The sequence below is a fragment of the Tachypleus tridentatus genome, chromosome 10, assembly GCF_004210375.1.
Source record: "Tachypleus tridentatus isolate NWPU-2018 chromosome 10, ASM421037v1, whole genome shotgun sequence".
Classification (NCBI taxonomy): domain Eukaryota; kingdom Metazoa; phylum Arthropoda; class Merostomata; order Xiphosura; family Limulidae; genus Tachypleus; species Tachypleus tridentatus.
The window spans coordinates 188,223,021-188,342,117 of record NC_134834.1 but is presented as its reverse complement, the minus strand read 5'-3'; the positions used below and the strand labels follow the sequence as shown (position 1 = coordinate 188,342,117).

At 36.4% G+C, this 119,097-nt stretch overlaps 2 protein-coding genes and 2 long non-coding RNA genes across 9 annotated transcripts; 2 read left to right on the top strand and 2 right to left on the bottom strand.

The window, feature by feature from the left end:
- Positions 1-1,428: 1,428 nt before the first annotated feature.
- LOC143227798 (tripartite motif-containing protein 2-like) lies at positions 1,429-28,678 on the top strand. Of its 5 annotated transcripts, XM_076459036.1 has the most exons (5): positions 1,429-1,781; positions 3,921-4,006; positions 5,005-5,124; positions 15,671-15,794; positions 21,193-28,678. In XM_076459036.1, exon 5 carries the CDS (start codon positions 21,212-21,214, stop codon positions 23,258-23,260), a length of 2,049 nt encoding a protein of 682 aa, XP_076315151.1. In that variant the 5' UTR covers positions 1,429-1,781; positions 3,921-4,006; positions 5,005-5,124; positions 15,671-15,794; positions 21,193-21,211; the 3' UTR covers positions 23,261-28,678. The 5 variants fall into 5 exon arrangements, with proteins under 5 accessions (XP_076315151.1, XP_076315150.1, XP_076315154.1 ...); XM_076459035.1 differs by lacking the exon at positions 5,005-5,124; XM_076459037.1 differs by lacking the exons at positions 1,429-1,781; positions 5,005-5,124 and adding an exon at positions 1,814-3,006.
- Positions 28,679-35,471: 6,793 nt separating this feature from the next.
- Positions 35,472-41,865, bottom strand: LOC143227799 (uncharacterized). 2 transcript variants are annotated; one of them, XR_013015050.1, is made up of 4 exons: positions 41,669-41,865; positions 39,003-39,116; positions 38,458-38,735; positions 35,472-35,755 (listed from the first exon to the last, which is right to left on the bottom strand). It is a non-coding gene; the product is annotated as an uncharacterized LOC143227799 (long non-coding RNA). The 2 variants fall into 2 exon arrangements; XR_013015051.1 differs by lacking the exon at positions 41,669-41,865 and adding an exon at positions 39,535-39,661.
- A 175-nt stretch (positions 41,866-42,040) lies between these two features.
- LOC143231166 (uncharacterized) lies at positions 42,041-63,120 on the top strand. The gene is made up of 3 exons (XR_013016799.1): positions 42,041-42,111; positions 62,148-62,185; positions 62,682-63,120. It is a non-coding gene; the product is annotated as an uncharacterized LOC143231166 (long non-coding RNA).
- On the bottom strand, positions 54,310-93,652 carry LOC143228297 (metabotropic glutamate receptor 3-like). Its single transcript, XM_076459576.1, has 9 exons — positions 93,359-93,652; positions 76,318-76,515; positions 75,565-75,891; positions 74,645-74,757; positions 73,941-74,137; positions 71,266-71,793; positions 70,232-70,351; positions 65,859-67,013; positions 54,310-54,887 (listed from the first exon to the last, which is right to left on the bottom strand). The coding sequence occupies exons 2-9, from the start codon at positions 76,498-76,500 to the stop codon at positions 54,676-54,678; spliced, it is 2,835 nt and encodes a 944-aa protein (XP_076315691.1). The 5' UTR covers positions 76,501-76,515; positions 93,359-93,652; the 3' UTR covers positions 54,310-54,675.
- Positions 93,653-119,097: the final 25,445 nt, after the last annotated feature.

Sequence of the window (119,097 nt, the reverse complement as noted above, 5' to 3'; positions counted from 1 at the left end):
CTGCCTCATTAAAGTTGAACACTTGTTGGGGAATAAAACCCTCAGCTTCTACGTAGTCCTTAAATTCCCTAACAAATTTATCAGCAGCGTCTTTGTTAGAACTGATACCCTCCCCATGTCTCACCACACTATGTATGCCACTTCTCTTCCTAAATTTTTCAAACCACCCCCTATTAGCCTTAAAGGCATCACTTGTATCAGCACTCGTTCCAGGGATGTTTTTCATGAGGTCAGCATGCAACTGCTTTGCTTTCTCACAAATGATGGTTTCAGAAATGCTATCACCAGCTAACTGTTTTTCGTTTACCCAAATCAACAACAGTTTTTCTACCTCTTCCATTGTTTGTGATCTTTGTTTCGTAAGCACTGTCACTCCTCTTGCAACATCAGCTCCTTTGATGACCTCTTTATTTTTCAGTATGGTGCAGACTGTAGACTTCACCATACCAAACTGTGTAGCAAGGTCAGACACGTGAACACCACTCTCATACTTTGCTACGAGATCTTTTTCACCTCTGTTGTGGCTCTAACAACTTTTCGTTTTGGTGTGCTGCTTTCATTATTCTTCTTTGGTCTTATGGTGGCTTATTTAATCAGAATATTTAGAGAAAAAATAAAAATAAAAACGAGAACGTTCACAGCAGATTTTAGCGGGGGTGTGGACAGGTGCGGGTAAAATGTTTTGGGCAGGCTTGGCGTGGGCCCAAAATGGCCAAAGGGTCGTTCGGGTCATCAATCTAATTATTTCGGGGGTTCGGGCCACGACAGCTTGGTTCGGAAACCGAGTTTATGTTTGACAACCGAGACATTTTTTTCTCAAACAATATATTCGAAAACCGAATTGTTCGAGAAGGGAGTCGTTCGAGAACCGAGGTACCACTGTATTAAGTTTTTATTTTGTTTTCTGCAAAGTTGCTTGAAATATGGTTTCAGACTTTCACTGTTAAAATGGTTTCGAGTGAGAATATAATAATATAGAGTTATTTAGTGTACTGTGTAAAAATAAATGAATTAAACATCTTGTTCTTTATTTACTGGGGCCCGGCATGGCCTAGCGCGTAAGGCGTGCGACTCGTAATCCGAGGGTCGCGGGTTCGCGCCCGCGTCGCGCTAAACATGCTCGCCCTCCCAGCCGTGGGGGTGTATAATGTGACGGTCAATCCCACTATTCGTTGGTAAAAGAGTAGCCCAAGAGTTGGCGGTGGGTGGTGATGACTAGCTGCCTTCCCTCTAGTCTTACACTGCTAAATTAGGGACGGCTAGCACAGATAGCCCTCGAGTAGCTTTGTGCGAAATTTCCAAACAAACAAATCTTTATTTACTGACGTTAGGTAAGTTTGTAAGTGTTTGCGAATTACATTGAAGACGCCAGTGAGAACTCATATACTAGCGACCTCTTTACACAGTAGTTCCTACTACAGCAATAAACATCCGGGTCTTCGAACAGCTGCAGGAGGTTATTTATCGATTGGAGTGGAAAGTAACCGCCAATTTGAGAATCGTAAAATGTATTACTAATATTTATACGTACCACAAGTAAACGGATACATATTTAGTGTGGATTTGATCTTAAAGTGAAGATGAACACAGTTATCTGAATTTAATAGAACGATGTTCCATGTTTTTAACGACTCAAGTGTGTTAATGTTGCTGTTAGTATTACTACTACTAATGTTCTCACGCCCTCGGACTGTGTTTTGATGGTTCACAGGATTAATGGTATCTAACAGCTTTAATATTAATAACAAACGGTACCGTGGTGAATTAAAATTCATGTTAACGTGAGTCTTTACTAACTGTTTTCTAGTTCGTAATAGGAAAGAAATATATACGGTTTCTGATATATGATTGAAGCGTAGACTTTAATGAAATAGAAACCTGAAATCATAATTAGTAATATAACTTTTCGTGAAGTAATACGAATATAATTTTTTATTTATTTAATCTTGTGTGTTTGCAGTTATATATAGCTGTCCACTGAAAATCGAGAAGCAATATAGCTATCATATGTATTGTCTGTTTCGAAAGATAGGGAAGGTCTATTTGTGAAACTGATAAAAGTCTACAAATTGTTAAAAAAGATTATATATTCATGTTAAAACTTATGAGGCAAAATAATGGTCAGGCATCTGAAAAATTAATAAAACATTTTACTCTTGGTATAATTTATATTTCACCCTTAGATGAAAGCTGGAAAGAAGTCAACACTTGCTTTTATTGTATTTAATTAGTTGCTTGCCATACAAATATAATAATTTTATGTACTGTATCTTTTGTACTGAAATGTGTTCTTTATTTCTGTTGTTTGTTATCACCAGTGCTAGCTGTTTGTTTTTTTCAGCTTATATCATCCTTGTACAAATATTTAAAAATCCTTGAAGATTTATCCAACTTATCATTTCAACGTGATATAATGTTTAGGAACAACAAAGGACTTATTTGTCCATCTAGGCTCTCCTATCCTTTAAACTAAAACTATTAAATTATAACAAAAAAACAACAACTCTCAAAACCAGTTCTTATTTTATTCATATAATTATCAAGGTCTCTCTTTAAAAAATAGGTGGTTAGAAGACTGAATCTGTACCTTTAGAGCAGATTCGTTGATGGTAAAAAGTAATTAATTGGTTGTCAGTATAGACCACTTACTTGACAGGTAAGGTTAATAAGAAAGTATATGGAGAGATCAGGGTTGCTACAAATAAGAATTTTGATATTATTATGGGAAATGAAATATAGACACTTGGGTTGCAAAGGTGGGCATCTGCTTGGTGGTGCAGTACTTGCCCTTACTTGAGAAACATAATTCTTTCCTTATTCATTCAACATATGTATATGAAGTGTTTTATATGTATTTTTTTTTTACTGAGTTCACAATTTCACTCCCACCCCCCAGAAAAAAATGCCCATGATTGGGATTATGTGAAGTCAAATACTGATGGAGAGAGATTCCTTGTATTGTTCAAAGACAATGTTTTGTATCGAGTGCCAACAGGTGGAAGAGAGGTAAGTTTAGACTTATTTTTCATGAAGGAAAATATGATGACCAGAGTTAAAATGGGAGAGTATTTGAGGAAAGAGAGGTCAGTGCATACATTTGTATGATGTTTTGCAGCATGTTGTGATAGAAAGAAGTGAAATACTAGTTATAAATTTTCATAAAAACAATCTTGAAGTCGTGAGACAAGGTTATCATTAGTAAATTTAGGTAATGAGCTAAAAGGTGATGCAACACAGATTTGGGAGACTTGTAAAATTAAACTGCTTTCAATTCAAGATAGGTGTCAGCTTAAAGAGAGGTAAACAGTAACAAAGCCTAATTGGTTTAGTAAAGACATGAAGGGTAAATGCTATAGTTTAATAACTTTAAGCTTATACAAAGTTGTAATGTTTACAAAACCATGAGAAGGCTAGTAATTTGACTAGCGAAAAAACAAAAACAAACGGCATCCAAGAGGTCTCAGATGAAACAACTAGCAGATAACATTAAAGATTTTTTTAATAAACATTTACAAGGACTTCTGAAAGAAAGTATGTAATAACATGCTAATCACACTATATCTGCCATATGCAGAGCAAACAAGGTTTTTCACCTAATACCTAGGAATCATAAGTCTATTAGGATGTGGCAAACATATCTTTAAAGGTTATGCTAAAATGAGGATTGGGCCATTGAAGAAGGGACATAACAAAATGTTTATTGAAGACTATGAAATGGCTTTTAAATGTTTTCTTATGTTATTTAAAAAAAACAAACCCACACTTCCTGGAACTGAGCATTAAAATTAACCTAAATCATGTATGTTAATCTCTGGACAAAGAGCAGAAATATTGAGAGATTACAAATATTAAGAGATAAAATAGGATTTTAAAGGAGGTCATAGATCAGATAGTTGAACTTTTCTCTTTCTTTTTGGTAGGTCAAACAGTCAGCAAGCAGATGCTTGAAGAATGGTGAATTACTGTTTTACTCCTGATTTTAAAGGGACTGATAAGAGTTGCTCTGGTAATTATAGTCCAGTTAATCTTGCTTTAGTAGTGGGTAAAGTTGAAGGGCTTGATGTTAGAGAATGACTTGGGTCAGTCATCTTACCTAAGGATATTGACTTTTTGGAAAAGGTTCAGAAAAGAACTACTAGGATGATACTAAGGTTGGAAGAGATATCTTACAAGGGTATATTAAGATCTATTTTTCTTTTAATAAAGTGTGGACAAGAAGTGATCTTTATGCTATATTTTGAAGGTAATAGTACAAGATGATACATCTTTAAGATTTGGAAATGGTAGGCTAGGTCCCAGTTAAGACAGTTTTATTTTTCTAAAAGAGTGGTTGATTTGTTTAATGAGTTTCTGTTGGCAGGAGTGGAGATTGGTACTTCAGTGATTTTCTAAACAAAAATGAGGATTGGTTTAGATGTTCAACATTTAGTAAACCAATGGGCAGTTTTTTATGAAACTCAAGGTTAAGGGCAGTTTGACCATTCAAAAAACAATGGATGATGGCTTTTATATCCAAAAGTATCATTACCAGGTAGTGTATAATGTTATACACCATATGGCTGTGTACTATATCTTCTGAATGTTCAGATTGGCTTATATGCTAAGGTACATAACATTGCAGGGGCAGGTCCAGAATTTTCTTAAGGGGGGGGGTCCAAAATATGCAATTTTCATTTGTTATAAGACAGTAACACCACTGATCAGTAATGCTGGTGTCTCACATGGACTTGTGACCTAGTCTTTGACTCTCCTCTTGTCAACATTTGCAAAGATATTTAAAGGAGAAAAAAAAAAAGATTCCAGAGTCCCCTCCACAAATCTACCACTGCATTGTGCCAATCAGTTTTGTAAATTCAATAGTCTGAACAGATGAAATGACTTTGAAACAACTGGTATATTAGTAGAATCTCCATACATTTTATGAATCTGCAGAATATTATCTTATGGATACTTTCAATGTATGAACGTGTTCATTGTTAATGAATGTTATTCTATTTTGTACAGTAATTTGTTTTTAAAACAAATGGAAAGTAAAACACCCTTCAAAATATCCCAGGTGATCCAGAAAACAAAGATTTTTTTTCATCACGGACTACAGCTGTGGACCACATTTTACAAACAGAGGTATTTTACAGTTTACAAAACAGAGAACATTTAGATTTGTTAAGATACGACATACACATCTTAGGAAAATTATGAATTATAAAATAAGCCTACAAGAGATTAAACTCAGTTGTTATGATGGCCGACCAGTATTGAGCTAACAGTGTGTTTGTGTGAATGGATAAATAAATAGATAGATGTATACTGGAACTGAAACTGATGTTAGATTTTGCTACTTGAATGTTTGTACCTGCATTTGAATTGTATTAGAAGAATACAGTATTTAATAATATACAATGAAAATATCACATCTTTTTCTTAATTAAGATACCATTTAATGCTACGATGATGGATAAACATGTGCAAAGATGTGTTTAGAGTTTGTGTTGTAGTTAAAATTTTCTTGTGCTTCCACATTTAAGAATCAAATTTACAACACAAAGAAAGACAGTGAAAACATAAAATATTAAAAATAACACCAAATTTCAGTTTCAATACATGCTGAAAGATATTCTTATTCAGACATTCAGTTATAATATATATATTTATACATTGTTAAAATCAAACAAGTCTTAATTAAAGAGAGGTGATATCCAAACTTAGATTGATAAATACTGAAGAAGCAATAGTGTTACATGTTCATTACTCTATGATCTAATTTGTACAGAAAAGAATCATTTAACACACAATGGTATTACTTGCACATTTACATATGGTATAAAATTATAATTAATAGTCTAAGCCAGTTGCTAGTTGTTCATTTGTTTGACTTAACAAGACTTTAATATTATAGTGATTATGAAGTCTTAAAGAAATGTATCATATTTTTCTTCTACTAACTAATTTGAGGTGGAAATAAAATCCTTTATGTGAGCACTAGGCCCAACGAAGCTCTCAGAGATTATTTTAAGCTGTACAGCAGTAATTTTTTTATAATTATTTCTTAGAAAACTCCACATGTTATTTGTTTTACTCATTCATTAAAGTTTTTAAAATTTATGTAGATTATGCAAGTACAATGACACACGTGGTACCCTGTTTTCAAAGAGTAGCCTCACAGCCATCTACACAAAGCCCCATCAAATCCATGATAATTGATACTCTTTGTTGCAATCAATTTAGTGACAACACTAAACACAGTTATGAAACATTACACGACCAATGCTCCTCAGTGTGGATTCCTGTATGTGGTGAAGGAGACCAACCAGGGAAGATTCTGTTTTTTCTGGTTGCCTCCTCTGGGATCTAAATATCCACCCACGTGTTTGCCATGCTTGGTGACCCGTGAAGGGGAGGAGAGAATCCTGGTGGTTGAGGGGCCCAACTCTAACACACTACTTTGGCCTGAATTCCTGTAGACTGGCAGCCTTTGGGTGGTCCCCCTTGGGTCAATCGGTTGGACCACTTGGGCTAGAGTCAACTAAGTACCAGTGTTGGAAGTTTTCAACGGGTGTTGTGGACATTGTGTCTGTTGTTGGTGTTTGGGTATAGTGCTCATGAAACCCTGGCTCCATGGTGGGTAGGGTCAGTTGGCACCAAAAGTTTTTTGTTCCTATGGATCCTCTTACAAAAAAGTTAAATAAAATAGTGAAAAAACAGTCAATAGGTAAACGACCACATCTTGAAGACTCTGATCAGTAATATTTAACATCTGAACCACCAGTTGCACCTCATTTTCTCATTCTACTATCTATTTCAGAAAAACCTTTAGGGCAAATGCCCCCCTTTTTTATTCAGAAGGGACTAGAGGGACTTGCTGGCTCTCCAAAGTCAGTAAAGAAGCTTCGATCTGGAGACATTGGTTGAAACATCCACACCCCAACACAGTGGACTCCTCTTGAATTCAAAGGCTATTGGGGATGTACCTATTGAGGTTACCCCTCATGCTATCTTGCATTCATCACGAGGAATTATTGTTGAGAGGGATTTGAAGAACATCCCCAAGTCAGAAATTCTCATTGGTTTCTTCACTCAAGGAGTTTCTGCAGTGAGGTGCATCTCTACTCGCAAAGATGGAGTTACACTGCCAACAAATATCCTCGTTTTGACATTTACATCACCACATGCACCTGCCACCATCAAGGCAGGTTATCTAATTTGCAGGGTACGGCCGTACATTCCAAACCCTCTCCGATGTTTCCAATGTCAGAGGTTCGGCCATCCAAAGACGTCATATTGTGGTTCCCTGACATGTGCTCGTTGTAGTGGCAAGGACCACGATGCCTGTGATTGTGACACAGACCCACATTGTGTCAACTGCAATGGTTCTCACCCTTCTTACTTTCGTTTTTACCCTAAATGGTTGGAGGAAAAAGAGGTGCAGCATTTGAAAATGACTCATAACATTACTTATCCTGAGGCTCGGAAATTGCTGTCCACCACTTCATCTCGGACATGTGCTGCTGCACTTTGTTCCACCACTACAGTGGGAGTGCAGACAGATCTCTCTGTGCCTTCAACAGAATTGTTCTCAAAACAAATGAAAAGCCTTTTGACCTCCATGGTTAAAAAAGTTGATGAATCAACTTCTATGCCCATGATCCACATCCTTTGGTTCCAGATACAGGCATTTCTTCAGATACATCTTTTTCTCCCACCCCAAGATGCAAAATAATCATTTGTTCGCATCCTCAGTCACTGCAATCACCTTCCAACAACAAAGAATGCTCAATCGACCCAGGGCAGGATCCATGGAGGTCGATAGACCTCCCCTAAATAAGGACAGTAAGGAAAAAAGACGTGGTCATAAACAGAAGGGTTCTCCAGCCAATTCGCCTGCACATCATTAAAAATGGCCATCTTGATACAATGGAACTGTCGAAGTTTACGTTCTAATCTGGATGATATCAAAACACTGATTGCTTCCTACCATCCTGTATGTCTTTCCTTACAAGAAACATTTCTAAAACCTGCTGATACAGTCACCTTTCAACAGTTTTCTCTTTACAGAAATGACAGGCTGTATGATGGACGAGTACATGGAGGGGTGGCACTATTGGTTGATCAGCATGTGCCCACTCTGTCTTTGTCACTCAACACACCCTTGGAGGTTGTAGCCATCTGTGTTTCCTTGGGTCATACCATCACTGTTTGTTCTCTCCACCTGTCGCCTGGAGAGACATATGATCAATCAGAACTTGATGTTGTCATTGAACAGTTGCCGTCTCCATTTCTAATCCTAGGGGATTTTAATGGACATCATCCCCTCTGGGGAAGTGCTATTATTGATGGGAGGGGCCGATCTGTAGAGCGGATGCTCTCTGATCACAATCTTTCTCTTTTCAATACTGGTTCTTCCACTTACTTTCATACACCTAGTCAATCCTTTACTGCTATTGATCTCTCGGTTTGCTCTCCTTCATTATTCTCCCATTTTTCGTGGAGGGTTGACAATAATCCATGAGGCAGTGGTCATTTTCCTATACTTTTGAGAGACACTGGCCGTGGTTGATGCCATCCTACCCGCGTGCCCCGGTGGAAGCTGGATCAGGCAGACTGGTCCACTTTCACTGCTCTCACAGAACTTGATCCTGCCATCATCTGTCAGCCATCAATAGATGACTGTGGGCAGCAGTGACTGACTGTATTATACAAGCAGCTGCTCAATGTATTCCTAAAACCTCAACACGTTTCCCACTATATCTTCAACCGTGGTGGAATCCTGCCTGCCACATGGTATATAAGGCTCAAAAATGGGCCTGGGATACTTTCTGTAGATATCCCTCACTTTCAAACTGCATCGCTTTCCAGCAGGCCCGTGCACATGCTAGGTAGGTAAGACATCAAAGCCAGAACGAATCTTGGATTAAGTTCACAACTGGCACATCTTCTACCACCAGCTCCAAGGTCATATGGGACAGGGTTTGAAAGGTCAGTGGGCACTACAATTCTGCCCCCTCTTGATCTTACTCTCTGATGGTCAAGAGGTAACTGATGTCTGGAGTATCGCCGATACTTTAAGTGAAAGCTTTTGCCAGGTATCTAGCACTTCTGCTTGTTCCTCCACCTTCATGGCCATCAAGACTTTGGCAGAGCGTTCACCTCTTTCCCTTCAAACTGACTGTCTCTTTGACTATAATTGTCCCTTTACACTGGTGGAACTGAAACTGCCCCTTCATCAGTCTAGCAGTACATTTGTTGTACCTGATGATGTACACTGTGACATGCTGCACCATCTGTCTCTTGCTTCTCTTGATATTCTTCTCATTGTTTTTAACCATATCTGGCAGGAGAATGTTTTTCCTAATGCCTGGTGCCAGGCTATTATCTTACCTTTTTCTAAGCCTGGGAAAGATCCCAAGATTCCTTCAAACTACTGTCCAAATGCTTTGAAGAGTTGTCTCTGTAAGACCTTAGAGAGGATGGTTAATGCTCATCTTGTTTGGTTCCTCGAATCAAACAACCTTCTCTCCACCCACCCAGTGTGGGTTCCAATGATAGCACTTCACCATGGACCACCTAATCAGACTTGAAATGTCAATCAGAGAAGCCTTTCTCAAACAACAAAATCTTGTATCAATATTCTTTGAGATTGAGAAGGCTTATGACACAATATGGAGGTACGGCATTTTGCAAGACCTCCATATATATAGGTTACGTGGCCATTTACCCATTTTTATTAAACATTTTTTAACGGACAGGAGATTCCAAGTTCATGTGGGTTCGACACTTTCCCGTTTTTTTACTACAGGAAATTCGAGTCCCTCAGGGCTGTGTTTTGAGTGTCACACTTTTCAGTATAAAGATTAATGCCATCACTGAACAACTCCCTCACACTGTTTTAAATGAGCCCTATGTCAACGACTTTCACATCTCATGTCAGTCGTCAATAAGCCCCAAAAACTTGGTCTTATTTTTGACTGTAAGCTGACCTTTATCCCACACTTAAAGCTGCTACAGGTCAAATGCACAAGGGCACTGAACATCCTCCGTGTCCTCTCTACCACCAGATGGGGAGCGGATCGATGTTCTATGTTAAAGATATATCATACTCTTATTCGATCGAAACTCAACTATGGACCACTGGTCTATGGCTCTGCCAGACCCTCGGCCTTAAAGATGCTGGACCCCCTTCATCATCAAGGACTTCGACTTTGCACTGGGGCTTTCCACACCTCTTCAGTACAAAGCTTATACGTAGAAACTCATGAACCTTCTCTGCACATTTGCCGTTTGCAACTTCTTTACTTTATTCTTCGAAATTTCATTCCTTACCAAAGCATCCCACCTGGGGATGTGTTTTCCTTCCTCAGTGGGCCATACTTTTTCAGAACAGACAATCTGCCATTGCTCCTTTTGTCCTTTGCATCCAGGTGCAATTGGGTCTGTCCTTGGATAACATTGCAGAATCCACTGGTCAGCTCATCCCACCATGGCTTATTAGAACCCCCAAATGTGACCTTTCTTTAAATCATCTGAAAAAGGCAGATACTCCCGATTGGAAGTACAGTCTTTTATTTACTGAACATCTTTCGAACAATCATTCCATTCCAATTTATATGGATGGTTCCAAATCAAGTAATTCTGTGGGCTCTGCCATGGTTTGTTGTGGTTTGGTGGTTGCATGCAGAATCCCCTCTACAGCTTCTGTGTTCATTGCTGAACTGTATGCCATATCTTTTGTGCTGGATCATATTGAAGCTAAGCAGCACTCCAACTGCACTATTTATACTAAGTTGCTTAGTTCTCTGCTGACCCTGGAATCGCTTCACATTGGTTCACACCCTATTCTCCCTGATATTCAATACCGACTGGCCCATTTTTCATTAACACTTTTTCTGGATACCGGGCTATGTTGGTATTCGCAGGAACGAGCTTGCAGACACTACAGCTAAGTCTGTCTGTTTTGGCACTATCACCGCTGTGGCTGTTCCTTACATGGACTATGGACCTGTATTCAAGGCTCAGCTCCGTACCAGCTGGCAGTCCACTTGGAGTGAGCAATGCGACAACAAGCTTTTTCAAATAAAACCAAATATTGGGCTTTGGTCATCTAGCTTCCGTAAGGTTCGGAAGGAGGAAGTTGTTCTAACTAGACTACACATTGGTCACAGTTTTTTAACTCATCATTTTCTTTTATCTGGAACTGATGCACCAGTGTGTAGTTTGTGTAATACTCAAATCACTGTAAGCCACATTTTACTTTCTTGCCATCGTTGAGACTCTAACGATGGCACTATTTTAAACAGGTTCTGCCCCAAGGTTTGTCCATAACATTAGATAGTGTTATTGGTGACAGTGACACTGTCCACCTTGATAAAGTTTTTGGTTTTTTAATAGCCATTAATCTTTTTAATCTCATTTAAGTGTTTGTTATTTATTCATTACACCTTTTTAATTGTGGTTCCCTTTTAAGAGTCTCATTCTCTCTAGTTCAATTTGAAATTGGAAAATGGCCATAACATTAAATAACTTGACACCAGGACTGGAAAGGCAAACTTCAAGTGACTAACACTGCTGTTTGAACTATCCGTCAGTCGTCCTGGTGAGTTATTATTACAATTTTGCTACATGTCTTTTTAAAACTTTTATTACTTTACCTTTTAGTGCTGACCATAATGACAACATAACCCGGAATCAGGAGTGGAAAGGCCAACTTCAGGTGACTGATGGTGGTTCTTGTACTTACCTGTTAGTCTTCCTGGTGGGTTATGATCATTACCATTTTGCTAGAGAAAGTCCTTTACAACTTCTCTTACTCTGCTTTCTCTCTTAACATTGTAGACTAGATGTCAACATTGGTTTTATGCTTTTTCTGTTTTTCAATGCTGTTTTGTTTTACCTTCATTTCCTTTTATGAATTTTACCACATTTACTTTATTTTTACCTTTTTATCGGACATTTGGCACAGATAGCCTAGCTGCTTTGTGCCATGAAACACTAAATCAACCAACCAACCACGACCAATGCTCTTTAATAGCACTGACACAGGGACTTAACATGTGAGTGCAGGATGGGTTCACTTTGATAACAGGAGGTGAAAACTGTGTTTTTCTGCCAACTTTTTTTCATAGCTTAATCCTGTTTTATTGACAGTCATCAAGCCCATGGTAAGATAGTTACAACTATATAGTAATACCTGTGCTTCAAGCCCATGGTAAGATAGTTACAACTATATAGTAATACCTGTGCTTCAAGCCCATGGTAAGATAGTTACAACTATATAGTAATACCTGTGCTTCAAGCCCATGGTAAGATAGTTACAACTATATAGTAATACCTGTGCTTCTGACATGACAAATATTATGGGATGTTTATGTTTTAACCATTGTAATTTGCTGTTCTTTCTCTTCAAATGATGTTTCATTCACTTGCTAGAGAATTTTAATCATTGTCTAAAATAAAGATGTCATGCATATCTCGGTTTTCAGCAGATGCCCCACTAGTTACTTGCTCCTTCAGTGTATGTGTTTATACTGTTAGGAACACTTGAAGGTAAATGTGGTATATTTACCACTTTTTTAATTTTGATGAGATTGTTTTTTATATTTTCAAGAATTTTTTAAAAATATTTTTAAGTGGTGGCTGAATTTTGGTGAGTGAATAAACTTTTATAATTAGAAATATATTTTTTTTCATTTTCATTTTGTTGAAATTTTGTAATAGTAACTTATTTATGCAAGTTGACAGAAACAAAATGTTGTCAGTATCTTTTCCGCTTATTAGATTTGAATTGCAGAGTACGAGGCATTTGTTGGAGAATAATTTTGAGATAGGTTTCTTTAAGGAACGTAAATTTCTGAGGATAAATACATTGTGTGAAATAAAAAATGAAGTTACGATAATATTTTTGAGAAATCTTTGAAATATTTACACACACAGATTTGTTTTTATTGTAGACAGCAATGAAATTTTTTAGTACTGTACATTATGAAAAACAAAAACCATCAGCATTTCTGAAGTTGTAGATTGATGTTTTTGGTATCATGTGGTAACCAATACCATGTTTTGCACTCTTAAAATATTGCATCCTTATGCAGGTAATTATGTATACAGTTTGCTAGTGACATTTAAAAAAATTAGCTTGAGAGTTATTAACTTTTAACATAAATATGTGAGTTATCCTGCACATTTTGCAAACTAAAACTTGAAAAAAACCCAGCTAAAATGGCAGTTTGACACTGTTAGTGTCGTTATAAGTTTATTATTTTGTTTTATATTTTTCAAAACAATTTTAGTTTTTTAATTATTATTGTTAATTAGCAACATTTGTCTCCTTTTTTGTTTCAAGAACCTAAACTTTTGGTTCTCATGTGGTCAGTGTACCAAGTATTCTTAAAGGAATATATTACATGGTTCTTAGATACTTGATGCACTACGTTTTGTTAAGGGAGGTGTAGTATGGTTCTGAGGTAGTTGATATTGTGCCAAGTTTTGTTAATGGAGGTGTAATATGGTTCTGAGGTAGTTATTGTGCCAAGTTTTGTTAAGGGAGGTGTAGTATGGTTTTGAGGTAGTTGATATTGTGCCAAGTTTTGTTGAGGGATGTGTAGTATGGTTCTGAGGTCGCTACTATTTGTACCAAGATTTGTTAAGGGAGGTGTAGTATGGTTCTCAGGTAGTTACTATTGTACTAAGATTTGTTAAGGGAGGTGTAGTATGGTTCTCAGGTAGTTACTATTGTACCAAGATTTGTTAAGGGAGCTGTAGTATGGTTCTCAGGTATTATACATCAGGCATGACCTCACATTGAAATAGTTGATCTGTATTTGAAATTTTGAGTTTCAAGTTGCACTTCTGAAGGTTAAAGGTAAGCCTACTGTGTCACGTTATTTTTTCTCACATAAATGAGTTTTGAAAACTTAAACGTGTATTGATGATTGTTTGCTGTCTTCTCTAATGTTATTTTACAAAGATTTGACACTAGGTTACTTGCTGTGTGTTATATATAATGATATTTTTAATATCTCTTCTGTAGTTCATTCTTTCAATTCTGACTAGATGTTCATCTTTAGTGTTTATCATATTATCCAAGGAACCTGTTATGAAGTTGTCTGACAAATAAATGTACCACTACACATGTACCCATTAAATAAATGGTAGGTATAAATCATGGTAGTTTAGTTTTTATTTTGTTCAATATAGAAGGTTCCCCTCTCTCCATTGGCACAGCTGTATGTCTGCAGACTTGCAACACCAGCAACCAGGATTCTATACCCATGGTAGGCAGGGCACAAATTGTCCATTGTGTAGCTTTGTGCTTGTGTTCAAAACAAACAAAGAAATCAATAAAAGAAATAGCGATTACAGCCAGAAACCATGTTGAGATAGTGTTCTTATCAGACTACATGTCTTAGCACTTTGAAAAACAGTCTTTTAAAATACCTAGTAATGCAAAAGATAAGAGTTATGAACTTTCTGGAGAAGAAAGAATTACGTTCTGGTTTTCAGCAGCTTTCTAAATACCATAAACCCTTTTACTGTGTAGAGTGAGTAACTTTTTAAGCTTCATTATTTGCTACCATACTGCTGTCATTGTCATTATGATTTTGTAAGTTAAACCAAATCATATTTGGAGGTGGTGGACCTGGTTTGACTTTTGACTTTATAAGGTTATTGATGGCAATTTTAACTCTTGTAATTTGCAGTGGATGATGCTGTCTGCAACTCATAAAGTAATTAACTCCTTAACCCTGAAATCTAACCAGTACATATGTTGTTTTATTTCATGAGATACATCAAGGATTTTTTGTGCTTTTATTTAGATGTGTAGTTGTTATATTTATGTATTTATTTACTTAAGATTTTAATGAATGATAAGTCACAATGTAACCATGTAGCTGAAACAAAATGAGGGAATCCTTAATAGCTGTGACACATGAAATTCTTTTAGACACAATTATAGCATATTAATCTAAGATACTTCCCTCCCCCTCTTTATTAGCTGTATTTTTGTGTGTCAACAATGCAAAGCAATTTTATTAATTCTCAGAATCTGTACTAACCTACCCTCAAACTGAAATTCTCTGATACAGTATTAGAGCCGGTTAATCTGAGACCTTGGGCAAGGTTGAATACATCAATCCAAAGGGTTTGACTTCCTAAGCCCAAAACTATAATTAGATTTCAAATCTGTTATAACAGCCATATGTTCTAAAAGAGGTGCTGGAAGTATTTTGGTTATGTCATAATAATGGTATCCAACCAACTTCCAAAACAAGCCATGTTGTAGTGCTGAGAAAGTTGATCAAAGACTCTAACAAGGACAGTCTTTAGAGAAGGAAGATTACTCAGCCTAAAGTGAAAAGTAGGTCATAGTTATTCATAACCTGTTCTAGTGGAAAATAGCAAAGTACTGTAAATATTTTCCAAATTCAGAATGTCTTCCTCATTGTATCATCAATTTACTTGTCATGCAGACCATTACAATATGATTTGTGATGGTTGTAGCATAAAGTTATGCACTATGCCTCTTTTATCAAGCAGACACTTGAGTAAGAACATAAAAGTCTGTCTAATTAAATTAACCAATTACCAGGCTAATGTTTAGTTCTACTCTAAGTAGGTAGCTTATTCTGATCAGATTTTAATGTTAATTAATGTATTTGCTGCCATCTTTTTCATGCAGTAGGTTTTGTCTGCTTCTACGTAACATAATGGAGCTGGCAGGAAGGTGTAATTGATATGACTTTTGACCCACGGATGGAGGACTTGCTTGCGTGTCTGTTGCGTTACTGTTTTTGTAATTACAGGTAGGAGTGGCATGTCGATCAACTCTTCTAACCTTTGTTGTTTAGCTGAAAGCAGTGTTTCTAAAAGTATTCCAATCACCTGGTTTCATAATAAATTGCAACTGAATAGTGAGAAACTGTTTGAATGTATCTACATTTGAATGTAATACAAATTATTTGAACATTGACACTGGAACATTTTTTATGCTGGAAATGCTGAAAACAGTGATTAAAATTGTAACCACTTGTTGTGGAATGGAAATCATACATTCAGAGAACTGGAGTAACTCGATAAAAAAACTTGTTATTCTAGTTGTAAGCGAGGCAGGTGGCAACCTTGTTCCCGAAAGTAGTCAGATTTAATAACTATTATTCTCTTCCAACACCTGCAGCGGGTGACAACAAAGCTAACACCCCTAGTTCTGATGCCCTTGCTTTTAGTTTTTTTTTTGTGTGTGTGAAGGACTGCCTAATTATATATTTGATAATTTGTGAATTTCTCTGTAGGTAGTTCTTGTTTTATGTGTATGTTAATGTAAACACCCAATTACAGTGCATTAAGAAGCTTTGACTCTGCCCATTCACAGATGTAAAATAATATTTTCAGTGAAGTTAAAAGGTGTAATACAAAAGTTAAAAACAACTGAGTAGAAATCTGACATAACTGAAAGTTTTTGTTTTAAAGGGATATAGTCTGAATGTTCTCTTGTAACATTTTGTCAGTTTTAACATCTATAAGAGAGTTAGGGTAAGGTTAAGCACTGTTATATATAAAAGTTATGGTTTAAATGTCGAAAGTCAGCAAAACAAAAAGAAATGGCAGCTTAAATTTATGACAAAAATGACCTGAACTACAGACTCTTTCACATAACTTTTAATTTTGGCCATTTTAAATTCACAATCAGAAGCATATAAAAATAGCATTTCAGACCTGTTTTTTTGTCTTGTACAAGTCATGATAACTCGTGTCAAAGAGGTCTTCCAATCGACATCAGCAGCATGAGAATTTGTCAACTGGGCTAGATGATGCAAGACAAAATATTCTCAGAAATGCTTTTTTATATATGCAGTAAAATACTTTGAAAAATGGTTTCAGTGCCAGAAAATGCAGATTACATAATTTTATTACAGTTCTTTGGTTTGTTTGTACTGCTAGTCTGTTGTTATATATTATAGAGAATTGTTTCTGTTTGTGTTCTCAGATGTTTTACTCTTTTAACTTGTATACATAATGACCTTATGGACCATAGTTGAAAGCTTTATGAAGCATCCTCACCAGATGGAACTTCTACATGTGTTTGTCAAAGAAAATATTATTGGGTATTATTAGATATTTAACAGTGAGTGATGTTAACTAGTTGTCTTACCTCTTGTTCTGTTGCTTCCAAATTATGGATGTATAGTGCTAATAATCCTCTTTTAACTTCTGTGAAATTTAACAAACAGACAAATATTTATCCAGGAAACCAACAAAATAACAGTGTGCTAAAATGTGCAACTAGAAAATTATTTTAAAAAGAAATCAGGCTACTGTTAAGTGAGGGAAAGTTCTACTATATTTAAGAAGCATATAAAATAAAAAATATTTTTTAGGCTTGTAAAAATAAAAGATATTAAAATAAAGTCATGGTTAAAAGAGTGGAAACACGTAGTGACCAAACAGTGAATTGAAGAAAAATATGTTTGGAAGCCGTCATCTTTCTGGTGCTCGATATATGGAAAGGAAACTAGAAAAAGAAAGAGACGGATTTAAAGATCAAAACAGTGTTATAATACATACATATTTCCAAGATCTTGTGTCGTAATGTAGCAAGAAACTTTAGACAACCATTTGAATGAGTCCAAAACTACTCCTGCTAAACTTGTGAAATGGCCAACGCTTAACTTCCTTTTTACTGTCTTAAAAATTGAAAAAAAATTGTCATCTCTCACGACAAAGATACTTTTAAAGAGGAAGTATGTGCAGAAAATAAAAATATTTAATTTGAATAATCTAGTTAAATCGCTCAAAACCGATTTAAATCTGACAGTTGTTGATTAAAATGGGTTCAGTATGTCTACATACATTTGACTTTTGTAAAGATGGCAAGGGTTTTAAATTCAGTTGAGAATTGCTAAGACTATGAGCTCAAGAACTAATCACATGAGATTCTGTTTTGTTTATACTGCATGATTTGCATATAGGTAACTTCACAGTTCTTAAATGGAACGAGAGATGGAAAATTGTAATAGCAGTTTTAAAGATCATGTGGAAACATTTCAAAATTGGAATCAGAATTTAATCTGAAAATGAACCAAATATTACGTAAACTCTATATCCCTGATTATACAAGAGACTTAAGACTTACTGTCCTAATAGAATCTGAAATATTGTATGTTATGGAAATCATGAGTTGCTTGTCACATGTATAATTAACCGAAATTTATTAAATGTTGATCCATGTTTCATCCTGTTGTGGCTCAGTTGGAAGTCTGAGGATTTTATAAACCCAGAATTTAGGATTCACTACTTGTGGTGGGCAGAGCACAAAGTAGTTGGTATTTTTCAACAGCCTACAGAGGATTATTCACAATGTATAATAATATAGCCTATGGAGGATTATTCACAATGTATAATAATATAGCCTATGGAGGATTATTCACAATGTATAATAATGCAGCCTACAGAGGATTATTCACAATGTATAATAATGCAGCCTACAGAGGATTATTCACAATGTATAATAATGCAGTCTACAGAGGATTATTCACAGCATATAATAATGCAGCCCACAGAGGATTATTCACAGCATATAATAATGCAGTCCACAGAGGATTATTCACAGCATATAATAATGCAGCCCACAGAGTATTATTCACAGCATATAATAATGCAGCCCACAAAGGATAATTCACAGTGTATAATAATGCAGCCCACAGAGGATAATTCACAGTGTATAATAATACAGCCCACAGGGGATTATTCACAGTGTATAATAATACAGCCCACAGAGGATAATTCACAGTGTATAATAATACAGCCCACAGAGGATTATTCACAGCGTATAATAATGCAGCCCACAGAGGATTATTCACAGCGTATAATAATGCAGCCCACAGAGGATAATTCACAGCGTATAATAATACAGCCCACAGGGGATTATTCACAGCGTATAATAATACAGCCCACAGGGGATTATTCACAGCGTATAATAATACAGCCCACAGGGGATTATTCACAGTGTATAATAATACAGCCCACAGAGGATAATTCACAGTGTATAATAATACAGCCCACAGGGGATTATTCACAGTGTATAATAATACAGCCCACAGAGGATTATTCACACTGTATAATAATACAGCCCACAGAGGATAATTCACAGCGTATAATAATACAGCCTACAGGGGATTATTCACAATGTATAATATAATACTTTACATTTCTGTTTTTATTGTTCCAGTAACCTTTGACTACATCTGTTAAAAACCTCAACACTCTTGTTTCAGTTCATTTGAAATGTGTAAGTGCAGATGACATCCCAAACTGATCATTTCCTGGATAATTTCACTTGTGATGGAAAATAGGGAGGATGTAACACTTCAGTAATCATTTTTTTTTTGTTACTATAGACTGCAACCCCACGTGTTTATATAGAAAATGATTTTATTAAACATTTATGTGCTTGCACTATGAAAGTAACTTGAAGATTCCAAATCTTACTTCACATTAAGCATATTGTGTAATTAAAAACTTGCATATTTAACTCAAATATCTAAACCATAAGTAAATTTCAATATCTCTTTGTTGGGAATTGCTTCTTTTGTATATTTAAACTTGTATTTTGTAGTGAAGGAGTGTTTTTTTTTAAATGTTGTTACCTTTTTTTAAAAATTTTGGCCAGATTGTTGAGTAACGTTTCCTTTATTCCACATGACCACAGTACTTAACTGTGTGTATTATCACTAACAGTGCAACCCTTAATTGTATTTCATATTACTCATAATGGCAAAAACATTCATATTCTTCTATGTTTTGATATCTTGCACAAGTTATTATAAAACTTGTCCTTTGTTCTCTGTAATATCTCATTAAAGTAAGATACCTGTATAGTAACATAGATAATTTAATATCTAGTCTAGCTAAATGTATGCAATGTTATACAACAAACACAGAGTGATTAGGATGCTTTGATTCATCATTTGGGCACAGTCACTGCTACCAATATATTTTGGTTTGAATCCCCATAGTGTTTCTTCAAGAGAAAGAAAAATTGTGCTGTGTGTGCAAAACATGTTTTGGTTTTGACATTCTGTATTTGAATCCACAAAGGCAGAGTTTTTTAGACCTCCTTAACCCTTTTAGCGTGGTTGGCAACCACAGTTGAATTGAAGGCTCAGCGCAGCAGGTGACCTTCCTTTATTACTGTTATTCTTATGTATTGAATTTAACATATGTAGTATTGGGTACAATCACTGAATATTTCAGGGACTTTTGTTGAGTTATTGCTGAGATATCATGCTTTTAGTACTGATACCATGATTAGTTGAATATGTCAAACATATATATTCAGCCCCATGCCAAACATTAAAAGTTGTTATTCAGTGACGAAAGGTTTAAACTCTGCAAAAATATGAAATTAGGATTAGAGGAGAATGGAAAACATCACCGTATGAATTGGGGATGGTTAGGTTTAGACAGTACTATGCATTGCAAAGTAGTACTAGCTTATGAGGTTAGGTGCATAGAGTTCTACACAGATTTTATGGCCAGGTGGGTCATCTTAATGACCACAAGGTTCAACTTAAAGTTAACCAATTCACAACACGATACTTAGTGCTAAACAATCTGATCAAAAATTAGAAATTGATCAACTGATCAAGTAAGAGACACCAGATCTAGTGGCACAGTCAAAACCTGGGTGTTAAAACTCAACAGGATGACAGAAGTAGTACTCTTAAGTGTATATACACTTGTGAAGAAATTCAAAATTTTAAGCTCTGAGGGATGATGTGTCCATTCTCAAAGATTGATTTTTATCCCCTTCAAGGAAACTGATTAACTGGCAGAATAAGTAATTTATGACTGTTTGCAATATTGCTTGGGTTCATCCTTTAATATCAGTCTACCCCTGTAATAGACTGTATTTTATAAAGATTATATATATTTGCTAAAGAAAAATTAGTATTTCATGTTAGTAAAGTACACTGTTTCTGTAGCTACAAATTCCTTCGAAGATTTTGCCTTAACTGTTGGCTCACTTTGTCAGACTTGTGTTTACATGTAGTTTTATGATCTTGTTTTTTGTTGAAGTAATGTGGAGTATGTTTTAATGCATTACTGAGAACTTGAATAGTATTAAATATTAAACATTTTTGGTGTGATTGTTTCTTTTTCATCTTTCCTTATTAAAAGCATCTGTGCTTGATTTTGTTGTAGGTGATAAGTAGGAGGAAATATGATGACAACATCTACTTTGGTACAAACTGTCTCAATCAACTATGAAGATTTTAATGAAAGCTTTTTAACATGTTCCACTTGCTTATGCACCTATGATAGTCAGGAACATACCCCCAAGTTGCTGCCATGTTCTCATTCTGCCTGTAAAACCTGCCTTGAGAGGATAGTTGCAGCTACAGGTGTGCGAGATGCTGGATCATTTCGCTGTCCCATCTGTCGTGAAACTATCCCACTTCCTCGCACAGGAATCAGTGGACTTCCACCAAGTTTTCTCATCAATCAGCTTGTAGATCTCATGTCGAGGCAAAGAAGGGAAGTGGTTCCAAGGTGTTCCACTCACACTAGCCAGGAATTGTTGTTCTGTGAAAGTTGTGATTCTGTATTTTGTTCAACTTGCACTGGAGGAAGCCATGAGAACGGTAATGGCAGCTATGGCCACACAGTGATACCCTTCTCAACAGCAATCAAAAGGATGTCAGAAATTCTATTGTATAAAGCAAATCTCTGTATAGAAAAGCTTAATGCAGCAGCTGAGAATGTGAACAGTGAAGTGGGTAAACTAGATCACAATGTAGGTCATTCTTTTGAACTCATTAACAGAACCTTTCAAGAAATCATTAACATTGTGGAAAAGAGGAGACAGGAGGTACTGAGAATGGTGAAGAAGATAAGAGATGAGAAGAAGCAAGTGCTATTGGATCAGCTTTCCATGATCCAGGCAGAGAAGTTCAAGGTGGAGCAAGAATGTCATGGACTTCAGCAGCATGTAGAAGTGAGGGACATCACCAAAAAAATTAGTGATTTGAACGAAAAGATTGATTCTGTAAAGAATTTCATGGACCCACGAGAAAATGCTTTTATTAAGTACGAACACTTGCACAATTCTGCTTTCTCTGAAATCGAAGCAGCCTTGAATGTTTTTGGAAGGATAAGAACGAGCAAGACGTTTCCAGCTCTTTGTTCAGCAGATGTGAACAATACTTCTGCACACCTTCTGTCTTGCTCTTTGCTTCAAACTGTTGACTACCATGGGAGTTTACAGTCAGCTGGTGGTGATCCTGTTGTCATAGAGCTCTTTCATGAGAGTAACGAAGAAGTAGATACTCAGCTATTCGACCAAGGTGATGGAACATACAGTATCAAATACACTCCTGAAGAACCTGGTGTTTATAGCCTCCACATTAGCATCTTTGGACGACCCATCAAGAACAGTCCATACCAATTCATTGCTTCTGAACACATCAACCCTATTGTTTGTTTTGGGTCATCAGGAACAGAAGATGAGCACTTCTTACAACCTGCAGCTGTTGCTATTAACAAGACTGGTCACGTGTTTGTTCTTGACACAGGTAATAGCAGAATTAAAGTTCTTGGACAGTCGCTAGAAGTTCTGCAGCACTTCCTTGGAGATGGGCTGGAAGAACGAGGAGGAACAGGCATAGCTGTGACACCCAGTGACTCACTTCTAGTCATCAACTGGAGGACCAGGTATGTCACAGAGCTAAACTTTGATGGTATGTTGGTTAGTCGGTTTACTCATCCAGATTTTGTAGAACCTCTTAGTTTGGCAGCGAATAGTAAAGGTGAAATATTGGTTGTGGACAACAGTCTTAAATGTGTGTTTGTCTTGGATCCATGTGGAAAACTATTGCGACGGATTGAGCTCAAAAGAGGAGGAGGTCGAAATTCCAAATATGTTAGTCTTGTTGCAGCTGGTCCTCAAGATGAAATCATGGTGGCTGACTCGCACATCCAAGTCTTCAGTCCTCGTGGAGAATTTCTTCGAGATATTTATCCAGAGGGCAAATCTCGGGGGCATTTTGGAGGTATCACATATGACAATAAAGGCCACTTACTAGCCACCCACTCTGACAAAAATAAACACTGCATTCAGGTTTTCAGCTTTAAATCAGGCCAACTGCTTTATTATATTGACAGTGCTGATGCCAAACTGAAGAGACCAGCAGGCTTAGCAGTTGATGACAGCTTCCATGTAGTTGTGGTAGATCTTGGCAACGACTGTGTTAAAAAATATAGATACAAGTAATGAAGGACTAGTACCCCCAAGGAAACAAAGGCTACTGCAGTAGTTTGTTAGTCTTGTATTTTAAGTATCAGAAATGGAAATGATTAAAACAAGTATAATTTTAATGTCTTACTAGTACATTTTAAAATATACATTATTTTTCTCTAAGACATCTAGGTCATCATTTATTTAAATATTTGACAATGAAACTTGTTCATCTAAAAGGAAGATTCACATAGGTTTTTATTGTTGGAAAAGCATCCTAACCTAAGTAATTTGACCTTTATTTCTGTGCATGAAATAAGAAAACTAAATTAATATAATTCGTGGTACTTACTTCTCTCGAAATCTAGATGCATAAGTGTGTATTCATATTTATGTAGAAGAGTGGATATCCAAACCCCATTGCAGTTTGTTTTATGAGAATAACTTTGGATATTTAGTACGACTTTTACACACTTTCCCATCAGTATGCATGCTCTAAAGGTGGTGCTGGTTGAATGTATTTTGATTAATAGGATCAGAATATGTATTTTAAAATTTATTTTGTTAAGAGTGCAAAAATTGGAACATAAATAGCACTTGCATTTTCATGAGCAGAGCAGACAATGATTTTGGTAGTTGTTATAACAGCTGTTCATGGTTGTAACAAGCTATTTCTGTGCAATAAGACTGAATCCTTAATCACATCTAGTTGCTTGAAATATAACCATTTAAATCACCTAGCATGGTCAGGTGGTTAGGGTACTTGACTCTAAACCTATGGATTTGAATGCCACTACCAAAGGTACTTGTCCTTTTCATCTGTGGGGACATTATGATGCAATTTTTAATCCTACTATTTGCTAGTGTATAGTGTTGAGTAGCTGCTTTCCCTCGTTTATTACTTCAAAATTAAGGACAGCTAGTGCAGATGCCCTTTGAATAGCTATGCACAAAATTGAATATCCAAACAAAATAGCCATTCATGAGGTATGATGTATATTCAGAGATGGAGTTATCAGGTTAAAATGTTTGTTCATCCACAATGTAGAAAGGAAACTTGTGTTTAGAAGATTACCTTCTTCCAATTTATCCCTCTTTATGGTAGTTTCAAACTCAGGGTTAAAGATTTGATATTTTACTTTGTACTCAAGTAAGGAGAAATCTGTATGAGCAACTTGCTGCTCCCACTTTTAAGGTGCAGTTAATAGAAAATCTATGTCATTCGGCTTCTGTTTTGCTTACACAAATCAGTATTGATTTAAATTGTATTTCTTATTATTATAATTTTAGTTTTTGAAGAAAAAGTTAAACATGTATAAGTTAAAAAACAACTAAACAAATGACGTATATTTTTTTCTAGGTTAATTAATTTTAATAAATGTTCTAAATTGCTTTGGAAATGCTATCTTATCTAGACAAAAAGTAAGATAATAAATATGTAGTTTAGTATTTTATTTACTTGTATTGAGCCATGACTACTCAGTGGTATGTAACATTGCGATGATCGACATTTGTGACTTATTGTTTGTATACAAATAAGTTAAAACCATTTATTTTACTTTACTAATGGTGGCTTGAGACTAGTCAAAAAAAGCTCTTGCACAGTGCCACTCCTGTGCTTGACTACACAAGGATATGTCCAAGATAAAATGAGGTAAGATGTATCAATTTGATTTCAGCATGACATTAAATGTAATTCTGATGTTTAATTTGTAACAAAGCTTTGCAGTTCAGTGCACCATATTTTACAAACTGTATGGCTTAGGAAGGTGAAATTGCACAGAGCTATTAAGGATATTGTGCAGATGCAAAAGTTGCATTGGCACCAGGGAATCACTGTAACATAATGCTTTATAAATCACAGCTATTGTTCAAAATATGTTCCTCTAGTTTCCAGATCCCCTGTTGTGTCAGCACTATTAAATTTATAAACTTACAGTGCTAAACCCTAAGGTTTCAATTCCTGTGGTGGACAGAGCACATATAAACCATTGCTGGTGAATGGCAGTCATTGACGAGTAGAGAAACTTGAAATGATTCTGTCCTGAAAGTATTCCCACGTGATTCATTTTTGTCTCCTGGTTACTAATGTGAAGAATAGGGTGACCATACATCAAAAAAATGAAAAAGTTACAATTGAGAGCTCCAAATGCTTTTTTCTTTCATATGGAGATAGACCTCAGACTGAATTTTAAACTGAATACATCGGTATTTAAATATACAGAATTTGTCACCAATGTACTTTTCCAACTTTGTTAATTACCCTTTGTTTATCAGTTGGCAGATGATACCATTGCTTGATCTTGTAAGTTATTAAGTATATTATTATGTACAGTATTTTATAATTCAATACCATAAGGTTGTGTATTATTTGGTTTCTATATTTAAGAGACAGCAATCTAGCACTTTGTCAGATGGTGTCACAGTTTTACAGTGCAAGGTAATGCTTTGATTCCACTCTTCTATCACTAAGAATGAAGGTTAAAAGCAATACCTTCTTTGCACAGTTAAACTACATTGAAAGATATGTCCACCCCCCCAGAAATGAAAATTTGATAACTGATATGATAAATTGTTATATTATTATTAGTTATATACTACTCAGATATGCAGGACACTCTTAAGAATGTCATTCAGCTTGCTTGTGAATTTTGCAGAATTGTTTTTGTTACAGCATAAAAACTATAATAACATTTGTCTTGTTTTACCCTATAGTGTGTAATGATAGTGAAGTGTTCAAATTAAGCCATCACTAGATATGTCAAACAAGTTTGTTTGTCTGACATCTTTAGTGGTGGTGGAATATAGCTAAATATCATGTGAAAAAATGTTTCATTCCTATATTTTTGGGCCATTTTAATGTAGAAGGACATCATCCCACAGAAGAACAATAGTATCTATCATGTTGCATGGTAGTATGCAGCTTTGACTGTGCAGGTCTGCAGACCATTTGCTAATGGTTCTTCAAGAAATCACACTGCACTATAGTCTTAGCATCATGAAAGTTCATAGAAAATGTTACATATGTATTATTTTTTGACCAGATGATGCAGTTGTGTATGTTGACACATCCAGAAAGAGTGAAATTTCCTTTATGAATTTTTAAGACTTTTGCAGGTCATTGACTTTCAGTCTTGCCAATAACTACAATGCAAAACTGACATAACAGGTTGAGTTTCCTTCCTTGCTTCAACATGATGCAACTTGTGAGGAAGCACTTACAGAGTGTACCAAAGGGCCTCATGAAAAGCAAAAATGAGAAAATCGAAATACTGAATAACATAATGTGCACTACTGCATCAGTGTGCTCTTGTTGCAGAAGGTTTGAGTTACCTGAGTTAAGTGGATCATCATTGGTGCAGCCTGCTCCTCAAATGTTTTTATGAACTTAGAACTTATGCATTCTTCTCAAATGTTTTTATGAACTTGTGCATTGCATCACTAGAAAAAAGGCCCATTGTGAATCTTATTCACCAGTTTCACCTTTCTTCAGACTGGTCAGTTTCATGTTGGTTGAGTAATTTGCTCTCTGATTGCAGGCCCATTTTAGCCTCTGAGAAGTATGCGAAAGAAACTGCAGTGAGCACCTCTGGTGGCAACATGTGACATTCTTAAACATGCCTTTACTACTTCTGTGCAGTTTTACCCTCCTGTGCCATACTCTTTGTGGAATATTGGTCATTGGAGTGCAAAGAAGTATCTATAATCATCTTATACAGTGGGCGAAAAAAGTATATGACAACAATATTTTCCCAAATATATCTTGCACTTTGATTGGTAGAAAAATTAATTTTCGCCAATAAAATCTTAATACCTTATATTTTGTATTTACCGAAGGGATTTGTGATACACAAACTAAGTTATAAGATATGCAGCCAAGAAGATACACACATACAACCACTTAATGAAATATATATATAACCACTGTGAATAATGTAAACAAAAATGCATTTTCGACAAACTTAATAGTTAATCTTACCTTTCTTAATTACAACCTCAAGACACCTTTTCTGCATACTTTCAGTAAGTTTTCGAAGGTAAGTCACATCAACTTCATCTCGTGCCTCCAAATGGCCTTTTTGAGAGATTCAACGTCTTTATATTGTTTCCCATTTGCATAAACTTGCTGGGGCATCCACCCCTAAACATTCTCAACTGGATTTAAGTCTGGAGAATTGGCAGGCCAGTCCATAACATTAACATTCCATTCTTGAAACCAACCGTTAGTTGCCTTGGAAGAATGTATAGATGCATCGTCTTGCTGAAATATGAACCCAGTCCCATAATGCAAGTGTGCAAATGGTAACAGATATTCGGATAATGTATAAATGTAGTTCTTGGAATTCTGGTTCTCCACCAGAAACATCAACTTGCTCTTTCCAACGTATGAGAATGCACCCCATATCATAACAGATTTTCCACTGAAACATCTTGTATAGTGCTGGCTTGCTGCACCTTTTCGATACCAATACATCTGCAAGCCATCCGGCCCATCTAGGTTCCATTTTTTCTCGTCTGAAAAGATAGCTGACTTATTTGTCCCTCAGACCGACATTCTTGGTCGCATGTTCCAACCACTTCAACATGTGACTTTTGAAGAAGGGCGGTGTACTGTCTCATTTCATGTAGTTCAATTCTGGATCATTCTGAAGGATTTGCTGCACTCTTCTAACTGAAACATCAATATTCACATTGTCTTTGATCTGCCTGGCCGTATATTTCCCTGAGGATGCTTCTTTGATGATGCACTTCTTGGTTCTGCTGCTGACCTTCGATGGCCTTCCAGATCTTTTCTTCATCCCATATGATTTCATATCACTCAAAAACGCATTAATAACACCAGGAAATCAATTTAATTGATCAGCAATCTTTCTGTTACTCATTCCTGTGCTTTTGTGTGCTTTTATTTGACCTTTCTCATCTTCCGTCAGTATTTTATCTCTCGGCATGGCTAGACCTCTTTAAAAAGCAAAATACAGCATAAATTAAGATAGGATAAGCAATAAATAAAGCATATAAGCATATTTAATGAGGGAAATCATATCGAACATAAAAATACAGCACCATACTTGAATTGACTTTATACTTTTTTCACTTATTCTTTATATGAGGGTGGAAAGTAATGAATGATATGGAAGGTAGGAAACTTGTTTTGGCAACAAAAACTACAGTCATAGAAAAACAAGTGTCGAATTTTTATTGGCTAATATTCTTAATTTCTCAATATCTAATTGGTGAATATTATAGTGATTTAAAACGTGGCTTTATACTTTTTTCTCGGCCTGTACATATCTATACTGTTTTAATCTTAAAAGTTTGAAACTTGCATACTTATGTGAGTAATTCAGCATTTCTAGCTCTGAATGTTTCATTAACTCTAGTATTCTACCACTGAATAATGGACTTGTTGGATACATACACTATTTTTAGATAATTACTCAGAAAAAAAAGAAATTGAACATTTCTGTAAATGTGCTGCTGGTCTTTCACTTTTGTATAAAACACCATATAGAACACAGTGAGTATACTGTTGTAAACATAAATAGAAGACACTTAGAAGTGCTGGGCCACCTCTTCCACTGTTTTGAGCTACAGCACACAAACTGTTCGTCAAGTGCAAAGGGTCTATGTGGCAATAAGCTCCACTTTTGTTTAGTACCTGCTTCGTTTTTTTTTTTTTCGAAAGTTTCATTCATTTTAGCTCTCATTTGAAATGTCAAGGCAGTAAATTTGAAACAGCTACCAATTTTGAACCATTTAACCAGTTGGTTATCTATTGAAAATCACTCTTTAGGGCTTTTTTTGCTTCTTTTTTCCAAATTTCATCAGAGTTGGCTCAGTCAGTCTCTCACAACAACTTGTGATGCCAAACAGATAAATAAGCTTTGCTTAGACATGTGTAAATTACAAATTCTGTTAGTTACTTTTTGAAATTGGTATGCTAACTAACTAAAGTGATGAAGTAGCTTATTGAAAATTTACCCAACAACATTTTCCATTACAACGTACATATATATACCGTAGTAAGTTGTGCATCATATCTAGGTTAACCACTGGAACATTTTAGGCTTAGTTATAATTATTGCATTTGAGAAATATTATCCACTTGAATATTATTTTTATCTTTCTCTTCTGTTTCATGGAAATCTAAATAAATTGATGAACAGCAGACCAGTAAGCAGGTTGTTTTAATTTGTACATTCCTTCAATTTTTTGTATAAAGAACGTTAAAAAGTTGAGACTGGCACCTGGTGGTATTTATGTATAAAGAACATTAAGACTAGCACCTGGTGGTATTTATGTATAAAGAACGTTAAGACTAGCACCTGGTGGTATTTATGTATAAAGAACGTTAAAAAGTCGAGAGACTGACACCTGGTAGTATTTATGTATAAAGAACATTAAGACTAGCACCTGGTGGTATTTATGTATAAAGAACGTTAAGACTAGCACCTGGTGGTATTTATGTATAAAGAACGTTAAAAAGTCGAGAGACTGGCACCTGGTAGTATTTATGTATAAAGAACGTTAAAAAGTCGAGAGACTGGCACCTGGTAGTATTTATGTATAAAGAACGTTAAAAAGTCGAGAGACTGGTACCTGGCGGTATTTATGTATAAAGAATGTTAAGACTAGCACCTGGTAGTATTTATGTATAAAGAATGTTAAGACTAGCACCTGGTAGTATTTATGTATAAAGAATGTTAAGACTAGCACCTGGTAGTATTTATGCTTCTTATTTTATATACTAATTAACATTATAAAATTTATATATAGTGTGTGTAAAAATAACCAAAAATAGGTGTTTGTCAGTTGAAGAAGTGTGTAAAAGAATAGGTACTCCTGCCTTTGAAGGCTTGTGTTTAAATATGCAAGTAAGAATTAGGTTCTAATTTGTAATGCTTACAGAATTTTGGCTATATATGGCTTAAAGTTAACGACAGTTTTAATGTGGGTGTCACATACTCTAAACTTTGTTTTCTCTGCAGTTTACTTTCATAAACATTAGATATCTGTATATATAAAAAGGTTTTTCTTTCACATAGTGTCCATTTAAGCATGGCAGAAACATTTCTAAAAGGAATCCTATGGTTAAGACTTAGTGTTAGCAGTTGTCATATGATGATAAAGCATACACTTCACTGCTTGGGAAAGTTATACTTTCTCTATGCACTGTGTATGTGTGTATAGATATATCTTTATAAAGTTTACTTATATTTATCTCAGTAAAGCGTGTTCAAAGGAAACTGTGATTGTATTAGAATTAGTTAATTATTTGGTGTATGCATGTTATAACCAGTTTTTTTAGTCAGTACTATTATTTATTTATGCAATTGAAGCTAAAAAGCCTAGTTGTAACTTTTCGAGTCAATGACTTTAGAATTGCTGTGACATGTCTTCTGATTTCAGCGTCTTATTGTGAGTTACTTCATTACTGTTTGCAGTTGTAATCCATCATTGGTAATGTTTTTTTGAGTGTTTTTATTTAAGAATACAGACCATAGTAATCAAGTATCTCGTTGTTCATCAGAATTTCATAGTATAAATAACATGTGATATTCAGCTTTTTATGATATATATTTATGCTGAATGTTTAGTAGTATTCAGATCAGTGTGTATGAGATGTTACAATTATGGTGCTTAAGTTTACCCCTTCACATTGTTGTTGTAGCTTGTGATATGTTTTTAATCCATTTTAAATCTTATCACTGGGCTTGAAACTCTTTAGAAGTATTCAAAACATACACTACATTGATGTGTGCTTTTTCTAATTAGATGTAGAGAATTTTTGTAAATCTGTCTTAATGGCCAAAGGAGTGTCTTTTATTTAGTGGAGTTTTTGTATATGTGTTTTATCAGTGTTTGTAGTGTGAACTTATACAGTGTATTCATTAGCAGTTCTTTATAGGTGAATTGTGTGATTTTTAGCACTGTATTCATTAGCAGTTCCATGTGGGGTGAATTTGTGTACTGTGAACTTATGCAATATATTCATTAGCAGTTCTATTAAGGTGAATGTGTGTAGTGTGATTTTACACAGTGTATTTGCTTGATAGTGTTTCTGTAAATATTAAGTTGTGTGTTGTGGTTTTTCCCAGCATGCAAACAATGATAAAAGCAGTTTAAATGGTGTAATTATAACTTAATCTAACATACATCTGTTAACACAACAGAAGCATCACAGTGTATAGCCAAATTTAAATACCTCTAATTTCACTGAATGATTTATAGCTGGGAAACATTATCATGTTATAAATATTTCTTGAACAATTAAGCTGTTGTTAGTTATTATGGGATGTGATACACAGTAATGATAACAGCACAGAAACTCCAAGGAATTCCATGTTTTCTTACATTATCCAGAAATGTGCAGAGAACATTAAAAGGGCAGAGGTTTGCTAACAGCAGCAAAAAAGGGGGAATTTTTCATACTTCATAAAGCACGTTCCCACCCCCAGGGAAGTTTTCAAACTTCATAAAGCACGTTCCCACCCCCAGGGAAGTTTTCAAACTTCATAAAGCAAGTTTCAACCCCTTTTTTTATTTATGTGCATGAGGTGAAAATACTTAAAAAGCAGACTGACTTTTATTCCTATTCATTTGGTCTTAAGAACATATTTGTGGTCTAAAACTAAACATTGGATTATTACATATTAACATTTTTTGTTCAAAAAGAACTGTATATGCAGTTAAGTCCTACAAGCCCCTGTGTGCCCTTTATTTTAATGCAAATTTTTCTTTTCCTAATAACTTGTAGCAAAAAAGGTGTGGAATCAGGTGTGACTCTTGTGGTTGTTGAGAATTTTTATGACAGAGAAAAAATAAAAGTGTTTGAGTTACAAGTGTGGGTTCTTGAGGCCACATCACTTCTATTGACTTCTTATAAAATTACAATTTAAGTTTAATAGAAATAACAAGTGTAATGTCTGGTTTTCTAATTAGAATCTAAAGAAATTTTGTGATACATAAAACCACAGATTTCTCAGTTACCTTTGATCTTATATCGACTGAAAGTCAAATCTGCACATTTTGTATACAAAATGATTTATTAAGTTAAAAACCTAGAATCTTTTACTAAACTGTGTTGTTTTTATTTTTTTTAACAAATATAATTTTTTATGGTTCAGGTTTGAGCAAAGAACAAATTTAACACAGTAAAAGTACTGATGTGTTAAAAAAAATTATGATGATTCATATTTAGTGAAATTTGATTTCCAGATAGACGATAAACCAAAGCTTAGTTGAAACCATTCTATGAGGGTAAATTCATGTTTTGTGAGGCGAGGTAACCTTGCTTGTGGATGATTCCAGCAAAATATTTATACGTGTTTAATCTATTGATATACTTGAAATGTAGAGTTTCATGCATTACTTAGTTTAAAAGAAAAAACAAATGTAAATGGTTATTCAGCAGTTGAATATACTCATGCGATAGTAATGTGTTTTCCAGTTTTTTCTTTCTAATTATTATATATTTAAATTTTATATTTATATCAAGTTGTTGAAATGGTTTTTTTCATTGTTGTGTACAAGACATGTCAAGCCAAATAAATAAATTTGAGTTTACAGTTTCAGGAAAGAAGATGCAGAGTTCATTTTATTTAGGGATGATCAGTGGCATCACTAGCCACTAGAATACGGGGCTCATGCCTCAGATCCCCAGTTGATTTTTTGAAAAATCAGAATAGAAAATTATGACCAATGTCATACTGAAATGCATAAAATTCTTGTGCCTATAGTTTCGAGCCACAAATAACGACACTGGGGATGGTACTAAGTAACATACGTTTTTGTGTATGTATGTATGTGTGTGTGTGTGTGTGTGTGTTTGCAGGCACACAAATTAGTGATGGAATCAACAAATTTTTTTGCAAAACAAGGATGTGTAAAAACCTATTAATTTATTAAACCACACTTAAGGATTATGTGAAACTTAAATTATGTAAACCAACTGAACATGATACTTTCTCCTGAAACTGTAAACCTCTTCCATTTGACATCTTATTTCTGCTTTGTTCTTTGTAACTTAATAGATGCTGCAAATCAAAATAAATTAGCGATTGTTATTTTAGTAGATATAAATATCTATTACTTTTCATCAGGGTCCTCCAGAGCTGGGGTGGAGGACAAGGGTCTGGGTGTAGAGCCTCCAGTAACAAAGAAAGGGTAAAACTATATCATACATTTCATGTATAAAATCACCCAGTTTAATGTTTTTACATTTTTTTTCATATATACACCTACACTTTTTAAAGGCCACCAGAATTTTCTCAACACTATTGCTCTCTGAACAAGCCTGATTTTTGCTATCATCTCTATCCATTTATATGGGCAAATCTTGTATTGTCACTTTTTTTATAGATTCTAATTATGTTATTCACAGAGATGGCACGAAAGTGAGGCTATAACCACCCTAAATATCTGCCTTCGTCCCCCCCCCCCAAATCAGCATATTCTCCACACATCTTAACAGTAAAGCCCTCCAACTTTTTTTCTAGTCTACCTCAGACCCCCTCCCCCCAAAAAAAAAAAAGGCTGGCGCTGGACCTTTTTTTCTTGTGTAAGCCCTGTCAGATCTCGATATACTCTCAGGGTCATATTATTCCATATACATATGTACTTAACCACTGAACGTTTACCTTCTTCTATACTTTTTTTACTGGCTAGTTTTATGAAAATGTATGATAATTAGACCAATTAAGTGAATAATTTAATTTTCGTAAATCTGTATGATTGGTTGTAAAAGGTCAGGAGAATTCCGTAACTCTCATCAGAACGGGAACTCTAGTCCTTATTTTCGTATATGTAGATGCTCATTAGTAAAATAAAAATATTATAAAAAAATCATTAATGTGACCCCTCTGTCATTCATCAGTCAAATAAAGATATTATAAAAAAATCATTTATGCGCCCCCTTTGTCATTCATACAAATACAACATGCTGTAAACATCCAATGTGAAAAAGCATTTTCTCTCTAAAATCATATAAAATATATATATAGAAAAGCAGGAGTAGTTGGAAACTGTTTAATTCGTGGTTTTGTTAGAAACTAACGTTTTGGAAGATGTATATTTTAAATTATTACGAAACCTGGACCTTTACAGATATTCTTTAAAAAGTAGATTACCATACTTGGTACACGTGTTATATAAAAGTAGGATTTTTAGGGTGCAGTTACACAATGTACAATAACCTTTTTACTTTGATGTAGGCACTAAGTTCATAATTCGAGGGTCGCGGGGTTCGAATCCCCGTCACACCAAACATGCTCGTCCTTTTAGCCGTGTGGGTGTTATAATGTGTCGGTCAATCTCACTATTCGTTGGTAAAAGAATAGTCCAAAAGTTGGTAGAGGGTGATGATGACTAGCTTCCTTCCCTCTAGTCTTACACTGTTAAATTAGGAACGGCTAGCACAAATAGCCCTCGTGCAGCTTTGCGCGAAATTCAAAACAAACATCGAAATATGTTTATATTTCGAAATAATATTCGTGGATTATTTTTCTTGTAGGAAATGCTTAATATGTAAGAAAGAAAATAAAATAAATAGTTTTTTTAATTGGGCAGATGCCGTGACACGTGACAAAATAATATGGTAGACAGAAAAACTTAGTGCACGGTTGTGGCCATCAGAATGCACGATTTACACGAGTATTGGCTTGATTTTTGATTTGTTTTAAATTTCGCGCAAAGCTACTCGAGGGCTATCTGCACTATTTGTCCCTAATTTAGCAGTTTAATACCAGAGGGAAGGCAGCTAGTCATACCACCCATCGCCAACTCTTAAGCTACCCTTTTACCAACGAATAGTTGGATTGACCGTAGCATTATAACGCCCTCACGGCTGAAAGGGTGAGCATGTTTTATGTGACGGGAATTCGAACCCCCGACTCTCAGATTACGAGTCGAATGCCTTAACCACCTGGCCATGCTGGGCCATTTACATGAGTAACTGAAAATAATAGCCTGGAACGATGCGTTGCTAAAATAATAATGATTAAATATACTACTAGATGGAACCAGTCAGATACGATTTATTATTTCGTCTCAAATTAATCAGAATTATTAATATTTTTAAACTTGGAATATTTTTGTCTTTTCCTATTTAATATCAATGAACATAAAATGAGTCAAATGTGAAAGTTAGATTGAGGGGGAGGGGTTCGTATCCCCTATTGATGAAACCAAATGTTTTATTTTATTGTTTTATTATTTATATTACTATAATTCATAAAAATAAAAACAGTTTGTGGAATCAATGTTTATTCTATTTTAGGAACCACCACTGAAGTAGTCTGCTCTTTGTTTTACAGACTTCCATGGTTACTTTTTGATAATTAATGGCACCATCTTATTAATAATATGTACAAAATAAACAACTATTTGTAACCATAATTATCTCATTTTATCAGGTTACGTTCGAAGTTCCAGAATTATCTCCATAACGCCCTCCTACGGAACTTGTGCTAAATATCTGAAGTTAAATTAAAAAAAAACCGAAACTTCAGATGATGGCCAACATTCGTTCTCCTGAAAACAAAAATAAAACGAAATTAAGATAGATTAATTTGATATATGATGTATGCTCCTTAACTCAATATATATATTTTTCACGTGCTTTTGTTTGATTTCAAGCGCAAACGAAACTAAATTAAAAGTAATGACAACTGTTACTTTTTGTTTTTGAAGTTCATATGTCATATTGTGTTGCAGCCTATAGTGTATAACACTGTAACACAAATAGTGTTCCTGGATAGTATGTGTTATTTCTTAATTGCTTGTGTTATAAAAGTACAGAAAATGCCCATTATTCCCTTCAAACTTTGCTTTAGTGACCTGGATAATGAAATTTAGAAATTAACCTATTTTCCATGTATAATGATGGATAATGAAATTTAGAAATTAACCTATTTTCCATGTAAAAACGGACAAATTTACACATTTTCATTTACATAAGGTGTGAAAAAAACAACCTATGAATCAAGATTTACATGTATTTATACTAAAGTTATACAAACATGTTTAGGAGTGAGTAGTTTTTCGAGATTTTCAACTGTAATGTAAATCACTTTCACGTATCAGCCCCCAAATGTAGTCTCCTATCATGTTTTCGTTATTCGCTCCCAGATCACAAAAGTAAAGTTGGAAAAGAAAAATAGGTATTTTCCCATTTACTTTAGCATAAGCAATTGTGAAATGACACTTTCTCTCCAGGAACAAGAAAAGGTAAAAATAATTTTGTTACATAGTGTTATTTATTACTTTTTTATTCACTTCAGTAGCCTTCAGCGGCGCTCGTGACTTTAAGACACATGGTTTACTTTTGTTTTTGAATTTCGCGCAAAGTTACACGAGGGCTATCTGCTCTAGCTGTCCCTAATTTAGCAATGTAAGACTAGAGCGAAGGCAGCTAGTCATCATCACTTACCGCCAACTCTTGGGCTACACTTTTATCAACGAATAGTGGGATTGACCGTCACAATTCTAACGCCCCCACGGCTAAAAGGGCGAGCATGTTTGGTGCGACAGGGATTCGAACTCGCGACCCTCAGATTACGAGTCAAACGCCTTAATCCACCTGGCCATGCCGAGCCTAAGACACATGGACAACGTTTGGAAAATCGAGTATACTAAAGGAAAGCTAACTCTCCAACTATAAGTATCACTTAAAGTACGTCACGAAGAAAAACAAAATAATTAAATAAACGTGAAGCTAGAAGACATCACGTGCTTATTCCCTCTTTGCAACTTACTGAATTGTACTAAAATATATCGTATACAAAATTAAATAGGCTTACAGTAACTGAGACACAACCCAAGATATAAAAATAATAATCTCAGCTGTTACACTTTTATTTCAATATTTAACAACATTATACCAAACTTTGACAAAGTAAGTATATTGTGTATTAATCCGCCTCGAGTGTAATGTATCACATCCTCGACACCAGCTGCATACACTTACATTAGCTTCTTAAAGGCTAGCAAACTACAAGAGTCGTCTATCGATAGATTCTTTTCACGAGAATAGTATTCATAACATTCGGGCCCGGCATGGCCAGGTGGTTAGGGAGCTCCACTCTTAATCTGAAGGTCACGAGTTTGAATCACCGTCACACCAAACATGCTCGCCCTTTCACACAGCTGAAAACCGGACTTCAATACCCGTTGTGGGCAGAGCACAGAACGCCCATTGGGTAGCTTTGTGTTTAATTCTAAACAAACCAACAAACTTCCTTTAAAAGTCAAATTTTGCAGTGTTCGTGTATACGATCGTATATAAGTAACACGTAAACAGAGAAAGTTTGAAATTCGTAATCGCTGTACTTTTAGCGACGTCAGCTACTTTAGGCGTAGAATTTTTATCAGCTGAAACTCATAAGTTACTACATGACGTGCTAGTTTACGCTTTCACCGCTGGCGATAACTTAGCCTCATAGAGCTATAAATAGAGAGAGAGCACTCTGGTATATTGACCAATCACAGATTGTGACGTAATGGAGGTTTCAAAATGGCCGTTAAAACGGGAACAATGTCAACAACATACAACCGAACACACTAGCACGTATGAGTTTCAAAGTTGTTGAGAATTTCCTGAAAAAAACTATATAACTGATTAAACATGTCTGCGATTACAGCAATTTTGAAGCAAATTGCGTGCATGAAGTAAATTTACGTAATTATTATCCGGCCTTATTGCTGAATAACGTCCGGTAACCATCATAACGTACCTGATTCCGTAAAAATTTAGTCTCTATATTTACGAACGAGTACGAGCCATATTGCCTGTATTCGCCAGTGAGTTTTATATATATATATATTTATACACATAAATTTCTCCTACTTTTATGACTGTAAAGCATTGTAGGCAGTCTGGAAATAAAAATGTTCAAATTCCACATTGAAAGCTCCCATCTGTAGACTTTTATAATATAAGCCCAGTGGTAAATTTAGGCCCTATGGCTCGTAAGCTTCAAAATGTGCGACTGGACGCTACTTCCGTTCATTGCGCGTTAATTCTGTGATTGCAAATTATTTGAGATGAACTGAGTAAAGCATTCCCTTGGGATCAGTCTCACATGTCTTCAGTTCATTCTCAATAAGATCCAGAGTTTTATCACTGAAGTTTAGTGACATCAAATCAACTTGCGCTTTGGTGAGAAGATTCTTTTCTTTATGGATTTGTAGCTATTTTGCAATACATTCAATTTTCCTTTTCATTTATTACTTACATACTCTCAAGTCGTTGTTTAGCTTATCCTTAGCTGCTTCAAGCTGATCTTCCACTGGGACAATTGAACAATACGATTGCTCGACACCTGATGTCTTTTCTTTCTTTTTGGCTGGTACTGGACGTGTTTCCTTGGCATCAGGAGCTCGTTTTCTTGGAGGTGGTCTACCTTGTGATTGTACAACTTGCTCATGTCAAGGGTGACCTGGAAAGATGGTAGGCACTGTTTCAGTTCATACTTTAAAATGTCATCTTCGTTTATGTCTCTTGGGTGCACTCCTGGAAATAAATGAAAACTATTTTTGTAAGTTTTGTGATTGCAGCAGGTTTTCACAAAGATCACTGATAATTTGTTGTTATCTCATTTTTTAAACAAACCCAAAATTAAATATACATGTCCTATAAACAGTAACGAACATAAGCAGTCATTATTTTGTATTTTACACGTTATAAAGTCATTGATTGTAGTTTTCAAAAATGAAAACATTAATTTTCTTTTCACAAATATTAATAAGTATTGAGAGTATTGTCCAAGTAGTTTTATACCTCTGGTATAATCTTTTGTCAGAAAGTGTTCACCGCACACCCTGTGACGCCTGGAATCTCTCACGATTTACATTCTTCAACCATTGTTGACGAACTGCTTCATCATAAGGGAACCTGAAAATGAAATTGTACTGTAACTGATTCTGAGGATACACTAGTGACATCTCTCTGCTACATCTGTCTAAAATCTTCTTTTCAAATTTTAAAATCGGACAAGATAAAAAACAGCGTTGGGACCACTGCGCCTAATTTTCACCAGAGGCCATTGCCATTCATGATTTGGCTGCTTTATCGCTTATTCATACCAAATACTGGTATATTTAATACCTCAGTCTAAATCAGTACCATATCAAACTCAATTCTGACGTCCAATATCTAAATTAGGCCTACTATGTATAGCCTGGTAGATCTAGTAGAAATTAGTACATTACAATACAGTTTAGCCCTTGATAGACGTAAAGCAGACGACAGTCTGCAATTGCTCGAGTGTCAAAGCTTTTAATTTTAAAGAAAAGTTCATAAATGTGAATACTTATTTGTGGAAGATTCCTGAGGCTTTTTTACGCTTATTTGTGCAATTAAAATAAGCACAGTTCTCGGGTATTGTTTGAGAAGTTGTCAGTGATATTCAGCCGTCGATTCCTGTTTCGATAATGGCGGCGACTTCCCCATGTCATCACTCGGTCACGTGACCAGAACTTTCTCTCTATTCATAATTCTATGCTTGGCCTATACACGCTTTAACTGTGTTGTACCGTCATAATTTTTTTTTTATTATTGAATCTCATGCACCAGAAATTTTCAGTGTTACAGATTCACTTTTTATCCAGTTATTTTTGTAGGTGGAAGACGTGTTGAGCTTTCAACTGTTTTGGTATTGTGTTTGTAATTTTATTTGTCGGTTTACTTGACAAAGAAAAACAATTTTTGCTTTAAAAATATCATAGTTTGTATAATATATTTTATTTAAATTTCCCAATAAGTGAGTCCCTCAGTGGTTCGAGTTGATGAAAGTACAAATATTTACCACTAGGTAGGGGGGACCATTTATATATTACATATTACATTCATGCACACGTAAACTGTGTGTGTGTGTGTTTGTGTTTGAATTTCGCACAAAGCTACTCGAGGGCTATCTGTGCTAGCCGTCCCTAATTCAGCAGTGTAAGACTAGAGGGAAAGCAGCTAGTCATCTCACTGCCAACTCTTGGGCTACTCTTTTACCAACGAATAGTGGGATTGACTGTCACATATAACGCCCCCAAGGCTGAAAGTGCGAGCATCTTTTGCGCGACACGGATGCGAACCCGCGACCCTCAGATTACGAGTCGCACGCCTTAACACGCTTGGCCATACCGGGCCTAATACGCAGCTTTAATACACAGTCAGGGCAGGTTTCTGACTGTACGAGTGTCAGAGGCTGGAAATACAATATAAAAAAAGGAGTGAAATTCACGCTAAGAAACTTTATTTTTTTTTATTTTAAAGTGTTTTTAAAAGAAAGATATATATAAAGACAGTTTTAGAGGTCTCTTTTGATTCAGTATATATATTTTAATTTAATCAGTCGGTCCGTGTGGTCTCAGTAAACGTTTCAAATGATGCATGACTAAAAGTGAAATATTTGTGACATTTTTGCCTTATAAGGGCAAATCTCAGATGTTTGAGACTTCGCTTTACTTGCTATGGACAGTACCTGTTGTTTTGTAGAGCACGTCATGATTTCAATTTTTGTATTTTTTAGCACTGTAAGAAAATATTTACTTGGTATTCTCGGATCAGTTTCTTAGAACACAATAGAATCATTGTTATCACCGTAACAACAACATGAAAACAACAATATTCCCTTCATTGCTGGTGTTTCAGTAGGGAAGTAAATAAGTTCAGGGGTTGCATTATTTTAAGTTATTTCATAATTATTACACCAGATGAAACAATAGTGCTGCAACAATGAATTTCTTTTTATCGAATCCAGATCGTGGTTTGAAAACACAACGATAAAAGAAAGGTCTTATCAGCTTACTTGTTGATATTCCGTTTAATAAGTGACTTCTAACATTTAAAAAAGAAGAAGCAAGTAACCAAAAGTTATGTCGGGCCCGGCATGGCTAGGTGGTCAAGGCACTCGACTCGTAATCCGAGAGTCGGGGGCTCGAATTCCCGTCACACCAAATATGCTCGCCCTTTCAGCCGTGGGGGTGTTATAATGTGACGATCAATCCCACTATTCGTTGGTAAAAGAGTAGCCCAAGAGTTGGCGGTAGGTGGTGATGACTAGCTGCCTTCCCTCTAGTCTCAAACTGATAAATTATGGACGGTTAGCGCAGACACCCCACGTGTAGCTTTGCGCGAATTTCAAAAACAAACAAGGAAATAAAGACACGTCAACAAAGAATGAAATGTTTAATTAAAATACAACACATTCCGAAGATAAGATATTTTGCAAAAATTAGTTTTATATGCGCACCTGGGTATCAAAACCCGATTTTTAATACTCTTTGCACTCAATTCAGTTGATGGTTATAAATAATTCAGTAAAACAATCAAACACTGAATTCTTGAGGTTAGGTAATTTACCAGAAAAGAAAATGTATTTTAGGGTTAGCTAGTTTTAACGGAAACTAAATATTAATTTATTATTTGGTAACATTTTGACTGCTACTTACTCATTGATTTACGGGACAAAGACTATTTTCTCTTGTGATTCATTTTCTGTAATGTATCAAAATGATGATGTTGGATGATGCCGAATTTAGCCTTCTTTCAATACGTAACGCAAGAGAACAGTGTTTACCAGTGTAGTTGTTGGCGTTCATTATTAAACAACTTACATTGAGAGTATTTTAAGAACTGATATCCAAACGCGTTATACATATCTTCAAATACGTATGGTAGCAAAATTTTTACAATGAAGTTTAGCTATAGTTCTCAACAAGGGTCGCTACAAGAAAACCACTGCTAATTTAAGTGCCTCCCATGAGAATTTTTTTTTTTTTTTTTTGCTTTATTTTGCTGAAGCAGGATTTGATTGGTGACTCTCGGTATGTTACGAACTCGCGTCACCTTACAACACTATTATGAAGCAGCAGCAACAGCAACAAAAAAAAAGGTAAGACTTAAACAAGAACTACATTAACGCGGTAACTTCCTAAATATTCAAATATATCAAGTGCTTTTCCAACTTATAAACAAATTATCTTGTAGACTAGAACAGATATTTAAATACTGCCTTCATACTAAGACAGTGCTGCCACAAACGGTACTAATTTAAAAAAAGTAGTTGTTACGATAAAGAATTAATAAACTACATTTTTAAGCATTTAAAAAATTACAACAACCTCAAAAAGCACAACAGAAAACATAACGGTCTCATTTAATAAATATTATTTACAAACTATTATTCGTCTTAACAAGGTTAACGTTGTTCGTATTATATATTAATTTAAAACTATGAAAATACCTTTTCACACCTTAGTTTACAGAAAGGCACAATTGTATCTAGAATTTAGATTATAATGTTTTAGGCCTTGTTCTTATTGAAAATACGTGTCGCTGTTTGATTATTTTAGGAAAGTACGTTGTTAACATGGTTATTGTTTAACTCATATTTTGTGTGGGTGTTAGTGTTGTAAGGTGGCGGATTTTGAGATGTACCGAAAATAGTCAATCAAACCCGACACGTCTTCTGTTTGCATCTCCGCTGTCAGACCACAACAAAGTAAAGAGCTACAGTAAACTAAACACTCTTTACAGCGATGCAACTGTTATTCATGAAATGTTATTTTTAACCATTCTAACAGTTTCGCTTTTATTTATTTGTTATTTTCAAATCCACTCGAAAATGCGAGTTTCGGTGAAGAAAATCTAATGCGCAGACGGCCTAATTTGTTCTGCGAATCGCTACTACGAACGTAACACACTAGTTTCGCCGAATTCATGGGTCATCAATGCTGATTCAAAGAACAAAGTACGTAAACAAATAGGCTTCTTTAATTGGTGGAGTCAATTTCGGTCTTGTTGCTTTTTGCATTTGCTAAAAAAAATGAAATCAAAATCGGACAAAAAATAAGATAAAATAGAGGAATTATTTAGTTTTCGCTTTTCTTTTGGCAGAAAATAAATCTTCAACTTAAAAATTCATACAATACATATGCCTTCAACATATGTTACATGTTTATTGCATGGCCTAGCGCGTTAAGGCGTGCGCTTCGTAATCTGAGGGGCGCGGGTTCGCGCCCGAGTCGCGCCAAAACATGCTCGCCCTCCCAGCCGTGGGGGCGTTATAATGTCACGGTCAATCCCACTATTCGTTGGTAAAAGAGTAGCCCAAGAGTTGGCGGTGGGTGGTGATGACTAGCTGCCTTCCCTCTAGTCTTACACTGCTAAATTAGGGACGGCTAGCACAGATAGCCTTCGAGTTGCTTTGTGCGAAATTCCAAAACAAACAAACAAACATGTTTATTGTATAGTTTAACGTGTGAAGGTACCTTGTGTAATTTATGTGCATTGAAGTCTCTATATCAAAAGATATTATTTTTACTGATGTCAGTTTTATTGAAGTTTAATTTTAAGTCTCGCTTCGTTGATTCACAAAGTAACAAGTCCAACGTGGCCCAGTAGATGGCGATTTCGGAAAGTAATTTCGAAAGTTCGTGGTCCGCAGCCCATTGCAGCAAAAACGCGCTCCGCACTTTAGGGACGTGTGTGCGTTACAAGAGTGGCAGTCACGCAAGAGTAACCTAGAATTGTTAATAATTTCTGTTAGTTAGCTGTCTTTCCTCCAGTCTTTCATTTAAAAATTATCTCTTTTGAATACATTTCAACCAAAATTATGAAACAAACATTAAGTAACAAGATGTTTTCACCTTAGAGTACAAAGTTTCTCCCTTCTCTGATTATAATATACTGGGTATGGACATAAACGTTACTGACACATAGTTTTATTTGACTAGCGATGGACATATACATAAAATGGGTGACGGTTTAGCATCTGAAGGACAGTCTTTAGACTAAAAAAAATGTTTTGTGAGATGTTTATTTCATTTCTTTTTACCTTCTGAACAACTGATCGAAAGCCAGGTATGGCCAGATCATACCTGATCATACGACACTCGACTCGTAATCTGAGGGTCGCGAATTCAAATCCCCGTCCCACCAAACATGCTTACCCTTTCAGCCATGGAGGCATTAAAATGTTAGGTCAATCCCACTATTTGTTGGTAAAACAGTAGCCCAAGAGTTGGCAGTGGGTGGTGATGAATAGCCGCCTGACATCCTTCTAGTCTTACACAGCTAAATTAGGAACGGCCAGCACAGATAGCCCTCGTGTAGCTTTCCGCGAAATTCAAAGCAAACCAGACCAAACCAAACACAACTTGGACTTCCAGCGCTAAAATCTGAGATTCGATATCCCGAAGTGAACATAGCTCAGATTGTCTGTTGTGTAGCTTTGCACTGAAAACTACTACAGCATATGTATATTTTTAAAATATATTTTTCAATGATTAATCACCTTCACTATTGACTAACAGATGATCGTTGTTTTCTTACTGAAACTGAACGCTCTGCTGTACTTACGAAAGTATCGTGACGTTGTTTCTAACAAACAACAATACCTATCAAACTGTTTCTTATCCATGGTAAGTGAATTTTGAACTAGCTCGTCTTCCTGCTTATATCGCTTCAAGGCTTCCACGGGATAACAAATATTACAGTGGCCTCACGTGCAAGAACTCGCAGTTTTTAACCAATGAAACTTGATGTTGCTGGAAATAAAGATAACCAAAACAAAACTAATACTATACGAAAGTTCAAAAACATAGTGTACTAATCTAGCAATTTAAGTGTACAGTTCACAAACTTAGTGTATTAATATAACACTTTAAGTGCACAGTTCACAAACTTAGTGTATTAATCTAGCACTTTAAGTGCACAGTTCAACGTTGAGAAAAAAAGAGAATGTTTGTTTTTACCGCTAGGATAACCCTGTAGATAAAGTTGAATACAGAGCCTGTAAGTTCTTCTCTGTTAGTTAACGCAAGTTCTATCTAATAATCAAATCGATATTTAGTTATTAAATAATCGATAACTTTTATTTCGGGATTTATTAATAATATTAATCGAAATATTCGTCAATCGCTCAGCACAATTCGGTATCATTTATATATTGTTTGTTTGTTTGTAACTAAACACAAAGCTACACAATGTGTTATAGGTGCTCTGCTCACCATTGGGTATCGAAACCCGGTTTCTAGCGCTTGTCTACATATCCGCCCACATTATAAAGTTTCATTGGTATCCTTATATCTCTCTCTTTTTTCTTTTCGAAAACGAACTCGAAGATCTTTTCTTAAGCGGTGTTATTAAAACTTGGCTTTGTACTTGTCACGTGATATTTTTACTGAAAATATATTTTACACACTTGCTTACTCGGATTAGTTTATCGCATGATAGGATCACTTAAAACTCGATCCCATGACCTGAAATCCTTAATTGTGAAGATTCGATAAAACGTTTCACCGCAAACCTTTTTTTTTTTAAAGCTAGGCATACTTGAGAGAATGACGCACGTGGTACGTCGAAACTAGTCCTGTAATGAACTTCATAATTGTGTACATTTGTAGCTGTTTATGTAGTTTATCTTTATTTAATTTGTGTTTATAAAGCTGTTAACATTTGTAATATTAGGTAAGATTGTTTATTGATGTATTTCGAGGCTTAGCACGACCCATTGGTTAAACTCTGAATTTGAAGTTTCGTGGTACGCAACTACCGACCAAAAGACCAATAGTTATAAGAATGACTGTTAAACTTTATCATTCCACCTGACAGAGATAAGATAACCTAAGTGTTGGGGGTGGTAGGTGTTAATTAGCTGCCTTCTTTCTCTAGGCTGTTACTTCAAAACATAATTAGGTAAACCACGTTTTTTGTTCAACTTGAGGAATGACGGTTGGTAAAACAAAACATTAGCCCTAGCTAACTAATGAATAAATGTCTGCTGTAAAATTACTATTAATGCTAAATATGTAGTTAATAGTTCAGCCGCCAGTTTGATTTTATTCCCATAATTAAGTCCCACGCTCAATCCTTTCTTTCTTTCACCGTTTTTCATGCCTGAGGTGCATGAACACACCAACGAACCACAGCAAGTAAGAAAGAGACACTCGATAGTAACCAATAATAGTTTTAGAATCACAATTCTATTATTTTGAACAGACTTACACTTTACAGAACTGACCAGATTCTTTAAGGTCTATGGTACTATTTTTTCTTTGTAAATCAGTGCTAATAACGTCCTTTATGGTAACGCCACGGAATTTAGATTAACAGTTTCTTGTCATCACTCGCATGCATCGGTAAAGCCGTATCAAGCGTCATTATTTACGTTATTTGCTTAAGTTAACATCACGTGACGTTGAATGCTCTTTAATTATGGGAATTTCATAAAACTTAGCAAATTTGTGCGTAAAAGATGGCATTGAATAATAACCTACTACCCGTATGTTTTTTTTGAAAACTCGAGTTAAAAACTACTAATCTAGTTTGCTTGGCCTAACCAATTCTTATGTACCTGCACGTTCTTTTACCCTGTACTTTTACAGCTCTAAATCACCCGTCTTAAGTCAGAATGACAGAAAGCTAAAATCTTTCCATTTTTATGGTTTATTGAAGATGTAATAAATATTTGAAACCGATAGATTACGTTACTTCTTTTTTTTTTTTTTTGCGTAGGCGTGATAAAATATTTTGGTAAAACTTGAGCGGTTTTTGTTGAATAACTTTGTACATGTGACACATATTTAGACGAAACTTAAAGCCTGGTTGTAAAGCTGTATCAATGTGCTAAATTTGGAAAAAAAATTTGTTAAAATTGAGTATGTTTTTTATTGCACAAATTTTCCGGACTTTTCGTGAGAAAAGGTTTTTTTTTGTTTTTTTTTATTTTGCGCAAAGCTATGCGAAGGCTATCTTCCCTAGCCGTCCCTAATTTATCAATGTAAGACCAGAGGGAAGACAGCTCGTCATCACCACCCACCGCCAGCTCTTGGCCTACTCTTTTACCAAGAAATAGGAGGATTGATCGTCATATTATAACGCCCCCACGGCTGAAAGGACGAGCATCTTTGGTGCGAGGGGGATTCGAACTCGCGATATTCAAATTACGAGTCGAACGCTTTAACCCACCTGGCCATGCCGGGCTCTTGTGGGAGGAGAAAAAAAATACTACAAAAAAAACAATTAAAATTGAAGATTTTATTTTATATGGTTCCTAATTGATTGCTTTAAAATTTGGTAGGTGAAGTGACAGTCCAGTGGAGCACACCCACTGAAAATATGTGATAGTTTAGAATACCACAGTCCGAGATATAGAAGGTGGAATATCGCTAAACTAACACTCATGTTAATAACACACTCCCGGTCGCACCAAACATGCTCGTCCTTTCAGCCGTGGGGGTGTTATAATGTTACGGTCAATCCCACTATTCGTTGGTAAAAGAGAAGTCCAAGAGTTGGCGGTGGGTGGTGATGACTAGCTGTCTTCCCTCTAGTCTTACACTGCTAAATTAGGGACGGCTAGCACAGATAGCTCTCGAGTTGCTTTGTGCGAAATTCAAAACAAACAAACAAACAATAAAACACAATATACTCTGCATGTTGTTTTGACTGCACAACACGTTACTGTATGTCTTGATGTGTATGTTTTTGCTGTCATCAGCTTTTTTATATATATTGTACCAAAAACACGTAAAATTTAATCGTAAAGATATCATTATCAATAAATAATGGTCACGCCCATTTCTCTACGAAAATAGGTCCAACCATTACACAGCGTGTTGTACTATTTACTGGTAGTTGTTTGTTTTTTTCACGATTAAGCCACGTTTCTCTCTTATAAGTTTTCATTACTTACAGTTAGAATTAGTAAAGCATTATTTTGAATCCTATAAAAGTAAATCGTACTTCCCACTTTATTAAGTGAATTCAAAGACAAAATGGCCAATGACGTAAGTTTATACCCAGTGACGTCAGTTGGATACTTGGGAACGTGCTCTCTTGTACATAATACTCCGCGCACACAAGGCCATTTGTAATTCAGAAAGAAAGTTCTTTTGAGTTGAACAAAAACTTCCGTTTAAATATTTAAAATAAACATTTAACACGAAACACTAATCTTGATGTCACTTTTGACAGACTTCAACAACATACACTGTAATGAGCGACCATAACATCTGTCATATTTAACACAAACCAATCTGAAAGCTGGTCTGGTTCTACTAAACGTGATAGTTGTACTTCATTTGATTCTGGTTCTGGAACTGATCTGACAATTGTTCTTTATTTGAATCAGATTTTGGGAACTTACCTAATAATTATTCTTTATTTGGATCAGATTCTAGAAATTGACCTGACAATTGTTCTTTATTTGAATCAGATTTTGGGAACTCACCTGATAATTATTCTTTATTTGGATCGGATTCTAGAAACTGATGTGACAATTGTTCTTTATTTGAATCAGATTTTGGGAACTCACCTGATAATTATTCTTTATTTGGATCAGATTCTAGAAACTGATCTGACAATTGTTCCTCATTTGAATCAGATTCTGGAAGATAATCTGACAGTTGCTCTTTATTTGAACCAGATTCTAGAAACTGATCTATCAGTCATCTGCCCATGAAAGCTGACTTACTGTCGTGAATTCTGTTTCGTGGTCCACCAGTCACACATGGCCATCTGTTTAATTTGCCTTCCACGACTCGTTAGGTTATCCCGAAAATCGTGTAACTTTGATTGGTTTTAAATGTTTCCGGTGTTTGGAGTAACTTTTATAACATTACACTTTTACCAATGAGACATTATTACCAGACAAACAAACACACGAAAAACTTATAGGAAATCCAACCTAATCACAATCGTTTGATGACATTAGTATGGGCCCGGCATGGCCAAGCATGTTAAGGCGCGCTACTCGTAATCTGAGGGTCGCGGGTTCGCGCCCGCGTCGCGACAAACATGTTCGCCCTCCCAGCCGTGGGGGCGTTATAATGTGACGGTCAATCCCACTATTTGATGGTAAGAGAGTAGCCCAAGAGTTGGCGGTGGGTGGTGATGACTAGCTGCCTTCCCTCTAGTCTTACACTGCTAAATTGTGGACGGGTAGCACAGATAGCCCTCGAGTAGCTTTGTGCAAAATTCAAAAACAAACAAATAGACTTTAGTAAATTATGCCTGAAAAAAAAACTCTCTCTCTCTAGTTCGCTAGTTTTGTAAATTTCTCTATAAAGAAAGTCCTTAGAAATATTTGTTTTTATATGGAAAAACCTCTTTTACTTTTAAGTCACGTGATGAAGGCAGTAAAATGAATTATTTTATTCACTTTATAAAAGTCGTTCAAATGCGTTAATATTTTATCCAAATCACCTCAAATGTTATTTTTTTTCTGAACAGATAATTTTATGTAATGTTCTGTTCAATTAGTATTCCTTACCGATATCGCCCCGGCATAACCAGGTAGTTAGAACGTTCGACTCGTTATCTGAGGGTCGCGGATTCGAATCTCCGTCACACTAAATACCCTCGCCCTTTCAGTCGTGGGGAAGTTATTATGTAAAGATCAATTTCACTATTCGTTGGTAAAAGAGTAGCCCAAGAATTGGCGGTGGGTGATGATGACTAGTTGCTTTCTCTCTTGTCTTGCACTGCAAAATTAGGGATGGCTAGTACAGATAGCCCTCGCGTAACTTTGCGCAAAATTCCAAATAAACAAACAAACTAACATCCTTGCACATATGCCCTTGAGTGACTTAGTGCTAAGTTTGAGAGCTATAACGCTAAAAAAATAAAATATGTTTTCGATACCCGTAATGGGCATAGCACAAGAAAACCTTTGTACAGTTTCGTGCTTGACAATACAACAACCATAATCAAACCACCACATCCTTCCCGATGCGCCTCCTAGTGGCTCAGCGGTTAAGGGTGAAGATTTCGATGTTCGAGGTTGTCACAGCACAAACTGTCCATTATGTAGTTTGCGCTTAACAACAAACAAATAGAATACTCTCAATGTTCATCGTAAAAGAAGCTTTTGCCAAAATCTATCCTCAATAGTTCACAGAATTTACACACATTGCAGCACATATGAAACCGAGTTAAGCACGCGTGTGTGTTTTCTTATAGTAAGGCCACAGCAAGCCATCTGCTCTATCCACTGAAGGATATCGAACCTGATAACCAGGGGGAGGGGGAGTTTTGTTAAGCATTCTCATCTTTAGTTACTTGTTTAAGGAAGTGTCCTTATAGCGTGAGAAGATACTTGAAATTTTTGGTTTTGTTGATGGAAATTTCTTTATGATTCGTGGAGTTGTTGACCTTATAAACTACTCTCACGTCTGATAATATTGTAACTTTGTCTGATTGTTTTCAGGTTATCTCTTCAGCTTACAATAAGCAGGAGTTAAATATGGTCACGTTCACACGTTTTGTAATGGTCTAGTTTCACCTGATGGTTTTTAAGGGATCTCTTCAGCTTACAATAAGCAGGAGTTAAACATGGTCACGTTCACACGTTTTGTAATGGTCTAGTTTCACCTGATGGTTTTTAAGGGATCTCTTCAGCTTACAATAAGCAGGAGTTAAACATGGCCACGCTCACACATTTTGTAATGGTCCAGTTTCACCTGATGGCTTTCAAGGGATCTCTTCAGCTTACCATAAATGTTTTGTTACTAGTTTTTGCCAAATGTTGGTTATTTTTCTGCTGATGGTATGCAGCAGTGTATGATTTCGTGATTTTTTTGATTCGTGAGATATATTTACTTTTGTTGGTTGATTTTGCTTTCTGTCTAGGTGTGTGCGTATAATGTCTTCTACGGTTTGTGGAGGAAACTTATTGATGTCGATGAAGTATTGTTTTATTTTGTCTAATTCATCGTTAATTTTATCTGGTAAACATAGTTTTATGGCTGTGTTTATTTGGTTTCTTAGTATGTTGAGTTTTTGTTTTGTTTCATGTGCTGAGTCCCAAGGAAAGTACAGTCCAGTATGGGTGATTTTTCGGTGGATTTCTGTTTTAAATTGTGTATCGGTTCTTGTAATTTTGAGGTTAAGAAATGATATTTGATTGCTTTCTTCCTGTTCACATGTGAAGCTAATGTTGGGATGTATAGAGAGTTAATGTAATTTAGCAGTGTAACACTAGAGGGAAGGCAGCTAGTCATCACCACCCACCGCCAACTCTTGGGCTACTCTTTTACCAACGAATAGTGGGATTGACCGTAACATTATAACGACCCCACAGCTGAAAGAGCGAGCATGTTAGGTGTGACGTGGATTCGAACCCGCGACCCTTGGATTACGAGTCGAGCGCCACCTGGTCATGCCGGACCTTATCATGTGCAAGAATTATTAAAAGAAAATTCAATGTTTCGATTATTATATTTGTAGTAAAATTGTTGTTGATTTTGCGAAATTCAAGCTACGTTTAACAATAAATACAAGTATATAGCGATCGAAAATGAAACAATATAAACAGCTAAAAATGGGGTTAAAGAGAAAAATTAACCCATATGACATAACGTTTTGTCACGAGTGACGTCATATTCATGATAGCCAATATGAAAACAAATGACAACATCTCACTGTTAGTGACGTCACGTCAAGTGATTTCTTTCTCTCTTTGTTATCTTTATTTTATATTCTCTTTACATACTTTTTTTTGCTAACTACAAGCTAGATGTCGCTTTACGAAAACATGATGAAGCAGTGTGGATGCTGCACTTCAAAATAGTTTGATTGATTGGAGTTACACAATGGGGCATCTGTGCTCTGCCCACCATGGGTACTGAAACCCAGTTTCTAGTGGTGTGAGCTCACATACATATTGCTGTGTCACTGGTGGGAGGTAGAGGTAATTAAAATAGATAGATCCATTAATTAGTGGCCTGGCACGAACAGTTGGTTAGGGACACTCGAGTCGCAATCTGAGGGTCGCGGATTCGAATCCTTGTCACATCAAACATGATCGCCCTTTCAGTCGTGAGGACGTTATAATATGACGGCCAATGCCACTATATGTTAATAAAAGAGTAGCCCAAAAGTTGGCGATGGATGATGATGGGTAGCTGCCTTCCCTCTAGTTTTTCACTACTAAATTTGGAATGGCTAGCGTTGATTGCCCTCGTCTAGCTTTGTGTGAAATTCCAAACAAACCAAATCATTCACAAGTTTTAGATGGTTGGCAAATAAGGAAACACTTTTGGCACATATATTACTGGATGTGTTGACAAATGACTTATTCATAATTTGTTGGATTCGACAATAGGACCCCTAGCAGCGACTTATATAACATCAGCTTTTAAACTGCCAGGATATTGTCTTACCGTTACTAGTCCTAACAGAAGCTAGTGTTAAGATTACAGTTGATTTGTAACAGACATTTCAACAGCAAACACTAAATGTTTACGTTTGAAATGGAAGAAATACACTCAAAAAGACAATTTGTGTAATTGTACAGAAAACAAATAATTTTCTTACACTGCAAGCTAACTGACTAGTTGCAAATCTTTAATCTAAATTCTACTAACGGTGTTTACAATAAAATGTTATATTTTATGATAAATCTCAATTTCTGATTTCAAGAGATTGTTTTACATACAAAAGTTCTTTGAACTAATTGCCTTTTTGTACATATAATTTTTCATTCTATTATAACTTTCTTTCAATTAGACACCCTTTTGTTACGTATAGTTTTTCATTTTTTTATAACTTTCCTTTCAATGAAATACCCTTTGTTACTTATAGTTTTCATTTTCTTATAACTTTCCTTTCAATGAAATGCCCTTTGTTACATACAGTTTTTCATTTTTTATAACTTTACTTTCAATGAAATACCCTTTGTTACATATAGTTTTCCATTTTCTTATAACTTTCCTTTTAATTAAATACCCTTTGTTACATACAGTTTTTCATTTTTTATAACTTTACTTTCAATGAAATACCCTTTGTTACATATAGTTTTTCATTTTTTATAACTTTACTTTCAATGGAATACCCTTTGTTACATATAGTTTTTCATTTTCTTATAACTTTCCTTTCAATGAAATACCCTTTGTTACATATAGTTTTTCATTTTCTTATAACTTTCCTTTCAATGAAATACCCTTTGTTACATATAGTTTTTCATTTTTTATAACTTTACTTTCAATGAAATACCCTTTGTTACATATAGTTTTCATTTTTTATAACTTTCCTTTCAATGAAATACCCTTTGTTACATATAGTTTTTCATTTTCTTATAACTTTCCTTTCAATGAAATACCCTTTGTTACATATAGTTTTTCATTTTCTTATAACTTTCCTTTCAATGAAATGCCCTTTGTTATATAGAGTTTTCATTTTCTTATAACTTTCCTTTCAATGAAATACCCTTTGTTACATACAGTTTTTCATTTTTTATAACTTTCCTTTCAATGAAATACCCTTTGTTACATACAGTTTTTCATTTTTTATAACTTTCCTTTCAATGAAGTACCCTTTGTTACATATAGTTTTCCATTTTCTTATAACTTTCCTTTTAATTAAATACCCTTTGTTATATAGAGTTTTCATTTTTTTATAACTTTCCTTTTAATTAAATACCCTTTGTTATATAGAGTTTTCATTTTCTTATAACTTTCCTTTCTCTAAGATACCCGCTTGTTATAACTAGTTTTTCTTTTTCCTTATAACATTTTATGACTTGAATTTTCACTTCATCTAAACTAAAATCCTCAATTCTATAGTAACATTAATTAGAAACGGTTTAGTTTCTAAACTTCAGATCTTCACATCCTGTTAATCGCTGTAAAATATTTCTTTTGAGTACAAAATATCAGAAGACGATTATATAATAAAATAATCGTAAACACCCTAGCTTTGATTAGAACCTGTAATCGTCAAAACGAAGTCTGTCCGTCAGGAACGCGGTACTTGAGAACAACACTGATGGTATTTCTAAAAGTAACAATTTACTTATATTATCAAAAGTTACTTATTATAAAATACAGAATAGTCAAAGATATAAGATACACAGTAATAGGTAGGGCAGTCAAAGGCATAATTAAAACAATGGCGTATATGACAAAGATATAACTTAAATAGCAATAAACATGACAATCGAAAGCGTGACTATAATAATAATATAACTTTGATAAAAATATACAGAACATTCAAATATGTAACTATAACAATAGTATATATATATATATATATATATAACAGTCAAAGATATAACTGTAAGAACAGTATATATGACGGTTATAGATGTAATTAAAGCAACAGTAGCGAAAGATAAAGTGAAATATGAATATATACGACAGTCAAAGATATAACTAAAAGTAATAGTATATAGGATAGTCATACGTGTAACCAAAGTAACAGTATGTACGACTAAAATAATAGCATGCAATAGAGCCAAAGATAAAACTTAAACAGCAGAGTATATGATGGTCAAAGATATACCAATAAAGATTTTAATTTCTTAAGGGTATATCAGAATCTTTTCTTAAACACTTGTCTCAAGTTTTGTTGTACTTATAAATGTGTTTTCTATCACTAGATGGAGCTCATTACACTTCATTTTATTTTTCAATAATTGGTCCCTTGTGTTCATCATCCGTTTGGACAATTGAAGCTACAACGTTTTGTTATTCATGATTATATCATTCCTTGTGTTCTTACAAGATGGCGCTGCGGTGCTTCTTTGTTTATGTTTCGGTCCCTCCTGAATGAACATTGCCAGGCTTGGCACATTCAAAAGCGACGACGAGGACACCGGCAGGTGAAGGTTATTTTGCAACGAAAGGTTTTTGTTGAAGGATCCTGGGTTATTGATGGTGGAATAACCTATAAACCGAAATCGGTAATAATTTGTCAGAGAAAAAGGAAACAGTTTCACCATTACACAAACTAAAATCCAGTATACTTAGTTCTTAGCCTTTAACACAAAAATATGTAGATAGTAAAACACTTAAGCAGAAGCTTCAGGTAAAAAGGACAACTTATATTTATGACACTTTTTTGGGCGGACGTTAATATTTATTTAACGCATACTAACATATATCAAGAGCTCTACAATACGTCCTCGCTTCCAGCACAGTCTTGACACATTACGCAAGACAAAACGCAAAGACTCAAGCAGCAAAGGCTTGGTTTGTTTTTGTTTTTTTTTTCAATTTCGCGCATAGCTACACAAGGGCTATCTGCACTAGCCGTCCCTAATTTAGCAGTGTAAGACTATAACGAAGGCAACCAGTCATCACCGCCTACCGCCAACTGTTGGGCTACTCTTTTACCAACGAATAGTGGGATTGACCGTCACTTTATAATGCCCACACGGCTGAAAGGGCGAACAACGTTTGGTATAACGGGGATTCAAACTCGCAAGCCTCGGATTACGAGTCGAGTGCTTTAACCACCAGGCTAGGCCAGGCCCCCAAAAATAGACGGTTAAAAGTTTAAATCTTGCAGTATCTACACTGCCTAATATACCAAACAAACAAATTTTATACCAAAGATAAACAACATTACAACAAATGTTCCACTTTGTTTGTTTTTTTCCTGTTAAAAACAACAAACGATTGCTTACTTCCGTTGAATTACATTGATACTGGATATTTTCATTTAACAAATTTATAGGGAGAGAAAACATCGAGAACTAATATTTCCAGCTCTCTAGATATTGGCAACTGGAAAATATTGAAATAATGAATGGTGGTTCTCGACGAAATTCTTCTTTCATCGTATGAGGATCTAACTTCATGAAACTTTCAACTGAATTAACTTTACGCACAAATATATAAAAAGCATTTGAATCAACACGATCAATTTCTAGGTAAAAAGCAAAAACAAATTTTAGCTTATAAGAATTTGTGAAACACAGCAAGAAATGTTACCACTGTATTGACGTAACCGTTTTAGAGAGAGTTTGAGCTGTTATTTCTGTGTTATAGAGGGTTTGCGCTGATATCACAAAGGATTTCAATCTTGGTGTTACAGATGGATATCACGATATTAGAAGGGTTGCACTGATGTAACGGCGTTACAGAGGGCCTTCGTTGATATCTCGGGGTTACAGGGAAGTTTCTGTCGACATTATGATACTAGAGAGTTTGAATTAACATAACGATGCCAGAGAGTGTTTATGTTGACACCTGGGTGTTACAGGGGTTTGTGTTGATTTCATGACGTTAGAAAGGTTATATTGATAGCGAAACTTTACGGAAAGCCTTTATTGATATCTTGGTGTGATAAGAGATATGGTTGATATCATGTTACGAGATATTATGGCGTTATAGGCGGTTAATATCACAAGTTTGACAGGAGTTCTATGTCCCTTTCAAGTTAAGTAATTTTCGCTTCACGTCACTTGGCTGGCTTTAAAAACGCCTCTCTCCTATAAGGATTTTCTTTGCTAATGATCACTTTGAGCCGCGTTAGAAATCAGTGTGATACGGTGTTTACGTGACCCACGAGCGTTTTCCCTCTCACAAACGTGATCCTGAAGCCTTAGGCCTGTCAAAGCTTGAATAAACAAGAAAGACGGAAATTAAAGTTTGTGAAAACAAATTCGGCTTTCCAAGAAGAAAACTCACAACTGCTTTATTTCATATTTTGCTACAAAAAAAAAGTCAAATTATGACAAAAACCGTCTCATCTTCGACGTTGAATTATGTTTTTAATTTTACCAATTTGTAACAAGTAATGCCTGAAAAATATATTTACGACGCTTGATCGGTTTAAGTACAAGACTTGAATTTAAAGGCTATCTTTTCTCTTTTCGGAGAAACAACATATTTTTTTCACTGAAACCACTGGTTTCTCAGTGAGGGTAAGTTATTTCTACAGAACAGAAAGAACGCCCTATTCTGTTTGTTGTGGAGCGCTTGTTGGGATTCGTGACGTACTATGAAATATTCCTCAAACATTGAGCTGAGAATATTATAAGAGCGGTCAGTTTTTTATGGTAGATTACACGTGTTGTTGACTGGCTACTTTCTGTTTGGTCAGTAGCTGAAAATTAGGAACTACGGCCGATAGTTTAAGGATTTTTTTTATGAAAACAAAATACATTTGCTCTTGTAAGAAGAACAAATAGTAATAACAATTTTTTTTCAACGGTAACATTACCCTTCATTCTCCCCAAAATTGTTTACTTTGTAAGATAAAATTTTCAGTTATAATATTAAACAGCAAAAATTCCTCGAAATTCTGAAACTATAGATAAAAACAGGAACACAGAATATTAAGCGTATAGTAGCAAACCACTGCAATATCATTTCTGTTTGTTTGTTTTTGAATTTCGCGCATAGCTACACGAGGGCTATCTGCGATAGCCGTCCCTCATTTAGCAGTATAAGATTAGAGGGAAGGCGGCTAGTCATCACAATCCACCGCCAACTTTTGGGCTATTCTTTTACCAACGAATAGTGGGATTAACTATCACATTATAACGCCCTTACGGCTCAAAACGCGAGCATGTTTGGTGTGTTTGTTTGTTTGCTTGTAGCAAAGCTACATCGGGCTATCTGCTGCGCCCACCTATTGTGTAGCTTTGCGCTTTAGAAATAAACAAACTCGATTATTTGTTACCTTACACAACATATAGACTAACCGAACATATCAAAGACTCCAGGTTTCTGACATTAACATCTTTGGTTTAGAACTGTTAACCAGAGAAAAATAAAGTTAGTCAGCTGCGTCCACCTCCTATACGCCCATTTTTAATCGAATAACAGAAGTTAAGCTATAAACGTATCCATAGCGTGTTCAGCGGCATGTCGCCACTGGAACCTTGAATCTATCGATATCCATCCCGAAACGTCTACTACTATTTGATGCTCGGTCTGGTATATTTACCAATATAAACATAATTTCAATTCAAGTGTAGCTTATTGCTGTCTTCATACAAAACGAAAACTAAGATAGAATATTATTTGGCAAAGTTGTGAGAAACTATAGACAAAAACTAACCAAAAATTAACTTTCAAACTAATGATTGACAGCTATTTGGTCAATCAGAGTTAGTATAATTTCCCGCTTATACGAGACCGACTTACGTATACAGCAAGGCGGAACATCATCGGGTCTGTGTTGAGTATTTAGCTTGTCTATCTTGGATCTGGCATTCTGGGGTTCAAGGCTCATTAATTCGTGCATTGTAAAAGTGGCAGTGAAGTCTTATTTTTCCCTCTTATAAGATTAGCACGAAAGTTAGCGGCGGGTAATTTGATTATTTTCCTTCTCTGTATTCGCGAACTTCAAAATTAAGGACTGAAAGAGTAGATAACCCTCATGTAGCTTTGCCCGAAAATCAATAAAATAAGCAAACAGCTGATGATTTGAACAGTCATGTCATTCTTAACTAATTTTACGCTATAACCGGTTTGATCAAGGTTTCATGAGTGAGGTGATTTTAACACTGACTCCACATATATTGACAGACTAGTAAATAGGATATTATTTACAAAGACAGCAGTTGACATAGGAATACATCATAGGCCGAACTCATGACTAACATAATGTTGGAAAACACATATAGCTGACCTCATGACCAACATAATGTTGGAAAACACATATAACTGACCTCATGACAGGTACAGTATTGGAAAACACACATAGGAGACCTCATGACCAGCATAATGTTGGAAAACACGCATAGGCAACTTGATGACGAACGTAATGCTGATAAAAACACATAGCCGACCTCGTAACCAGCATAGTGATGGAAAAAACCCATCTATGTGTTCATAGTTGTTTATATTTATTAACTTATTTTAGAAGAATCACAGGTCAAGGACATTTGTACGCACCTGCTTAGTTTGTTACCTGTGACCCTGCCTTTTTTAATAAGGTGTTTGAAGGCCACATGGTCTATATCATTGCTTATATAACAATCAATATCAATCGATTTGTGACAATGTTTATACAAACCCACAGGTATTTTCTTTGTTCCTGTGTGTCATTCTTTACAACAACATTTAAAAAGAGAATACCACGCTGGTGAACTATTGTTCGTTTTAATCTAACGTCACGAGAACAATAATAATTTCCCTCTCTGGTACTTCAATCCTACATACCAGCTACATCGTAAACATCCTTTCCCACATTCAAGTGAACTCTTTTCGATAAATTTTTCTTTATTGCAATATTTTACATTTTATCCACAATATAAATACTTGTGCATCGAGAACTACAGTAGTCTACACATAAGAACCACAGACGTGTGTACAAAAGAACCACAGTAGTCCCCACACAAGAACCACAGAAGTGTGTACAAAAAACCCACAGTAGTCCCCACACAAGAACCACAGAAGTATGTACAAAAGAACCACAGTAGTCCCTACACAAGAACCACAGAAGTGTGTACAAAGAACCACAGTAGTCCCCACACAAGAACCACAGAAGTATGTACAAAGAACCACAGTAGTCCCTACACAAGAACCACAGAAGTATGTACAAAGAACCACAGTAGTCCCACACAAGAACCACAGAAGTATGTACAAAAGAACCACAGTAGTCCCCACACAAGAACCACAGAAGTGTGTACAAAAGAACCACAGTAGTCCCCACACAAGAACCACAGAAGTGTGTACAAAAAACCCACAGTAGTCCCCACACAAGAACCACAGAAGTATGTACAAAAGAACCACAGTAGTCCCTACACAAGAACCACAGAAGTGTGTACAAAAGAACCACAGTAGTCCCCACACAAGAACCACAGAAGTATGTACAAAAGAACCACAGTAGTCCCCACACAAGAACCACAGAAGTGTGTACAAAAGAACCACAGTAGTCCCCACACAAGAACCACAGAAGTATGTACAAAAGAACCACAGTAGTCCCCACACAAGAACCACAGAAGTATGTACAAAAGAACCACACTAGTCCCCACACAAGAACCACAGAAGTGTGTACAAAAGAACCACAGTAGTCCCTACACAAGAACCACAGAAATGTGTACAAAAGAACCACAGTAGTCCCCACACAAAAACCACAGAAATGTGTATAAAAGATTCACAGTAGTCCCCACACAAAAACCACAGAAGTATGTACAAAAGAACCACAGTAGTCCCCACACAAGAACCACAGAACTGTGTACAAAAGAACCACATTAGTCCCCACACAAGAACCACAGAAGTATGTACAAAAGAACCACAGTAGTCCCCACACAAGAACCACAGAAGTGTGTACAAAAGAACCACAATAGTCCCCACACAAGAACCACAGAAGTGTGTACAAAAAGAACCACAGTAGTCCCCACACAAGAACCACAGAAGTGTGTACAAAAGAACCACAGTAGTCCCCACACAAGAACCACAGTAGTCCCACACAAGAACCACAGAAGTGTGTACAAAAGAACCACAGTAGTCCCCACACAAGAACCACAGAAGTGTGTACAAAAGAACCACAGTAGTCCCCACACAAGAACCACAGAAGTGTGTACAAAAGAACCACAGTAGTCCCCACACAAGAACCACAGAAGTGTGTACAAAAGAACCACAGTAGTCCCCACACAAGAACCACAGAAGTGTGTACAAAGAACCACAGTAGTCCCCATACAAGAACCACAGAAGTGTGTACAAAAGAACCACAGTAGTCCCCACACAAGAACCACAGAAGTGTGTACAAAAGAACCACAGTAGTCCCCACACAGGAACCACAGAAGTATGTACAAAAGAACCACAGTAGTCCCCACACAAGAACCACAGAAGTGTGTACAAAGAACCACAGTAGTCCCCACACAAGAACCACAGAAGTGTGTACAAAAGAATCACAGTAGTCCCCACACAAGAACCCCACACAAGAACCACAGAAGTGTGTACAAAAGAACCACAGTAGTCCCCACACAAGAACCACAGAAGTGTGTACAAAAGAACCACAGTAGTCCCCACACAAGAACCACAGAAGTGTGTACAAAAGAACCACAGTAGTCCCCACACAAGAACCACAGAAGTGTGTACAAAAGAACCACAGTAGTCCCCACACAAGAACCACAGAAGTATGTACAAAAGAACCACAGAAGTGTGTGTACAAAGAACCACAGTAGTCCCCATACAAGAACCACAGAAGTATGTACAAAAGAACCACAGTAGTCCCCACACAAGAACCACAGAAGTGTGTACAAAAGAACCACAGTAGTCCCCACACAAGAACCACAGAAGTGTGTACAAAAGAACCACAGTAGTCCCCACACAAGAACCACAGAAGTATGTACAAAGAACTACAGTAGTCCCCACACAAGAACCACAGAAGTGTGTACAAAGAACCACAGTAGTCCCCACACAAGAACCACAGAAGTATGTACAAAAGAACCACAGTAGTCCCCACACAAGAACCACAGAAATGTGTACAAAAGGACCACAGTAGTCCCCACACAAGAACCACAGAAGTGTGTACAAAAGAACCACAGTAGTCCCCACACAAGAACCACAGAAGTGTGTACAAAAGAACCACAGTAGTCCCCACACAAGAACCACAGAAGTATGTACAAAAGAACCACAGAAGTGTGTACAAAAGAACCACAGTAGTCCCCATACAAGAACCACAGAAGTATGTACAAAAGAACCACAGTAGTCCCCACACAAGAACCACAGAAGTGTGTACAAAAGAACCACAGTAGTCCCCACACAAGAACCACAGAAGTGTGTACAAAAGAACCACAGTACTCCCCACACAAGAACCACAGAAGTGTGTACAAAAGGACCACAGTAGTCCCCACACAAGAACCACAGAAGTGTGTACAAAAGAACCACAGTACTCCCCACACAAGAACCACAGAAGTGTGTACAAAAGGACCACAGTAGTCCCCACACAAGAACCACAGAAGTGTGTACATAAAAACACAGTAATCCACCTTCTTCTTTTAAGTTTGAATTCTTTTTGTTTTGAAAATCGTAGTTTAATGTTCTGTTTCTTTTGTTTAGTTTTATTGACCTACTGATGTTATCGACAGACTTGGTGTTGTTTTCATGCCAGCTTTCGGAGAGGATAAAATTAATTATTATTATATGTTTATTTTAAACACGTGTTTTTGTAATACAAATGATTTGTTAGCATAAGTAGTTTCAGGGAACATATTATAGTTGTTGTTGTTTTTCTTCAAAGGGAAAACAACTTATTTCTCTCGAGAAGGTTACGCTGGGGTAAGTATGAATAACTTCTGTTTATGTTTCATGTATTACAGCTTGACAAAACATAGACCAAACGAAAGAATATTTGATGTTTATATTTATGTTTCATGTATTACAGCTTGACAAAACATAGACCAAACGAAAGAATATTTGATGTTTATATTTATGTTTCATGTATTACAGCTTGACAAAACATAGACCAAACGAAAGAATATTTGATGTTTATATTTATGTTTCATGTATTACAGCTTGACAAAACATAGACCAAACGAAAGAATATTTGATGTTTATATTTATGTTTCATGTATTACAGCTTGACAAAACATAGACCAAACGAAAGAATATTTGATGTTTATATTTATGTTTCATGTATTACAGCTTGACAAAACATAGACCAAACGAAAGAATATTTGATGTTTATATTTATGTTTCATGTATTACAGCTTGACAAAACATAGACCAAACGAAAGAATATTTGATGCTTATATTTATGTTTCATGTATTACAGCTTGACAAAACATAGACCAAACGAAAGAATATTTGAAAATGAAAAGTCAAAATACCCCGACTGGCAAGGGGAATAAGTGAGTCAGGATAACTGCTGCAGACGAAACATTTATGTTACACTGGAGGGTGACATTTTGATGACACAGAAACTGTGTCTTCACTGAAATTTCGGTATTTCCTATTGTGTACATTTTAATAATTCACCTTTGCATTTGATGAAGGCAGGAACATGTTTTTTAGGAATATTTAGAGTTACCAGATGTCGAAACTGAGACATCCGAGCCTTTGGCTCTAATTTCAAAATGGCTATTACACATTTGAAGTAATTTAACTTTTATTTAATTTTCTTTAAGTTTATGAAACTACTTCACGATATGTCCAAATAACTGAAAGTGTTCTGGAAATAATTGCACTTATTTTTCAATTCCTTTAATAATAAAAAAAAATTCTATACATGACTGTATAAACTGTGATTGGACGAAAAGTTGTGCCTCAATTTGTTTTTCACGTGGCCCGGCATGGCCAAGCGTGTTAAGGCTTGCGACTCGTAATCTGAGGATCGCGGTTTCGCATCCCGGTCGCGCCAAACATGCACGCCCTTTCAACCGTGGGGCGTTATAATGTGACGGTCAATCCCACTATTCGTTGGTAAAAGAGTAGCCCAAGAGTTGGCGGTGGGTGGTGATGACTAGCTGCCTTCCCTCTAGTCTTACACTGCTAAATTAGGGACGGCTAGCACAGATAGCTCTCGAGTAGCTTTGTGCGAAATTTAAAAACAAACAAAAACGTTTTTCACGTTCAGACTTGCGCAGATCCGTGTTTTCTTACTACGCAGGACCATTACTTTCGAAAGAGTTTACCAGTAGGAGAGTACGTGTTACAAAAATGAACAAGTCAAATTACATTCGCGATTCTATATGACTGACAGCTTGATGTTTTAATCATGCAACCGGGACATTTTGCGTGTCTCAAGAAATATTCTAAAGACACTGGGACAAACCACCAATAAGCGGAACGTCTCGTCACCCTGGAAACAATGGCCAGCGTGATAACAAATTTTCTGTTATCGTTATAACATTTGAAACGGCTTGTCCTAACTAGCAACAGTAACCAAGTTGTGCTGCATTGGGCGGAGAAAACACAAAATGGCCGAGAAATAATTTAATGTATTTCAATATTGATTATAGGCTTTATGTTTTTGTGACACAAATTAAAACTCAGTTCGAGGACTTATAAGGCTAGAATTCGGGTTTGTGGTTGGTTTGTAATTAAGCACAATGCTACACGAGGGTTATGTGTGCATTGCCCAATACGTATATTAAAACTCTTATCTACGCATTATAAGCTCCCAGCTTATAAATCTCCTGTCGGAGGTCTGGCTTGGCTAGGTGGTTAAGGCGCTCGACTCGCAATCTGATGGTCGCGAGTTCGAATCCACTTCACATCAAACATGCTCGCCCTTTCAGTCGTGGGAGCGTTATAATGCGACAGCCAATCTCACTATTTGTCTGTAAAAGAGTAGCCCAAGATTTGGCGATAGATGGTGATGACTAATTGCCTTCCCTCTACTCTTACACTTTTAAAGTAAGGACGACTAGAGAAGATAGCCCTCGTGTAGCTATTTAAACCAAGCTTCCCCTGAGAGACTGTGGAGGGGACCCACTGTGAAATTTCGCACTAAAACAAAGAAGAAACTTACAAAAAAAAAAAAAAAACAGTGAGAGCCACTTGTAACAAACAGTTGTTGAACAGAGAGTTAATAATGTGTCTTTGAATTAAAATTCCCATTACCTTAGTAAAATGCTAAGTAATCAACTTATTCTGACAAGGTTCATAATATTTGGTTAAACAACAGTTAACGAAGGTTGGATACAAGGACACGTCAAGGAACCGGATATTATCAGCAAATAAAAACCCTACATTACGCGTGTTTCATCGGGTTTTTTCATGTGTTTAATTTTCTGCATATTAACTAGTTATATACGATCATTAATATATTCTCGTACTCAACGTGTTTCCTAAAACCAAATTAAACACTTTTCTGTTTAAAGTATTTTCTACAAAAATGAAATTACTAAATAATAACTGGAACAAGCGCTAAATCTTATGAAAATATCACGTCTTTAAACTATGATTAAGAATTTATCACACAGTCTCACATACACAGGTTGTAATGCTTTTCAATCGAGACCCGAAACTAGAGCGCTTTCGAATAGTTCAGACCCTGCATCGCCAGGTGGTTAGGGCTCTTGACTGGCAAACGTGAGGATCTCGGGTTTGAATCCTTCTCCAACCGAGTATATTCGCTCTTTCAGCCGTGGGGGTGTTATAATGTGACGGTCAATTCCACTATTCGTTGGTAAAAGAGTAGCCCAAAAGTTGTTGGTGGGTGGTGATAACTAGCTGCTTTCCCTCTTGTCTTATGCTGCTAAATTAGGGGCGGCTAGTGCGGGTTGCATTCGTGTAGCTTTGCGCGAAATTCAAAACAAACAAACAAACAGATAGCTCACTGTTTACCTTAGGAGAACAAAGTAAATTATTCAAAAGCGCTCGAGTTTCGGGTCTCATTTTAAAACCGTTATTACTTTAAACTGAAACCCTTGCTATCTCAGTAAATATCGATTCAGTTGGTCATTTTCTGACTTGTCATCCTGATTCATAGCTGAAGATAACAATATTATCCAAGGAAAGTTTGTTTTGAATTTCGCGCAAAACTACTCGAGGGATATTTGCTTCTTTGTTTTTGAATTTCGCGCAAAGCTACTCGAGGGCTCTCTGCACTTAGCCGTCCCTAATTTAGCAGTGTAAGACCAGATGTAAGGCAGCTAGTCATCACCACCCACCGCCAACACTTGAGCTACTTTTTATCAACGAACAGTGGGAACGTCCCCACGGCTAAAAGACGAACATGTTTGGTGCGACGGGGATTCGAACCCGCGACCCTCAGATAACGAGTCTGACACCTTAACCCACCAGGGCATGCTGAGCCTAACAAAGATGGAGAAATCATTAAATCAGATAACTGACAGTAAAAATAATATACTTTAGGGCACCACTTAGTATACATGAAAATAGTGTTTGTTTCAGAAAAGAACTAATTAGTGTAAACTGCATTAAGGTCAATGAAGTGTAATTACTGATACTCATAAAGAATGAAATATAACCGTAGAGTGCTTACCACCATTGTCGAAGAGCGTCGGTGTTGATGGTCCAAATGATGAACTTTGACCGAGGCTAGTTGTTCTGTTGTGATGATACATGACGTTTTCTTTGGTGTTCTTTTCTGGCTTCAGCAGAGCGATGTAAACCTTGGGAGCGAAGAGGCAAGCCACCTGGACACTACCGCTCAAACTGAACAAGAAACTGAGGGTGACAGCTCTGATGGTTGTGCTGGTACTGAGAACGAACAGTGGCAGGAACGCTAACCAAATAACACAGGTGGTATAGTTCGTAAACGTCAAATAACGAGCTTCGTTGAATCCATCTGGGCATTTTCTGGTTTTGAAAGCGTAGACGGTACAGAAACCAATCAGTACAAATGGGTAAATTAGACCAATGAGATACGAAGGCTTGTCGGAACCACGACAGATCAGAATGTTTTCTTTTCGAGTTGGATGGATGTGACTTACTGTTGGTCGATCATACAAAAGCCAAAGGGTGGTGATGATTACCTCCACAGAAACCAAGATGGCGGTGATGACTAGCTGAGAACGAGGACTTGTGTAGCGGGGTTTTCGACATGGTTTTTGTCTACGCTGGGTAAATATCCGAGCAATTCGGTTGGTCTTTGTCACAATAGAGGCGTAACAAAGTGTGTAACAGAACCCCAAGAAAAAGCGCGTGAGGCCACAGGTCCAGGACGTTGGCTTGGCCACGATAACGAAGGTCATGGTGTAAGAAAGGAAGATACCAAACAACAGGAGGTAGCTGAGTTCTCGGCCGGCTGCCTTAATAATTGGTGTGTCACCATAAGCCCAGAACACTAAAGCCATGAAGACACTCAAAAGGATGCCGAGGCCAGCAAAACCCATTGTTCCGATCGCCCAAGGGTTCGTGAAGTTCAAAAACTGTTCTTGAATATCTATGCACTCAGTTTTTTTGTCATTAGGCAACGTTCCCCAAGGACAATTCCGACAGGTGTATTCATCCTCAAGGTACTCGTATTCGGAACAATTTGTACACAACCAACAACAGGTGTCGCCCTCTCGCTGCAATTTCTTTTGTCCCCGGCGGCAAGGCTCGCTGCAGAAGGACTGTGGGAAGCCTGGATGGTGTTGTTTGAACTTCAGTTCATCTTCGTGAAGTTCCAGATCGACTTCACCGTCTTCTCCTACTTTAGGACGCAAAAATTAACGCTTCGTCAATGAAAACTGTTTGGATTAATTAGGCATGAGCAAAAAAAAAACAAAAAAAAACAAAACAGCGACAAGATGAACATATAGAACGAAGTTATCTGATTAGTTCAAGAGAATTAGATTATAAATAGAAACTGTAAGGTGTTTCACACTTCTGTGTAAAACCCGATTAGTTCTTCTTAAGGCATGCGTTCGAATGTTTTACTTACCGTAGCGCAGACGTTGTAGGGAAAGAAATGACATTCTTAAACAGAATATCCCCCAGTGGCATAGCGGTACGTCTACTAATTAATTTATATTCTACGTTGTGGCTAACAATCTTTTCGGGATACTTTTCAAAAGGACAGTATGTGGTGGTAGGAACCAGAGGTTCGATCCTGGGTCATCTTGTTGGGAATACAGGTGTGCTATCGAATTGTTCGGATTAAGCAACTAGATCTGGCTAATCGTAGAGACTATTGACTTATTGACCATGACTATGAAGATTTTTGTGATTTATTTTTGTAATAGAATTGAAATTAAATTATTCCATTATTAATTATTAATTTTATTTTTGGTATACTGCGTTGTAGTCTACAGAGTGAATAATTATTCTAGTGATGCATGGCATGCGCACGTTTTACTGACAGTGAAAATTTCAACGTTAATCTTTCGTGTCTACTCACCAGCTGAGAGACAATGGACTACTGTATAGTGGTGTGAGTAGTTAAAACAGGCGACCCTTCCTGGTGTCTTTGGCTCTCTTTCAGGAAATTAGTTTCGCAGAACATAAGGTTATGCTCAAACATATTCAAAACGAATAAAAGAAGTTACTTATACGGAAATCATAGCAAAGGGCGATTCAGCCAAGGGTCATCCTTTGTTTGGTTTTGTATTTTTTTTTAATTTCGCGCAAAGCTACTCGAGGGCTATCTGCGCTAGACGTCCCTCATTTAGCAGTGTAAGACTAGAGAGAAGGTAGCTTGTCATTACCATCCACCGTCAACTCTGGGGCTACTCTTTTACCAGCGAATAGTGGGATTGATCGTCACATTATAACGCACCCACAACTGAAAGGACAAGCATGTTTGGTGCGACGGGGATTCGAACCCGCGACCCTAAGATTACAGGTCGAACGCCTTAACCTACCTTGCCATGCCGGGCCTGATAAAGTAATAACAAAGTTTGTAGTTTATTACTGTTGTTTCTGAAATTATTATCAGCATCTCAATGCATACTTTCAGATATTGAATTCGATTACATTATTTTTATATGAAGGCCCGGCATGGCTAGGTGGCTCGAGCGCTCGACTCGTAATTTGAGGGTCGCGGGTTTAAATCCCCATCACACCATGCATGCTAGCCCTTTCTTCCATTGGGGGCGTTATAATGCGACTGTCAATCCTACTATTCGTCGGTAAAAAAGTAGCCCAAGAGGTGACGGTGAGCAGTAATGACTGGTTGCCTTCCCTGTGCACAAATTCAAACAAAAATAATTTTTTAGACACATCTGCTAGGTATTTAAGGGAAAAACTACGACCAAAACTAAAGCATCTTTAAGAGATTTGCTTTAGTAAGGGAGACACAATTTCGGATCCAGTTTCAGAGATATTTAATGCTGTTTTGGAATGTTTCACACAACAAGTGAGGACAGATATTAATACGCAGTAATGATAACCGTTATAGCTGAATTATCTTCCACGTAGTGATTTATACATTATGGCTTCGCACGTTAATCCTAGAATTACTCTTTTTTTAAACCGTTCGTCCATTTTATATGTAAAATATTCAAAGGGACCCTAGCAGTAAGTAGTGGAAATAACTGTAGCATTTATTGTATTTTTATTTAATTTCTTATGTGAGTAATACGTTGTTATGGATCTTGTAATTAACGAAGTCATAGATTCATAAAAGCTTTAGCACATAAATATATATATGTTTAAATATTTAAAAAACAAAGAGACTTAGACCACATTTGTAGTTTCAGTGTTGGCAAGCTCAGATACTGTCAAGGATAACAATCGTGTAGGATGGAGACTGTTAGGCCTAATAAATGTGTGGATTGGAAACTGTTAGGGTTAACAATCACATGGCTTGGAGACAGTTAGGGCTAACGATCTTATGGGTCGGAAACTGTCAGAATGAACCATGGTATGAGTTGGAGACTGTATTCCAGTTGATGCCAACTCAGGAATCGCCCAGGGTTCTGTTTATATACTTTGTTTCGTTGTAAAATATCTTGACAATAAGTAAATTTCATCTATCTGTAGACGTTCTAGGTAAGTATAAACAATAAACAAAACTTGCAAGAAATAAGTTAATTTTTAATGATCTTAACTTCTGTCGATTCCTACGTGATAAATGGCTGATTGCCAAGACGTGTAAGGCATGACAACTTTGTCTCGCGGACGCTTATGTTTAGAGATCACTAATATATGTATCGTTAAATATGTCTGGTGCGTTGTATTGTGTCGACCAATGAAAAATTAATAATGCGTCTGACATGATCAGTACTAAACAGACGAAGCACCACAATCTAAGTTTATAGCACGCCTTAAAAATTAGTACGTTTTTATTTTATTGTAATATTCATAATAACGACCATAAACACAACCCCAAAACATAATGCACGACTTCAGTAATAGTGGAAAATACGATTAACTAAAAAGTATTTTAATTACCAAGCGATAAAAAAAATCTAAACGCCTTTGAAACGCTAAACTTTTCTTTTGCAATGATAACAGGTAGATATTTTAAAAGAGGGAAAATCTATCTTTCTAAGAGCATGCGCAGGTTATCAGGTTCCTGTAATAACTTGAAACGATGGCAAGCCTAATATATGTTAATATAATGGTTCCAAGACAAATAAACTTAAAATAACACGAAAACTGTTTTTGAAAACCAAGTGTATAATATTTTAACACCTTTTCAGTACTGACTAAAAATGAATATCAGCGTTAAACAATTGACTCTACAACAAACAAACATCACGCAACATATTTACTTTTTAAAGTGAATATATTACGTAATTTCTGTAATTAATAACACAGTTGTTAATTTTCAAACGTCTTTATCAAACCGTAGAAGGAGCAGATTGTATTTTCCTGAATATATTTATGTAGCTCAGTGGTTAATAACCAACAAAGAACAACAATGAATTCATTTAGCAAGTTATCGAGTTACAGTGGTTTAATAAACCATTACCATGTAATACTTACGAATATAATGACCGACATTTCGCCAAGTGTAGTTTCCGGACCGTTGCTGGAAATTGATTATGCTGTATCTCGGGGGAGCGTCGCCACTAGGCAGAAACCGAAACGGTTTGCCATTTTCGTCTATATGCACAAGGGACAAAATATTAATAGCTGATATTAGCTTCAAGATGTTATGACAAAAAAACGACACGTCTTTGTTTATAAGACACATATATATATATATTTACATATAACGGTTTGGTTTTGGTTTGGTTTTTGGAATTTCGCACAAAGCTACTCGAGGGCTATCTGTGCTAGCCGTCAATAATTTAGCAGTGTAAGACTAGAAGGAAGGCAGCTAGTAATCACTACCCACCGTCAACTCTTGAGCTATTCTTTTTACCAACGAATAGTGGGATTGATTGTAACATAATAGCATCCTCACGGCTGAAAGGGCGAGCATGTTTGGTGTGATGTGGATTTGAACCTGCGATCCTAGGATTACGATTCAAGTTCCTTAACCACTTAGCCATGCAGAGCCACATACAATAATACTAATGGCAAGTAATTCTGATTTGTGTTTGCTGAACTAGTTTGCATTTTTAGTTTTAGACCGTAAAACTAAAACATTTTGTGTTTGTGTTCTAAAGCTGTTCACACTCAGTATAAAATTATTTAATTCAGTACCAATGATAAAATCTTGGGGCATTTGAACATCTGGACTGAACGTGGTCTAGTGGTTAGCGTGCTCGGACAGCGAATCCTTGAGTTTACGCTTCGTGACACGTTGCAACATGCATTGAATGTTGGGTGTCGTGGGTACATTAAATGTCACAGATTAAGTCTCACTATTCAATCAGACATGAGTAGCTCAAGAATAGGTTGCTTTACATCTTGTTCATTAGTCCAAAATCAGGGACGGTTATGTCAAATTTTGGGACCAAAACAACTTTTGTTAATGAAGGTTCCGAACTTGATTAAAACAAATAAATAAACAAAAGGAAAAGAAAGAAAAAAACATTACTTTTGTAAGAACACGATCTGACGAACGTTACCTATGAATTTTATTTTCTGCAAGTATCCCTTAAATGTAGGACCGTCTATCCGTCTCATTCGTTCACAAAGACCCTCTTTTCCATCACAAACGTTCTGATGCATATCGTGCAACGCATGCGCAAAGGCGTAGGTAGCATCCCGTACAAAATGCAAAGAAGGAGTCTGCGTGTAGCCGTTATTCGAAGATATCCTCTTATTAGTCGGGCACCAGTGAGGGTATTTGAGCTTCCCTTGTAATTCCTGACGATGACATTTGAAATATTCTTCCCAGAATTCCACGAACCATGGATTTGCTTCATTGTTCTCCGGAGTTAACGTAGTAAAGTACTGGTCAAAACCTCTTATTGACCTCACTAGTGGAGAAAGAGTTATTGATCCTTCTACAACTGCTTCATTCTTTTCTACAACGCTGTTTCGACCACTCCAGGCGTCGCTTCCGATCCACACAAACCGATTGGTAACTCCTAAACGACTCGCTGCCGTCATTATATTTCTTGCTGTTTGTTTGTCGGCAAACACAACAACCACTAGGAGATAAAAATATATATCATTAAGTTAGTACAGTATTGTTTAGAAAAAAAAAATAGAAATTTAAATTGGATAATAAAATTTTGAAGTCGTGTAAATTGTTATCGAAGTTTATTCTAATTTTATCTTCTTCTTCAGTAATTACTAAATTTTTTGGTTTGTAACGCTACGAATCGGGTTTCGATACCCGTGGTGGGCATAGCCATTTTTTAGTTTGGTGTTTAACTACAAACAAGAGGATTGTATTCGTCTACTTGAAGAGATGTGACTTTTATGACTGGCCACTTAAACATATCTAGAAATATTCAAATGCCAGTGACTTTTTGAATTTGTATATGGATCTAGTGGCAAACATTTTATTCAAGAGGTATAGGATCTGGCTTCACACATTATATGAAATACCAAGTTTTTAGCAAGCGGAGAACCGTCAGGGACTATTCGAATTGAACTGCCAAAGAATAGAAGAAATAGCAGAACTCCATTTAGAACTTAAAAAGAACGGCATCGTGTTTCGTTGAAATGCCAAAAGAATTACACTTCTATTTTAAGTGACGAATTGGCATAACCTCTACTACGCTTCCATTAGAGTTTGAAACAATTTCCTTTAATGTAGCAGAAAAAGCATGACAATTTAAGCATAATATGGGACGCCATCTGTTGGAAGAAGACAACTATTTACTACTTCCAACTCAATAAGAAAATAAAAATATAACTCTTATGCATGTACTGTAACTGCTACAAACCTACAGTGAAGTCCAGTTAAAACCACACATTATTGTATTTTCATTTTGCCTGCAGGCTGGACAGAGGTGATTTTACGGGCTTACAATGCAAATATTTGGGGTTCGACTGCTTACAGTGGACATAGTCCAGACAGCCAGTTTTGTAGTTTTTTAATTAGAAAAATGGCCACCACCAACAACACCATTGCCAGTTTAATAATGAATCAGGATATAATGTCCAGAGGTCTGCTATGAGAGTTTACGATAACCCTAAAATTAAAACCTTAAACGGTGTTATTGGGTACCACTGCAGATAAGAACTTCTTCTTATTGATATCATTACCTTAGCCAGAAGACCGTGTGCATTGACTAACGTTGAGGTACTAAATGGTCTTGGTAAGTGGCCTACTAACGTGGAGGTACTAACTAGTCATTGTAGATAGTTGACTAACGTGGAGGTACAAACTTGTCATGGTAGATAGTTGACTAACGTGGAGGTACTAACTGGTCATGGTAGATAGTTGACTAACGTGGGGGTATAAACAGGTCATGGTAGATAGTTGACTAACGTGGAGGTACTAACTAGTTATTGTAGATGGCCTACTAACGTTGAGGTACTAAATGGTCTTGGTAAGTGGCTTACTAACATGGAGGTACTAACTTGTCATGGTAGATGGCTTACTAACGTGGAGGTACAAACTGGTCATGGTAGATAGTTGACTAACGTGGAGGTATTAACTAGTTAGGGTAGATGGATGACCAACGTGGAGGTATTAACTAGTTAGGGTAGATGGATGACTAACGTAAAGGTACTAACTGTTCATGGTAGATGGCCATCAGAACCCTGCAGTGTAATTCCACAACGTCTTCAAGTCGAAAATGTAATCTGTGGCGATTCTATAAATCTCGTGTAAACCAGGTGGTGCTAGATTCTAAACATAAAGTTTGGTTTATGTTTTGATGCACAATGGGCTATCTCTGTTCTGCTAGCAACGGACATCAAACCCTTATCTTTTTTTTTTTTTGCTTTCATAAGTATGCAGACATATTACTAAGGCACTGGGGAAAGGCAGGCTAAAACAATAAATAATGATTTGTTTGTCTGTTTGTTTTGAATTTCGCGCAAAGCTACTCGAGGGCTATCTGCGCTAGCCGTCCCTAATTTAGCAGTGTAAGCCTAGAGGGAAGGCAGCTAATCATCACCAACCACCGCCAACTCTTGGACTACTCTTTTACCAACGAATAGTGGGATTGACCGTCACATTATAACGCCCCCACGGCTGAAAGGGCGGGCATGTTTGGTGCGACCGGCATTTGATCCCGCGACCCTATGATTACAAGTCGAACGCCTTAACACCCTTAGCCATGCCGGGCCATAGATAATGAAAGCATAGTTTTTATTAAGTTATTATTTTAAGACTAACCTCTGGCACTCGTCTTCTGTTTAAGATTTTGTATAACTGTGTCATAGTCCTCGACAACGAAATGGTCATTGTTGATGGTCTGTGGATTGGAGAAACAGATGTTGTACTTTGGTGCTAAGTCCTGTAACTTCTCGTAACCTTTGTTTCCGTAGTCAGTGTTAGAATAAACAATGGAAACGTAGGTCCATTTAAATCTTCTAGAAGACAAAGAGGTTTCCAAAACAAAGAAAAGAAAGAAATTATAGAGGAAATGCAGCTGATAATACATACATATATGTATATTGAAATCAACATTCTAAATGCCTGATTCATGTTAAAACATGACATTAGAAAGTAATAAAATAACACATTTTGGAAGTTCTGAATTCCGAGAGGTAAGTTTCACTCATTACAAGTTGTTTTTGAATTTCGCGCAAAGCTACACGAGGGCTATCTGCGCTAGCCGTCCCTAACCTAGCATTGTAATACTAGAGGGAAGGCAGCTAGTCATCACCACCCACTGCCAACTCTTCGTCAACCGTCCCCACGGCTGAAAGGGGGAGAATGTTTGGGGATTCGAACCCGCGACCCTCAGTGTAATTAAATTCATAAATATGTACTGGAATATTTTAGGTGAATTAAACTTTAAACTGTTTATCCTGTAATTAGGAAAATTAATTTTACTTTTACACCCCCGACAAAAAATATTTCAAATAAAAATATACCTTAAGAGCTCCAAAATAGCATGAGCTTGGTTGACATCAGAGGGCACTGTTCGGAAAAAATATTCGTACTTTTCTTTGTTGCTCAACGTTGGGCTAGTCGACTGGTAACTGATCTGTCGAAATGAAATTAAATGAAATCCCTGTCAAACATTATAAATTACTTCTTCGTTATAAACTAATTTTGATAGTAACGTTACATAAACAGATTGGAGAACAGCTAAGAGAATTACACGTTTTCCATTTGGAACCCTTTTTTACAGTCTCATAAAAAGTTTTAAAGAAAATTAACAAATAATAGTTCAGTTCATGTTTTATTATTAATATTCTCTATTTGCTAATCTGCACTAAATATAAAAGTAATATTTGAAAGCGTATTCTTCTTTTTATCCAAACGTTACTACTCTCCTACCCAGTGGCACAGCAGCATGTAATATTTGAAAGCGTATTCTTCTTTTTATCTAAACGTTACTACTCTCCTACCCAGTGGCACAGCAGCATGTCTGCGGACTCACAACGATAGAAATAAGATTTCGATATCCGTGGTGGACAGGTCACAGATAGGCCACTGCGTAGCTTTGTACTTAACGTCAAACAAACCAACCAAATGTTATTACTTATATGTTCATTAGAACTGGAATCTTTTAACCTGAACGCCACTGTTAACATATAACTTGAATAGTGAAAACGGCTTGTCGGCTCAGTATGTTTAGTGGCATGACGTTTCGAATCCTGGATCATTTGACATGCAGCCTACACGTTAACCACTAAGACACACATGGTCTTCAGGTATCGGTACCTTCTATTGCGCCATTAAAAGAGACTACAAAAAAACGTGTCGCTCATCAAAAGAGGTGTATATTTGATTTAAATAAGAAGAGAAAAAATCCTTTTCATATGTTTGGACGTGTGGAAAACAATACCTGAGGAACATGAAAAAGGCGGAGTATGTTAGCTAGCTGAATGGACACAGAACTGGACTGTCCGCCGATTATCCCAACGATCCTGTCGAAATGTCCATTGCTGAACTTGGGCATAGATTTGTCAGAACAAGTGAACTGTTCTTCATGGTAGTTACTTCTTGCAATAAAACCTTTAATAAAATCCAGAGTTTGTTCCAAAGCATAGGTTGTGCTGTCGCAACTGTCCAGGGCAATCACTCCAAGCTTAACTCCTGGCAGTAATTTAGGGTCTTCGTTTATTTTCTTTAAAGTGTACAAGAGGGCTTCTAACTGCTGAATACCTTCCTCCTAGACATTAAGAAAAACATTCGAATTATAATATATATTGAGAGTTTAGGATAGTTGGTTTAAAATTTGTTTTCATTATAGAGATAGCAGGGCATGACCAGGTGGTTAAGGTACTCGACTCGTAATTTGAGGGTCGCGGATTCGAATTCTTTTCACACCAATCATACTCGCCTTTTCAGTCGTGGGAGCATTATAATGTGACTGTCAATCCCATTTTCGTCGATAAAAGAGTAACCCAAGAGTTGTTGATGGGTGGTAATGATCAGCTGCCTTCCCCCTAATCTTACACTGCTAAATTACGAACGTATGTTTGGTGTGACGGAGATTCGAACCCGTGACCCTCGAATTACGAGTCTGGTGCCTTAACCAACTGGCCGTGCCGGGCCTATAAGTTTTAGAAAAATGAGTAGATTGAAACAGTTTCACCTGTAGTCGACCACACTCATGACCACGACTACTTCGCTCGTGAATTGGAAACAGAGCTCCTAGCATAATATCACCAGTAACGTTCACACTTCTACGTGTGAGTCGTGTTGTTAAGGCGAAGCCATGGAAAACGTCCACTAATACCACAAAGAGGAGTAAGTTACTAAGTCCTGATGACCACATGATTCTGGAAGTCAACTGAAAAAAATAAACAAACAGGAAGAAGTCTTGAGAGTTTTGCAGAAGGTGTGTCAAATTATATTCCTGTTTAGATTAATTTGATGATAACAAATTACAATGCATACTCTAGAACAGTGAGAAACTGTGTTGTAAGGATACGTAAAATGTTAATTAAGCTTCACTTTCGATACGGCTAAAAGCACAAAATAATAAATTTGATTATAGAGTACAGGCATGTTCTGGAAAGTAAATAATAACACTATGTAACGCAAATTTCGTTCCTGGATAGTATGTGTTATTTCTTTATCGTTTATGTTGTGAAAGTACAGAAAATGGCCATTATTCTCTTCAAACTTTGCTTTTGTGACCTGGATAATGAAATTTACAAATTAACCTATTTTCTATGTAAAAACTGGCAAATTTGCACATTTTCATTTACATAAGATCTGAATAAAACAACATATAAACCAATATTTACATGTATTTATACTAAAGTTATACAAAAATGTTTATAAGTGAGTAGTTTTTCGAGATTTGCGTCTGTAAAGTAAACCACTTTCACGTATCAGCCCCAAATATAGTCTTCTATCATGTTTTCGTTATACACTCATTGCTAGCGGCGTTCAAAGTCCAGTATATCTTGGTGGAAGCGCTCGTCTTGCTCCTCTGAGTATGCTCCAATGTTCTCCTTGAATTTATCAAGATGAGCGTCAAGGACATGGACTTTCAGGCACATCCTGCAGCCCATTTTGCCGTAGTTCTTCACCAGAGCCTCAACCAGTTCCACATAATTTTCGGTCTTGTTATTGCCCAAGACCCACTGCGACAAAGCTGCCTCAAGCTTTGTTTTCCTTTCTACTGAGTTCTTGGGGAATTCTGTGCACTCCAGGATCTTTATTTGTGATCCAACGAAGACACCACCCTTGACCTTTTTCTCAGACAGCTTAGGGAAGAAGTCTCGAAGGTATTTGTGGGCTGCAGACTCTTTATAAATTGTTTCGTACCCAATTTTATATACAATAGTGGGAATAACACCTTATGGAGGTCCATTAGTGGCTCACACTTGACATTGTGCCTCCCCACAGAGAACCCGGCCTGTTGTTGCCAGTGCTTCCTCTTGTAATGTGCTGCGGTGTCCCTGCTGTCCCAAAAGCAAAGATAACACGAAAATTTGGTAAAGCCTACTTGGAGACCCATCAGGAATGCCACCATTTTTAAGTCTCCGATAACCTTTCAGCCATACTCATCATACTTAAAGGCTTCTAGAAAAGTCTTGACGCTGTTGTATTCCTGTTTGAGGTGCACTGAATGAGCCAGGAGAAGAGACGGATACGTATTTCCTTTATGGAGCAGCACATCTTTGAGGCTTCTGGATGAGCTGTCAATGAAGAGGCGCCACTCGTTGGAGTTACAGGCAATTCCAATTGCCTCGCACAGACCGTACACATTTTGGCAGAAACATAGCTCATCTTAATGAGTGAAGAAGCTTGAAAAATGTCGGTGACGCTTCCTCTGCCTTGCGACTTGCACATCTTTATTTAACAAATCCCACTCCTTGAGCCTAGATGTCAAAAGCTCGGCATCCGACTTTGTTAGACCAAGATCTCTGATCAAGTCATTGAGGTCTCTTTGGTTGGGGTAGTATGGGTTTCTCTCACCAGCTGCACCTCTGAAATTGTAATATAGATCTTCAACATCTACCTCCTCTTCTCATTTGCTGCTCTCTTCTAAGGATGGCTGCTTTCTCTCTGGTGGAGTGGGTACAGGGAGCTCAGGGCAGTGTGGCACTAGAGCGATGGACGATGGAAGGTCCAGATACATGATAGCAGATGCATTCTTGCCAGCCTAACATTTGGAAGGGTGAACCATCCAGAAGTAGCAATTGCTTGAGTGGTCATTGGGTTCACGCCAAATTCTTGGAATACTTAACTTCATGGCTCTCTTTTACCCTCTGTATCATCCTGTAAAAGAGCAAAATAAAATTGTTATTATGAAGAATAAATTTATTTCATCCACAACTAATGTGTAAGAGGTTCATGCACAATATTTTACATGCGATGTTTTTCTATACTATTGAAAATTAAAAATAAATCAAAAGATATTTAAATTTTAAAAGGTCTAAATATAAAATCTTACTATTCAAGTAAGCAAAAATTGCCCGTCTTACCTTCTAGAGTTTTTTTGCAGTGCTCGCAGGTAAAATGAGGCGCCCAGGGTTTGTCTTATTCCCAGACAGGCATGCCGAAATATGCCTTGTAGACTTCATACATTTTAGCAGATGCTGTCATAGAGTACTTTTTCGCTCTTGTCTTGATAACTTGGCCACATACATAGCAGAATGCGTCTGGAGAATGCTTGCAGTTTTTAGATGCCATCTCTGATAAAATCAGATAGGTCTATGTGTTCACTTAGGCAGCTGGAACTAAACTGAAGTGGGGAGTGGTGAGCCCCTGTATATATATTACTATGTAACGTTCTAGAAAATTCTCGTAAATTCTACAACTTTCTATAAAGTTCTTGAAAATTCTTATAAGTTCGAGAAAATTCCATATCAGCTACTCAGCATTGAATGTACCTGGAATATTATGGAAAATAGGTAAATTTAAAATATTCATTACCCAGGTACCAAAAGCAAAATTTGAAGAGAAAAGTAGGTCTTTTTCCATTTACTTTAGGCATAAGCTATTGGAAAACAACACTTTCTGCCCAGGAACAAGAAAAAGTAATAATTTTATTACATAGTGTAATTAAAAGTTATGTTAAAATACAGTTACTACTCGTTTCGTTTAAATGTAAAGCTGGTATGGATATTAAGACTTTTACTAATAAAGCAGAGAACAACGTTTCCATCTTCCTAAGTCATCTTCATATTAACAAAGAGAGAGTTTGCAACTTGTTAACCAGAAGATGACCTAGGAAGGTGGAAACCTTGTTCTCTGTTTATCAATAAAAGTGTTAATATCCATACCAGCCGTTCTGAGATACATTTTTACTCCAAGTGGGCTTCTCGTCATCAATCAAAGCTAAGTAATAAATTATCTGCGCTGTTTCCACCGAATGCATCATTTCTCAAATTAAAGTGTTACAAGTCCGAAGTCTTACTGCTCAGTAATCGAGAAACACAATAATGAAATATTTTTAACAAGGTTAAACGATGTAATCCAATGTGATTAACACTGACTAGCCGCCTTATTAGCACTTTGATGTTATCCAGTGTGATAAACACTGAATAGTCACTTTATGAACACTTCGCCACATACTTTTCTGGAACGTTTCAGTTATTTCCAAATACAAACAAAAATCGTTACATGATATATCAGCTGACTACTTCCTGTTATTCATTACCTTGTATTTCCACCTCATGACTGCATTCCTGTGCTTATGGAGTATGAGTAGTTAGCTGATAACTATGGTGGATAAACAAGGTAATGAATAACAGGAATGCAGTCATGAGGTGGATATACAAGGTAATGAATAACAGGAATGCAGTCATGAGGTGGATATACAAGGTAATGAATAACAGAAAGTAGTCATGAGATGGATATACAAGGTAATGAATAACAGGAATGCAGTCATGAGGTGGATATACAAGGTAATGAATAACAGAAAGTAGTCATGAGATGGATATACAAGGTAATGAATAACAGAAAGTAGTCATGAGATGGATATACAAGGTAATGAATAACAGAAAGTAGTCATGAGATGGATATACAAGGTAATGAATAACAGAAAGTAGTCATGAGATGGATATACAAGGTAATGAATAACAGGAATGTAGTCATGAGGTGGATATACAAGGTAATGAATAACAGAAAGTAGTCATGAGATGGATATACAAGGTAATGAATAACAGAAAGTAGTCATGAGATGGATATACAAGGTAATGAATAACAGAAAGTAGTCATGAGATGGATATACAAGGTAATGAATAACAGAAAGTAGTCTTGAGATGGATATACAAGGTAATGAATAACAGGAATGTAGTCATGAGGTGGATATACAAGGTAATGAATAACAGGAAGTAGTCATGAGGTGGATATACAAGGTAATGAATAACAGAAAGTAGTCATGAGATGGATATACAAGGTAATGAATAACAGGAATGTAGTCATGAGGTGGATATACAAGGTAATGAATAACAGGAAGTAGTCATGAGGTGGATTATCAAGGTAATGAATAACAGAAAGTAGTCATGAGATGGATATACAAGGTAATGAATAACAGAAAGTAGTCATGAGATGGATATACAAGGTAATGAATAACAGGAATGTAGTCATGAGGTGGATATACAAGGTAATGAATAACAGGAAGTAGTCATGAGGTGGATTATCAAGGTAATGAATAACAGGAAGTAGTCATGAGGTGGATATACAAGGTGATGAATAACAGGAAGTAGTCATGAGGTGGATATACAAGGTAATGAATAACAGGGAAGTAGTCGTGAGGTGGATATACAAGGTAATGAATAACAGGAATGTAGTCATGAGGTGGATATACAAGGTAATGAATAACAGGAAGTAGTCATGAGGTGGATATACAAGGTAATGAATAACAGAAAGTAGTCATGAGATGGATATACAAGGTAATGAATAACAGGAATGTAGTCATGAGGTGGATATACAAGGTAATGAATAACAGGAAGTAGTCATGAGGTGGATTATCAAGGTAATGAATAACAGAAAGTAGTCATGAGATGGATATACAAGGTAATGAATAACAGAAAGTAGTCATGAGATGGATATACAAGGTAATGAATAACAGGAATGTAGTCATGAGGTGGATATACAAGGTAATGAATAACAGGAAGTAGTCATGAGGTGGATTATCAAGGTAATGAATAACAGGAAGTAGTCATGAGGTGGATATACAAGGTGATGAATAATAGGAAGTAGTCATGAGGTGGATATACAAGGTAATGAATAACAGGAAGTAGTCGTGAGGTGGATTATCAAGGTAATGAATAACAGGAAGTAGTCATGAGGTGGATATACAAGGTAATGAATAACAGCAAGATCGACTTCCGAATAAATTTGATAGGTAAATTTCTAACAGGATCGTCGTTATAAGAGACCATTTCTTTGTGTAGATAATCCACATAGAGCAGGTAAGATATGACTTGGTGGTGACAGTAGAGTAAAAATATGGAGACAATTTACATGAACATGGTTTGATGTCACCCGGTTTGGACAGAATAGTAAAAATATGGATGTAAGTCATATGAAGCTGGTTTAGCATGACCTGGCTTTGAATGTAGAGTGAAAATATGGAAATATGGTTGGGTGTGACCCAATGGTGACATTAGAGTAACGACATGAAAATAATACCACATGAAGCTGGTTGCGTGTGACCTTGTGGTGACACTAGAGTAACAACATGAAAATAATACCACATGATGCTGGTTGGGTGTGACCTAGTGGTGACATTAGAGTAACGACATGAAAATAATACCACATGAAGCTGGTTGGGTGTGACCTAGTGGTGACACTAGAGTAACGATGTGAAAATGATACCACATGAAGCTGGTTTGATGTGAACTTTTGGTGACAGTAGTGTAACAATATGAAAATAATACAACATGAAGCTGGTTGGGTGTGACCTAGTGGTGACACTAGAGTAACGATGTGAAAGAAAAGCACATGATGCTGGTTGGGTATGACCTAGTGGGGACAGCGGTGTAACAACATGAAAATAATACCACATGAAGCTGGTTGGGTGTGACCTAGTGGTGATAGTAGAGTAACGATGTGAAAATGATACCACATGAAGCTGGTTTGATGTGAACTTTTGGTGACAGTAGTGTAACAATATGAAAATAATACAACATGAAGCTGGTTGGGTGTGACCTAGTAGTGACACTAGAGTAACGATGTGAAAATGATACCACATGAAGCTGGTTTGATGTGAACTTTTGGTGACAGTAGTGTAACAATATAAAAATAATACAACATGAAGCTGGTTGGGTGTGACCTAGTAGTGACACTAGAGTAACGATGTGAAAATGATACCACATGAAGCTGGTTTGATGTGAACTTTTGGTGACATTAGAGTAACGACATGAAAATAATACCACATGATGCTGGTTGGATGTGATCTAGTGGTGACATTAGAGTAACGACATGAAAATAATACCACATGATGCTGGTTGGATGTGATCTAGTGGTGACATTAGAGTAACGACATGAAAATAATACCACATGATGCTGGTTGGATGTGATCTAGTGGTGACATTAGAGTAACGACATGAAAATAATACCACATGATGCTGGTTGGATGTGATCTAGTGATGACATTAGAGTAACGACATGAAAATAATACCACATGATCCTGGTTGGATGTGATCTAGTGGTGACATTAGAGTAACGACATGAAAATAATACCACATGATGCTGGTTGGATGTGATCTAGTGGTGACATTAGAGTAACGACATGAAAATAATACCACATGATGCTGGTTGGATGTGATCTAGTGGTGACATTAGAGTAACGACATGAAAATAATACCACATGATGCTGGTTGGATGTGACCTAGTGGTGACATTAGAGTAACGACATGAAAATAATACGACATGATGTTGGTTGGATGTGATCTAGTGGTGACATTAGAGTAACGACATGAAAATAATACCACATGATGCTGGTTGGGTGTGACCTAGTGGTGACATTAGAATAACGACATGAAAATAATACCACATGAAGCTGGTTGGGTGTGACCTAGTGGTGACACTAGAGTAACGATGTGAAAATGATACCACATGAAGCTGGTTTGATGTGAACTTTTGGTGACAGTAGTGTAACGACATGAAAATAATACCACATGATGCTGGTTGGATGTGACCTAGTGGTGACAGTAGTGTAACAACATGAAAATAATATAACATGAAGCTGGTTGGGTGTGACCTATTTGTGACACTAGAGTAACGACATGAAAATGATACAATATGAAACTGGTTGGGTGTGACCTAGTGGTAAAATTGGAGTAACAATATGAAAGAAAACCACACGTAGGTGGCTAGGCGTGACGTAGTAGTGATAGCAGATAAACGATATGGAAGATAATTACACGTAGCTGACTGGGCGTGACCTTCTGGTTAGCGTGGTCTAAGGATTTGTGGTTTCAGCTCTTTGTCGCAAAAACTCCCTCTACACTTTGCAGCTGTGTGTGTGTTATAAGACTGATGGTGAAATCCCTTTATTTGCTCAGATAAAGGAAGCCTAAGAGTTAGAAACGATTCAAATAGTGTTTTGTGTACCTTTGCCCTAAGCTTCTGAAACAATGAAATAAACAAGCAAGACGAAGCTTATGATCCTGCTTGGTTGTAGCTGAGTGAGGTACGAAATGTTGTGGTGGTACGGATCGTGTCTTTTGATTCATTTACAGAGACTAATAATGTATTTGAACGCACAATGCTACATTGTCCAACTTAAAAGACAAGGACTTAATGTGACAATTCACCACAGATGTATTGTCTGAATTGATTAGAAGAACATTACAGTGACTATGGTCATTTTTCTTGGTTAGTGCAATTATCCGACTGCTGTTCGATTAAACATCAGGCTACGTGATAAATTTGAGCTACCGTTATCATCTGTTGACATCTGTAATCAAACTGCAGACAATATATTTTTCTACGAATGGGAAATACTTGTATAAGGCACCTTTAACCGTCCTGAAATACTCGTATAAGGCACCTTTAGCCGTCCTGTGGAATCCTTCCATGCCGACTACAGGCTATATATGGAGACAAAATGTAGTCAAACTCAATATTATGCGCGTACGGTAGGGGAATCATAATAATATGACTTTCCAGTGAATGACCTAGCATATTATTTAATATTATAGGAGTAAATGTGTAGAATACAATAACAACAAGGTTTCAATTGGTCGTTATTAGGAGTTAAGCACAAATCCACTCTATGGGCTATCTGCACTCTGCCCACCCTAGGTATCGAAACCCGGTTTAAAGCAGTGTGAGTCCGCAGACATACCGCTGTGCCAGTGGAGGGTAATAACAAGGTCATTATGGTAAAGTAAATAAACAAATAATAGATATTAGATAGCATCATTTGTCGTCCACCTACTCAGTTGGTCAGCTGTAAATTTTACGAGCTTACAACACTAAATTCAGGGGTTCAGTTCCCCGCGGTGGGCATAAGGAAAAGAAATACTTGCTTTATGGTTTTGGTTTGGTTTAAGAATTTCGCGCAAAGCTACACGAAGGCTATCTGCGGTAGCCGTCCCAAATTAAGCAGTGTAAGACTAGAGGAAAGGCAGCTAGTTATCACCACCCACCGCCAACTCTTGGGCTACTCTTTTACGAACGAATAGTGGGATTGACCGTCACATTATAACACCCAAGCTGAAAGGGCGAGCATGTTTGATGTGACGGGGATTCAAACCCGCGACCATCAAATTAGAGTCGAGTGCCTTAAACACCTGGCCATTAATGGCCGCTTGTTTTAAATCAAACATAGTACCTTAATTGCTAAGCGTTGTCAAGCAACCGAAGTTTGATCAATCTGTTAAAATCTATTGTTTTAACAGAAACTATAAAGTTGAGGTCCCTAGTTTTCTGTTTCCATGTGAGTCCGTGGGGTTCTTACGGACTTACAATGCAAAAATTCGGTGTTTGATTTCTTACGGTGGATATAGCGAGCGGAAATAGTCATTTGTTTTTGTATATTACCAAGAAAAACAACAACCACTCTATTTTTTAATTATTTTTACAATCAGGATATTATTTTTTTAATACTAACTGAAAATAATTTTATACGAAACTGTATCTGCGAATGTTATAACTATAAAATCTTCACAATGCTCTCTCTGTGCATTGTTTATCATGGGTATTGGAACTCGAATTTTAGCTTTGCTAGCCTGTAGACTTACCACTGAGTCACTAGAAACCCAAAAGAATAAGAATTTGTTATATAAATCCCCTTTTAAGTTTAAAATTGAAGTAACAAAAGTAAGATTAACAACTGTTAAAAATAAATGTTTAGGAAATGTTTAGCTTGGGTTTCTAACAAAATATTGTTCAGGTCGGGTCTGTAACAAAATATTGTTTAGGTTAGTTCTGTAACAAAATATTGTTCAGATTGGTTCTGTAACAAAATTTTATAAGATTGTTTCTGTAACAAAATATTGATTAGGTTGGTCCTGTAACAAAATATTATTTACGTTGTTTCTGTAACAAAACATTGATTAAGTTGGTTCTGTGACACAAAATATTGGTTAGATTGGTTCAGTAACAAAATATTGTTTAGTTGGTTCTTTAACAACATCCTGCTTAAGTTGGTTTCATAACAAAATACTATTTAGATTGGTTCTGTAACTCCCTATTATTGATCAAGTTTTAATAAATAAAATTAGTTTAGGTCACTAACGTAATTCTCTGTACCGCCAAACATGCTTGCCCTTTTATCAGTGGAGGCATTATAATGCAACGATCAATTCCACTATTCATTGTTAAAAGAATCGTCCAAGAGTTGGGGCAGGTGGTGATGACTAGCTGCCTTCCATCTGGTCTTACACTGCTAAATTAGAGACGACTAGCGAAAATAGCCCATTTGTAGTTTTGCGCGAAATTCAAAAACAAATAAACAAACCTTTTTTTTTTCGAACTACTGATTATGCAAAGAAATTAGCAGCATTGGCGAAGAGGGTTAAAAGAAAATAAAGGGTTATTACAAGTGTAATAAAATAGGAACAAACTTGTTGCTCAGAGAAAGAGGTGTCACCTTCTATCAAGATGGCGTTCTACGTTCGGAGAAGCTATTGTACTCAGATTTTGTTGGACATCAGCTCTCTGTTCTTGCTTGTTTTCCTTAATCACCCACACTACGCCATGTTGGATCGATTCCTTTAACGGCACACCACTTCAAAACAAGATGCATATTGTGCACGCCATTATGCTTATCTAGCCAAATCTGCGTAATCTTTAAGTTACCCATAATACAAAACTGATAGCCCAACCTTTCCTCCACTGTAACATTAAAAAAATAAAGCCGCAACGTGGTGTGATGGACTGAAAATATGTAAACAGCTTTTAAGGCTTAGCTCTTTTTCCACACGCCCACAAAATAATTAGCTCCCTCTATTAACATTACTCCTTAAGTGTTTTTGAGAGTAAACATGCCTTGAAACAAGTTTAATTAAAGTTAAAAATAGAGTTTGCTATTGTTGGATGTCCTGTAAGATTCCACGCGTTTGCATTTCCCGCCATATTGATTCAAAGCACGTGTTTGAACCTACGGTGTCACTACGTCGTTTCAGGTTCCGAGAAAAAAAAAGATTTCCTATAGGTTGTTGTCTAGTAAAACTAGGTCTTTTTTGGGAACTTTTAAAACAATTATATACTATTTTGAACATTTATAAGAAAGAAAAAAGGCTTCTTAGGCATATTTAAGGCGATTTTAGGTAAAAAAAACAGGTTATTTTGGACAATCAGAAAATAAAAACGTTATTTTGGGGTAGTTCTAAGGTAAAGAAAGGGTTTTCTGGGCATTTGTAAATAGTTATCTTGAGCAGTTTTAAAATAAAAAAACTGTTGTGGAAAATTTTAAAATAAAAAATGGGTGTTCTGTATATTTCTGAAAAAAGTTATAGTGAGTGGTTGTAGAATGACGAGATTTTTTAGGTGATTTTTAGGCTAAAAATATATTACTTTCGGAAGTTGCAAGACATTCTGAGTTGTTGTTTTTTTTTTTTTTTTTTGAGGTAGCAAAATAAATGTTATCTTTACGTATTTTAGGACTGAAAAAAATTAATTTTGACTATTTTCACCTCAAAGAATATCTTTGTGTGAACAGTTGTCAGTGGTTACTTTTGTTGTTGTAAGGGTTAATGAGTTGTTTATTTTTTTCTTTGAGGTCGCAAAATAAAATGTTCTAAAGTGAGAAACGTTTACTGGGGATGTTGTTAAGTTTCAAAACATGATTTTTTTTAGGCAGTAATAATGTCAACAATAGAAAGGTTCTTTGGGGAAATTGAAAAGTAGAAGGAAGTTCTTTCTGGTCTCTGTTAGGTTAAACACTATACAGCGATTGTCGCGTAAAATAGGCTTTACAATAAGAAAAACGTCTTTTTCTGTTATTGCATGTTTGTTTGTTTGGGAATTTCGCGCAAAGCTACTCGAGGGCTATCTGTGCTAGCCGTCCCTAATTTAGCAGTGTAAGACTAGAGGGAAGGCAGCTAGTCATCACCACCCACCGCCAACTCTTGGGCTACTCTTTTACCAACGAATAGTGGGATTGACCGTCACATTATACACCCCCACGGCTGGGAGGGCGAGCATGTTTAGCGCGACGCGGGCGCGAACCCGCGACCCTCGGATTACGAGTCGCACGCCTTACGCGCTTTGGCCATGCCAGGCCTATTGCAAGTTAACAAATGAGGCTACTGAGCAACTGGCTTGACGTCTTTCTCAAACATTTTGTATGTAACGACCACCATGATTAAAAATGACTAAATAAATGAGTTCTTTAGAATATTGAAATTTGTACATAAATGCAGCCAGTGATTGTGAAAATTAATAGACCAAAACAATGAGACTTATAAATCAGAGAATCGAACGTGGTCTCGTGACCTCGGAATGTGAACTCGAGGGTTTAGTATTCGTGGTTCATTGCTGCAAGGACACACTTTCCATTTTGTTACTGTGGGTGCACTATAAAGGAAATGGTTTAATTCCACTATTCAACCTGACAAGAATTAGCAATGGGTGTTGTTGGCCATCTACCTTCCCAGTAGTTTATCATATCAAAATTAGGAACAGCTCTGCGCATATGATATTGTTTTGCTGCTTCGTACGTATATGTTTTTAAACAAACAAAGAGTGTTTATTAAGAAAGTAAATTAATCGTACAATCATATAAGTTTATCTTACTTTTTGGTGTTGCATCAGTTTTATATATGAATCTTTATATTTCTTACTGTTTTTTTTTTATTGTATCCTCTTTATGGGGCTCAGTGATAAGTCTGAGTGCTTTTAATGATAAAATATAGCCTACATAACTGAATGGCTACCAGGGTTAATGTTCTAACAAGACGTTCCACAGAACCTCGGTTCCCTTTGCTTTTCAGGATGACAAACAGGTTAGTTCGTGTAAATAATACATAACGAAATATGCCGTTAAATAAATAAATAATACAGTTACTTGAGTATGGGAGCACATTATATTACCATAATAAAAAGTCGACAAACAATGATTTTATAAGCATGATGAAGCGATTTGTTTTGGGTGGAATATACTACAATCTCAACAGATACCTGGAGAAGACGGACCGAGATTACCATGGTACTGGTCTATGAGACAGAGGCAACCTTTCTACAGATAACAGGCCCGACATGGCCAGGTAGGTTAAGGCGTTCGACTCGTAATCGGAGGGTCGCGGGTTCGAATCCCCATCGCACCAAACATATTGGCCCTTTCAGCCGTGGGGGTGTTATAATGCGACAGTCAATCCCACTATTTGTTGGTAAAAGAGTAACCCAAGAGCTGGCGGTGGGTGGTGATGACTAGCTGCTTTCCCTCTAGTCTTACACTGGAAAATTAGGGACGGCTAGCGCAGATAGCCCTCGTGTAGTTTTGCGCGAAATTCAAAAAACAAACAAACAATCAATGCTTACTGCACTTTTGTTTTGCTTTATTTTTCTCGTTGTTTTGCTATATTCAGTTAACATTGAAGTTAAAAATATTTATTCTTGTATGTAACTTATGTTTCGGTAACTCATATTTGCATATTCAGTTGTTTTCTATTTTCATGCTTGATTTGTTTAATATTCTGTTTGAATTACTAATATTTTGTGCTGTATGAAGTTGTATTTGTCATAGTATTTGTATATATTTGGCAAATGTTTTCGAGGTGTGAGATTAATTTACATGAGTTTCATGTCAACACATGGATTAACCTTAATTGATTTTCAAATTTTAAATCTAAGGACAGTTGGGTTGGCCTAAAGTTAGTGGTGGAGGAGAAATGCAGTATGCAAAACTTACTACGTGTACTACCACCTCAGTTACTAGAGAAAAAATTGTTTTTAAACTTCTATGTTTCTATGTGCTTACAGTTTGTTTTCTTACTCTAGAAAGTTGGTCAAGGAAGTCACCGAATTCCTTTCATCCTATTTACTCACGAAACTGGGTCAGTCAACGAGGGCATCACATATACTCCCTATTAAAAAGATTGCTGCAACAGTCATCTCTCCTACTAACTATTTAGGTGATTTCCCAGGGTTATAAGATCTCTTACTTTGAAGTGAGTGGTGCTTGTATCTTGAGAGAAATTGGCTTCATTATTGTCGCTATATAATACCAATGTCTTCAGACTAGAATAGCAAAACACAAGTTAATTTATCTTATGTTTCAATCTCTAACAGCTCTTGGAAGCTTTTAAACAAACTTCCACATGCCTCGTTCTCTCCAGTAGAGAAGCATTACGAACACCCGTCTTTTTAACTTTAATTTTGACTGTGTTGTGTGAATAAAAATTGATACTGTGTGCAAACTGTGACTACTGTCTTTGTTTTTGACAAACTCAGTGAAAGTCAGGCGAACCTCTTATTATCCAACTGTTTCTTCACGTTGACCTGAAGAGAAATCAGTGAATCTGAGAAGACCACAACAGCTCCTATTTAGGTACATTTTACTCTCCCTATAATGTATTTGCTCCGTTACTTTAGCTATTAGTCTTGGTGTCCGAAAAGTTATTCTAAAATATTATCAAGTGTAAGGAAATGACACTTTTGTACACTTTACTTTTCCCTTGGAAATGTTAAAATAAAAATAACTGTCGTATCGTCTATATATTTGCAAATGCAAAATAAAACACATATAAATTTGTCATGTGCTGTGAATTAACAGAAATTCAACGCCACGGAACCAGTAAAAGTAAACAACATTTAATTAAAAATCGCGCAGTGCGACTCATACCAAAAACTAATCATATTGTATGCAGGAAACTAAAACTTAAATAAAACTAATCCTGTTAATATCACCTGTTGGGAATGTCCCTTCACTACAAATATCTTATAAAATGGAGGTAAGTCTTGTTCCTCCCACCTTGTTTGGCAACTGTACGTTTACGTAGTTATAACTATAAAACCTGGGATTCGATTCCCCGCAGTAGACAGAGCACATAGATATATGTGTGTGTAGCTCTGAATATATATATATATGTAGCTCTCTGTGTAGCTTTGTTTATATATATAGCTCTCTGTGTAGCTTTGTATATATGTACAGCTCTGTGTGTAGCTTTGTTTGTATATGTGTGTATAACTTTGCTCTGAAAACAATAATAAACTAGTCATGACAATACAGCTGAGTAATTTAATAAGTTTCAAGACCTAGATGTTTTGAACCACAATATCCATCTTTAGATTACACACATTTCAACTAAACAAGTGATAAGGCCTAGATGTTTAGAACCACAATATTCCAAATTTAGATACTTACGTTTCAACTTAATAAGTGGTAAGACCTAAATGTTTAGAACTAGAATGTTCCATGTTTAGATTACACACGTTTCAACTTAACAAGTGGTTAGGCCTAGATGTTTAAAACTACAATGTTCCATGTTTAGATTACACACGTTTCAATTTAACAAGTGGTAAGACCTAGATGCTTAGAACCACAATATTCCATGTTTAGATTTCTTACCCTTTACCTTCCAGACCAATATATAACCCTTAACTTCAGGCTATACCCATTTTCAATTTATTCCTTTGAATTTTTATGACCAGATTCTTATCTGCGCTTGAAAAAGTTGGATAATCGGAAAGACGAGGTATCTCCGAAGACCATTTTGGATAATATTACAGTAGTTATATTTTTGGGATTTTACCGTTTGCAGTTTTCACAACCAGGTGTCACTTAAAGTGTGTTAGCAAGTCTCTTATAATATGTACCGTTGAAGAGGGCTCACGAAAATGGTAAAATTAGGTTCGCGGTCCTTGTACGAAAATTGTTTTTAAAAGTGTGGTTTATTTTTAACTTTCTTTTAAATTATTTGTATATATCGAACCATGTAACTTAATAAATTACATACATTTTAATGTACAGTATATATGTGAGTACAATCTTGTAGAAAAGTAATAAATGTGAGTTTTAACTTGTCTTTTTCTTTTTTAAACATACTTGGTACAGAAATTACTTTTTATATACTGATCCAGCATTGTTTAACATTCCATTGTTAACCTATAATGAAAAACCAATTTATTGTTGCAGCTATTAGGTTGTCCAGAAACAAATGTCGGAATTCTCACGATGACATTTAGAAATTGGTTGGTTGGTTTAGTTCAACGTTTGTCTTTTACAAGGTGTCTTAATTGTCTACTGTTTTAACTCTACTCAGAGTAGGTTTTGCAACCCCCAAGGCAGTATTAACAAGAAGGAATTTCGTCTGATTTTCCTATACGACTTCAAACTTGGACAAAAAACTACCGAAACTACATGGAACATTAACAAGACATGAATATGTTGTTGAACATACAGTTCAGCGTTGGTTCCAAAGGTTTCGACGTGAAGATGAAAGTCTTGAACACCTAAAAGGTCGTAGAAGGAAACCATCCTTAAATGAAAGCATATTAAGGGAAGTAGTTGAGACAGACCCTTGTACAACAGCACATGAGCTTGCACAAGCAAATCAAGCATTGCCAACCACCTGAGTGCGATTGGAAAGACGAAAAAGTTGGATAAGTGGGTTCCGTATGAGCTGACTGAAGATAAACAAAATCGGCGTAACAGACCTGTCAAGGATGACACTCCAAAAATTGAACAATTTGGGAATCGAGGTCCTGCCTCATCCATCTTATTCCCCAAACCTTTCCTCTGTGGATTTGATTTTAATTTTTTCAAACACCTCGACAACTTTTAAAACAATAAACGCTTTCAAAACATGATAGCTGCAGAAGAAGCTATCAGGGAGTTTATCGACCACAGAAACTCTGATTTTCACAGCAGGGGCATAAAAAGCATCGTTAGACGTTGGTAAAAGTGTGTTGAAACAAATGGTGCTTACTTTGGTTAAAGCATGTTTTACAACACTGGTTTATACTTTTCCAAACTTCGCAGTTGAAAAACAACATTTATTTATGAACAACCCAATAAATTCGGTATTTAAAATCCTTTTTGTCTGTGCATGCGTCCAATTATATTTTAATTCCGTCTAGTACATAAGAAAACCAGATTTTGTTTAAAATATGGTAATTAGAAAATAACGTACTTAAACAGTATTTTATTATACATATCAAAAGCATCGTACATCATTAGTTTCATAGATGGTTATTATTACTCGTACTAACAGCTCAGCTTTATAGCCGTAATAAATTTATCAAATATTTCTTATCTGATGGTTAAACTTCAAACCTTACAACAATGAAAACACGAAGTTGTATCTTTACATTGGCCAAAGTGAAGACAGTCCGTTGTGCAGCTTTGTTCTTCACCGAACAAAACTTGAAAATATATACATATATTCATATAAATATACATTAATGTATTGCTAGTAGTTGGTTTTAGTTTGGTCATTATTAATTTTGCTGAAATTTCTCTATTTAAATACACATGTTTGCAATAAGACAGAATATTTCAAACGGATTCCTTATTTACATTATTATCTCACCACCAATCCCAGTGGCACGTCGATACGTCTTCAGACTGACACCGGTAGAAACTGGATTTCGATTCTCGTGATGGGCAAAGCACAGATAGCCCATTGTATAGCTTTGTGCTTAATTACAAACAAACCATTATTTCAGGCACTGACTTTAATTGTCATTCTTTTATAAACCTTATGTGAGGAACTATTTTTTTATCAGTAATGCTTTTACGTCGTCTTTGATAATGAATCGATAGTAAGACTCACCTAAGAAAGCTTTTTCAGCAAAACTTCCAGTGTCGGGTTAGGGCCAACCTTTCTTTATCCAATACCTCAGAACGTTTTTGACCTACTGGGTTCTGGTTCTCTCTAGTGTTAAACTAAGGAGCAGTTCTGGTAACTGATATTGAATATAATGTTTTTGTGGTTATGAAGTTTCCCAATCCGTGGAAACCTTTTTTGTTTCTGTATTAATTATGTAACTAACGAAAATGTCTAACAAATACGAAACCTCGTTTCTTGAATAAGGGTGAGCACGCACCAATGTGAGCTGAGAAGTAAACTTCATGACCGAAAAGTGGAGTTCTGTAATAACACTTTTGTAGGTGGCGCTAGTTTCTAGTCCCAGCACGATCGATAACCATCAGGAATTATTACACTAACTTTCACTTTCTCGGGAAATTTAAAAGGAAATTACGTGAAAACGATCGCTAATGATAGTGAATAAGGTCTTAAATACCGAGTCCTTTCAAAGTTACGACAAGAAACTTGTTTCTTTGAGAACTCAGACATTTTGTGGGATGCGATCTGTTAGCAACATTACAATCTATCTTTTGTCTTCCACCTAAACTGTTCTCGCTTATCTGAACTTGAATCAATTATTTGATTTTATTATGGCGATGAATATCTAAGTGTAGAATTTGATAGTTATTGTTTCACTGCGCTGTTATCCGTCTATAAGATTTTCTTACTACGTTGTTACCCGTCTATAAATCTTCCTTCTACACTGTTATCCATCTATAAGATCTTCCCGCCACGCTGCTATCCGTCTATAAGATTTTCTTACTACGTTGTTACCCGTCTATAAATCTTCCTTCTACACTGTTATCCATCTGTAAGATCTTCCCGCTACGCTGCTATCCGTCTATAAAATCTACCCTCTACGTTGTTACTGTAGCTATAAGATCTTCTTACTACGTTGTTACCCGTCTATAAATCTTCCTTCTACACTGTTATCCATCTATAAGACCTTCCCGCCACGCTGCTATCCGTCTATAAGATCTTCTTACTACGTTGTTACCCGTCTATAAATCTTCCTTCTACACTGTTATCCATCTATAAGATCTTCCCGCTACACTGCTATCCGTCTATAAACTAAATACAAAAAATAAAAACACTAATTTATCCTTTTTTGATGAAATGTTATTTTTTTTTTATTCAGTAGCAAGAGCTGATCATATGTGTAATAGATATCTGTGTATCGCACTTAAATTTAAATATCCTAATGTATTCATTCACCGTAAGGGCCAGAAACTTCAGTGTATATTCTTATGGGCCCAAGATTTCACTGTTTTATAATATTGGTTTGTTTTGTTTTGAATTTCGCGCAAAGCTACACAATGGCTATTTGCGCTCGTCGTCCCAAATTTAGCAGTGTACGACTACAGGGAAGGCACTTCGTCATTACCACCCACCGCCAACTATATTGTCTAAAGGTCCAGAAACCCTTTTATATCTTCTTGAGGACCCAAAACTTTACTGTTTTATAACATAGACAGAAACTGTCTAACCGAGATCTAATGCTCGCGTTCTGTTTTCGGGGAGGGGGGCAGCAAGATTGTGCTTGTGTGTTATAATAGTAACAGTCAAGTCTCACTATGTGATTAGAGTAGCCTAAAAGTTGACGGAGGGTACTGTGGAATAGTTCTGTTTGTTTTATTTTATCGTTTTGAAATTAGAAGCTAACAACGCAGTAGGCCCTTGTGCAGCTTCGTGCGAATATATGAAACAAACAAACCTTAGATGTGTTTAGATCAAGGAGTTTTTATTTGTGTTTAGGGGAAGGTGTTATGTTACCAAGTTCTTGTACATGCGTTTACATTCAGATGTTTTTCACGTAATTATTTTCTTCGAGGTTAAAACATTTGTGTTTCCGAGCTCTTCCATTAGTTTAACTTAAGGTTTACTAAGCTTTAGAAACCTGAGAAACAATAACAATAAAACATTGTTATAATGTGACGGTCAATCCAACTATTCGTGAGTAAAAGAGTAGCCCAAGAGTTGGCGGTGGGTGGTGATGACTAGCTGCCTTCCCTCTAGTCTTACACTGCTAAATTAGGGACGGCTAGCACAGATAGCCCTCGTGTAGCTTTGTGCGAAATTCAAAAACAAACAAACAACCCGATGTAAAATATGAATAATACATTTTAACCACTGAAAACAGTAAATATATAAAAACATGTTTAACAACATAAAAATAAATGAAACATCTATACTGATATAAAGAATGAATAATACATTTTAACTACTGAAAAGAATAAATAAAAACATATTTAACAATATTAAAATAAATAAATCATATATACCGATGTAAAAAATGAATAATACATTTTAACCACTGAAAACAATAAATAAATAATTGCATATTTAATAATATAAAAATAGAAACAAATAGAAACAAGTGAGTAGATTATACTTCAAATACCAGTTATCTTCCTGGACATATCAGTAACATTATTAAATGGAGGAATAATTTAAAGTAATCACTATCTTCCTTCAATGGCACAGCGGTAGTCTGTGGAGTAACAACACTAGAATCCGAGTTTCGATACTCATGGTGGGTAGAGCACAGATAGCCCATTGTGTAGCTTTGTGCTTAATTACAAACAGAAAAAGCCTTTCACTATGTCTGGATCAAGGCTCTAGAATTGAGAAATTCCATTATGTTTATCAGAGAGTTACGTCTATAGACTGCACCTTCCTCTATAGGAAGTGATTGAGTGGGGAAGTTAATTTATCATTTCCATCTAAAGAAGAACCATTTGAAAGGGTCTTTGACCTGATATTGCACGTCATTCGGACCCATTGTTTGGTGCATGACGGAGTGAAAGAGAGACAGAGTGAGGAAATAAATCATATAATTTTTCTGCCAGTATCATGACTCAAGCCTAATTAACAGGATTATTTTTATTAGCAAAGGAAATATTAAAAAAGTAAAAGAGAAAATAGACTCAGGAGCCTTCAGGATTTCGTCATATTCACACAAGCGCAAGAATAATACAAAACACACGACATAAGAGGACGAAAAACACACCATCCAGAAGGACAAAAACAGAAGAACCAAAAGCATAAGACCAGAAGGACCAAAAACACACATAATTAAAAGTATTTTGCTCCTGATTTTCGTTTGTATTCAATGTCCGGCGCATCACGCTGCAGTGTCCAACAGTAGTCAGCAAGTATTGACGGATTCCATTTGCCCTGATATCGTTTCTCCATTGTAGCAATGTCCTGGTGAAACTGAAGATTTCAAAGAAACGGTACGTGATGAGCAAATTTTGATGTGATTTTCGTGATCAGCAGCCAAAAATCTTCAAGGAAAACCCAATAATGTTCAAGAAGCAAAAATTTTGTTGTGCAGTGTAATCGATTCTTGTTGGAGACGTCTGTTTAAAGGACTTTCATCGGTGAAGCTCTAAAGAATAAACCAGTATGATCTAAGAATATCACAATAGTATATGTTAAAATACAGTAAAGTGTATATTTGTCACGGCTCTTACAAACAACTAATCGAAATATTTTATTCTTCGTCTGTTATTTTTTGTTGTTGTGGTTTTTATCATCTCAACAGAAAACTTGTTTTTTTTCTTGAATTTCGCGCAAAGCTACACGAGGACTATCTGCGCTAACCGTCCCTAGTTTAGCAGTGCAAGACTACAGGGAAGGTAGCTAGTCATCACCACTTGGGATACTCTTTTACCAACGAATAATGGGATTGACCGCACATTATAACGCTCCCACGGCTGAAAGGGCGAGCATGTTTGGAGCAACGGGGATTCGAAACCGCGACCCTCGGATTACGAATCAAACGCTTTAACCACCTGGCCATGCTGGGTCTGAACACAAAACGTTTTTATTGATTTACATCAAGTAAAACGCAATAGCTTTAATCATCAAGAAGACTGATTCACGTGAAGATGATCACATTAGAAAGAAAAACATACGTCTATAATAATAACCAGATTGTCACGAATCGTCTTGAGCAACTTTGAACATCCTCTTTAAATACACAAGCTCCAAGATTGTCATGCATACATAAATAAGTTCGATTAAATCAAAATAATAAAAAGTTATTTGTTTGTTTAAGCGCTAGGATACACAATGGGCCATTTGTACTGTGTCCATAGCTGGGATTGAGCAGCAGTTTAAGGGTTATAAACTCTCTAGCTTACCGTTAGAGAAAATTGCAATAACTAGAAACAAGTAGCATATGGTGTTATTTTGAATACATATATAATTGTTTGCTGTTCCTGCGTACGGCCCTCCTATATTTTATAACTAAGAAGTTGACGTACCTTTCCTTTGTCCAGGTTATGAACTTAACAAACAAAGGAAGGGTGGATGCTATGATAAATAATGCAAAAATTCTAATTTTAACACAATTTATTTGTAACATATTATAGAATTCATTATTACCTCATCAAATGTTTCTATAAGCTTTGATAACTCAATATGTATATATATTTAAAACATTATATATACTTTGCGATGGCCAAGATAACTTAGTAGGAAGACGTAGCAGCCAAAGTGTGGCTGTAGGTGTGTTTTTTATCCGCTTTCAACATCTAGCTATTAATATCCTTCCATAGTATTTTATGTGAAATTGAAAGGTCAAGGGTCAAAATAGGGAGTTGATATAACTCGAAAAACTGTTCATTGTACCAGTCTTATGATGGTTGTTGGAGAATAAACTACGTCTAAATTTTTTGTAGTAATGCAATAGTGGCGGCCATTTTTTATTGCGTTCTTCCTCTGAGAAATATAAAACGTTTATGTGCCCGTCCCTTGTATTGCTTATATCGCGTTCTAGAAAATTTAATAAAGTTTTACGGTTTAAGGACGTTGCGCCATCTATGAATATAGTTAACGTAAACTTAAGTCAAAGGACATACATGCTCAGTAACAGCAACAATGAAGGTGGAATTGGTTGTGTACCACCAATAACCTGCTCACTATTACAAACTATCATTCCACAATGTTTCGTTGAGATTGGCTCAGTAACACAGAAGTAGTTAGATAAAGGACAAACAGACAGACACACATATTTTTGTGCGTCATATATATAGAGATAAATTCTTAACTATTTTTAACTTATTAGAGTTCTAATCTAAAGAAATGTAATCACCAGTAACAATACAGACATCAAGATGGTGAAATACATGAAAGAGGAATTACGAAAAATAAAATTATAATCTTCATATTAATGACAGAGAACATTTTTGTTCCTAACTTTTCATAATCCCAAACACATAGTTTTTTGCTTGTGTCATAGACGATGTTCAATAATAAGTTACAGTCAGTGTCGAAAAATGACATCACTAATTTCATGATTTATTTTTCAAAAAATAGTTACTTTAAGAAACTGATATTTATTTTTGATAAAACAAAACTAGGTAAGAAAAATTATAAAAATCCCCAAAACTTATTACTTTAATTAAATTAAAGATTTATCTTCACAAATTCGGAAAATAACGTATCTGTGAAAAAGTAGAAATTAATAATTATTGAATGTTTTATTTAAACAATTAGTGTGAATTTTTGCTGAAGTTATGATGAAACTGCACAATGGATTGTTTGTTTTTGAAACGCGCGCAAAGCTACACAAGAGATATCTGCGCTAGACCTCCCTCATTTAGCAGTTTAAGACTAGAGGGAAGGCAGCTAGTTATCACCACTCACCGCCAATTCTTGGGCTAATCTTTTACCAACAAATAGTGGGATTGATCGTTTTATTATAACGTCCCCACGGATAAATTGTCAGTTATGTTTGGCTTGACGGGGATTCAAAAACGCGACTCTTAGATAACGAGTCGAGTGTCTTAACCACCTGGCCATGCCGGGCCTTGCACCATGGACTATCTGAGATTTTAAAGTTTGTAAACGTACGACTGAATCACTTGGGGGACGTACTTTAAAAAAATCAAGTGAAACGCTTTACATTTTTTTAAATAAACAAAGATTTTGTTTGTTTGTTTTGGAATTTCGCACAAAGCTACTGGAGGGCTATCTGTGCTAGCCGTCCCTAATTTAGCAGTGTAAGACTAGAGGGAAGGCAGCTAGTCATCACCACCCACCGCCAAATCTTGGGCTACTCTTTTACCAACGAATAGTGGGATTGACCGTCACATTATAAGGCCCCCTCGGCTGGGAGGGCGAGCATGTTTGACGCGACTCGGGCGCGAACCCGCGACCCTCAGATTACGAAGCGCACGCCTTAACGCGCTAGGCCATGCCAGGCCCCAAAATAAACAACGAATACTACTAGGTACAAATTAATAATAAATGAAATGAAATTATGCTCCCTAGTAGCATCGATATTTTCTTGCTTACGAAAGATAAATATATTTAGAGTAAGTAATAAACGCTAATTACAAGTACGTTATTGAGAATGAATTTTTATATTATCAGCGGTTTTTGGCGACATCTTGGAAAATATTTCAACTTGAAAGTTTTATCTTTCACCAGATTTGGTTTTAAATTTATTATATCCTAAAAATATGCTTTTAACTAAAACTTCGGCTTTACGTCTTTTTAAGTGTTCTAATGGGCTTGTTATTGTCTGAAAAAGCTCTCCAGTGTCTCAACGGTAAACACAAAGACATATAACAGTAAAAACAGGGCTTCGATACCCGTAGTGGGTACAACACAGACCGCCCTTTAAGTTGCTTTATATTTAACAACAAATTTATTGAAAATACCCTTCATGGTGGCCTGCAACAAATAAAATATTATTGTTTTGTTTTTTTCTGTTACAAGCCTCCCTGTGCTTCGCCAATTGAGATTTAAATGTTAAAAAGTTGTAATTGACATTTGATTATTCTATCTAGAACAACTCATGTCTCACACTTTTTGAACCAAACGAATCAGACCTATTGTTCTAAACTTACATTTGTGATGAATAAAATTTTCCGCTAGGCATTTTGTGTTATAAAACCATTATAACGTTGTAAATTTGTACCTCATGAATCCATTATAACCTTATACATGTGTACCTCATTCATAAGCTGTGATTTTATGCGTCTGTGGTTCATAAGCCAGTTCTGACGTCATAAATTTTTACGTCATGAATTCTTTCAATGATATGCGTGTACGTTATGATTTGAATACTTTCATTCAAATTAGAAATGAGATTATAAAGAAATCATATGATATTAATCGATATTGGTTACACGATATACGCTGTGAGAAGTTTTGTGATAATAGTATTCATGTGGTTTTTAAGCATCACACTAGAAAACATGAGACATAAATGATGGACAGTGCTGCTCCATCTGTAGTTTGATAGTCGAATTCTCGGAAGTTCACTTAATTCAGTCCGAGTATTTGTAAAGTAAAAACAGTTCTGAGCTTCCTTTAAAAACACGTAAAATCTTTACCATTTTATATTTCTGTCTTCAATCTCTGACGATCTACCTATATGTTCTTCTAGAAGTGAAATAGTCCAATCATTTAATTTAACGGTGTTAATGACTTTCTCACACTCTTATTATTTGTGTATATTTGTTTCGGATATTTGCACAAAGCCACACAAAGGCTATCTACGCTTGATGTCCTCAATTTTAAACTGATGGATTAGAGGGAAGGCAGCCAGTCAACAACACTTACAACAAATAATCGTTTTGGATACTCTAATCGAATAGCTATAGTTGACCGTCCTTCTTATAGCACATCCACGACTCCAAATGCGGTGCACAATTCAGTGTCATCGTGAATCGAGCCTTGGACCTTGGGATTGACCGCCCAGTACGCTGCCTACCTACTGCGTCACAATCAGCCTGACAGATTGTATCGACTGTGGTAGAAATAACTGAATAAATGATGACAAAAAGTATTTAGGTAATTTAAATGTAATGAAGTGTATTAAGGTTTGAATCTCCCCTCCTCAGTGGCCCATAGGTAAGCCTCTGATGATATAACACTAAAACTCTAGATTCGATAGCCTCGCTGGCACAGCACAGATAACCTATTGTGTAGCTTTGCGCTTAACAACAAATAAGCTTTGAGCACGTGTTGATTTCGTGGTGGCGCCCTGGATTTCGGAACTGGCGAATCTAGTTTGTATCTGCACTTGAAAGGGCTCGAAACCTTACAAATCTTGTAAACACGTTACTTATAAAACGCCAAATGCAGCTATTTGGTTCGTTAGATCCAAGCTGTGCTGATGAGTTTTGAATAGGTAAAATTACATTTCACAGCAGAGGGTTCGACCAATCAAGAAACGCATTAGATTTATATGTCACATATTATACTTTCAATTTTACTTTTGGTGAAAAAACAACAACAGTAACTTTTATATTAAAACACAGTTTGCTTCTATTATCTTGACGCTGTATTAATTATGACGTATCTAATTTTTTGCTGATTATTCTTCATGCAAGACAGGTCGTCTAACTATCTATTTATACTGGATTGTTTGAACTCGGAGAAATAATAACTTGAATTATCAAAAAGTATCAAAAGTAGAAAACAGTGTAAGAGCATCTGAACGCATAAATTAGCTGGTAACGTTTGTTTTTTGTTGAATACAAAACTCACCACTTCGAGAGCCAGGCGTGGCCAGGTGGTTGAGGTATTCAACTCGCAATCTCAGGGTCAGGGGTTCTAATCTCCGTTACACCAAACATGCTTGCCCTTTTAGTCGTGGGGGCGTTATAAGTAATACTCAACCCCACTATTTGTTAGTAAAATAGTAGCCCAAGAGTTGGCGGTGGGTGGCAATGAGTAGCTGCTTTTCCTCTAATCTTACACTGCCAAATTAGGGACGACTAACACAGACAGCCTTCGTATATCTTTGTACGAAATTCAAACCCAAACCACAACCTTAACTATTGAAATCTATTTTATAGTGTTATAAGACTTAAGACTAATTGATAATCACCAGGAGGCGACCTGGCTATGAAGAAATAAGGAAATTTAAGTCCTTATTCCGTGTTGTTCCATTCAGATGCGTTCATCAAGAGATTCAAGTAAAGCATCATTAGAGGAGAGTCAGGAGGGAGGGAGATTACTGTTTTCAATACCACATTTTCCAGGAAAAAGATGTGACTGAATATCCTTTGAATAAGGTGTTGTTAGTTAGAACGACCAGACAGAGCCTCGTAGAAAACCCAAAGAAAAGACAGAATTTGTTATTAGACACTCCGTTCAAATGCCACTCCAGGTGGTCTCGTGGCATTTTTACAGTGATGTAGACGCGAGTTTATGACTACAGAGAATTATTTTTCTCACTTTCAGTCGATTTAGATAGCCCAGTGCAGATATTTTCGAAGAAATACCGAAAATTAAGTATTGCTTTAAATTTGTTTACGTACTTTACTGGAAAAACTGCAGCAAACAAAATGCAATAAATAAATACGTACGTATTTTGAGTTACGTGACTTCTTAAATATTATTTTACGTGCTTGCCTAAGTGATAGTTCAAAGTTAGTAAATATTTAAATAAAAGGAACTCGGCAAAATCTACTTCCTTTTTTTGTTTGTTTGGGCTATCTGCGCTGGCCGTCCCTAATTTAGCACTGTAAGACGAGAGGGAAGGCAGCTAGTCATCACCACCCACCATCAACTCTTGGGCTACTCTTTTACCAACGAATAGTGTGATTCAACATCACATTACAACGTTCCCATGGCTGAAAAGACGAGTATGTTTAGTGTGACGGGGATTCGAACTAGCGACCCTCAGATTATGAGTCGTGTGCTTTAACCACATGACCATGCCGGGCCTCTGTATTAGCAGTCCCTAATTTAGCTGTCATGGAATTAAAGAGAAGGCTCCTAATCAGTAGAATCTACCTTCAACTCTTGGGATGCTTTTTACCAATGAATAGTGGGATTAGCCGTCATATCATTCAAGCTTCCATGACTGATTGGGCGAGCATATTCGGTGACTGCTAAATTAGGGACGGCTAGCGCAGATAGCAGTCTTGTAGCTTTGCGCGAAATTCAAAAACAAACCTTCCAGCACAGTTTTAATAGGCCCGGGATGGCCAGGTGGGTTAAGGCGTTGGACTCGTAATCTGAGGGTCGCGGGTTCGAATCTCCGTCTCACCAAAAATGCTCGCCCTTTCAGCCATGGGGGTGTTATAATGTTACGGTCAATCCCACTGTTTGTTGGTCAAAGAGTAGCCAAAGAGTTGGCGGTGGGTGGTGATGACTAGCTGCCTTCCCTGTAGTTTTACACCGCAAAATTAGGGACGTCTAGCGCAGATAGCTCTTGTGTAGCTTTGTGGGAAATTTAAAAAAACAAACAAAAACAAGCAGTCTTAATAACGTTTAAATCGTTATGATGTTAACTACCAGGGAAAATACAATGGTGTATCATCAACTGTAAACTACCAGGGGAAAATACAGTGGTATATCATCAGCTGTAAGCTACCAGTAAACATCTAGTGGTATATAATTAACTGTAAACTACCAGAGTAAAATACAATGGTATATCATCAACTGTAAACTACCAGTAAATATCTAGTGGTATGTAATCAACTGTAAACTACCAGGAAACATTCGGTGACTTGTTATCAGCATAAGGAATGGTTGAGTGCAGTCCAGTAGTTATCGTTTCAGATTGGGAATATGAGGGTCCAAGGTTTGTCTCTCGTTCTTCAAAATCTTATTACGTATTTTGGGGGTCGTGTGTTTGTTATAAAAACAACAGTCAAGTCTCACAGTTCGATTATAGATGGTGCTGGGTGCTGTGGACCAGCTGGATTCCCTCTAGTCTATCAGGCATTAGTTCAGTTGAACAGCTCTGACCATAATGACAAATGCGGTTATTCTAATGTTTTTGTTAATTTTAACGAAGTAGTTTGACAATTTCGCATTCATAACATTTCAGTTTCACTTATCGTTACTTACTTAATATTGTATGACAAACAAACAACGTTTTATTAAGTTTTGTTGATTTTATTGTCATTACATTCACCTATATTGTACAACTAGTCCTGCAGATAGGCTTAGAAACATTTAGTGATGACATAATATTATCGTACTCAACCTGAAAAACAACTCGTTGTTTGTTCACATGTGACTTCACACCTGGTGTTTGTTTCTGAATTTCGCGCAAAGCTACACGAGGGCTATCCGCGCTAGCCGTCCATAATTTAGCAGTGTAAGACTAGAGGGAAGGCAGCTACTCATCACCACCCACCGCCAACTCTTGATCTACTCTTTCATCAACAAATGGTGGAATTGACCGTCACATTATAACGCTCCCACAGCTGGAAGGGCGACCATGTTTGGTGCGACGGGGATTCGAGCCCGCACATTCAGATTACGAGTCGAACGCCTTAATCCACCTGGCCATGCCGGGCCTTCATGTGGGTCATCTCGTTTCAATGACCAGCAGTAATTAGCCATCATGCTGATGATCCACCTTCACCGATACTTCCTGTCCGTTTCCTTGATGTCTTGATGAAATCTTGCCAGATGTTCCAGGTTTTAAAAAAATCTCTGTTATCATATCTATTAATATCAGACTCATAACTAGATGACTCTGTATCAAGAGTCTCTGGTGGAGCAGATGCAGGTACGTCAGGTCCATGAGCAACAGATCTTATTGAAGGTTGGGACAAGAAATTTCTTTTCTATTTTGAGTGTTGCAGCCTTGCACGTTACATGAGCAAAACTAGTAGTCATCTCTGTTGTTTCTCAACTCGTGTCAGACCACTGGAATTCCTAAAGGTAAAAAGTTTTCTAATCAACTGCTTATTGTCTCAACTCTTCTACAGAATCTGTACAAACTTTGTGAGTAGCCTACGATTTTTATTGGATCCTAAATTTTATACCAAAATATGGATAAAACGCTTTTTTGACAAATTCTGTAATGTTTTGCCTCTGTTTCTTTACATCAAATTTATCACAAATATAAGAACATGTTTAGGTCATTTATACAACCTCTTGTTGCTGTAGCAATGAATAAATAATATGAAAAAAAAAAATGTAAAAATGCGTGCACAAACAAATACCATCCAGAGATGACACGTCATGCATTCTGTTAACCGTCTTTGTACCAGTGGTGTGTTTCTTATGGATTGTAAAACGAATGATAAGAGTCTCACGTAGCGATTGGTCCAGAGAAATCTATAGCCAGTGGTTGTCAACATTTTAAGCATAACAAAATATGACCGGATTTCAATGAAAACGATTCACTTTTCTAAAAGCACGTAAGACCTTTTGTGAAAGATGTGTACGCGATGGAGAAAAACTGACACCATTTTCGGATTCAGCAAACAGAAATTACCGTAGAACATCTACACATTTCAGGACAGTAAAACCATCTCAGGCTTGTGAAATCAAGCAAAACAAAAATGTTTGGGAGGAAAGAAATATGTTCAAAAGGAAAAATATACAGGATGTATTGAGCAGCCTGTGTTATTTTTATAACTATGAAACAGATGCTAAATATCTCGAAAATAAGGAATACAATATATAGACGAACCAGTAAGGAGACAATATCGTAAGCTTGTATGATTCAGGCTAATATTTATTGATATCCTAACTCTCATATAGCATGTTGTGGCCATATTGTTCGAGATACAAAAACTGAGATAAATAATATATACACTGCTGGCCAAAATCTAAAGACCAATGAACATAAAAAAAAATATGCATTTTGCGTTGTTAGACTCAACAACTTATTTGATTAGAGCTTCGGAAAACGAAAATAAGAAAAGAGAAAATAAAAATAAAAAACCTTTTAGCATTTAATATGGAAAATGTGAACACCATGAAATTAGCCTAAATTCTAGCTGGTCAAAAGTTTAAGACCATACCAAAAACAAGTTCTAAACAGGATAGGAAATGCCCAACAAGAGATCACAGAAGTGAGTTGCACGGCCGTCATTGCGAATAACGTCAAACATTCGCTTTGGAATGGTCGATATAAACGTTTGCAGAAGGCTGGCTGGAATGTTATTGTAAGTGGTGAAGATGACTTCACGAAGATCATTCACTGTTATGGAATTGACGTCCATTTCTATAAACTTCCATTGCCATTCACCCCCAAACATTTTCAATGGGGTTCAGTTCGGGCGAACACGCTGGACGGTCCAAGAGAATTACGTTATTCGCCATGAAAAAGTCCTTTGTCCTGCGGGCATTGTGGATTGCAGCGTTGTTCTCCTGAAAGATCCAGCCATTTTCACACAAGCGAGGGCCTTCAGTCAGTAAGAATGCTCTTTCCAACATGCCAATGTAGCCAGCTGCTGTTTGACGACCCTGTATAACCTGAACCTCCATTGTGCCACGAAAGGAGAAAGCACCCTCGATCATGATGGAACCTCCTCCACTGTATCATATAGAAAATGTCTCCGGTGGGATATCCTTATCGTGCCAGTAGCGTTGGAAGCCATCTGGATCATCCAGGTTAAATTTTTCTCATCAGAGAACAAAACCTTCGTCCACTTTTTACGTCCCATGTTTGGTGCTTCTCAGCAAAGTTTAACCAAGCTGTTTCGTGGCCTTTGAAGACGTTTACGGTTTCTAAAGTCTTTCTCTCGTAGGTGCCGTATTATTGTTCTTGAGCTGCGTTCTGCGTCCGTAAGGGCCTTAATCGGGTTCGACGATTGGCTGATATCTTGCCGGATAACCCGTCGAATCCTCCTGCTCAACGCCGGCGAAACTTTCTTGGACCGACCACTTGAACTTCTCGTTCCGTGTCCCTCAGGGTCTTTTAAGAAATTTGCAACAACAGTTTTACTACGCCCAATCTCACCAGCGATGGCACGTTAAGAGACTTTGCTTTTGCAGCTCGACAATTCAAACTCTGTTAACTTTTTAGCCTTTGCCATGTTTTTACCCAATGTAACACAGGAGATGTCAGTGGGAGATGTTGACAACGCTAACGCTTGAACACAAATGACTAAATTTCGTTACGTATTTACCGATTAACGCTTTGTTTCAGTATTGTCTTAAACTTTTGACCAGATAGTATTTAGGCTAATTTCATAGTGTTAACATTTTCCCTATTAAATGCTAAATTTTTTTTTTCCCTTTTCTTATTTTCATCTTTCGAAGCTCAACTCAAATACGTGGTTGAGTCTAACAACGCAAAATGCATAATTTTTCTTTATGTTCATTGACCTTAAGATTTTGCCCAGCAGTTGTTTATAGCCCAGGCATGGCCAGGTAGTTAGAGCGCTCGACTCGTAATCTGAGGGTCGCGGGTTCGAATCTCCGTTGCACCAAACATACACGCTATTTCAGCCGTGGGGGCGTTATAACGTGACGGTCAATCTCACTATTCATTGGTAAAAGAGCAGCCCAAGAGTTGGCGGTGGGTGGTGATGACTAGCTGCCTTCCCTGTAGTATTATACTACTAAATTGAGGGCGGTTAGCGCTGATAGCCTTCGTTAAGCTTTACGCGATATTTGAAAAAACAACAACAAATCATTGTTTATGTAATTGATAGTTAAAACCGTCGATACTTGGTGAAACGCCCCTTAGATTTATAACGCTAGAAACCGGGTTTCGATACCCTTGGCGTGCAGAGCGCAGATTACTCATTGTGTAACTTTGTGCTTCACTTGGAACAAATAAACTTAGTGAAACTCAATAATTACAGGATTCAGTTAAAACAATAGAATGACGCCTCACATTATTTAGTACGACCATGGATTCGCTTGGTAATGCGTTTACCGGAGAAACAGCGGTCGTAATTAGTGAAGCGTAATTCTCTTGTTTTTCCTGAATTTCGTAATTCGTCGTTTGTTTTTTGTTAAGCGCAAAGCTACGCAATGGTCTGTCTGTGTTGTAATTACCGCGGGTATTAAAACCAGAACTAATTCATACTTAAAGAAAATACATTAAAAGAAAACTGTCCAAATGTTACAGTAATTCTTTTTTTAAACACCACTGCTTGTTTTTTTATAGCCACATTGGACTATTTCTTGTGTCCATCGGCAGAAATCGAACCCTGGTATTAAGCGTTGTAAGTTACCGCTGTTTTCTTTGTTACTTGTGAATAATTGATAAATTCTGTTTCTTATCCTCTGAAAGAAACACAATTTCTCTTCGGTGGACTCAGCAAATAGCCCGATGTGGCTTTGCTGTAAGAAAACACACACACAGAAAATAACAATAAAAACAGTACACATGATGTTTAATATTATATCATATTGATTTATTGAACATACGGATAATACAGCGAGATTCTGGTACGTGCAGTAGTGACACAGGTTCTTGTTTTTTTATTCCTTATTATTGGTGTTATAGTCAAAACGTCATTATCAGGTGATTCAAGGACAATCGCAAACTGTGGTCCAGAAATGGGTGAGATAATATATTCTCACAGAGCCATACATTGGTCAGTGCAAGATGCAATGGTTAAACGGTAACCTAGAGGGAAAAATAACTGAGTGAGCTTGAGCTTTCCAGGATGCTTAAAATACAAATAGACTTAAATTAAGTTACCTTTTAAAGACCATTGTAAATAGTAAGAATAATCGCATGACTTTAATTCTTTTCCATTAGACCCAAGCTTCTTTGGTTGCGAATCTAGTGCAAATAGAATAACCAACATCTTTCACATAGTGTAAACGTTGCACAATAATATATTTTATTAAGTTACAAATGGATTTGTTACCAAGAAGTAACAATGTTCAATTGAGGGACTAATATAAAATGATTTCACAATTATCTGATAATTTAAATATAGAATTAATTTCACGATTATCTGATTATTTAACTATAGAATTAAGTACGTGTATCAAACAACAAATGTATTTGTTTCCTTGCGTTACTGCGTGGGTTACGTAATGCAGACGTAAGGTTTGAGGGCTTATAACGCTAAAATTCAAGGTATGATTCTCAAGGCGAACTTAACACAGATTCTGCAGCTTTGCGCTCCAAACAAAACAAGCGAAGGCTAAGCTATAACGTGGTCAGTCATCCTCAAGCCTGAATGTTCTGGAAGACTGTAAAACATCAGTTTAAATAAGGGATTGACATGGCCAGGTGGTTAAGGTATCCGACTCGTAATTCGAGAGTCGTTGGTTCGAATCCCCGTCACACCAAACATTACTCGCCCTTTCAGCCGAGGGGACATTATAACGTGACGGGTCAATCCCACTACCACAAGAGCTGGCGGTGGTTAGTGATGACTAGCTGCCTTTACTCTAATCTTATCCAGATAAATTAGAGGCAGATAGCCCTCGTGTAACTTTGCACACAATTTAAAAACAAACAAAACAATTTTTTGGGATATTTTGCAAACCGGGAAGAACAAAAGTTAATTAAATCAAACAATTAATACTTTCATCAAGATGAAAATTTCTTATTATGTTTTTGAACAAATTACAAACGAAATGAAGAAAACGGAAAAAAAAGTTAATATAACTTGGAGTAAAATTTAATGGGACATTTTGATTAAATACGTTATAACAATGCTTGAATGACTGGTTTGTTTTGAATTTCGCGCAAAGCTACACGAGGGCTATCTGCGCTAGCCGTTCCAAATTCAGCAGTCATCACCATCCACTGCCAACTATTTTACCAACGAATAGTGGGATTGACCGTCACATTTTAACACCACCACAGCTAAAACGGTGAGCATGTTTGGTGCGACAGGGATTCGAAGCCGCGCCCGTCACATTGCGAGTCGAACGCCTTAATCCACCTGGCCATGCCGGGCCTAAAAGGCTGTGAGCAGTTATTAAAACAAAAGAGAGACACATAAAATATTAACTGTTCACCCAACTCAAGTACTTCCACCGAGTTTCTGTTGCACTAAATATGAAGTTTAATAAAACTGTGACAAACACCACACCAACATTATTTATAAAATACAATGTGATAACTGCCACGACTTCTATATTGAAGAAACAAGTAGAAAAATGGAAACCAGATTCAAAAAACATAAAAAGTCACCTTCACACGTTTTCGAACACTGCAAGTCAAATAAACACAACATAACCATAGAAAACACTCAAATACTAAATAAAGAAACAAACATAAACAAACGCAAAATTAAAGAAACCTTACTTATACAACAACTTAAACCCAAAATAAACCAATATAAAGGAACGCCTTTATATCTATATTAATATATATAATCCAACATCTAAGCACGCCCTCTATATTCCTACATGCAGTTACACACCCTCTTCAAACATGTAGTCAGCTACTGGTCAGTAACCTTTTCTTTCTTTGTGAATCTAACGGTGACCGAAGAAGGTCAAAACATTGTTCGCTCCTCTACATAGTGTTTTCTCTACCCATACCAGCCGTTTTTACATGTATAAAAGTTTGCTTAACACAAACAACACTTTAAATGTTACCTTTCTATAGATGTCAGTTCCTGATGATTCTGGGTAAACTAGGGGATCATTTGACAAGACCGATAAAAGATCGCATCCTAAACTGGACTGTCGAAAGTTGAAGGCCAAGCACTGATCGTTTTTCGCACATTCATTTGCACACATCATGGTTCCAACGCTATAGAAGGATTTCAACGGTATTTCGTTGGAAATGCGATTTTTTGCAAAAAGGACGAAACTATTTTGTTTTAGGCTAAAGGCCAAGCAGATAAAGAGAAAACATTTGATCACAGAAATAGTAATTGCAAATCTCATTTTGATTTTCGATTCGAAATTGGTAAGTTTGTATCCAGGGATGATTTAGCGTCGTAGAATGTGTTACCTGCACCAAGTGATACAAACCTTTTAATTCTTGAACTGAAAATAAAGACCTAACCGTTTTCGCGCGTGCAACACAGGTATCTCGAAAACCACGTAACACATTCGTGTCTGTACAAACATGGCGTGTCGTGTAACTTTTGTTTATTTACTGGAACATCAGGTATTTGAAATTTTGTCAACTTCTTTATCATTATTTCAGCTACATAATAATTTATTTATTAGTATACAATGAAATTTTCGTTTTACAGACTCTGTGTCTATTTTTCCTGCATTCATTTCTCGATGAAATTCATCACTTTATTTGCAATGTTCAAAATTTGTTAAATGAGAAATAAGCTTATATCACATCTATAAGATTAATTGTGCTCGAAATAAGTTTATATCGCATCTATGAGATTAATTGTGTTCTAAACAAGTTCATATCACATCTATAAATTTAATTGTGCTCGAAATAAGTTTATATCACACCTATAACATCAACTGTGCTTGAAACAAGTTTATATCACATTTGTTAGATCAATCGTTCAGAGTGTATTTTCGCCCATGCTGTATTGTTGTTGTAAATCGTTTGTCAATCAGGGTTTGTTCCTGGTGCGTTCTTGAAACAGCTTGCATAAGTCAAACAATGCATAAGCCTAATCATGACACATTGCAACTGAATAAACGTGTGATAATCAACCGTCGTTACATTGATGCTCTACACAGGAATATAAACAGTTTGATAAAGTAAGGTCTCTTGTTTATACAGTGCCTACACACTATCTCTGTCACTGACACAACAGTATATAAATGTTTTCGGACTTACAACGCTAAATTCCGTATTTCGACACCTGTTGTAGGCAGAGCATAGATAGCCTATTGTGTTGCTTTGCACTTAACTCCAAGTAAAAAAAAAAATTCGGGTGGGGAGGTAGGGTGTTACGTATTATAATTTATTTCAGACGTATGTTAACGTATTACAATTTCAAATAACCGAAAATTTAAATTACAATTTAGAAGCTAATAAAATGTTAATATGTATCAAATTTATGATATTTGCCAACAAGATCCACACACATATACACAAATTTATTTTTAACATAAATATATTTTAATACATAAACAAAGAACAGTACAATTTATAATAACAGTTATTGCCATTAGTTATTATAAATAATGATTTATATACAATAGTTTTATAAACTTACAGACAATACTGAGTCTTATATCCGGTTAAAAACTATCCAGGTCCGCAAGGAGAAAATTAATTCTTTGTTGATACACTTGTACACTTCTTTTATGGCTAACTAACTTGAAGCACCCGTAAGTTTTCACTGGTGACAATAGCTAATGTCCTCGTAGAAATAGTAACGTCTGAAGTTAATTCACTGAAGTTAAACGGTTTGTAATGTTCGAGATATATAAACATTCCTGGCAAAATTCTGTAGTTTCCACTTAATTAGCGTTAATCACAATTATAGCTTTCGAGGCCTATCGCACAATGAATGTAGCTGTCCAATAATAATACCCTGTCTCTCGGCTAGTCGCTTTTTATAGAATCACGCGAGTTTGTAGACATTTCAACAATGTTCAAGCGCGTTTTGGTAAAACAAATATTGTAGATTCTTATTCTAAAGAATCTTCTACAAATTTCGAGAACAGGTAGGACTTCCGTAACACGCAGTCAAGAATATATGTCACATACAAGAAAGAAAACTATACTGAAACAAACGTAAGTTTTAAAATAAACGTATAACAGTAAATCCGTTACAGGGGGTTGGGTGAGATTTGGTACTTTAGGCATGAATATGAGCTAAAAGGTCATATCAGATACTTCAAAGCCCAGATACAGTAGTCCCAATTTAGGACTTCTCACTAGCATAAGGGCAATCACACAAGAGCCCTTTTTGCTTACACAGCTACTGATAATGAAAAATCAGGAATGGTTATCTAGACGTACAGTCCGCAGCCCAGAATGTAAACTACAAAGCCACGTCTGACTCCATTAACTAATTAATGGAGAAGTTAAATGCGCACTTTAAAATTATTCCCAGATCAGAAAGTTTAGGACGTATCGTATTTGAATAAAAAACAGAACCACAATTCAAAACGAAGATACGTAACGTTCACTTCTGAATTTCATATTCTGAAATTTCACGTTTTCTTTCCTTGAAGCATTGTGCGGGTTCACAATAATCATACCTTTTATTATGTGTACAATATTAAACACTTTTCGTTAATTATGGAACATTTCGACCGTAGTTTTTGCGAGAATAATATGTGTTTCTGCAATAAAATTTCGCTCCATATTGAAGCAACTGATATTTCAGGCGTTGCTAAAATTTTGTGACTGCGATGATATGAAAGCGCTAGTTTCAGGATTTGTTTTGTTTTGAATTTCGCGCAAAGTTACACGAGGGCCATCTGCGCCAGCCGTCCCTAATTTAGCGGTGTAAGACTAGAGGGCAGGCAGCTAATCATCACCACCCACCGCCAACTCCTGAGTTACTCTTCGACCAACGAATAGTGGGATTGACCGTAATATTACAACGCCCTCACGAATGAAAGGGTAACCATGTTTGGTGTGATGAGGAGTCAAACCCGCATCCCTCAAATTACGAGTCGAGCGCCCTAACCACCTGACCATACCGGGTACGTCTGCACTGGCTGTTTCTTATTTTGAAGTGGTAGACTAGAGTCAAGGCAACTAATGAGCATCAATCATCGCCAATCTTTGGTTACTCTTTATTCAACGAATACTGGGATTGGCATTGTAATTCTTCCATGGCTGAAAGGACGAGTATGTTCGGTGCCACGTGTCGTTTCGGAAACCTGCAGATTTCAAATGAAGTACGTCACACTTTAAAGACCTCTTTCCTCCACAACGATCCAAGCACAAGAACATGGAGGAGCCTGGTTAGCATGTGATTCGCCAACAGAGAAGATAGCCATCTTTTTCAGAACGTCATGAGATAATTTGTATCTAAGAAAACACAAATAATTACCAACAAGTGAATTCACGTTTCGTGTGCACCAGAGAAAATGATATTTTGAGTTGCTTATTCGAGAAACTTTCTCCTTCCAAATTGAAGTGAAAGAAAAAAATGGTAATTTAAAAAATATTTCCATAGAAGCTTATACGAGGGCTAACACAAAGTGCAGTAATGTACCAAACATAACATATCTTAATATTTAATACGAAATACTAGAATCATGGTATGCCCGAATATTTATAGTTATAGTAAAATCGTGATGTTACTAAATATTTATAGAAAAATAGCAAACTATGATATGCCTTAATATATATAAGCATAGCAGAATCATGGCATAGCTAAATATTTATACATTATAGCATGATTATGATATGTCTGAATACACTTATTTGTGCATTGAACCGAAAGGTAATACCAGGCTAATTATTTGCCTTATTGGTTTACACGTGTGCTTAATGTCTGTCTTTCGTGTTTTGTTTCAGGACTTCGAGCAAACATATATAAAGACTGTTTACACATCGTCGTCTCTAATTTCGATCTGATAGATTTGTGGAAAGGCAGCTGTCAACAGTACCATGTTTCTAACCGGTCCTTCATAAAAATAACTGGTCCTTACAAGATTTAACTGACCTACTCCAAGAACATACATACACATATTATATGTATAGTGTTTTAACATTTTTTCGTAACATTTTCCACGTCTTGCGGTCTAACTTGTGTGTTAATTCAATTTAGCAGATTGCAGGTAAGAAATTTTAGCTGAAAAAAAAACAGTTTTTTATCATATCGCTCTTAGAACATACTTAACCTTTATAATAATACAGACAAACATAAAACTATAATTAGATGACACACTAATGGCTGTGATGTATGCGTGAGGGTAAAACAATGTTAGCTTGAATTTTTTTCTTTAATTTCACTATCTGCGCTAGCTGTCCGTAATTTAGCAGTGTAAGACTAGAGAGAAGGCAGCTAGTCATCACCACCAACCGCCAAAACCTGGGGAACTCTTTTACCAACGAATAATCAGATTGACCGTCACATTATAACGCCCCCACGGCTGAAAGGGCAAGCATGTTTGGTGCGACGGAGATTTGAACCCACGACCCTTAGATTACGAGGCCAACTTGGCCGTGTTGGGCCTGCTTGAAAATTAAATCCAAAATGTGAATAACAGTTAGAGCACTATATATCTGTCCCGGCATGGCCAGGTGGATTGGTACGCTCGACTCGTAAGCTGCGGGTTCGAATCCCGTTCGCGCCAAACGTGCTCGCTCCTTCAGCCGTGGGAGCGTTATAGTGTAACAGTTAATCCCACTATTCAGCGATAAAAGAGTAGCTCAAGAGTTGGCGGTGGATGGTAATGACTAGCGACTTCACCTCTAGTCTTACACTACTAAAGTACGGACGCAAATAACTCTCGTGTGGTTTTGCGCGAAATTCTAAACACAGAAACACTATTTACATGATTGTATTCTTATGAATACCTAGTTTTACGTTTTAGTTCGAAATACGTGGTTTCCCAAATCCAGAGATTTTACTATTTTGTTCAAGTTTTTTTTTAAAAAAGACTATCTCGGTAAGGCTGTCGTAATTGGTTATATGTCCTTGTTGTCATTAGTGGCGGAACCAATCTCTTAAATCTAATTATTATAAGTGTAATATGTTATTATAATTATAATTATTATATTTTATAAGTTTAACCTTCTTATTAGTTAGTCGTTATCCTGAGAAATATTAACTCCATGTTAAAACTGCCTGAATTCGGTCTCACCTCCTTCTCAGTGTTAAAACTGCCTAAATTCGGTCTCACCTCCTTTTCTATGTAAAAACTACCTGAATTCGGTCTCACCTCCTTCTCTGTGTTAATACTGCCTGAATTCAGTCTCACCTCCTTCTCTGTTTTAAAACTTCCTGAATTCAGTCTCACCTCCTTCTGTGTGTTAAAACTGCCTGAATTCAGTCTCACCTCCTTCTCTGTGTTAAAACTGCCTGAATTCGGTATCACCTCCTTCTCTGTGTTAAAACTGTTTGAATTCAGTGTCACCTCCTTCTCTGTGTTAAAACTGCCTGAATTCGATATCACCTTCTTTTCTGTGTTAAAACTGCCTGAATTCGGTCTCACCTCCTTCTCTGTGTTAAAACTGCCTGAATTCGGTCTCACCTCCTTCTCTGTGTTAAAACTGCCTGAATTCGGTATCACCTCCTTCTTTGTGTTAAAACTGCCTGAATTCAGTCTCACCTCTTTCTCTGTGTTAAAACTGCCTGAATTCAGTCTCACCTCTGTGTTCTCTGTGTTAAAACTGCCTGAATTCAGTCTCTTCCTCCTTCTCTGTGTTCAAACTGCCTGTTAAAACTGCCTGAATATCACCTTCTTTTCTAGGTTAAAACTGCCTGAATTCAATCTCACCTTCTTCTCTGTGTTAAAACTGCCTGAATTCGGTCTCACCTTCTTTTCTGTGTTAAAACTGCCTGAATTCGGTCTCACCTCCTTCTCTGTGTTAAAACTGCCTGAATTCGGTATCACCTTCTTTGTGATAAAACTGCCTGAATTCAGTCTCACCTCTTTCTCTGTGTTAAAACTGCCTGAATTCAGTCTCACCTCCTTCTCTGTGTTAAAACTGCCTGAATTCAGTCTCACCTCCTTCTCTGTGTTCAAACTGCCTGAATTCGATATCACCTCCTTTTCTAGGTTAAAACTGCCTGAATTCAATTTCACCTTCTTCTCTGTGTTAAAACTGCCTGAATTCGGTATCACCCCCTTCTCTGTGTTAAAACTGCCTGAATTCAGTCTCACCTTCTTTTCTATGTTAAAATTGTCTGAATTCAGTCTCACTTCCTTCTCTTTGTTAAAACTGTTTGAATTCGGTCACACCTCCTTCTCTATGTTAAAACTGCCTGAATTCCTTCTCACCTATTTCTCTGAGTTAAAACTGCCTGAATTCGGTCTTACCTCTTTGTCTGTGTTAAAACTGCTTGAATTCGGTCTCACCTCCTTCTCTGTGTTAAAACTGCCTGAATTCGGTCTCACCTCCTTTTCTATGTTAAAATTGTCTGAATTCAGTCTCTCTTCCTTCTCTGTGTTAAAACTGCCTGAATTCGGTATCATCTCCTTCTCTGTGTTAAAACTGCCTGAATTCAGTCTCACCTCCTTCTTTGTGTTAAAACTGCCTGAATTCGGTCTCATCTCCTTCTCAGTGTTAAAACTGCCTGAATTCAGTCTCACCTCCTTCTCTGTGTTAAAACTGCCTGAATTCGGTCTCACCTCCTTCTCTCTGTTAACACTGCCTGAATTCGGTCCAATCTCTCTTTGATAGAAAGGCCGGGTACTTTATCTGCTCAACTAAGTATTCGCCATTAAATAAAACTTGAAACAACTTACTGAATGTTTCACTGTTGCATTCATAAATAGGCACACACCACAAGCAAGATCTAAAAATTCATTAACCACCTACAGTATAACTATCATTAGTTGACGTTATTGTTACCAAGACATAAAACTCGTATCCAACAGGAGTGTACAAAAAATCCACAAGCGATGAATACCTAGACTGTGAATCAAATCACCTTAATAATGTAAAGACCACTAACTTAGGCTGGTACGTTTCCAAAAAATATAAGATTTGCCTTTTCGAAGATGCTAAGGATAAGAAAGAGAAACACGTCACTACAATCTTTATTAACAGTCGGTACCCAGAAGATAAATCCCAGAAATAAATTGGAAGAAATTAATAACCATACTACTCTATCAAAGATGTCTCTGAACACAATAAATGTAGAAGACTCGGTTTTACCGATATATTTGCAATAAGCCCATAAAGTTAGAGAAGAGGATTATACCATAATAACAAAGTATCACACACGAGAGAAAGAAAGACAAATAACAGATAAGTTAGCTTAAAAGACAGTAAAACCTGGATCCCTCTGTTAGAAACATAATTTTTGTTAGTTGATTCAAGTTCGAATATGAAAGACCTCAGATGGGTGGATATTATACCAAACATTCTATGAAGAAGAACCAAGAGCAACACAGGACTAGTCCTACTTAGGACTTACCCGAGGAGGGTAGCATATCGGCAGTCGTAATATCTAGTTAGTAAAACGATCATGAAACGTGACGAAATAGTAAAATGAGTTTGATTTATAAAGATAACTGGTCTGTTACATAAAAGAGTGACTACTTTATTTGTTATGGCTTATCTTTTCTTATCCCTTAAATAATATTATTCAAAATTAACTTATTTCTTAAAAATACACATATAAATAAATTAGAAAGACAGTTAACAAACTTATAGCATTTTGAAGTCAAAAGTAAACAAGAAAGATAAATCATGTATTTGATAAATGCTCTATTGTAGCCATACCCGCGCTAGAACGTTTTACTTTTAATTCTAAGTCATGAAAACAATTTGAAATTGTTGTCACGAACTACAGATTATTTGAAGCAGTTGTCTTTCAGCGGGTATTTTTTAAACATGAAGTTTTCTTACACGCTTCTTATCAAGCATCTGTATTATTTAATAATTAATCGTCTGTTTGTGATATCTGAAAATTATATTTACTGTCTGTCTTTGCCAGTGATACAGTCATTGATTGTAACAAATTCGATAAAAGGGAGTAGAGTTGCAGACGAAACTAAGAGGAATAAAATTGACAAAAATTAAAATTTAACACCAATTAAAATCTAACACTAATACAATTCAGAGAAAGTAAATTTATTTAGTCTGATGCAAAATTTAAGGTATAGGTTAGAATTTAGCATGCTGGACTACGTAATCTGGGACCAAGGCTTGAGCTACGATATGCCGCCAAACACGTTCCTAAGTTTTAGTTTTAAGACGACTATAATTTTCAATTTCGCTGTTCAGTTGGTCAACAGTTTTAAATTACTAATGGCTAGTCGTTAACCTGTGAATTCACTAACATGATAGTTTCTCAGCTGGTATGTCGCACAAGTACCAATACCATAGGCCCAGCACGCCCTGGTGGATTAAGGCATTCGACTAGTAATCTGAGGATCGCGGGTTCGAATCACCATCGCACCAAACATGCTCGCACTTTCAGCCGTCGGGATGTTATAATGTGATGGTCAATTCCGCTATTTGTTGGTCAAAGAGTAGCCCA

Bases quoted from the DNA above. Each gene is read 5' to 3' on its own strand.
- LOC143227798 (XM_076459039.1), top strand. From the start codon at position 21,212: ATGATGACAACATCTACTTTGGTACAAACTGTCTCAATCAACTATGAA.
- LOC143228297 (XM_076459576.1), bottom strand. From the start codon at position 76,500: ATGTGGTCATCAGGACTTAGTAACTTACTCCTCTTTGTGGTATTAGTG. The intron at 71,794-73,940 runs GTTAGTCTTAAA...TTTATCTCCTAG, and splicing joins ACAGAAGACGAGTGCCAGAG to TGGTTGTTGTGTTTGCCGAC. The intron at 54,888-65,858 runs GTAAGCACTCTA...TTCGGTTTATAG, and splicing joins GACGCTCTTCGACAATGGTG to GTTATTCCACCATCAATAAC.